The 144179-nt window shown below is 36.7% G+C and overlaps 2 protein-coding genes and 1 pseudogene across 10 annotated transcripts; 2 read left to right on the forward strand and 1 right to left on the reverse strand.

Moving 5' to 3' along the window:
- Positions 1-4986: 4986 nt before the first annotated feature.
- CCDC122 (coiled-coil domain containing 122) lies at positions 4987-78326 on the reverse strand. Of its 8 annotated transcripts, XR_005531641.1 has the most exons (9): positions 77303-77404; positions 72243-72328; positions 68848-68934; positions 68220-68335; positions 55993-56391; positions 55102-55218; positions 49084-49323; positions 27127-27188; positions 22578-22608 (listed from the first exon to the last, which is right to left on the reverse strand). XR_005531641.1 is itself a non-coding variant. In XM_039251537.1 (8 exons), the coding sequence occupies exons 4-8, from the start codon at positions 68891-68893 to the stop codon at positions 49174-49176; spliced, it is 828 nt and encodes a 275-aa protein (XP_039107468.1). In that variant the 5' UTR covers positions 68894-69008; positions 70422-70468; positions 72243-72328; positions 77303-77404; the 3' UTR covers positions 48747-49173. The 8 variants fall into 8 exon arrangements, 6 of the variants coding, with proteins under 6 accessions (XP_039107468.1, XP_039107467.1, XP_039107464.1 ...); XR_005531642.1 differs by lacking the exons at positions 22578-22608; positions 27127-27188 and adding an exon at positions 4987-5010; XM_039251537.1 differs by lacking the exons at positions 22578-22608; positions 27127-27188 and adding an exon at positions 70422-70468 and having other exon boundaries at positions 48747-49323; positions 68848-69008.
- Positions 77837-90133, forward strand: LACC1 (laccase domain containing 1). 2 transcript variants are annotated; one of them, XM_039251531.1, is made up of 7 exons: positions 77837-77922; positions 79048-79663; positions 80300-80478; positions 81166-81331; positions 84305-84530; positions 85908-86068; positions 87050-90133. In XM_039251531.1, exons 2-6 carry the CDS (start codon positions 79105-79107, stop codon positions 86065-86067), a joined length of 1290 nt encoding a protein of 429 aa, XP_039107462.1. In that variant the 5' UTR covers positions 77837-77922; positions 79048-79104; the 3' UTR covers position 86068; positions 87050-90133. The 2 variants fall into 2 exon arrangements, with proteins under 2 accessions (XP_039107462.1, XP_039107461.1); XM_039251530.1 differs by lacking the exon at positions 77837-77922 and adding an exon at positions 77953-78299.
- A 12878-nt stretch (positions 90134-103011) lies between these two features.
- On the forward strand, positions 103012-103252 carry LOC120244793 (annotated as a pseudogene).
- Positions 103253-144179: the final 40927 nt, after the last annotated feature.

Below are 144179 nucleotides of genomic sequence, written 5' to 3' on the forward strand. Positions count from 1 at the left end.
ATAAGTGCAGTTTTATTCACCCAAGAATTTCTTGAAGGATCATCAGGTCTGAGTAATACTTGAAAATACCCTTCCTGGCGGGATTCCTCTGCTCAGGGATTGTGTTTTGCATACTCTCGCATGCCCTCCCGTACTTAGCTCAGTACCTCGTACATTGTGTGTTTTCTATAAATGTTGAATGAATGACATTGTTTCCTAGTTTCACATATCCTGAAGGCAAAGACTTGGATGATGGGAAAGTCATTACCACCCCACTAGGCTTACTTGATTTTCACTTGCACCATTTCCCTGTGTGTGACTATTTTCCCCTCTGGCGGCCAGAGACCCAATGTAAAAGAAAACTAGAGAATAGTGACCCATTGTGCAGCCTTATCAAAGGGTGCAAAAAGAGAGTACTCTGCAGGGAACCCAATGGGATATCCTGTGTGTAAGAAGGCTAAAGCACACTTTATTTCAGTCCTGGGAGAATCTAACCTCTTAAAATGTGAAAGTCACTGTTCATTAGCAATGTATAATGTCCCTTCTAGAACAGAAAAACGGGGGAGGGGGGCAACTGTTAAGAGAAATGCACATTTCTACTAGCTTGTCAGATACGAGCTTCTTTCTTGTAAAGAGCATTACTTCATGGACACTGACCAATGCAAGGTCATCCCAGACTATTTTGCTATAATACCAAGCCCACATCCTTCACCCTTGGTATTTCCACAATCATCCTCGTAGAAGTAAAAGTCCTCAATTTTACATTCCATGCTAAATTTCAGTTTCTTTGAACTCAGGCTCTCGTATGAGCTGCTTCTCTCTCCACTCATGATATCACAGCTTTGAAATACAACTGAAATAAAGTGAAAATTAAAATGGATTTATTTGGGTGCTGACAGTGTGTTCTCTAGTGGGGGTCCTTTTAAATAACTTCTCTTCTGTCCCTCAATTTACAATCTTCTTAGAAGCCAGGTGCTTTTTTTGTTATGTAGAAGGCCTAGATATTTAAATGTTTTACTTGAAAGGAAGCTCTGGAACTTGAGGAGGAGAATAACTCTGACACCCCAAATGGATTCCTGACAGCCAACCTAAAATAAGTATGAGTCAAAATCTTGAAAAATAATCTTAAAGCTTTGTTTTCTTTAGAAAATTGCCTTTAGGCTTCCCAAGTGCTCGTCTTACTGAGAGGGATGAAGAATGTAATGTAACAAAATTTTAACTTCTCTGATGACCAGCAAAGAGGGTCATCTTTTTCTCTTTGTAAAAATAAATGCACTGAGAAGAAGCCAATATTTAAAAATAAGAATGTAGGCATATAGCAATCTTAATTTATGATCATTTAAAAAATAAACAATAGAAAGGGTAATAACATAAGATACATAGTGTTTATGACCCACTTAAAGATACAAGTTTGGAGGAACAGCCAGGATTAAAATGGAATAAACCATAGGCCCTTATGCTTCTTAAATACTAAATAATAAAATGTGCTACTGACAGATTCTCTGTCATATGTTATTATAAGTAGGACTGAGCATCAATAGCATAATCATAAAGGTCCTATTTTTCTTCCTAAAAAGGGCATGCTCCTTAATGTAACTGCTTTTTTCAATTTGCAGCAGTGCAATAAACTAGTCAAACATTAACTTTCTTAAGAACACAGTACTGAGGAAAAGTGGGGTAGATAGAGAAACACTTTAACCTGATTTGACCACAGCTAACTAATCTATTCTATCAGTGTAAATAAAAAACAAAAGCTTTCTACCTCTGAATTTAGACTGTGAGATGTACCCTGAATTCCAAAGTCACTTCTGCTGGGAGCATATTGCCCCAAATTCATTGAAGTGAGGTGGCAGGAACCGTTAGTTGAAGTCCTGCTGTTGATTTTAAATGGTCGTGAGCATGCATAAGAAGACAGGTGATTTCCCCCCATAATTAGGTCCCAGATCACTTAGTCCATTAGTTTTATATGATTTAAAAACCTTAACCTGCACTTGAACACAAAGTGCCAACTTGGTACAGAGGGTAGCACGGGAACAAGGAGAAAACTGGAGCTGTCCTGTTTGCACTCGTGCTTTTATATATTGCTTTATTCCAGGTGTTACTGAGGGTGCTTAATTCTGAGTAAGAAAAGTCAAAAATCAGAGGAAAAAAAGTTATACTTCATTCCAAGCAAAAGTAGTTAGGATTATGTCATCATCAGTGCTGACATTTATGGTGCGGGTGAATATATTAAATAACACCCGTTTTTAATAGTTTCTGATAGAGCTATGGATTTCCTGGAAGCTGAGGAAAGCTATGTGTCCTCTCCTCAGGAAAATGAACATAGGAAGATGTAAAAAAATGTTTTAATTTTTTTTAATGATTATTTTTGAGAATGACTGGGAGAGGGGCAGAGAGAGGGAGACAGAGATTCCGAAGCAGGCTCTGCGCTGTCGTGGGGCTCGAACCCAGGAACCCACGAACCATGAGATCATGACCTGAACCAAAATTGGACGCTCAACTGACTGAGCCACCCAGGATCCCTTGAAGATGTAAAGCATATTTGAATAAAATTTCAGGAAGTAAGGGAATCCCCTCTGAAGCTGAGATAAAGAATCTAACATACATCCTTTGCATACTGAGATTTACAGTTACAGAGAGATGAATTGGTAGATTTACTAATATCCTCATTTCTGTTTTTAACCTGATAATGTATTTGATTGTCAACACTAAAAAGATGCATAAGCAAATCAGTAAACCAAACAAGTATTTATTGAGTACCTACTTCACAATCAATTCTGTTCCTCATGCTGTGGTTGTTACCAATAAAGTATAAATGCAATCTATTTCTGCCTTTAAAGAGCCTTCAATCTAGCTATCATTATTCTTAGGAACAAAAAAGTGGAACATAAGCATACTTGAGCACTTGACCAGAAACAACAAACCTCAATTTGAATTACTAGTACAGCTTTTTAAACCAATTGTTAAATAAACCATTCCATTGAAAATTGGTTATTAGTGCCCAGTGTCTAAATGCATGTTTTTATATTCATATACCCCTAGTAATAATCACTTAGATTATTGCATGATGTGTACTGTAAAAAGCTACTTTATTGCTGTATTCTGAATTTTAGATTGGAGATAAGAAAATTACTGGCAAGGAAAAATGGACTATATTGGCAATGGCAGCTATGGATTATCTATCACAGGCTCCCTGGGCAAAGTGGAATTGATTAGAATATATTAGAACTAATATTTCCACTGATCAAAGAATTAGGGGGGGTACCCATGCATTTTTAGAAGTCTAGGTCTACAGAGACCCAGCAGTCTATTCTTGGAGAATTTTACATAATATTTTATTATAAATTATAAATGAATAGAATATAAATATAAAATATCATATTTATTATTTAACATAATATGTTATTAACAGTATTTTATTAAGGACTCTCCTTATAAGTTCTTAATTTTTGTCTTCTCAGTTTTTTTTCACTTATTGACACGGAATTATCTTTGGCTAATGTAACTTTTAAAACTGCAACTCTTTCACTCAATTCTTGACAGAATTATGGAGAGTACAAAAGCAACAACCTAAAGAAACAAGAAGTTTTCAGTGGTTAGAGGCAGTTTTACCATGAATTCCCCTCCCACTTATATGGTGGCACAAACAGAAAGCCAGTCACAAAATTAGAGCTGTGGAAAGCCCAGCCATCTACAAATTAAACATTTTACACAGCCTGCCCCCACCCAAGAACTCCAGAAGCTTCATGTGGGGAAAGCAGGAACATCAGTCATATCTTTCTTTTACTTTTCCAGAGTCTTAGAATCATGTAAAAATAATACTGGACACCAAGTCGTAAGATCTAAGTTCAATGCTAGCCTGGCCAACGGCTTGCTATGAGACCCGGGGCAACTCACTTTCTGAGCATCATGTTGTCCTCCTGTGTAACGCGGATAATAGTAACTGACTCATTAGTTAAGACAATTACATGAAATAATGTGAGAAAGGGTCCCTCCCATCATAGGAGCTAAGTAACTCTGTGCAATCTTGGATCTAAATAATAAGTTTTAAAATGTATGTGGCAGAAAATTAGAGCATGTACATGAATGGGAGGCTCCTGCAGAAATTTTGGAAGTTTTTGTTAGATGATAACTTAAATAATGTTGAATGATTTGATGATTCCTGGGAGTCCCTTCCAAAGATATTTTAGGAAAACCACAGACAACCAAGAGTTGGCAGAAACAGACACATGCAGGAAATTGTGGGTTCCATAATTCTAGAGGTGCTGTAATTCTATAAATTCTACTGCTATTGCAAAACCCAAGCTTTTGTGTTCATTTGTTTTTAATTAGTCTCTGGGTTTTTTCAGTCACACAGATTCTCCCTCCTCAGTTATGGTTTGCCCTGCTAATTTAGCTATGTGAACATTTATTTTACAGACTAATACCAACAGCAATTTTTTAAAAACCAGAATAGATCACTGTTTTCTCCCTCCCTTAGTTGTAAAAGCAGTACATGTGTTCATTGGGTAAAAAAATAGGCAATGCAGAAATGTATAAGAAAGAAAAAATTGCTGTATATTACCTCTCAGGGGCCAACCACCATTACTATTTTGGTATATATCCTTGCAGATATTTTATTTGCATAGATTCATTCTTTTAAAAGTCATTCAAGTCAATGTTCAGCCATTTAAATGCATACTAGCATTTTAGTAAAAATGGTTCACAAAAAAGTTCAGAAGTGGTTTTTTTTTTTTTTTCCTTTTATACTCTTTCTTTCCAAGATGGGCCCTTTGTTCATCACATACTTTAAACAGGATTTTAACCAGTCATCTTTGAAAACTTCCCTTCCTATTTCCCCACTTTCACCACTTCTAACAATGAGTCCTTTTTAATGACCCTTTAAAAACTTAGTCTCACCTTGAGCTGACGTGATCTGGAGTCACAAGCCCTGCTCCTTGGCCTCTGGCCATTCTGTGGGTGCTTTGCATTACTTAGCCTCCACCCCCAAGATGAGGTCCAGCTCTGACCTTGGATCTAGTACTGCATTCCCTGATGGAGCAAAAAAGATTCTTGATTTCAATAAGTAACCAGAATGTGCATTGGAGTGACCATCTACTGGTTCTACAGAAGGTTGGTGTGGTGGTGAATTATTTGAGTTCATGTTTTATGTCAATTGCTGCAGGCAAAATTTGGGAAGTTTGTTTTATTTTGCCTTTAAGAGTCTATAAACAGTCCTTCACAATGCAAATGCTGGCGATAATTCCAATAGGATTTCCAACTTTCGTAATTGAGCGTGCTCACTATTTTACCCAGAAGCTATCATTATTAATGAAATGTATAACAATGTTTGTTTATAATTTGGCCAGTTTGCTAGTTGTACAGAAAGCTATAGGTTCTCAGAGTAAAACAGACACAACCCAATCTATCCCCCTACAAATCCAAGAGACCAGACTCTCTGCCGCCACTTTTAAATGAGAGCTAAAGAACTGACAGTAGGAAGGAAGGAAAAAAAGAAAACGAGGTGAGATTGATTATATATAGTTCTCTGAGAAATATATGCCCTACATTGTGAATTATGAAAGTTTTAAGTAAATAAGTTACAACATTGTATGTGCAACTCATAAAAGAAAATAATGAGATAATAAAATGCAACATATGAGACAAGCTATAATCTTAGAAATTGTATACAGGGAATAACAATATGTATTAAAAAGTTTTCAAGAATTCATAGCATGTCTCTAGCATTAATCAAAGGAGAGAGCCATCAAATTTAGCAAATGAGAGTTTCAGCAACTAGAAAGGTATACCCTTATTGCACAAGATCACTTCTACCTTGATTCTTTCCTGTGCCAGATGTCATAAGATGCCACATTCACACCATTAAATCTGAAAGGTAAGGTGAGGGCAAAAACAGAAAATCTGGGACTGGGAGACAGGAGAAGAGTTGAGTAGCCATGAAATGTCCCTCATAGGTAATACACGGCTTGGTTGAAGCTCAAAGAGATGGATGCTGTGCACGTACAATTTGTTGGACTCTATTCTCAAAACTCAGTCTTTGAATTCTCATAATAAAAACATTCGACCAGAATAATTAAGAAAAACTGAAATAAATGCAACAATAATTTTAATTTAGCAGAAAGCTACAATATATAGTATGTTTTATATCCTTTAACCTAAACTTCACAAGTTAGAATCACTAGAATATTTTTTGTAGTTAGCATAGAAAGGTAAAAATATGCAATTTAAGATCAGGTTAAGCTAGATTTAAGTCACAGTTCTGTCACTCTCTGAGTAGACTTGGATACATTTCCTCACCTCTCTAGGCCTCAGTTTCCTGGTCTGAAAATAGGGATAATTTAATACCTAACTGTTAAGACATTTTATGAAGATTAATGAGACAACACTAAGCATTTCCCAATGTTGACAAGCTGCTGGAGGGATACTGAGGGCACATAGAGTTTACTTTCTGTGATGGTTAGTTTTATGTGTCAACTTGACAGCACCATGGGGTACCCAGGTATTTGACTAAACATTATTCCTGGGTGTGTCTGTGAGAGTGTTTCTGGATGAGATTAGCATTTGAATCAGTAGAGGAAAGCAGATTGTCCTCCCCAAAGTGGGTGGGTATCATCCCATCTGTTGAAGACCCAAATAGAAGTAAAAGGCAGAAGGGAGAATTTGTTCTCTCTGACACCATAGGTTCTTCTGATTCTCAGGCCTTTGAACTCCAACCAGGACGATACCACTGGCTTGCCTAGGTCTCCAGCTTGCACACAGCAGATTGTGGGACTTCTCAGCCTCCATAATCATGTGAGCCAATTCCTTACAATAAATCTCTTTAAATACAGATATTGGTTCTATTTCTCTGCAGAACCCTAACTAACATACCTTCCTCTACCACCAAATGAACTTTTGAGTTCACATGTCTGCTTTCTCTTTATTTCTTCAAAATGTCAGCTATCTCTTCTAGTTTCTATCAGTGCAGCTGATTGCAGCTTCTCCTCTACTCCAAAGAGAATTCCATTGCACAGACTTAGGAACATCTATTTTTCAATACAAATAGTCTCGTTTTACTTACTTCCCATGTCTAGACTGTATTCTGAATACATAAATTGTTGATTGGAATTCAGTTTTTCAGATACACTGATATCTGTAAAAGAGCAACCCAGCAGAAGGGCATATATCTGCCCTTCCTCCTTCCTGCTTAACTCTGCACCCTTCACATCATACCACATATTCACCCTGAAAGAAGTCAGTTTCTCATGATTTCGGCTAGCACAAATCAATTCCTCAGGGCCAGAGCGCTATTCAGTTTTTTGAAACTGCAAAACTGTGGACCAAGCCCCAGACCATGAAGATTTCATTAAGGGTTACATCCTATGTGATCCAGCCTGAAACATTCAGTGCCTCCTATCATAAAATTCACAACACAAGTTTTTGAAAATAAATGAACTCAATTTCTTTTCCATATTTAATATACTCCAAGAGTTTCCACATGTAACGTGTATATTTATAATTCTTAATCTGTGGCATATAAGGGATTTAATCAAAGTATAAAGAAGAGTTTCCTGATAAAGTGATTCTATCCGAATTGAGGTAAGACAGTGGAATTGTCCTCTTTATATATGTGCATATGAAGCTCTTTTTAAATAGGTCTAAATAAAAGCATTTATACACAGTACTTACTAAAGCCAGACTTTAATGATTAACTAAGTACTCTTTTTTAATATTTATTTATTTTGAGAGAGAGAGTGTGTGTGTGTGTGTGTGTGAGAGCATGGGAAGGGCAGAGAGAGAGGGAGATAGAGAATCCCAAGCAGCTTACACACTGTCAGCATGGAGCTCAATGCAGAGCTTGAATTCCCAAACCGTGAGATCATGACCTGAGCTGAAATCAAGTCAGTTGCTTAACTGAGACACTCAGGTGCCCCTCAAAGTACTCTTTTAGTGGGATGATTCTCTGATACTGTACAATAGGAAAATCCAGACTAGGGTGTTATTTTGATACATTTTAATGGTTTTATTCCATGACAATTATAGAAGGAAAAATGAAAATAAATGACAATTGGCCTTTAGCACCTGTTTTAGTGAGATAATCTCCATTTTAGATTTCTAGAATGGAGATAGTAGTCTGGGAGAGAAGAAACAAGATTTTATTCTTATGTGGTAAAAGATCTTATGTTAAAGAAATTGTTTTTAGTGTTGGGAGGGGGGAAGAGAGGGAATATGATATGGTAGGCTACCTGCTATTGATGGAATGTGTCCCCCCAAAATTCACATGTTGAAATCCTACTCCCTAACGTGACAGTATTGGTATTAGGATGTGGGGCTTTTGGGGGGACACATCTAATAAGGTCATGAGGGTGGAGCTTTCATGAATGGAATTAGTGTCCTTACAAGAAGAAATACAAAAGCTTGCTTTCCACTTTATGAAGGTATACGGAGGAGATGGCCATGTGCAAGCTAGGAAGAGAGCCTTCGCCAACCCCATAAACTGCCAGTGCCATGATCTTGGAAATCAGCCTTCAGAACCACAAGAAATAAATAAATGTTGGTTACTAGCCTTCAGAACTGCAAGAAATAAATAAATGTTGGTTGTTTTAACCACCCAGCCAATAGTATTCTGTAATAGTAGCCTGAACTGAGACCCTACTCCAAGAGTTAATGTAGTAGTTGTTGTCTTTTACCTTAACTGCCATGTAGAATCTGTTCTTAGACTAGGAGACTGTTAGAATTTCCAGGGGATCATTAATGTCTTGCTAACAACCATGCATAATTATGTGAATGTGTATGTGTTTTACACATATAAACCTTGTCATTAATACAGTTAACTAGAACCTTGTTTCATTCTTACAGTGGAAATGTCAATTATGAGTTTGGGTTTGTCTTATATTTTTCTAAAGCCATTGTTACTCTCTTTTCAGATTCCATGTTATATATTATTACTTATAGCTGGATGCAAATAAAATAAATGCTTTATATGTTTTAGTAAATCTCACATCAAGCCTCTTTTTTTGAGTGTCCTAAATATATGAGAGAAATATTTACTATACATATGCAGAACCACAATCACAATCACACCTTCACGATTTGGGCTTTGGGCACCTGGGTGGCTCAGTCGGTTAAGCGTCGTCTTCAACTCAGGTCATGATCTCGCCACTTCTGAGTTTGAGCCCTGCATCCGGCTTTGTACTGACAGCTCAGAGCCTAGAGCTGCTTCTGATTTCTGTGTCTCCCTCTCTCTCTGCCCCTCTTCCACTCACGCTGTCTCTTTCTCTCAAAAATAAATAAACATTAAAAAAAAATTAAACCTTCATGGTTTAATTGACATTTCTTAAGAAGGCAGTATTTGCCCAGAACTACCATTTCACAGAATCCTTCTAATGATTCCATCACTCTGGAAGCCCATGCAATTGACTTGTAAATTCTACAAGTGGAATAAGATGAGGGGTACAGGGGACAATGCTTCCAAATTCAATCCATGCTTTGAATTTGCTTTCTAATTTATTTTCCATGTCTTTCTTTTCCTAGCCTGTTATAATGGTGCTTTATTGTGAACTGTTGATTTATTTATGAGGAGTGAAGATGGAAAATATATCGTGTCAGAAAGCCTGGGTTCAAGCCATGCATCCCCCACTTACTCTCTCACTTTGAGTAAATTATTTTTACCAACTCCTGCTCAGGTTTTTTATCTCTAAATTAGAGAAAATGGTAATACTCATCTCCCACAGCTATTATGAAGATTAAATTGAATTTTTCACATAAAAATTTTGTAAAATCTAAGGCATTGTATAAATGCTAAAATATTTGGAGGGTATTACTACAGTTGTTACTATTTTAAAATATTAATATTTTCAAAGCTAAATATAGTAACACAGTCACCCATGAACTAATTTATTTGGCATAGTTTCTAGAGCAAAATAAAGAATCCATTTGCAAAGTGAGTTGCTGTTCATCTCATACCCAGTGATTCACCCATCTAACAGCCTAGAACAACGCATATAGTAAGGTATATATGTTATTTATCCCCTTCTTTTAAATCAACCTAATTTCTTTTTAGTCCTCCTGTACCTTTCCTCTTGGTTTATATTATTGGGATTATTTTTTTGCAATAAGCAAATATCCCAAGGACTATGAAAAATGGTGATAGCATTTTTCCATCTAAGAACCACTTTGGCCCTTTATAAACACATTAATGATCATCACACAACATTGTCTATCTTGAATGTTTTCACATCTTTTTATCATGCCTGTCTGCCTGGTTTAAAATCACAGGGCAGGAACTCTGTCTAATTCTATTTGTAAATCAGGGAGAGAGCATTGTTGTTCAATAAATGCCAAGAAGCGACAGCATCCATGTGAGGTGAATAGGTGGAAATTATTATTTCTGTGTACAGAAAGGTGAAAATAAAATGGGTACTCTACAAAAATAAAATGGGTACTCTACAATTTTCAAAGCATTCTCATATCGATTATCTCGTTTGTCCATCACACCGACATTGTGAGGAAGCTAGAGAGGGCAGCTTTACTGTTAGCCTCCTTGTATGGAGGCAGAAAGCGAGACTGAGAGGTTAAATGCCTTGTCCGAGGCCCCTCGGCAAGTCAACAGCACAGCTAGAGGGGACATCGGACCTTCAGAATCTCTGCCCTGTGGTCTTCTCAACTGATGCTGCAGGAACTTCACAGCAGTACCTGTGATGGGTCTGTGAGCATGTCAAGAAACATCAAGAAGCTTGTCTATTTTCTTCCCTTTGTATCTCAGCACTTAACTCTGATCCTGGCCTGCAACAAGTGCTTCATAAATAGTTTTTTAATTAATTAATTAACCAATTAATTAATTAATATTATGGATATCCTGTCAGCAGGACTCAAGAGTTAATTATTGAGTCCTGATGTCCTTGCGGTCTAGACCACTGCTCAACCCACTAAAACCATTCTGTATTGCTAATTTTCTGTTTCATTCAGTGACCCTTGTGATGTCAGTTTGCAGTCCCACCATCCAGCCTATCATTCTTCTACCAGGTTGCTACCTCTGTTCAGTAACTCAGATGCATAGCCTCATCTCTAATAGACTCAGCTGTAACCTGCAAAATGCAATAAATGGAAAGGCCTAAAAATGTATAAGTCTAACTTTTCATTTCATTATGAAAAAGTGTTATGTGTTTACTGCTAAAATCTTCTGGGCTGTCCAGAAATCAGAAACTGATACCAGGACACAAATGACTTATAATTGAGAGTCTGCTATTAATGTTCTCTGTTCATGCTAATGGCAAATGGAAGGTTTAAGACATTTGTGTGCTATATTGAGCTTTGGAAAAGTGTTGGACAGACAAGCTGGATTGGGCAGTAAATGAGATGGGAGACAGTAGTAATGAAGGGAAGGGTGTGAGAATGGCTGTGGACACAGTGGCTACTTTTCTTAGATGTGGCAGTTAGCAGTCAGTAATCCAATTAGCTAGACCAGATTTGAGCTGAAGGAATTGCCCATAAAGTAGTTGTAGAGTGTCCTTACTACCCTCAGTGGTGCTAGAATAAAATGACAGTGCACATGTTTGATATGTGCACTAGTTGAGGGACCAAATCATCATCTTCAGCATCCTTTGTATGTATGCTATTATTTTGCAGATATACTTTAGTCTTTTAGTAGAATTTTGGCTAATTGTCTTTTCAAAATGGTTCATCAAGGAAGCCAGTGGTTGAACTTACTCTTATTTCTTAGAATCAAAATCAACTCAATAGGCTAACAACCCCTTCTCACCCACACAGCCTCTATTAAACACACATATTGTTGAATTACAACTAACCTTTTGTCCGTCTTCAGTTCAGTTTTTCATTTTCCACAGAAATCCACAAAACATAAAACTATTTATCTTAGAAGAAAATCTTATTTAAAATGAATACCTCATAATAATATATGCTAATAACATTTTGAGTATTATAGAATATACAACCCTTGGATTCATTAATGAATCCAGTATCAACATATGCTGGTTCAATTTCATTAACCCTTCAATAAAACCTGAAATTTTAGGTATGTTCCCAACTTTTCCTATCAAGTGAGAGATCTGAGATACATGCAGAGAAAATGACAGGAAAAAGTGAATCTCAACTCCCTCAAGTCTTCTTTATGTTTATTGTGCTTGACCTTAATTTCCACGTACTAATTAGACACACATTAACTAATGTCTCTGAGCAGGGCAAAAGAATATACATACATACATATTGACACTCGCTAAATTAACAAACTTCAATATCTATTAACCTGTCCTATTCAAAGTAAAGCAGAACAAAATACTTGTTAAGTATTACTTAAGTAGGGGAACTCATTTTTATTAATGAACAAATGAATGGCCTAGGAGCAACACAATCATGATTTGCTCTTTGGTTTTCCATTAATTCTACGGTACATTTCACTCTACTTAATGTGTTTTGTACAGCATTATTTTTGTTAAATTTAAAATGTATTAATACATGATTTTAAAAGTGATTCTCTTTGTTATTTCTCTTAAAGTTGTGTTTGAAAATAATTAACAACGAATTTTTGGTTGTTATCTATCTAGATTCTTGTATATGAAGTTGCTTCAGGGCTCACCTTTGTTCTAATTTATAATCAAGTATTGAGCCTCTCTTACATTTCAGGTATTGTGATAAAATACACCAATCACCTTCTGTGGGGCATGTACTATTATTCTCATTTTTTATAAATGACAAAGCTCTGCTCCAGAAAGGTTAAATAAGTTTCCAAGGTAAGAAAACTAGTAAAGGTGAGTATCTATCCAGGAATCCAGATCTGTGTTTCTCCAAGGCCTATACCTTTGTCAGTATATCCTGTAGGCTCTCAAATTTTAAAACCATCAAGGCTTAATGTAGATCTGTGTGGTTGCACACACGCATACACAAAAACACAGCAGGATGTTTTCCTTTTTAAAAATAGTCTTGGCATCCGAAACACAATTGCATTGGAAAGACAGGAGTTATCAGTAGTGAACTGACATTTTGGTATATACCTGGCTTAACCTTTGCAAAATCTTAATTAGCATTGGGCTGACTTTGATAAACCATCCTTTATCATAGTAAAATAAATATGACTTGTGGAAGAGATAGTTTCCTATTCTCTGCACTTTTAAACAGTTCTGTCATCAGGTATAAAACCTACCAGTAGATTTAATATGCTATTTATTTCTATAATGAAAGAAACTCTTATTATTCACTAGGAATAGACTGCATTTGGGGATACTATAATAGATGGCAGAAACAACAATTGAAATTCTGAATACATTAGAACCACAGCATGTTGCAGACCAATTAAAATTGACAACCAAGTGAAGCAAATACACATGGATAAATATAGAAAATTCTAGTTGTTGTTAGGGTGATTCCCCCTCCTCTCTGCCTTTTCTCTTTTCTAGGTGGTATTTTTCTTTCTTCTGAATATTCTAGTTCATTTTGTTAATCCTTTTCTGTTCGTCTTCTGAATTTTAATCAAATTGAATGCTTACAGATATAAAAATTTTAATTCATAGAATACCTTGGCACTTTGATGTATTTAGTGTCCTGATGTTGGGAAACTATCACTAACTAGAAATACTAGCTTTTGTAGATAATATATAATTTTCATAATCTTAAACCAAGATGGGGAAAATAGATACCGTGCCAAATGTTTCAGCCACGTGTTCACCTTTCTGAATGAAATTAGTATTGGCAGCTGAGTAGGAGATTACAGGGTACCGTTGCTTTAACCTTCAACAGTAAATGGTGCTTGCTGAATTGCCGCTATGTGCCTCTAAAGCCCAAGAAGCCTAAAAATATACATTTGATGCTAATGATCAGAAAACACAGTAAATTAGCATCACTTAGGTTGACAGGGACGGTGGGGGGAGAGTTAAGACTAAATATTTTGCTAATGGAGATTATGGAATTTATTTTCCTGAAGTTCTGAAAGAAAGTTTCGCATAAGGCCTGCCTGTTTCTAGGAGATTACATTTGATATAACAACATAAACAACAGCTTGAGTAGCAACTGTGGCTCATGCATTGAACTAGGTACCTAGGGTTTAGGATTAGAGGTCATAGGATTAGGGCACCAAACCAGTGCCCCTTCTGATTCCAGTGACCTACCTACATCAACTACACATTAATTCATTCTCATGTCAAAAAATAAAGTATTTGTTCATAAATGTGTCATACTGTTTGAAAAAAATGATATGAGAGAACTAGGTGTATACGGACATAATTTCATTGAAACACAGGTGCAGTTCTGGTCTGAAATTGATTTTTAACCTATATCTTTTTTGAAGACAAAGTATCTGCAATGTATATGAGGACTAGTGGGAAGGAGTAATACAGCTATCTCAGCAGCACTGAAAGAAAAGGAGCAAGTTAAATGCTTTCTACTCTCAGACATGATTAATAATCCTTAAGTACTATTCTGTTCAATAAATTGTGACAGAGTTACTCAATGTGAGTCTGGAAAAGGACATAATGATTTGGCTCCTTGTAAGTAATGCTTTTTAAAAATGGAGGTTGGATTTATATTTTTGTAAAAACAAATAGGTTTGGGGGTGAGGGGAATGTTTCCTTACTGAATTAACTTGTAAAAAGTAGCAAACAGTGCCATCTACTGGGCTTTAATTTTCTCTTTGTTAGAGGTTTTGCAGAGGATCCTAATAATTGTGCACATTGAATACATACACACAACATAAATAAGACATAAATTTAAAAAACCCTTTGTTGCCTCTCATGAAGATTGAAAGATTTTTTAAATGGCTGTGTTTGTTCCTTCTTAGTATGTTCTAAGTCACTTTACTATTGGTATTACAGGAAATACTCAATAGAAATAATTGCCTTTGCAGTAATCTCTTTGATATTAAAAAAAAAAAACTTTCTAGAAGGAAAGTTAAATTACCTTACATGGAAACATAATCAAATAAAAATTGAGGAAAACCGCCACAGATCTGTGAAATAATCCTCTCCTTCACTCAGCTGACAACTCTCTGGTCCATCCTCAATCTGATGTAAGGCTAACGTCTTACCTACTTTACAAAGAAAAGGAGGAAAAGAGGAACACTCTTCCTAGTGAGGAGGCCCGATGGTGTGTAGAAATGTTCATTTCATGCAACACGTGGTGGAGAAGAAGGGGTTGGGTGGGTCATCCCCAACACTTCCCCAGGAGGATTCAGCGTGCTGGGTCATCTGGCTTCACAATGGCTTGTGATCCACACCCTGGCAGCATGCCAGCACAGTGTTTCTCAAATTGTGGTCCACCTGTGTCAAGATCATCTGAGGAGCTTGTGAAAGATGCATGTCCTCAGCCTCGTCCGAGGACATGCTGAATCCTAAAATTCTGGTCTGGCACCCAGACACTTTCATTTAACAGGCTATTCTTATCCACGCTGGAGTTTGATGACCACTGTCTAGAACCCTGGGATTCTATACTTTGTAGCTTCTGTGGTGCCTAAGATCAAACAGCAGGTGGGTGAGCCTCTGATGATCCATTCCAGGCCTCTTCTGGCAGGACTGTTCTGAAACAGTATGTGCCTGTACATTAGCACCAGCTGTGTTGCTTTTAAAAGTTGTACATTCCTGGGTCTCCTGTCAGTGGTTCTGATTCACAGGGTAGCTCCCACCACTGTCCACAGTGTTCCTGCTTCTCTAGGGGAGCTCCAGGACCAATCCTACAAAGACAGTTCTCAGGAAAACTAGGGAGCAGACAGTGTTTGCTGACTGTCTCCCCACTGACTTTTGTGTGCACCCCCTTCCTCTTGGCATCCTGCCTCCCCTGTGGGCTGCTCTTGTTTCACTTAGTCCTCCTACTGCGATTCCTTAGAGCCGTCCCATTCTTGATGAAGCTTGTTGATGGCAACTAACCTCTCCCGGAGCATTAGCTTTTAATGAATGTACATGCACACGGGGTAGCCATAAAGTCTAGAAACATAAACATTATTTTGTCTTGTGCTTGGCGTGATAACAATAAATCATTTATTTTACATCTAACTATGTTTTCAGACTTGGTGCTCTTCCTTTAGTTAAAATGTCGATGACTTTTGGTAAAAAGACTTTCAGATGGTGATGGGTGTGCGTGGATCACAGAGCACACTGTGAATGGTGCGGCAGTGTGGACAGAGGTTTGGTTATCTATCCTTTTGCAGAAGTATGCTCATGTGAGGTATCACCTCTCCTGGCAATGCTGGTGCACACGGAAGGCACTGAGGCCTCCAGAGCATCAGCAAACCATTCGTGTCTCTGACTTCCCCAACACAACAGTGATACCAGAGGAGACATCTCCAGGACCAAGAACCCCTCTTTTGAGTTATCCACAACCAATTCAGCCATCAAGCCCAGCACAGTTGGGTCTAAGCCCCTTGTGAAGCCTTCTCCTAGGTGAGCTGCATCCATAGTGTCCTCTCCGTTCTCTCAAACCACAGTACTTATGGTCTGAGAAACTACATTACAGCCAGTTACAGACTGTTTTTAAATAGCTCTTAAGTTGTGGTGAAGAAGAAGGGTACAAAGAAGAATGATTTAAAAGTGAAAATTTGCAATGACTAGTAACTTGAGTATTATTACAATTCATCTGTCCAGCCCACTGAAAATATGCTCATTGGAGGCAAGGACCATGTCTTATATTTATTTATATCTTCCACAGTATCTCACAAAGGCCATGTACTTAATAAATAGCTCATTTGAGGGGCACATGGGTGGCTCAGTCGGTTAAGTATCGACTTCAGCTCAGGTCCAGTCCATGAGTTCAAGCCCTGAATCGGGCTCTGTGCTGACAGCTGCTTTGGATTCTGTGTGTCCCTCTCTCTCTCTCTCTCTCGAGTGTCCCTACTCACTCTTGCTCTCTCTCAAAACTAAATAAACTTTTAAAATTTTTTAAAATAAATAAATAAGTGGTTCATTTGATGCAACTTTTTGTCTTAAAACTCTCCTTAGGCATTCAAAGTCTCTTTTAATGTAGGGTTTGCAGATTGGTGACTACAGAGTCATAGTAGGGTATGTCTTAGATTAAGAGAATCTCTGGACATTCAGATTCAGCCCCATCCCAGACTAAGTCCTTCTTAGTGGTCTTAGAAGCCTATGTACTTCATTCGATCAAGCTCTCATTGATTCTCCACACTGTTCCCTTTATAAAGAACAGCTCCTGAGGCAATCCCATTATTATCCAAGTGGAACTTTTGTCCTATTGCCCAGAATCTTCCACAGCCATAAGACACATTGGCTTCTCAACCATTGCTGGTTTATCTTTTACAGTGGTCACAACTCTAGCTACACATCAGATACATTGGGATAACTGTAAAATGCTGATTCCCAAGCCCCCTAAACAGGTTTGATTTAATCAGTTTGGAGTAGAACCAAGGATTCAGTATTGAAAAACAAAACAAAACAAAAATCTCTCAGGTAATTCTAATATGTAGCCAGAACTGAGAACACTCCATTTTTATTACGCTCAGCTAAGAAGATCCTATTTTGCCTTTCTCCTCAAATTTAGGTCAAAATTCCTGGCTTCAGGTTTAACTATTAAAAATTAATAAATCCAAGTATAGACATTACAAAAAGTAGCAGACAGTGATATAGAGTATCTCTACCCTACTTTTATCACCTTAGGGAGATACTAGAATCCTCAGGTATTTTAAAGCTCTCAGGGCAAGGGATGCCCTAAATGGGTTTAAGAGCTACTTTGTTAATGCATTAATTATAAAGTGACATGGCATGGAAAGCTCTGATAAAACAAGATCTTGAGAATCCTCACTGAAACTCTCTTCTCAAGCATTTTCCCCAATCTTTAATGCTGGATAAATGAAGGAATCAAGAGATACAATTTGCTGTGAGGAGAGGGTTGCTTTGAATGGAATTTAGAAACAGGACTCCCACTCAAATGTGCCGCCCCCTGGGTGATGTTGCCAACTATCATATCTAACCTGGTTTAGTGCCCACTCAGTACACTGTTCCAGGATTTTAGATGTTAATTACCATTGAGAACAATAGCATGGGATATTTCTCAGCCCATCACTATGCTTTGCCTAGCACATAAGTGGTCAGGGGATATGTGAATGGCTAATAAATACATGTGTGTAATAGGTTTCACTAAAATAAAATGATTCATATTTGGACAAAATGCCCTCCTCCATCCATTTGAAGTTGTTTCATTTAATTTTATTTGACACTATTGGATCCCTAATATTTCTGTCAGTAATCAATGGAAATGATGATGGCTTAAAATCTGCATGTCTAACATTTATTTCATCAGGAAAAATTCGTAGATCTGAAATACATAATTAGTTTATCCAATGTGTTTTTGAACACATTTACAGAATGAGAGTTTTTATCTGCCAGTTTCACTGAAGGAGCATTTATGGGTATCTAGGGAACTTAGAATATGATTATGAAGGAACTCATAACCAACTGAGGGATGAGCCTGAGAAGAATAGTATGAACTGTTGACTTGAAATTATTGTGAAACTATGTCCTCTTCCCAAAACATATGTGCTGGGAGCTGAGAACAGCCGTTTCTGTTTCTGTCCCATCTTCCTTGCTTTTTGTTTCTTTTTTTTTTGAGAATTTTAACAGATTTGTGAGGTTTACGTTTGTTACATTTCTAGGGATTCAGAGATGTGTAATTGAAAAATCAAAAAGGTTTGACAAGTCAAAAAAACAGAGTGAGAGGCAGAACACATAGACGTGTGATTCTTGAGAGACTCCCAACCATGCTGCCTTCTTTTTAGTTTGCAGACCCACTATGTAGATTTATTTTCTTTGTTCTCTCTTTCCCATTAACTAAGCATGTCAGTGTTGACCCAACATCATTTAATACCTCTTTAGTGATAAAGAGGAATCTAATGACACAACAGCATCATATATTTTAAGTATGAAAGTTTGTTCTTTTAAAACTGTTAATATTGGGTAAAAATGCCCAGCTAATAATTCTTCCTCCTCACCATGGAATACAGGCTTTCTTGCTCACTATCTTGAAAACTACAAGAGAAGATCAATGGAATAGAAAATTATCAAAATATGATGCTCCCCTGCTGCCACAATAAGGACAAGATAAAATCTAGAAAGTGGATGGTGAACTGAAGGCAACTTTGTGACAATTAGTGATTAGCAGTGACTTGAAGATTTTGAGCTACTACTGACAAAAGAAGAAAGAGGGAAGTCAGTAGGGGGAGAGAAGGGAAAGAAATCTCTTTATCCATATTGCTTTACAAAGAAGACTGTTTTTCACTCTTGTTATGAGGAGCATACATTTTGTTTTGAAGTTGGAATAGTTTCTGGTTGGCAACCACTGTGCTTTCTGTCCCTGCCTCTTCTGTAGTGGCATTTATCATATTTTCCCTTCTGCTTCAGTATCTGTGACATGTCATATCCTCTTCTACTTGTTAAGCCATATCATCTTCTTTGAATCCTCATAGCCCTTGTATTCAGTGGGAGCAGAATAAATGTTTAGTGAAAGAATATTTTTTTAAAAGAAGACTACTTTTAAATCTTGAGTGAGAGGGCACCTGGTGGCTCAGTTAGTGAAGTATCCAACTTCAGCTCAGGTCATGATCTTGCAGTTGATGATTTCAAGCCCCACATCAGGGTCTGTGCTGACATGATAGCTCAGAACCTGGAGACTGCTTCAGATTCTGTGTCTCCCTCTCTCTGGCCCTCCTTCAGTCACGCTGCGTCTCTCTCTCTCAAAAACCAATTAAAAAATTTTTTTTAATCTTGAATGAGAAACCAGAAGGTACTCTTCATTGGATACCATAATTTCCATGGTTAAAATTAGTTAGAAAGTAAATTGTTCCTTCAGCCTCCTACACAACAATGGCAATTGACTTATCCTCCTATGCAACTCTTTCAAAAAAGTCCAAGGAAATGTATTGTAATGGGCAAAAACTTCTTGGTATCCACTAATAGATGATTAGAGCGACGTGTTACACAATTCCAGTGGCAATATTCTTATAAGGGACTGCCATTTTATCAGGTGTGACTCTTAAACTATAAACATAGAAATGCAATGAATATTGATTTATTTTCTATAACTCAGCTTAATTTCTGACTCTGGACTTGCTATTATTCCTGCTTGGGAGGAAATTTAACCTCTGCTTCTCTTGGAAACATCCCCTGCCCTCAAATGTGTCATTGTTCTGGGATTTTGTACATCACCAAGTGAACTCCAAAGGGGAGTTGGGTTTGAGCCAGCTCAAGTACCCCAGCAGAAAGAGGCTGTGTATGCACCACTAGAGGGTGACAGCTGCAGGGGACAGTAAGAGGTTGTTTGGAAGGTATCCACTAGAGAATGGTCCAGAGTAGGGTTCCTTGAATGAGGGGTATTTAAATAATCTGCAAATATAACCTAAGAGAGCGACTCTACATCTGACAGAACTACAAACAGCAACTTCTGAGTAAAGGCCTTTGCTCTTTCTACTCAGCCCTCCTGATCCACATTGGGGTCAGCAGTTGGAGTTTAGAAGACAGCAGTAGAAACAGCTTGCATGTCCTACCCCTAGTACCGAATTAAAGCCTGGAGTCAGACTTCACTTGACAGAAGAGAAGCTTTAGTCAAAATGCGAAATTAAAGTTAGACTTAGCACTTACCTATGAGACTGTAGCCATGGTTAAAGTTGTCCAGAAATGCTATAGGATCTCTCTGAGATGTTGCCAGGTGGTAGGGAGGAGATACCCACCAGAACATGGATGAAAACAGTGGCTTCTTGATTGTATCCTACTGAATTCACACTCATTGTCACGTTCCACATGCTTTGTCCCTTCTAGTGTGATGGCTCTCTGATGCTACCATACTCTCCTTCCTTGACAGTCATACCTATGACTTGAAGCTGCCTCCCTGGATACTTCTAGAAGACTGCATCTGACTCCAGCCCCAGGACCTCCCTCCTTGGGGAAAGCACTTTACTTCCTTTTACCTTTTTCAAAAGTTTGCTCCTGCAAACAAACATTTTCTCCCTAATGCATCCTCCATAAGCAGTGTAAGTTCTTCTAGGAGCTTAGTTTTGTTTTTAGAAAGAAATGCCAGAAAGGATAGGGGCAACTTTACTTCCTATACCTGAGGCAGAAGAGCACAGAGCCAGCTATTGGCATGAATATGGAAAAGAGTAAAGGAAAAAAATAAGTGAGAAAAAAAATGTAAATTATATATCAAAATGTTATTCAGCTCCATTTTGATTTCTGGTGTATTTTAGTGATCTTTGATTTTATTGAGTTTAGCTATTGGAAGCAGAAGACAAGTGGCCGTAAGCTAATGACAGCATATTTTATACCTTGATGTGCTTGCTTCTTCTTTTATGCTTTGTATGGACTATGGAACAGAAGCATCAAAGCATGGTTGTTGAGAGCATCTGAGTCCAAATCCTAGCCAAGCCATTATGTCATTGTGTGACCATACCCAAGTTACTTAACCTCTATGTGCCTCAGTTTCCCCTACATGAAATGAGAATGGCATCTGCTTCATAGGGAGGTTATGAAGATAGAGTTAAAGTTTCTAAAGTGCATATGAGAATGTATGAGACATTGTTTGTTGATAATTTGCTTGTTCTTTACATTCTAGAATATCTATGGGGCAATAAATTGCTACAGGTGTAGCTTTCCTTAGTTGGACAACTCAAGACTTCCTTGAGTCCTCCAGACTAGGTCATTGTCTTAGCAGCTCCACGTATTACTTTTTGAGCACTTACCATCTTTACAGTTCAATAATTAACCTTGTAGCTATTTAACATCTGGCTTCCCTGCTCAGTATATAAGCTCCATGCTTACAGAGAGCACATGCTGTTGGGTTTCTTTTTTTCGCTGTACCCTGGTAGTTTGGAGGGAGTGGCTGCTTGTAAGTATTTTTGTTAAATGAATGAAACTGTTGAAATGTTAGGTATAACAGAAGCGTGGGCCAAAAGGTGTGGCAGCATGGGCCAGCCTACCCATCTAGCTGCTTTGTTTGTATGAAGATCCAGGGATTTGGGGAGGTGACTAGGCCTACACTGACTCCTGAGACCTCTTACAGCTCATATACCTGTCCAAAGCTTTTTCTCAGAATCAGTGTGGTGGTATATCTGACGTTCTGTAGGTTGGGGGTTATAAGATATATTCTGGAAGGTTTTATTCAACCATTTGTCAAAATAAAATTTACCAGGATATTTCTTTTTTACTTTTAAGAGGTATGATAAAATGGTATCAACCCATTAGCTACTTTTAGAGCTATAAACAGTAAAAAAATTTGAACTCAGTTTTTGGCTCTAAGAGAGAAACTTAAACATTTAAATTGCTATCACTTCGCATTTATTTAATATAGTTTAAGATTTAAAAAAGAGCCTAGGTTACTTGAAGGCCTTGTGGCTCGCTCCAAAGTTAGTAGTTTCCAGTTTAACTTGCATTAATGGGTAGGTCAGCTGAGGATTGCTTGGAGGAGAGAGAATTACATTAATGATTACAGACAACACTGATTCTTACAGACTTCATGTTTTGAAAATCCTTTTGGGGCACCTAGGTGGCTCAGTCGGTTGAGCTTCCAACTCTTGATTTCAGCTCAGTTCATGATGCCATGGTCATGGAATTGAGCCCCATGTTGGGCTCTGCGTTGATAGTATGGAGCCTGCTAGGGATTCTCTCTCTCCCTCTCTCTTTGCTCCTCCCCAGCTCATGCTCTCTCTCTCTCCTTCAAAATAAATAAACATTAGAAAAAAGAAAATCCTTATTATGCAATAATATTCACAGAACACTATATAAAAAAGCATGGCATAGTTAGGATTTCATGCCCAAAACAACCTAGAGGAGCTACAACTAGCAGATGAACCCGTGGTGCAGATTCTCAGGGATATGTTCCTCTTCTCTCCTGGCATCAAGCAGCCCTCCCACCCACCACCCAGCCTCTGAATCTCAGTGCATCTGATTCAAACTTTCTCGTTTACTTCCCCAAAGTAATTAGACCTGTGTACTGTGGTCGTTCCAGTACACAACAACTGTGGTCTGGAATAGCTATCCAAGCCTTTGCTTTTCACTTCATCCAAATTCTGTCCATCATTCCAAAGACAGCCCCTGCTCTTCATTCCTCTGAAAATATGAAACAGAGTGATCCTTCATTATACCTACCCTTTCAGTGTTATAAAGTGACTGATCTGTTTTGTGTATTACTGGCACAATTGGGTATAAGATAAAGGAGAGAAAGAACTATGTACTACTGTACATTACATTATGTTTCAGAGGGATGCAGTGAGCAGATGTACAATTGTTGAATAGGTGATCCAGAATTTTTAAATAAATGATCCAAAATCTTGGAATATTTAATTAAGTCAAAGTACATATTTGCCTGATGCCCAAGGAAATGTCTAGTATTTCTTAGATGTTCAATAAATATTAGCATTCCACTTGTAATCTGAGATATTGAATTTAGGGTTTGTTTTTTTTTTTATAGTTTATTGTCACGTTGCTTTACATATAACACCCAGTGCTCATCCCCACAAGTGCCCTCCTCCATGCCCATCATCCCCTTTCCCCTCTCCCCCACCCCCTCCACAATCCTCAGTTTGTTCTCAGCATTCAAGAGTCTCTCATGGTTTGCCTCCCTCCCTCTCCCCAACTATTTTTCCCCTTCTTCTCCCACTTCATCCTCCACTAACTTCCTCCTAATCCACCTATATGTGCAAACATATGGTATTTGTCCTTCTCTGCCTGACTTATTTCACTTGGCATAACACCCTCAAGGTCCACCCGTGTTGCTACACATGGCCAGATTTCATTCTTTCTCACTACCATGTAGTATTCCATTGTATAAATATACCACATCTTCTTGATCTATTCATCAGTTGGTGGACACTTAGATTCTTTCCGTGTTTTGGCTATTGTTGAGAGTGCTGCTATGAACATTGGGGTACATGTGCCCTTATGCATCAGCACTCCTGTATTCCTTGGGTAAATTCCTAGAAGTGCTAATGCTGGGTCATAGGGGAGTTCTAATGTTAATTTTTTGAGGAACCTACAAACTGTTTTCCATAGGGGCTGCACCAGCTTACATTCCCACCAACAGTGTAGGAGGGTGCCCGTTTCTCCACATCCTCACCAACATCTAGAGTCTCCTGATTTGTTCATTTTAGCCACTCTGACTGGCATGAGGTGGTATCTCAGTGTAGTTTTGATTTGTATTTCCCTGATGATGAGGGACGAGCATAATTTCATGTGTCTGTTGGCCATCTGGATGTCCTCTTTGGAAAAGTGTCTGTTCATGTCTTCTGCCCATTTCTTCACTGGATTATTTGTTTTTCAGGTGTGGAGTTCGATGAGTTCCTTATAGATTTTGGATACTAGCCCTTAATCTAATATGTCATTTGCAACTATCTTTTCCCATTCTGTCAGTTGCCTATTAGTTTCATGGATTGTTTCCTTCGCCATGCAGAAGCTTTTTATCTTGACGATGTCCCAGTAGTTCATTTTTGCTCTTGATTCCCTTGCCTTAGGGGATGTAAGAAATGGCTGTGGTTGAGGTCAAGGAGGTTGTTTCCTGCTTTGTCCTCTAGGGTTTTGGTGGTTTTCTGTCTCACATTCAGGTCCTTCATCCATTTTGAGTTTATTTGTGTCTATGGTGTGAGAAGATGATCTAGTTTCATTCTTCTGCATGTTGCTGTCCAGTTCTCCCAGTACCATCTGTTAAAGAGGCTGTCTTTTTTCCATTTGATGGTCTTCCCTGCTTTGTCAAAGATTAGTTGGCCATACATGTGTGGGTCCAATTCTGAGTTCTCTATTCTATTCCATTGGTCTACGTGTCTGTTTTTGTGCCAATACCATACTGTCTTGATGATTACAGCTTTGTAGTAGAGGCTAAAGTCCAGGATGGTGATGAATTTAGTTTTAAAATATACCACCAGGGGTGCCTGGTTGGCTCAGTTGGTTAAGTGGCCGACTCTTGATTTTCACTCAGATCATGATCTCATGGTTCATGGGATCAAGTCCCACACATCAGGCTCTGTGCTGACAGCATGGAGCCTGCTTGGGATTCTCTCTCTCCTGTTCTCTCTCTGCTCTTCCCTGCTTGCTCTCTCTCTCTCTCTCTCAAAATAAATAAATAAGCATTTAAAAATAACAATAAAATAATAAAATAAAATAAAACAACAAACCAAACTACTTCCCATGTATGTTTTGAGTTCAGCCTTATCTTTTAAAACTTGTATATTTAGCACTATACTACCATATTAAGAGAATAGCTATTTAAAATCCATAATTATTAAAAAGAAATGTTAAAATGTGTTTGATGTACTGAATTTATTTAATCCAATTTCCATCCCATCTTTTTCCATGCTCCTTATCCTGGACAACAGAACATACCAGAATAAAAATGGCGAAACTAAATTTAGTAGGTTCACCATGGATTTACTCTAATCTGTATCACTTAGATCAGTAATGCCAATCTTCCTTTTTCATAGCTTTATACACCCTTTCATTCTCCTCAAATGAGCTAACTCCACATTGTCACCCTCAGTTATCCTTCCTGCATCTAACTAAGAACTCCTTCCATTTCCCTTCTCTATTTAAAATTTAATTTTCCTGGGGCACCTGGATGGCTACATGGGTTAAGCATCTAACTCTTGATTTCAGCTTGACTATGAGTCATGATCTCATAGTTTGTGAGATCGAGCCCCATGTGGGGGTCTGCACTGACAGCATGGAGCCTGTTTGGGATTCTCTCCCTTTCTCTCTGTCTCTCTCTTAAAATAAAAAAGAAAATTTTTAAAAATAAAATTTTTATTCTCCTTATTTGACTTTTTTCAGTTAGCATAATACTCTCTAGCTTCATCTACATCACTGCAAATGACATTCACTCATGTAGAACTTGAGAAACAAAACAAACAAGCAAAGGAATAAAAAGAGTGAGAGAGGCAAACAAAGAAAAAGACTCTTAGTTATAGAGAACAAACTGATAGTTAACAAAAGGGGATGGGTGGGTAAATGGGAGAAATAGGTGATGGGGGTTAAGGAGTGCACTCGTGATGAGTGCACTCGTGGTGTTTATGGGATTGTTGATTCACTATATTGTACACCTGAAGATAACATTACACTGTATGTTAACTATGACTAGAATTACAATTTTAAAAAAAGAAGTTTCCTTTTCCTTCAGTTATTCTCTTTTTTCCCCCCATTCTTTATCAAATGTGATTTTTTTCCTCAAGGCTACACCCTTCCTCTCTTCCTCTCTTACTATCTTGTATTTGCAATGTTGCCCTTTTCAAGAGCTCTACAAATATGATCAGATTTCCCAGACCCTAGAAAATCCTCTTTCTAACCCTTTGGCTACCTTATAAATTGTTTTATTTCTGGCTTTTCATTTAGTATCTTGTTTCTCAAAAATGCAATCAACATAAGTTATCTTCATTCATCTGATTTTTTTGTTTTGATGCATGGCATCCCTCCAGTCCTCACACCTAAGGCCACAAATCCCAGTCCTGTGGAGTGAGCTTATGCTTAGATTCTAGGTTAAATCTAATCATAAGGAAGAAACTCTCACTCTTTAGATTCCCAGTTTCAAATCTCCATCTCAAGTGCTCCAACCTGGAACTAGATTCTGCCTATATCACTACTACTAGAACTTACTAAAGCCAACCACTTATCAGCTTCAATTTCTGCCTTTTGCTGATCCCTGTAACACTCTTTTCTCCTCCTTTCATGTTTGGACAAATACACATCAAAATGTTAACTTCACTATTGATAACGCTTATTGGGAAATGTGTAGATGTTTGGGCAAATAGCTTTATTAAGTGGAACTCTTTCCTATTATAGCAGCCTAGAATGTACCCTGTCTGCACTTGGTTTGCAGGCTAGCTTACAGGAAAAAGTCAGGGGCTAAGCCTTCTTCCAAATTAATTAAAAATAAGTTACTCATCTACTGGGATGAGATAAGCTAAAAATGTTCCTCCCATAATTTTCCATTCCTGGAGAGTAGATTGGATATTCTCTTCCCTTTATGGAGTTAATAGTCACCAGCAATAAATGTTCCTCACCATCGATCTTCTGCCTCCCTGCTGGGGCTTCTCCTGGACTCCTGCTCTGCCCCAGAAAGCTTGTCTAATCTTAGCCACCATGTCAGCCCTGCTGTTGGCCAAATACACTTACTCCTTAACCCTACATAACATGATTTCTGCCTCAGAAATCAACCATAGGATCTTAATTACTCAATCTGGTAATTCACCTTTTTCAGTCCTTATCTTCTCTGACTTCTCAGCTCTAAAAGTTTGATTACTTCCCATTTGACTGTAGAAAAAGAGGCAAAGATCATGGAGTCAGGCATTATGCTTTTGTACACTAGGTGTTTTATAAAATTGCCATTGTTTCTAATCAGAAGAGAATTCTCTTCATAACCAAGTCCATCTATTGTAGACTTTTCTAAAAATCAACATTCATGTGAAAATGATTTTCAACTGACATAATAGAGAGACAGGACTTTTGGAGTAAAAACAGATCAAAGGTTGGGTTCAAATCCCAATTCTGACACTTATTAGTTATTTATCTAATTTCTCATTCCTTTGGTAATTTTATTCATAAACTAAGAAATTTATGAAATAATTAGTACTAATTTTATTCAGAGCAGTTAATATATGCTAAATACTTAATTTTAATCTCTAAAGAGTTTATATACATTATCTTATTTAACTCTACAAGTCCATGAAGTAAATCCTATTATTATTCCCACCCTACAGATTTAAAATTGAGACTTAATGAATGTAAGATATTTGCCCAAAGTTATACCACCAGTGATAGTTTGGAACTAATCTAGTAAAACATGTATTAGAACTCAGGCTTATGGTACTTCAAAGTTAAAGCTCTTAACAATTGAGTTTTTCTTTTTTCCCTATACTTAAGTGTATACAAACACCTCCTGCAGTCGCTTGCACATTTGATAGTTACCTATTATCAGTCTCCTTCTCATCATCATTATGATTATCTCCATTACTATTTAAAAAAGATTGCATTCTAACTTGACCAGCAGTCTTTGTGTAGTCTTTTATCAATTTGGTGTGTTATCACGTTTCTGCTAAAAGGGGTCAACTCTTTTCTTGTGAAAACCTTACAGTGTTATTCATACACTGGACAAAAATGTGGGCATGTTCCATTATAAGTTAAGTACAGGCAGACACATGAAAAGATGCTCAATATTACTCATCATCAGAGAAATACAAATCAAAACCATATTGAGATACCACCTCACACCGGTCCAAGAGACTAAAATTAACAACTCAGAAAACAACAGATGTTAGTGAGGATGTGGAGAAACAGGAACCCTCTTGTACTGTTGGTGGCAATGCAAACTGGTGCAGCCACTCTGGAAAAGAGTATGGAGGTTCCTCAAAAAATTAAAAATAGAACTACCCTACCACCGAGCAATAGCACTAGTAGGAATTTATCCAAAGGATACAGGAGTGCTGATTCATAGGAGCACATACACCCTAATGTTTATGGCAGAGTTTTCAACAATAGCCAAATTAAGGAAAGAGCCCAAATGTCCATCAACTGATGAATGGATAAAGAAGATGTGGTTTATATATACAATGGAATACTGCTTGGCAATGAGAAAGAATGAAATCTGGCCATTTGTAACAACGTGGACAGAACTGGAGGGTATTATGCTAAGTGAAATAAGTCAGTCAGAGAAAGACAGATACCATATGTTTTCACTCATGTGTGGAACTTGAGAAACAACAGAAGACTATGGGGAAAGGGAAGGGAAAAATAGTTTCAAACAGAGAGAGAAGCAAACCCATAAGAGACTCTTAAATGCAGAGAATAAACTGAGGATTGATGGGGGGAGAGGTGGGAGAGAAGGGAAAATGGGTGATGGGCATTGAGGAGGGCATTTGTTGGGATGAGCACTGGGTGTCATACGTAAGTGATGAATCATGGGAATCTACCCCTGAAACCAAAAGCACACTGTATACACTATATGCTAGCTAACTTGATACTAAATTATATTAAAAATAAATAAATACATAAATGCATAAAATACATACATATGAAATAAAAAATAATAAAATAAAATTAATTAAAATTAAAAAAAATAAATGCAGGGAAAATTTCCTATTAGACAAAATATAGAAGCAATAAAGAAACACATTGATAACTTTACATAAAATTAAAAAACTTTTGCATGGAAAAAATAAGTACAATAAACAAAGTAAAAAGACAAAAGACAAACTGAAATAAATATCTGCTACTTGAATCACAAATAAAACTTTATTCTGGCATCAAGACAGACACACTGACTAATGAAATAAAATACAGAGCCCAGAAACAAACCTTCACATATATGGTCAGTAATTTTTGACAAGTGAGTGAAGATCATTCAATGGGGAGAGGAGAGTCTTTTCAACAAATAGGGCTGGAAAGCGGATATTCTCATGCAAAAGAATGAAGTTGGACTATTACTTTACATCAAATATAAAAATTGACTCAAAATGGATTAAGGACCTAAATGTAAGAACCAAAACAATAAAACTCTTAGAAAAATAGATAGAGGAAAAGCTTCATGATATTGGATTTGGCAAGGATTTCATGGATATGATATCAAAAGCATAGGCAAAATGAGAAAATAGATAAATTGGATTTCATCAAAATTAAAAATTTCTGCACATCAAAGGACAGAATGAAAAGTCAACCCATGAAGTGTGAGTAAATATTTTTGAATTACATAACTGATAAGGGATTCATAATCTAGAATATATAAAGAACTCCTACAACTCACCACCACCAACAAAAATAACTCAGTTAAAAAATGGACAGGGGTGCCCTTGTGGCTCAGTCAGCTGAGTGTCCAGTTTTGGCTCAGGTATGATCTCACAGTTCGTGAGTTTGAGCCCCACATCGAGCTGACGGCTCTCAGCACAGAGCCTGCTTCAGATCCTATCCCCCTCTCTCTCTGTCCCTCCCCTGCTCATGCTCTCTTAAGAATAAACATTAAAAACAATTTTTAAAAAAATGGACAAAGGACTTGAATAGACATTTCTCCAAAGAAGATATACAAATGGCCAATAAGCACATAAAAGATGCTCTATATCACTAAAGAGAAATGCAGGAAAAAACAAATGAAATACCACTTTATATTCATAAGGGTGGCTATTATTATAAAATAAGTGGTCAAAAAGATGTTGAGAAATTGAAAACTTGTACATTGCTGGTGGGGATATAAAATGGTGCAGCTTCTGTGGAAGACTTACGGTGGTTTTTCAAAAATTAAACATAGAATTACTGTATTATCCAGCAGTTCCACTCCTAGGTAAATACTCACAAAGAATTAAAAGCAGGGACTCAAACACAAATGTTCATAGCAGCATTACTCATAACAGCAAAAAGGTAGGAAAAACTCAAATGTCCATGGAGGGGTGGAGGGATAAACAAAATGTGGTATATACATACAATGGAATATTATTCAGCTTAAAAAGGAAGGAAATCCTGACACATGCTACAACATGGATAAACATGACACTATGCTAAGTGAAATAAGCCTGACACAAAAGGACAAATGTTACACAATTCCACTTATAAGAAGTACCTGGGGAAGTCAAACTCATGGAGACATAACATAGGTAGTTTCCAGGAATTAGAGGGAGGAGGAATAGAAAGCTACTGTTTAATCAGTAGAGTTTCAGTTTGAGAAAATGAGAAAGTTCTGGATATGGGTAAGAGTGAAAGCTGCTGGTAACAGCACAGCAGTGTGAATGTACTCAATGCTACTGAACTGTACACATAAAAAAATGGTTAAAATGGAAAGTGTTATGTTATATATATTTTACTACAGTAAACAATAACAACAAAGGATTATTATTGCTTATATAAAAGGTCTCAAAAATTGAGAAGAGCTATCAACTCTAATTTTTTAAAAGGGTAAATATTTTAAAAAGGATTCACAGAAGAAGAAATGCTTATGGCCTTTATACATATGAAAGATGCTCAAATTGAATTATTAGAGAAATGTGAATTAAAATGTATTTATATAAAAGTTCACTCTCCTATCAGGTGGGTAAACATCCAAAAGCTTGACAATGTACTCTGATGGCAAAACTTTGGAGAAGGAAGCAGTCTCATACATTGTTGTTAATAGGGATACAAAATGGTTCAACACCATGGAGAAAAATTTTATGATATCAAGCAAAATTGTACGTGTAAATATACTATTTATGTTGTACAATATATTGTATGTATAAAGTATATATAAAATTCAACTTAGCAATTCTACTTCTAGAAATCTATTCCAAAGACATACTGGCTAAAATAGAAAATTACATTTTCACAGGAGGCATTCATTATAGTACTATTTATTATAGCAAAAGATTAGAAACAATTCAAATGTTCATTAAGGTTGAATAAGTTATAGGGAGCAGGGGAGGGTAAAAAAAAAAAAAAAAGAACTGAGGGGCACCTGGATGGCTGTTTGTTAAGCGTCCCATTGTGGTTCAGGCCATGATCTCACTGTCCATGAGTTCAAGCCCCATGTCGGGCTCTGTGCTGACAGCTCACAGCCTGGAGATGCTTTGGATTCTATGTCTCCCTCTCTCTCCCCTTCCCCTACTCGCATTCTGCCTCTCTCTCTCAAAAATAAATAAAACATTAAAAAAAAAAATAAGCTATGGGCATCCATTAGAGGAAAGGTATGTAGCTATAAAAAAAAGACATTAGACTCTACATAAAAAGTTAATCTGAAGTTATCTTATTATTAAAACTAACATCATGATTGTTATTTTGAAAATAAATATTCATATTAATACCATTCAGCAACTAAGATTTTCAGCATTAGAGGGGAAAAAATACACCTATGAAATTGAAGTAAAAACTACATGTAAGCTTTGAATTGAAAATACAGTATAAACTCATATTTTTTGTCCCAAAATACTGATAAAACTCCACCCACTGAAAAACCCTAGGAACAATGAAGCCTAAGTTGCCCTTGTAAACTTAGTTTGTATTATTAGAAAACTAGCCTCAAAGATAGGATCAAATAGGTTTCTACAAGCAGCTGACGAGACTATATCTTAATTATCAAATCCTGGTCTGCACCTCCCATAGGACAATATCCAGGCAGAATATAATCAGAGATGTGACTAGAATGTTGAAGGGACTTGCACTTATAGAAGTTATTACAAAAGAACTGGGAATATTTAGCCCAGAGAAACAGTCTTTGGGCTGGACATGGGCTAAATATTCCTAGCTTTTTGAAACACAACTCACTGTCATTTTTTAAAAAATGGAATTAGGATATATTGTTCATAATGTTTTATAATCTACATTGTCTCTTAATTCAATGAATTCAGACTCTTGGTAATATGCATATTAATAAACTCTTTTTTCCATTATTTAATTTAGGTATTTTTGGACTTTCATTTTTTATTCCCTCTTCTCCAGTGCCTACCATTTTAAATAGTGCTACATTTTAATTCAGATTCAAAGAGTGCTTACAATTTCAAGGACTTGGGAGAATATCGAACTTATTTGCCTGAATCATGATGTATTAGCAATTACAATAGTTAATATCACAGAATACACATTTTCTCTTTGGTACATGGAATATTAAACCATGTTACTATGGTTGCTTATCAGCTACTTGGAGCTTTTCCATTCCTCTATGTAGATTATTTTTCAAATAACCCTGGTTAAAGCAGCTATAATTGTACTAAACTGTATCTGAAAATTAAAGCATCTGGGAAACATCCTAGTGAAAGCTCAAAACTCCCTTTGTATGAGAAAATTAGCACTCTCTAAGGCCTAATAAGCATGGTTAAGGATACCTCTGACGCCAAAACTCTGAAAAGTACTCAAAACCCCTGTGCCATCAGCTAATGGAATATTGTAATTTAAGGGAAAAAAGTAAAGAATATTTGAAAGTGATTAAAAGAGAAGCTATTTTCAGTGGTGTAAAGAATAATATAATAGACACAGAAAGCTGGTTTCCTGAAAGCGATTTTGCTACAAATGTAATTGGGAAAGATATAAAGTGTGTCATTGGGAAAATTACATTAAAATTATAGTTAAACTTCATAATTATGCATAACCCATATAGAAACAATAAAAACAAAGTGAAATTTCCCCAAATTACCCTAAATGTGCATTAAATTTATGATTAATATACAATATTAAGAGAAATATTCTAGTTTTCATTTTTAATACAGATTTTCTTTCTATTCCCATACAGTCTCATTTGTTGAGTTGTATTTTCATAAAGGTTATTACCAGCTTTCTTTTTTTAAAGGATAGAACATTTTACCTAATTTTTCAATATATAAAACTCTTATAAAGCATGGTTCAATCAAAGTATAATTGAAGAAGACAAAAGCATATTTCTTCTTGCTTGTTAAGCATGTTTACATTCATTAGAGCTAAACTAAAAGCATGATTTCATTTTCTAGAAAGGCATTTTTTAAATCAGTTTTAGTCTTTTTTTTAATTTAAATTCAAGTTAGTTAATATACAGTGTAGTCTTGGCTTCAGGAGTAGAACCCAGTGATTCAAAAAGTTTGTGTTCATAAATATTCACACTTTGATTTAAAATCATAAAAGTAGATTTCAGAATAGCCATGGAACAACTAATTCTCATGTTCTTTTACAGATGATAAATGAAATTATCTGTTATTTGGTATTATCCAAATAATTCCATGCCAGACTGTTCATAATAAAGCCCAATATTTAAAAGTCTAAAATTATTTTATCATTTTGTTTTTTTAGAGAGCCAGAGAACACCAGCAGGAAAGAGGAGCAGAGCTCCAGAGAGAGACAGAGAATTTTAAGCGGGCTCCACACTCAGAACAGAGCCCACACAGGGCTCAGTCCCATGCCCCTGGGATCATGATGGGAACCAAAATCAAGAGTCAAATGCTCAAATGACTGGGCCAACCAGGCGTTCCTTAACCTATTTTAAACAAGGATTTCTACATAGGTTTATAAGTAGTAAGCAAATATTTATGTTGATTCGGAAATTATAATATATGTTTCTAAATATTTCTAAGCTGTGGAATTATAGAGAAATTGAGGCCGAAGACTGAGTTGGAGTTAACTCCTGAATGTAGGAGCAAGAACTTAAAGCCAAAGAGAATAATATGTGAAAATACATGCTTACAGAAGAGTTAAAATTTTGTTCTGACTGGAATACAGGGTTGTGAGATTGAACAGGAAAAAAATGAGTGTGAACAAGCAGGTTGGGACAGATTTGTGTTTACTATTTAGTGATGAAATGGTTTTGTGCCCATGGAAAGTTTTTCTTTTTTCTTTCTTTTTAGAAGAGGCATTACATGCTCAGTTTTAGTCATAGAAAAGAACTCAAGCAATAGCATTAACAATAGTACTAGAGCTAAGAGAGACTGAAGATAGGGATGTTGGGAGATATTGATAACAAGAATAATGGTTGGTTATCTTTTTTTTTTTTAATGTTTTATTTATTTCTAGGAGAGAGAGAGAGACAGCGTGAGCAGGGGAGGGCCAGAGAGAGAGGGAGTCACAAACTCTGAAACAGCCTCCAGGCTCTGAGCTGGCAGTCAGCACAGAGCCCGACGCGGGGCTCGAACCCACGAATCGCGAGATCATGACCTAAGCGAAAGTCAGACGCTTAACTGACTAAGCCACCCAGGCGCTCCTCAAGTGTGGTTATCTTATTCACTAATTCATTCAACATACATCAGAGTACATTTTATGCACTCCAGGTATCTGCTACGTTGTGGAGATGCAAACAGGAATAAAGTAGAAAAAACTTTCAGAGTCTAATGAGTGGAAACAATCACAAGAACTTATAATGCTTTGCAGTTCACCTCAAATATCATATCTTCTTTTAAGCCTTCCCTGCCTCCATTTGGAATTAAGTGCTCCTTATTTTGTGTTTCCACAAAGTTGGGCTTACTGTTTATTTTACAGGGTGTTTTACACTGTATTTGAACCTATTATATATATGTCTTTCTTGCCAACTAAATTGATCTCCTGAAAAGAATCATGCCATATTTATTTTTGCAGTTTCATAACACAGAGAAGGTAGAACATGAATATTGTTTGTTTGCCATCAGTTCAGTGTTTTGAGCTTATAACCTGTATTAGTTTCTTTTTTTAGACTATGTCAGGAAAATGAAAGTCTATATTCAAGTTTTGCTCCTATTACTGGGCCCCATTTGCATAAGTGTGACATTTTGCAGTAGTTTTAAACTATTCATATATCAGCTAGAAGTTCTGAAGACCAGCAACATTAACTTTAAAAGCATTTTGAAGTTCAGAGCAAAAAAAGATTATATTTACCTTATCTTAGGATAAAATAATTTTCACAACAGCAATAGTTTTTGAGAATATTGATTTTATATTTTTAAATGTTGCTATGGTAAAAATATCACAAAGATATAAAATATTATTAGCAATAAATACTCTTAAAGTCATAAATTTTAAAAAACATGCTGGCAGGTGCTGTGACTTTCATATTTACAATGTTCTGTCTTGTAGCTCCATATGTCTGTAGTTTTCTGAGTTAATTACTCTTAATATGACACGGACTATTATTCCAGTGTTCTTTAGCTATAGGTAGCATAATGAGTTATTAGAAGGGAGAATTACTAATTAAGAAAAATGGGAAAGAATGGCTTGAGATAACCAGAATGATTATATAAAGATATAGGGTTTGTGGATGTACACACATGATTTATTCTTGTATCTGTCTTGTCATCTGGTTGGAATGAGAGCAATAAAGATGTTTTCCCTAAATAACACCCTTTTGGTCTGCTTGCATGAGTCTTTTAATACAACTGTAAAAAGTCATGTGACCTCAACACAGTTGGAAAAATATCCTATACTTTGAAATTAGAATGTCAGAATCAAGATTTATTTAATAAATTATTGAATGCAGCAACATAGTAGTTCCTAAGAACATTAACATCAAAAATGATAAATGCAACATAGTGATTGATTTACTGTATTTGAACGCTAATAGTGTACTTTTTTTAAAAAAAAGTTTTTAATGTTTTATTTATTTCTGAGAGAGAGACAGCATGATCATGGGAGGGTCAGCAAGAGAGAGACACACATAATCTGAAACAGGCTTCAGGCTCTGAGCTAGCTGTCAGCACAGAGCCCGACGCGGGGCTTGAACCCACAAACTGCAAGATCATGACCTGAGCCAAAGTCGGACGCTTAACTGACTGAGTGCCCCATAATAGTGTACTTTTATATTCACACTAAATATATGGAATAAAGTGTGTACCTTTTGGCTTGCTTTTTAAATTTAAAGTAAATAAATGATATCAAAAATATACTAAATGGGATAGTGATTACATTTCAAAGGTGTAAGTTTCTTCCTTTGTTGTTGTTGTTTTCTCTGCTGCCACTGCTGCTAATGCTAGGAGAGGGATTGATCTGGAATGAGCAGCAGGAGTAGAATAACTGTCATCTCTTGAAAATAGATTTCAGTGTGTGATTATTTTTGCAGGGGACTTACTTTGGGGTTCCCAGAAGCAGACTCTGAGCAAGTGATTTATTACTGAAGCCCTCAAAATTGGTAAGGGAAGTCGGATTAGTAATGAGAAAGAAGCCAAGCAAGGTGGCAGTATCAGGCAAAGTCTTTTTTGAGGGAAGCAAACTTCCCACAGGAAGTCTTAGTTGAGAGCTATTGGAGGCAAAAACATGCCTCAGGTGGGAGAAGGATGCTCAAAAAGGATAAAAAAAGATCTGAGAGGATCTGGGCAGAGCTCTGACCATGTCCACTACACAGTATTTCTGAGAAAGCTGATCTCTGTGAAGCATCTCAAAGTAGAAAAAAGATAGATTCTCTTGCATAAGCCAGTTATAAATGAAGAGATTGTTTTCAATGTTGAAGATTTAAGCCATGGATTAAACTTTGGAGTTACAACAAAAATGAGAACTGGAATGTGAAGATGACACAGCTATGTCTTTGCAGAGACTGAAAAAAGGTGAGCTCTCAATGAGGCCATGGCATTTTTAATGGAAAGAAATGTAAGAAAAATTAGAGAGTTACACTAGTTATTAGAAGACTGTGCAGGGGTAAATTAAATTGACAGACTGAGACTGAAAGGCTTAGAAGATAAACAACCGAAATTAGTGGAAGATTAGAAAAAGATTGGACCTTTCTGCAAGGTTAGTGCTTTTTACAAATCTGTATGAACCACAAATTAAAATGATATCAACATTATCTAACAGCCCAGCAAAGTTAATGTTAAGGATGAAAGTGTCCCCAAAGAGGTCTCACTCTAAAGAATGACAGACATTTAAGGATGGCTCTATACAGTTCTGTAGAAAAAGCGAATGAAGAGAAAACTATGTGATATTTTCAGCCAAGTAGATGTGCTGACATCTGGCGGGATCACTATGCATGAGTTAGTTAACATTAGTCCCTGAAGACAAAGCAACTCATGCAGATTGCAGGCTTGCTATTGATTAATTGATTGATTGATTGAATGACTTGTCATGGACACAAAGAAGCACTGTGGACTCAAGGAAACATAGTCTTGAGAACACCTTGATGAAGCTTCTTCAGTACAAGCACAGTGATTATATTTGTCTAGATACTATGTCAAATAATGTCGGAGGGGATGCTAACAAGTAATAGTAGATGAGGAGGATCATATGTCTTGAGTTAAACATTTTGGAGAAAAAAACGTTTGAAAATGTATCTTACATTGTTAGTGTATTATCACTGTCTCTAAATTACCTTGTGCTGTGTGGACTGAGCAATATTGGAAAACATCTGTTATTTATGTGTTTTATTCCAATTTTTCCATGATTGTTATACCAGGGAGCTTTTTTAGATAAGAAGCCCTTTAAAACTATTTACTACACAAACTCTGATTTTCCTTTTGGAATATATCAACTCATTAATTAAGAGATTTAAATTTCATTACTCCATGTCTCTCTTCACCAGATTATGTAAACAGCTCTGCCATTACCAAATCATATACTATTTTTATTTTTCTAAAGATTTAGATCTCAAAGCCATCATTTAAATGGAAAACTACAGAAAAGAAAAAGCAATTTAGAGCATCCCATTCTTATCTACGTATTGAATAAAGCTATCATGCTATTAGTATCTGTTTCAAATTATTTTCCCTGGTTTTGGTCATAGTTCGGCAACATTCAGGAGAACATTATATGATAACTAATGTGATATAGAAAACCCATTACTCACACTGCCAAATTTATCAGAAAAGAAAAACTCTTTCCTTAGAAATACATTATAAATTCAAATAAACAAATGTAATATAGGTTATTTTTGGCAAGCATATAATTTTTAGATCCTGATCTAAAAATTTAGTTATCATTAGCTTAATGAAAAATAAAATATTTATAATATTGGAAATATAAGTAACTAACAAATCAAATAGTTGCAAAACTATAAGCTCTTCTTAATCTACTGACCTTTCCTGCCAAAAAGTATTCCAAAACTCCATAGCATTAATATAGGCCTTCATAATTTCTATGTGAGCAATGGATTCCACATTCAATATTAGGTGACATAGGAACATGGGGTTTTCATTGCAATCACCTAAATAAATTTTGAAAGGTTCCAAAGTAATATTTATAAGCAGGATTATAAATAACTTCACTTAGCCAAAATGTTTACTGATACTGACCTTCATGTAGTGTTAACTACGCTTGAGTGCTTTTTAAAAAGACTACTTTTTAGAGAAGTTTTAGGTTTACTACAAAATTGAGAGGAAAGTACAGAGATTTCCCATATACTCCATGTCTCTACATATGCAAAGACTTCCTCATTATCGACTTCACTCACCAGAATGGTACTTTCACATCATAATCACTCAAAGTCCATTGTTTACCTTAGGGCTCACTCTTGGTTTTATACCAACTATGGGTTTGGATAATACATAATGACATATATTCATCATTATAATATCATAAAAAGTATTTTTGCTTCTCTAAAAATCCTGTGCATCTCTCCCCAACCCTGCCCCTAAACCTAGCAACCACTGGTATTTTTATTATCTCCATTATTTTACCTTTTCAGAATGTCATATAGCTGGAATCATGCAGTATTACTGCCTTGTCAGATTGGCTTCTTTTACTTAGTAATATTCATTTCAGGTTCCTCCATGTATTTTCATAGCTCAATAATTCATTTCAATAATTCAATAACTAAATAATGTTCCACTCTCTGGATATACTACAGTTTATGTAGCTCATCACCTACTGAAGGATATCTTGGTGGCTTCCAAACTTTGACAATTTTGGATAAAGCTGCTATAAACATCTGTGCTTTTGCATAGACATAAGTTTTTAACTCCTCTGGATAAACACCAAGGAGCACAATAGCTGGATTGTACAGTAAGAGTATGTTTAGTTTCATAAGAAACCACCAGACTGTCTTTCAAAACGGCTGTGCCATTCTGCATTCCTAGCCAGAAATGAATATGGATTCCTGTTGTTCCACATCCTTATTAGCATTTTGGTGTTGTCAGTGTTCCTGACTTTGGTCATCCTAATAAGTGTTTAGTGATATCTCAGTGTTTAATTCACACTTCCCTGGTGACATATAAAGTGGAACACTTTTTCACATGCTATTTGCCATCTATCTTGTTTGGTGAGGTTTCTGTTAAGGTCTTTGGTCCACTTTTAATATCTAGTTGTTTTCTTGTTATTAAGAGTTTTTTATTTTAAATAACAGTCTTTTATCGAATGGAGCTTTTGCAGTATTTTCTCTCAGTCTGTGGCTTGTCTTATCATTCTCTTGTGACTGTCTTTTATAGAACAGAAACTTTTAATTTTGATGAAGTTTAGCTTATCAATTGTTTATATCATGAGTTGCCTTTGGTGTTGTATCTAAAATGACAACACCATACCCAAAATCATCTAGATTTTCTCCTGTTACCTTCTAGGAGTTTATAGTTTGGCATTTTTTGTTTAGATCCACTTGATCCACTTTTTTAAAAAATATTTTTAATGTTTATTTATTTTTGAGAGACATAGCATGAACAGAGGAGGGGCAAAGAAAGAGAGACACAGAATATGAAGCAGGCTCCAGGCTCTGGGCTGTCAGCACAGAGCCTGATGTGGGGCTCGAACCCATGAACCATAAGATCATGATCTGAGCTGAAGTCAGATGTTCAACCGACTGAGCCACCCAGGTGCCCCTCAATGATCCACTTTGAGTAAATTTTTGTTTTGTTTTGTTTAAATTTATTTATTTATTTTGAGAGAAAGAAGAGAGAGAACAGCTTGAATGGGGCAGGGGGGAGAGAGAAAGAGAGAGAGGAGGGGGGAGAGAGAGGGAGAGAGAGGGGGGGAATCCCAAGTAGGTTCTGCACTGTTAGCAAAGAGCCCACTGTGGGGCTCAACCTCACAAACCATGAGATCATGACCTGAGACTAAATCAAGGGTCAGTTGTTTAACCAGCTGAGCCACCTGGGCACCCCTTGAGTTAATATTTGTGAAAGGTGAAAGTTCTGTGTCTAGGTTCATTGTTTTGCATATGGATGTCCAGTTGTTCAGCACCATTTGTTGAATGGAACTATCTTTGCTCCATTGTATTACCTTTGCTCCTTTGCCAAATATCAGTTGATACATTTATGTGGGTCTATATCTGGACTCTATTCTGTTACATTTACCTATTATTTCACCAGGACCACACTATCTTGATTACTGCAACTTGATAGTATGTCTTGATGTCAAATAATGTCAGTACTCCAACTTTGCTTTTCCTCTTCAATACTGTGCTGGCTAGTCTTTAGTCTTTTGCCTCTCTCAATAAAATTTATAATCAGTTTGTCAATATCCATAAAATAATTTACTGGGATTTTGATTGGGATTGAATTGAATCTATAGATCACCTTGGGAAGAACTGCTATGTTAGCTATATTGAGTCTTTCTACCAGTGAACATTCAATATCTCTCCATCTGTGTAGTTCTTCTTTGATTACTTTCATCTGAATTTTTTAATTTTTCTCATATAGATCTTGCACATATTTTATTAGTTTGTACCTAATTATTTCATTTTTAGGGGTGCTAATGTAAATGGTATTGCTTTAAATTTCATATTCTATTTGTTCATTATTGTTATATAAAAGCATTGACTTTTTTACATTATCCTGCCACTTTGCTATAATTGATTATTGGTTCTAGCAGGTTGTTCTTTTTTTAAATTATTTCGGATTTTTTACCTAGATGATCATGTCATCTATGAACAAAGACAGTTTTATATCTTCCCTCCTAATCCCTATACATCTTATTTCTTTTTCTTGCCTTATTGCATCAGCAAGGACTTACAGTGTGATGTTGAAAAGGAATGGTGGGAGAAAGTATCCTTGCCTTGTTCTGATCTTAGTGGGAAAGCTTTGAATTTCTTACCATTAAGTGTGATGTTGGCTGCAGAATTTTTTGAGGTTAGTCTTTATCAACTTGAGGAAGTTCTCCTGTATTATTACTTTACTGTTTTTATTATAAATGGGATTTGTATTTTGTTAAATGATTTTTTAGGTATCTATTGATATAATCACATTGTTTTACTTTTTCAAGTCTGTTGATTGTGTACCTATGATAATTCCCACTTGGTCATGGCATACAATTTCTTTTACACATTTTTGGATTTGATTTGCTCATATTTTGTTGAGAATTTTTGTATTTATGTTTATGAGAGATACATTTTCTTATAATGTCTTTGTCTGGTTTTGGTATTAGAGTAATGCTGGCCTCATAGAATGAGTTAAGAAGTATTCCCTTTGCTTCCATCCTCTGAAAGAGATTATAGAGAATGGGTGTAATTCTTAAATGTTTGGTAGAATTTACCACTGAACCCACTGCGTTTGGTGCTTTCTGTTTTGGAATGTGATAAATTATTGATTCAATTCTTTTTTTTCTTTTTTTCTGAGAGAGAGACAGTGTGAACAGGGGAGGGTCAGAGAGAGAAGGGTTACAGAATCTAAAGCAGGCTCCAGGCTCTGAGCTAGCTGTCACCACAGAGCCCGACACTAGGTTCGAACCCACGAACCGTGAAATCATGAGCTGAGCCGAGGTCGGATGCTTAACTGACTGGGCCACCCAGGCACCCCTGATTCAATTCTTTAAATAAATATAGGTCTATTCAGGTAACCTGTTTCTTCTTGTGTCAGTTTTGGTAGATTGTATCATTTAAGGAATTAGTCCATTTCATTTAGGGTCTCAGATTTGTGGGCATAGAGTTATTCATAGTATTCTTTTATTATTCTTTTAATTTCCATAAGGTCTATAGTGATATCTCCTCTTTCATTTCTGATATTAGAAATTTGTGCCTTGTCCTTTTTGTCTTAGTTAATCTAGCTAGAGGTTCAGTAATTTTACTGAATTCTTCAAAGAACCAGATGTTGGTTTCATTGATTTTCTCTGCTGATATCCTGCATTTCATTTCATTGATTTCTGCTCTAATTATTATTTCTTTTCTTCCACTTACTTTGGGTATAAGTTACTATTTTTTCTAGCTTCCTTATGTGGAAGTTTAGATGATTAATTTTAGATCTTTTTCTTTACTAATATATGCATTCAATGCCATAAATTTCCATCTAAACACTGCTTTTACTATGCTCCACAAATTTGGACAAACTGTGTTTTCATTTTCATTTAGCTCAAAATATTTTATGATTTCTTGAGATTGCTTCTTTGATCTATTTATTTGGAAGTATGTAGTTTAATCTACCTATTTGGGGATTATTCCAGTTATTTTTTCTTATTGATTTCTAGTTTAATTCCATTATGGTCTGAAAGCAGATATTTTATGATTTCTACTCTTTTAAATTTGTTAAGATATGTTTTATGGCTCAGAATATTGTCTATTTTGGTGAATGTTCTATGTAAGCTTGAGAAAAATGTGTGTTCTGCTGTTGTTGGATGAAGTAGTGTACAGGTGTGAGTTGTATCCAGTTGATTGATGGTGTTGTTGAATTCAACAATGTCCTTACTGAATTTTGTCTGATGAATCTGTCCATTTCTGATAGTGATGTTGAAGTCTGCAACTGTGATAGTGGAGTTATCTATTTTTTCTTGGCAGTTCTATCAGTTTTTGCCTCACATGTTTGATGCTCTGTTGTTAGACGCATCCACATTAAAAATTATAATGTCTTCTTAAAGAACTGACCCCTTTATTACTATGTAATGTCCTTAATCTCTAATAACTTACCTTACTTTGAAGTCTGCTCAGTTATGAAAGTAATACAGCTACTCCTATTTTCTTTTGATTAATGTCAGCATGGTATATTTTTCCCTATCCATTTACTTTTCATCTGTATGTGTATTTATATTTAAAGTGGTTTCATATAGATGACATATGATTGAATTGTGGTTTTTGATCCACTTTGATAATCTGTCTTTGATTGGTGCATTTACATCATTGACATTCATAGTGATAACTGATATAGCTGGATTAATATCTAACATATTTGTTAGTATTTTCTATTTTTTGCCCTTGTTTCTTGTTCAAATTTTTGTCTCTCGCTTTTTTTCTGCCTTTGATTTTAATCAAGCATTTATTATAATCCCACTTTCTCTTCTTGGAGAATATCAGTTACACTTCTTTTTGAACTTTTTTTTAGTGCTTGCCTTTGAGTTTGTAATATACATTTACAACCATACCAAGCCAACTTTCTAATAACATTATACCATTTCACTGGTAGTATGAGTATCTTATAATAACAAAATAATCTTAATTCTTTCCTCCCATACCTTCTATCAGTGCTGTCATTCATTTCACATATAGAAGCATTTGTAACATATTTGTATATATATAAGCATGTATATTTGAATACATTGTTGTTAACATATTATTTTGAACATATTGTTATCTGTCACATCAATTAAGAATAAGAAAAATACACCAGAGGTAAGGGAAACAAAAGCAAACATTATATACTGGGACTTCTGCACAGTGAAGGAAACAATCAACAAAATGAAAAGGCAGCCTATGGAATGGGAGGAGTTATTTGCAAACAACGTATCTGATAAAGGATTGGTATCCAAAATCTGTAAAAAACCTTATCAACTCACCAGCCCCCCAAAACTCCAAATAATCCAGTGAAGAAATGAGCAGAAGACATGAATAGACACTTTTCCAAAGAAGACATCCAGATGGCTAACAGACACATGAAAAGATGCTCAACATCACTCATTGTCAAGGAAATACAAACCAAAACCACAGTGAGATACCACCTCCCACCAGCCAGAATGGCTAAAATTAACAACTCAGGAAATAGTAGGGGTTGGTAAGGATGCTGAGAAGGGGACCGTTTTTGCACTTGTTCTTGGGAAAGCAAACTGGTATAGCCACTCTGTAAAACTGTATGGAGGTTCCTCAAAAAACTAAAAATAGAACTACCCTAGAGTCCAGCAATTGCACTATTAGATATTTACCAAAAGGATACAAAAATATAGATGTAAAGGTGTATATGTACTGCAAAGTTCATAGCAGCATTATCAATAATAGCCAAACTGTGGAGAGAACACAAATGTCCATTGACTGATAAATGGATAAAGAAGATGTGGTATACATATACAATGGAATATTACTCAACTATCAAAAAGAATGAAATCTTGCCATTTGCAATGACATAGGTGGAGCTAGAAGATATTATGCTAAGCAATAGAGTCAAGCAGAGAAAGATAAATACCATATGATTTCACTCATATGTGGAATTTAAGAAGCAAAATAGATGAACATAAGGCAAGCAGGAAGAAAGGAGAGAGGGAAACAAACCACAAGAGACTCTTAATGATACAGAACAAACTGAGGGTTGATGGAGTTAGGTGGGTGGGGAATGGGCTACTTGGGTGATGGGTATTAAGGAGGGTACTTTTTGTGATGAGCACTGGATGATGTATGTAAGTGACAAATCACTGAATTCTACTCCTGAAACCAGTATTGCCAGGTATGTTGGCTAACTAAAATTTTTAAAAAAGAATAAGAAAAGTAAAAATTTTTCTTTTACCTTTGCTTATTCCTTCTTTGATACTCCTCCTTACTTTATGCAGATTCAAGTTGCTGACCTATATTATTTTTGATTTCTCTAAAGAATTTTAACATTTCCTGTGAAGTAACATATAGCAATAAATTCCCTCAATTTGTCTGAGAGTATTTATCTTTTCTTCGCTTCTGAAGGATAATTTCACAGGGTACAGAATTCTAGGTTGGTGGATTTTATTCTCTCAACAGTTTAAATATTATCTCAACACTATCTTCTTGCCTGCATGGTTCCTGAGGAGAAGTCAGTTGTAATTCTTATCTGGAGCTAAATTTCACAATATTGTGGGGACCTACTTCTGACTGGGTTCCCTTGGAGTTTTTAACTCTTAGGTTGTCTACACCAAGACTCCAGAAATTTATCAATTACAGATAGGTTTTCCTGTCCTGACACTCTTTCCTATAGTGTTTTGAGAGTCTCTGCTCTGGTCCCTGTATTTGCCTCCCTGTCTCTCTACCTTTGGAGACAGTGGTTTCCCTTGTGTCCTCACCTCTTAGCATCCAAGAAGAGATTAATTTTTAAGCCTATCAACTTTTCACTTGTTAGGACAGTGTGGTGACCTATATGTGGAACCCTTTTTTTTAACTATAAGATTTCTCCCTTTAGTTAAATTTGTCTTATGCCTTGTAATTTAATAAGAGAATCAATTAAATATGCAAATAAATTAATATTTAACTAATAATAGAATTGTACATTGAGGCTTGCTTTGGGATAATTCCTTGCAGGATATTTTATGTAGCTAAAAAAAAAAATAAGGCAATGAATTTCAACTCTGCCCCTGATGAACTGTGTGATAAGATCTTAAGCAAGTCACTAAGACTCAGTTTCCCCATCTACAAATCAAGGACAATGGTATATACTTTAAGCCATTATTCTCATTATTCTGAAGATTAAATGAACTAATATATACAAATTGCCAAATAGGACATTGCATAGTTGCTCAGTCTATTATGTTATTATTTTGCTATTTCATATCCTCAGCCTTTTAGAAAATAGCATGTTTAATCAATTGACTAGAAGGACATGACCTAACAAATAACATATAGATGATTTATACCGTCCATGAAAGTGCTTTGACAATGGAAACCACCACTATTAATATATGGCTTAAAATTAGATAATAATTTCTTCACATTGGTCAACTATATGTCTACAGATTGCACATGTAGTAAGTAATATTTTGACATTAACTGTAGGTTTTTTTCTTCCCACTGCTTCCTGGTACTAGTTACCTGATCACTTTAGATCATTTAGATAATAGAACTTAGCAGGCTGGAGTCAGGACAGAACTACTCAGAATTTAGAAGTCATTTATCAGCTTTGAGCTTCACATTAGGCTTTTTGAAGAGTCCACGGTAGACACAATAGTGTTGAAATCATAGCTTTCCTTTGCAGAACATGGGGCATTTTGAGAGAAAAATTTGCTGAGCTCCAAAGCACTGAGAGATTTAAAAGACTCATTTTATACCAGGAATCAAAGAGTAAGGAAGAATGCATGAGTAGAATAACAGTCCCCAAAGAGGTAAAATTTGTCCTACATACAGAAAAAGAGAAGTAAGTAAGAGCAGAAGAGGCCTTGTGATTGGCTGAGGAGGCTGACCACATTGACTAGAGAAAACAACCGCAGGTGTGGCATAGACAAAAGGTCTACTGCTCAAGACCAAGAAGATGGGTTACAGCTCTGCAGAGGCCAGTGAGAACGGCACTTGGACCAGGACCCTTCCCTGGTAACAAACAATGTAAGTGTACCACCCATCCCCTGCTCCAGGAATTTAAAGGAGAATTTTGAACTGAATGATTACTCAAAAGAGACTGAGCTGTAAGGCAAAAAGTGTATGTGACAAAAGCCATTAAGCAGAAAAGCTCATATTCTAGGCTAGGTTAAGCTATAAAAATTTTTTAAAAATTCGTTTTCTAACTTTAGAGCTTATGACTATGTTGAGATAGCATGTCCACTAACTATATGATTAGGCTTGAGGACACCTCAAGCTTTAGTTCTTCTTGGTTAATCTGAAAGCCTCCATCATCTAAAATGATTTTCAAGATTAGAAAGAGCAAAGAAAGAAAATCTCTTTCAAATAATTTTTTCATCTGTCACAAAATTTAAAATAGGTACATCTGTTATTATCATGGGTATTTCAGAAAACTACATTGAAAACTAGTTTCTTAAAAGAACACATTATCTTAAGCAGATTAAACCTATTTTCATTCTATCTTAATTTAAAAATAACTTCACAAATCTAACTCAAAGTGTCTAGCTATCACATACAAATATTTTGAAATCTATTATAAGCTTAAAAAGTTTAGAAAGCTAGAAATTTTCTTTTATAAACTGTAAATAAAATTACGAAGTATAGTTAAAACAATAACTATTTAAATATGCAAATTACACTGAAATAGTTTTATATAATCAGCCTTTGTTTCAGCCTTGTCTTCCACTGAACATAGTGGATACTCTCTACAGTCTGCAGGTTTAACCATTTTTAGTCTAATTTCTGAGTCACACACCAAAGCTGACTGTATTACAATTAAGATATTTGATGTGTTAGCCATAATAAGCCATGCTAATTCATAATAGGATTATTAATGTTAGACATAACAAGATTATTAATATCTGGTTTTATATCAGCTATCCTCTTACTTAGTCTTAGGCACAAAGAAAGGTGAGGAGAAAATGGACTTGAGATACCTTTTTGATGTTGTTTTGAAAGAATTAAATCCTAAAAGTAAATATTTAAAAACCATTATCTTCAATATTTTTTCTGTTCCAAAAAATTTGATTCAATGGAGCCATAAGATGGAGCAATTTTATCTTAATATGGACAAGTTAAATTTTGAAATGTTGCCATGGACATGGTATATGATTTTCAGAGAGAAAAAATAAATGGTAGTGTATGCTGGTTAACTTTCTTTTCTAAGAGCTCATATTTGCCTTGCACGATGGTATAACATCAATTTCATCGTAGAATATTACTAACGAATTTACAGACAGAAAAGTAAACCAAAAATTTTATGCATTGGAACACTCTAAAATTATATTATCTAATAGCAAAGAAAATAATTGCTACCTTCAGAAGAAAAAAACTGAGCAAATCAGAGGATTCTAGATGCTGGCGAGGATGTGGAGAAACGGGCACCCTCCTACACTGTTGGTGGGAATGGTGCAGCCCCTCTGGAAAACGGTGTGGAGCTTCCTCAAAAAGTTAACAATAGAACTCCCCTATGACCCAGCAATAGCACTGCTAGGAATTTACCCAAGGGATATAGGAGTGCTGATGCAAAGGAACACATGAACCCCAATGTTCATAGCAGCACTCTCAACAAAAGCCAAAAAATGAAAAGAGCCAAAGTGTCCATCAAAGGACGAATGGATCAAGAAGATGTGGTTTATCTATACGATGGAATACTACATGGCAATGAGAAAGAATGAAATCTGGCCATGTGGAGCAACATGGATGGACCTTGAGGGTGTTATGCTGAGCGAAATAAGTCAGGCAGAGAAGGACAAATACCATATGTTTGCACATATAGGAGGATTAGGAGGAACTTAACGGAGGACCATGGGGGAGAAAAAGGGGGGAAATGGTGGGGGAGAGGGAGAGAGGCAAACTATGAAAGACTCTTGAATTCTGAGAACAAACTGAGGACTGATGGGTGTGGGGGGGGAGGGAGGGTGATGGGCATGGAGGGGGGCACTTGTGGGGATGAGCACTGGGTGTTATATGGAAACCAACCTGACAATAAACTATTTATAAAAAAAAAAAAAAGAAACTGAGTAAAATACCTGAAGCACTGAACATATAGCAACATTACTGTAAATGTCAATATTTATGGACTACTGTGAAGGCAGTGGTAAAAAAGCAAGTTTTAATAAAATGTTTGAAACAAACAATCATTTAAAATATCTTAACAATTTAAGTCATTATAACTTCAAGTGTTTCTTTCCTTCTAAATTTTTGCTTCATATGATAGTGCAGGCAACACGTTTATAAAGCAAGTATTCATGAGTACATTGTATCTTATACAGTTAAGTGTTTATATAGAGTCTTCCACTATTCTTATCTAAGCATTCCTATTGTCTATCTACTGGTATCAGTTGTAGGCTTGGAAGGCACTTTAGCAAACAAGTAACTGATTCAAAAAAAAAAAAAAAAAGAGAGAGAAAGAATACATCTGTTATTAAGACAGACCTTTGATAGTAGATGCTGGTTATTAAGAATCCAAAAAATTTTCTCATTTTTGTTGGCATAGTCTGTGTTCTACATTGCCCTTTAGCCATGTTAATATTTCAGTCCAATGCATTTTCTTAGTTCAGCTGCAGTTTTTTCCAGTTGTTGAATGTTCCATTGCCATTGTCTTCTATTTGACTGGAGCTTGTTCACTTGACAATGCAAACGCTTAAGAATTGCACTGTATCTCTTATGCTGTACCTGTTAAAACAAGAGTACATGTCCTGAATCTCCTCTCTGCTTTTCCCCCATGAAAGCTTACTCACTCTCTTTCCAGGGTCCTCCCTTAGTTCAGATCTTCTACACCATTATTATGACATGGGTCCTTTTGACAGTATGGTGAAGACTATGGATCCCTAAGAATAATGTTTTTAATGCATAAAATAAGACATACATGATTACAAAAAAAAATTTATATTGAAACACAGCACTGCAACAACATCAGGAGAATGGGGACAGAACACCGAAGCATTCCAAAACTACTATGAGACAAAGTGAAAACTTGTCAACTAACACTTCACATAAAGTCTTATAAACTTTATGTCATTCTAAGTTTTCAGTTTTTGTTAATTCTGTAAGTTCAGATAATTCATTGAAACTGGTGTACTGGTCTTGCTAATATGTTGACAAAATAAAAAATGACTTGAAAAGGATTAGAAATAATATAAACTAAAATATATTAGATATGAAACTATATTCAAAAAGATTTTTATAAACTGAATATATTTAAGGGGATATATATTTATATCTATCTTTCTATGTAGAAATATGTATACCCACTATATATATTTATATATCATATCTATTGGTATATTCAATAGAATATATTCAATAGGAGAGTATAGTCACCGAATGTGACCATACTCCTGTTCATAGAATATATTCATAGAAATAAAATAACTGAAATAAATTTTTGGTTAATCAATAAATTTGGTCAGTTGCATACTAGCATGCTTCTAAAATTATTCTTCAGTAGTAAGCTATGAAACTAATACACAATGGATCAGAGTAGAGAAGTGCAAAGTGCTCTTAGTGGGACTCCAGATCACCAGTAATAGCTAGATGTCACAAAAGGTATTAATACAGCTAAAGGAAGAATATATCATTAGAAGAGGTTTTGTGAAGAATGTGGCACACACATAGGAAAGTGAAGGAGTCATGTGCTGGTAGGGACTGTTATCTGACAAGTGCAACCAACCGTGTTATGGAGATTGGCTCCTTGAGCACCCAGAGCCAGAGGACAAGAACATTCAAATTCAGATGACTGACTTGATTCCCATGCTCACTAACCAATCTCTGGCTTCCAATGTAGTTTCCTTACAGGGAGAAGCACTAATGACTGACGTTAAGTTATCTGGTTTCCTTGGGAGTTTTATTATTGTAAATTAATAAACTGGTATTTGAATTTTATACACCAGTTTCTTGTAAACTTTACTAGCATCTCTCTATGTCTAAGCAATTCTGGGATACTGACAAGTTTCTAAGCTCGCAAGGTTAAAAGACAGTTTTGGCCAAGAAGTGACTTTATTTTTTTCTTTTTTACATGCCAGTATTTCATTTGTCTTATTTTAATTCCAGCTAGTTAACATACAATGTTATATTAGTTTCAGGTGTACAATATAGTAATTCATCAATTCCATACATCACCCAGTGCTCACCATGACAGATGCGCTCCTTAATCCCCATCACCTATTTCACCTGTTCCCCTACCCATTTCCCTCTGGTAACTAACCAGAATTTAAATAAAAACTTGAAACTAAAAATCAAACAAACAACAACCCCTCCCACACATACAACAAACTAGCAAAGGGAAGAGAGAGAGAGAGAGAGAGAGAGAGAGAGAGAGAAGCGACTTTGTAAAGGCAAAGTTCACATTGTGAGCCTTCTTGAAAGCCAGACATTTGTTCAGCCTCTATTGGTAGCATTCATACTTTGAGATGTGTCTTAATGTTCAAATTTGATTATCTGTAGGCAGCTAAGGATGTAAATGGTTCTGTACAGAATGTAACTTTTTGCTTCTAGCAAGTGGATGGGCTACTACTCTCATTAAGTTACTGTTGCTGGCTAGACAGGAACAAGCAATAACGAAGGAGAGGTGGTGGTCACAAAACACAGTGGCAAAAAGAAAACAAGGCGCTGTACAAGGCAAATCTGATCTCATCCACTACTGTTTTCTTCCTCCCCTCCACTCTAGCCGCACTGCTCTTCTAATCTCTTAGCCCTGAAATGGTCTCATCTTAAGACCTTTGCACTTTTTCTTTTTCTTGGAAAGCTATTCCTCAGATCTGCATGCTTCGCTCCTTCACTTCTTTCAGGATTTTGCTGAAAGAGACCTTCTCAGTGCAGCTTTTGATGGCTATAAATCTAATATTTCACCCTCTCTCCCTACGCCACATATATTACATATTCCCTTCTCTGCTTCATTTTTTTTGTCCTTAATCCTATCTTTAGCTAACATGCCATATAGTTTACTTAAATATGTTGTTTATGTCTGTCTCTCCAACTAGAATGAAAGTTCATGAGGACATATATCATTAGAGGGGGGTTTGTAAAGAATGTGGTACACACATAGAAAAGTGAAGGAGTCATGTGCTATTTGAGACAGGTTTTGAAAATCAAATGGTTGCTACCCTACTTTGAGAAGAATGTTATTTAAAATATATTGCTAAATTCTGTATTGTTCATAGACAGAGAACAAATGGGTGGTTGCCAGAGGGGAGGTTGGATGGGAGAATGGGTAAAGTAGGTGAAGGGGATTAGGAATACAATTATTGTGATGAGCACTGAGTAATGTATAAAATTGATATATTGTATGCCCAAAATGATGATGTGATGTGATGTGATGTGATGTGATGTGATGGAGTCTGTATGTTAATCTGACTTCAATTTAAAAATGAACACCTCATCTATAGGGAGAAAATCAATTTGGACGACAGAAGATTTTTTCATCAGAAATCATGGAAGTCAGAAAGAAGTGGCACAGCATTTTTCTTTCTTTCTTTTTTTTTTTTTTTTTTTTTACAAATAGTTTATTGTCAAATTAGTTTCCACATAACACTCAGTGCTCATCCCCAAAGTGCCCTCCTCCATGCCCATCCCCCCTCTCCCCCACATCCATCAGTCCTCAGTTTTTGTCAGCATTCAAGAGTCTCTCATGGTTTGCCTCTCTCCCTTTCCCCCACCATTTCCGTCCTTCTTCTCCCCCTTGTGTGGCACAGCATTTTTCAAATGTGGCAAGAACTGTCAACCCAGACTTCTATATGCATCAAAAATATCCTTCAGGAGTGAAGGGGAAATCAAGATATTCTCAGATGGAAAAAACTAAAACACTTTGTCACCAGTACACCTATCCTAAAATAATGAATTTATTTTTCTAAAGAGAAAGGAAATAATAAAAGAAGGAATTTTAGAGCATCAGGTAGGAAGGAAGAATATGATAGAGCAAAAATATAGGTAAACACAATTGACAAATGGAGAGAACACAGCTAAAGGGTATGAAGTTTTCTTTTTGAGATGATCAAAATTTCTAAAATTAACTGTGGTAATGGTTAAAAATTATGGATAAATAAACCAAAAACCATTGAATTATGTACTTTCAATGGATGAACTATATGGTATGTGAGTTATATCTCAACAAAGTTATTTTTAAAAACCAGAATAGTGTATCCTGGGAAAATGAGCACAAAAGAACTTCATAGGCAAAATGGGTAAATTTTCTATCTTGATCTAGGTGATGGTAATACAGGTGTAAATATATACCTTAGTCAAAATTAATCAAGCTAAACCTTTTAATTTGTGTACTTACTGTTACAACTACTATACCTCAATAAAGAATATTAGAGTTAAAAATTGCTAGGTAACCTCAAATTCCTTTCCAAAATGCTTTTTACCAATTTATACTCATACCAAAAGTATATCAAAATTCAGGTGCTCTATATATTACCAACTGTTATATTGATAATCAGAGGGGCTAAATATGGAACCTCATTGTGGTTTTAATTATCAACCCATTATTGTTAATTAGGTTTGTCAGTTTTTCCAGTGTTTTTTGGATATTCATGTTTCAAAAAATAAGACTTTTCATATCACTTATGCAGTGTTCTACTGGCTTGTTTGACATCTTATCTCTTAGTCACTTGTAAATATCACAAATACATTCTATGAGTCTTTTCTTCTTTATTGTGGTCCATTTTAATAATCTAGAAATTTATGATACTGTGAAAAGCAGTATTTAATCATGCAGTTTGTGTGTGTCTTTTAAAAGAAATACTTTTCTGACACAAATGGTTACATTTGTCTCCTATATTGTATTGAATCTTCCTGAACATAGTTATAAGTGTTATAAGATAGAAATATAATTTTATTTCCAAATTTGCTTTATTTTCCCACATGACTAACTTATTTTGTTTGTACCATTTATGATGGATTATATCTGGATTCTTTTTTCTATTTCATTAATCATTGTACTTCTACTTTGATGCCATGGATAGTGTCTTACTATTTCTAGTTTTATAATAAATCTTGATCTAGAAGGTAAAAAAATAACCATTTATTTAGATTACTAGTAAAATATAAGATAAAGTAATGGTAGTTATTAGAAAAATGTTTTGTGAAGGTGAAGATTTTTATCTTCACATTCTCTGATGCTTTTTTACTGTGCTAAATTAGCCACAAGCAAACATATCTTTTTAGTTTTCAAATTAATGTCTTAGGGTGAAAATTATTTATTTATCCTCAACAACATATTCTTTTCTATTTTTGTTCTCCATTTATTTAAACAATAATGGTCACAGAAATCTACTAGTGGTACCCCAAATTTAATTTCACTTTCAATTTTGCATTATCAGTTTATTTGATTCTTAATAATTGAAAGTATGAAGTCAGAAAGGTTTTGGATACTAATGACTTCAATTGCCTTTTACTCTGTTTTAAGGAGTTTCTGATGGTTATCTAGTAATGGTCATCCTTTTTGACTTGATAGATAGCCTCTGCTTTCTAGCTATTAATTGAGCACGAAGTTGTAGGGAATGAGACCTAGAATAATTCCCAGCAATATTTTAATTTTCTAAAAAATCTTTATTTACATGCATGCACACAAGTGGGGAAGGGGCAAAGAGAGAGGGAGAGAGAGAATCCCAAGCAGGCTCTGTGCTGTAAGTGCAGAGCCAGATTCAGGACTCAAACTTACAAATGGTAACATCACAACCTGAGCCAAAGTCAAGAGTGGAACACTTAACCAACTGAGCCACCCAGGCACCCTCCTAGGCCACATTTTAATAGGAATGAGTGCTTGCTCATGTACCCCAATGTTCATAGCAGCACTCTCAACAATAGCCAAAACACGGAAAGAGCCTAAGTGTCCATCAACGGACGAATGGATCAAGAAGATGTGGTTTATCTATACCATGGAATACTACATGGCAATGAGAAAGAATGAAATCTGGCCATGTGGAGCAACATGAATGGACCTTGAGGGTGTTATGCTGAGTGAAATAAGTCAGGCAGAGAAGGACAAATATCATATATTTGCATGTATAGGAGGATTAGGAGGAACTTAACTGAGGAACAAGGGGGAGAAGAAGGGGGGAAATGGTGGGGGAAAGGGAGAGAGGAAAACCATGAGAGACTCTTGAATGCTGACAAAAACTGAGAACTGATGGATGTAGGGGGGAGGGGGGATGGGCATGGAGGAGGGCACTTGTGGGGATGAGCACTGGGTGTTATGTGGAAACTAATTTGACAATAAACTATTTGTAAAAAAAAAAAAAGGAATGAGTGCTTGCTTTGTTTGAATACATTTCACATATTTATCTTAATGAAAGAGTTATCTCTAATGATTTAAACTTTACTACTTTTTATAGTTCCTTTTTGTTCTCTAGCTGTTTTAGGAATTGAGAGTAAACTATGGAAATTATAAATATAGTTTAACCTTAAGAAATGATAACATAAAGCATCAAAATCCACATAATTAAGACTTACCTCTATTTCTTTTCTTAATTTTTTATGTGTCTTTTCTTCTTCCTCAAGAAAACAAGTTTTTTCAATGATAGATTCTTTTATAGTTAGAATTTTATCCTTGAGCTTTATAATGTCTTCCTGCATGTTTATAAAATTTAAAATATACAAGTCAAACAATGAATGGGCAGCATAAGTCCAACATTTTCAATGTTTCTATCATTAAAAAAAATAGTCATCATATTTAATTTTGGTAAACAGGATTAGAATATTACTTCTATAGGTACAAAAATAAAAAACTGTTATTCAAATGAATAAACTTTTGATTTAAAAATTTAAAATTAAAACTAAATGTAGATAAGACATTTAAAAAAAGTGGTATTCATAGTGACAATTGCCCAGCAACAGTGTAAAGGATACTTTTAAATTCTCTAGCAAGAAATGATAGATATTTTAAATTTATATCTCCCTCTATCTTCAAAAAATACTATAAAAATAGAAAAATTCTTAAGGTACAATTATTAATTGATACTGTTTGTATAACAGCATTAAGCATACTATATTGATTTGAATATTGATTTGGTTGGATTCATTAGTCTAAGCTAGGGCTTCAACATTTTTGTGAGTCACCAGTTTCTGCAACAAATGGATTAATTGTTCACTGCAATTCTGTTTGACTCTATATTTTTATTAATCCACAGGGGATTTGAGAACAGTTCCTTTATGCATTTATACATTTGGCATAGTTGTTATATAACTTATGTATTTAAGTTTTCAGAAGTTGTGAAAATAGTTTCTAAATCTAGTTAAAGTAGCTATGAGTGTTTTATTAAGTTAATGATAAATTTATCACTTAATAAGGGAGCTTGCAAAAAAGGAGTAATAAAAAAAGTTTTGATAAGTGATATTTCAAACCTGTACTTGTTTTATGTGGTTTCCTTCTGGATTTTGGAGATTTTGCATAAGTTCCTCTTTCATTGTTTTTAGTTTTTTAACAAGATCTCGTTTTTTATGGAGTGTAGTCATGAATGACCTTTTGCTTTCAACCTCCCACAAACTATCTTTATGCTCTTTTATTTTTGCATAATATTCATTATATCTTATCATGTGTTCCTCAAAGTCTTCTTGGGCTCCTTCTATGTCAAATTTAAGCTTTACATTTTCTGTATGTAAGGATTTGATCTGAGTTTCCAGGTTCCCACACTGAAGCTTGGTATTCTCTATAGCAGCGTCTTGATGATAAATTTGCCTTTCTGTTTCTTTAGCTTCTGCAGAGACAGATGCTATTTGTTTTTCAAGCTCATGGAGTTCATCCTGTAAAATATTTCAATATTATTATTAATTTATGATACTCAAAAGGATACTATTGTTTTGATCCATAATTCATGTAGTAAAATCACAACATAAAAATATGTATTTATCAGATATTGAAAAATTGTTACACAAAAAGAACCATTCAATAAGTAACAAATCATCTGATAATCTTGGAGTGAGCCCAGAGTTATATATTTCTTACTTTTTCATGTTCATCTAATTCAAAATATTAAAATTTTATCATTTGTGTTAACATTTTATATATAAAAGGTACTTTACAATCATTTAAATAATATATTTATGGAATCAGAGGAACACACTGAAGAAAGATAATATTATGAAATTGAAAAAGCCCTAGGTTAAAAATCAAAAGATCTAGATTCTAGGGCCCTTACTGTCATTTACTAGTTGGTACAATCATATATAGCAAACTTAATTGCCCTATATAAATCTAACCCTTACTTTATTCATTTATAAATGACTATAAGGATGTCTGCCTTACCTCTCTGGGGCAGTTGGCATTTCTCACCAGTATCACATTCTTTTTTAATGTTTTTTTTTTTTTTTTTTTTGAGAGAGCATAAGTGGTGGAGGGGCAGAGAGAGAAGACAGAGGATCCAAACCAGGCTCTGCGCTGACAGCAGTAAGCCCAATATGGGGCTTAAATTCAGGAACCCTGAGATCATGACCTGAGTTGGAGTCAGATGCTCAACTGACTGAGCCACCCAGGTGCCCCACCAGCACCTTCTTTTCAAAACATTGTTTTCACACCACCATTCTTCTCTGGTTCTCCTCAGGTACCTGAGCATTCCTTCTCAATCTCAGTTGTTCCTTCAATTATAGGTCTACCTCAGGGCGCAACCATTATAATTTCCCCTTATTCTATGTATATTCCTTGGGTAATCTTATCCATACTTGCATGTAGAGCTACATATATGCCAATGATTCACAGAATGCAAGTTGTTGTTAAGTCCTACACCCAGATTCCACTGTCCGTTTCAAATTAACCATGTCCCCAAATCAAACTAATCTTTCTCCACTTCCTATAATGTTCTTCCTTGCATTACTTATCTATTGTCAGGACCACAAAACCTCAGTGACATACAACAATAAATAATTATTGCTCACATGAAAGGAAGCAGCTGGAATTGGCTAGATGCTGACATTGGTTAGATTTGCTCAAATGTCTGGGAATCGACTGGCTGTAAGATGGTTTGGTTTGGCTGACTGGGCTGGCTGTGATGTCTTGGCTTTTCTTCATATATATCTTATCCTCTAGTGGGACAGACCAGGCTCTCCTTCTCATGATGATAGCAGATGCAAAAGAATGGAAGCATCGTTTTTTGTGGAATTATGGAAAAGCTTTTTCAAGCTTCTATTTATAACATCTGTTAACATCCCAGCTAGTCATATGATGCAACTCACAGTCAAAGGGTAGAAGTATGCCCATCCATGGTAATGATACCATGATAATGATGGTGAAAGGTATGAATATAGACAAGGATGAAGAATTGGAACCAAAATTGTAAACTATCATACAGCTGGATTCCCAAACTAATTAACTAATGGTACTACTTTGGGAGTCATCCCTAATTCTTTCCTTTTCCTTATAATCTATATCTGTTAACAAATTTTCTAGATTCTCCCACCAAAACAACTCTGCAGACCATCATCCATCCTTTTTTTTCTATCTAGTATGGTCATTCTCTTTAAATAAATTTATAATTTTGAGAAGAAGCAATGCATTAAAAAGTCAGAACAAGTTACGCTTTTCCTTGCAGAGACAAGAAAGAGAAAAATACATGCTGAGGAACCTCTATTTTTAATCTCCAGCTCTGATATTTCAAATGCCCACTTGACATTTCTATTTGGATACCCCATAGACATCTCAACCATACATGTTCAGAAAATAATCTACACACCCAACATGTTCCTCCTCTAGCCTTCCTGATTTCAATAAATTGCACCACCTTACACCTAGATACCCAAGACCTACAAGACATTCTTGATTCATCCCTTTTTCTAACCCACCAGAGCCTAAGCCAGCAAAGTGGGCCTCCAAAATAAAATCCCAAATTCATTTCTGACCGATTTTTTTTTAGCATGGCCTGGCTCCTGCTTGGTGTCCCTATTTCCATTCTTCCCCCTCTCCCACAACTGGACACCATATATCAGGTGGAAGAATCTTTCAAAAAAATAAATCATATCATGTTACTTCCTTGCTCAAAACTTTCCAGTGGTTTCCTATTGCATTAATAATAAAATTCAAATTCCTTAATGTGGCTTACAAAGCCATATATCCTCTAGTCACTATTTACTGTGCCATCCCTCTCATATTCTACTCTACTCTCTTCCACCTTCCTTTGTTTATTAAATGTGCCTAATGCCTTTCTATCAGAGAGTATTTTTATTTGTCCTCTCAACCTTTGATTTGCCTACCTTTAGTTATTACCCCTTGGGGTCTTTGTCTTTCACAATTCAGTTTTATTATTACTCTACAAATAATCTTCCCTGAATTAAAACATAGATTAACCATCCATCCTCCTCCTTGCATTACTCTCTATACTCTTTCTTTTGTAACACATCAATAAATGGAATTACCTTTTTTTGTTTTATTTCTTTATTGCCTGCCTCCCCTGACTAGAAAGTAAGCCCCATGGGTGCAGTAACCTTGTCTGTTTTCTTTACTATTATCTTCTCAGTGCTTAAAATTGTACCTAGTACAAAGAAGGTACTCAATAAATGTTAAATGAGTGAATGAATGATGCACAGGGACACATGCACTGCCAGCTAGATGAGGCTATTAACACTATTGATCAATATGGGAAAAGATGATATTTCCACTGATTTAGTAATCATCTCTTCTCTCTCCTGGACTAATATAATAGGTTATTAATGTTTCTCCCTGGCTTTAGTCAATTCCTCCTTCAATCCATTTCTACCCTCCCACTAGAACTATATTTGTTGTTCTCCTCCCTCTCCTTCCCTTCTTCCTCATGCCCAACATCTCCTCCTCCTTTTACCTCTCCTCTTTGTTCTTCTGTCCCTTGTTCTTCCCCTCTCCCTCTTCTCTTTTTTTGCTTATAGACTCATTGAGGTAGAACTTACACAAACTGCACATATTTAAACTTTAAAATTTGATGAGCTTCGATTTACTTTGACCCTCATGAGACCATCACAATTAATAAACATATCCATTATCTACAAGTTTCCTCCTGCTACTTTGCAATCCATCCTTCTTCCCCATCTCTCCGTTCCCAATCATTTATTTGCTGTTACTAAAGATAAGCTTGCATTTGCAAAAATTTTATATAAATAGAATATCACAATATATACTTTTTAAGTCTTTCACTCGGCATAATTACTTTTAGATACATCTGTATTGTTGTATATATCATTAGCTCCTTTAAACAATTTTTTTAATGTTTATTTATTTTTGAGAGACAGAGACAGAGCATGAGCAAGACAGGGGCAGAGAAAGAGGGAAACACAGAATCTGAAGCAGGATCCAGGCTCTGAAATGTCAACACAGAGCCCAACATGGGGCTTCAATACATGAGCCATTAGATCATGACCTGCACTGAAGTCGGACGCTCAACCAACTGAGCCACCCAGGTGTCCCTTGCTCTTCCTTTTTATTGCTGAGTAGCATTCCATTGAATGGGTATACCACACTTTGTTCTGATGGGTATTTGTGTTGTATGCAGTTTTTCAGTGAGCATAAACTTTCATTTCTCTTGGGTAAACAAATATCTAGAAGTTGAATGGCTAAGTTATACAGTAAATGTCTTAGCCTTTAAGAAACTGTAAACTGTTTCTTAAGTGGTTGTCTTTACATCCTAAATAACAGGACCTGAGAGTTCCAATTCTTCCATTTCTTGCACCTTCCTTATAATATTTAGTATGGTCAGTCTTTCTAAATTTAATCACTCTAGCAGTAAAGAGTAGTATCTCATTACGATTGCAATTTGCATTTCTTTAATGATGAATGATATCATCTTTTCATTTGTTTGTCTTTCGTAATATCTTCTTTGATAAAATGACTAGACAAATATTTTGTCCATTTTTTAATTGGGTTGCTTGCCTTCTTGAGTTGTAGGATTTGTTTATATAGTGTAAACACAAGCACATTGTCATATGTCTTTTCAAATAATTTTCCCAGTTTATGACAATCCAAGTGTCCACAGGGCTCCAAAAAAATATATCATATGTTCATTTCTATACACGTCTCTTAATTAGAAATTAGAAAATAGTTCTGATGAAGTCCAATTTAAAAACTTTTGTGTCGTATTTAAGACATCTTTACCAAACTCAGTATCACTAAACTTTTCTCCTATGTTTTCTCCTAGACATTTTATAGTTTTAATTCTTACACTTAGGCTGCTAATCCATTTTGAGTTTTCTATGTGGTAGGAGGTAAACATTGAGGTTCACTTTTTTTGCATGTGGCTGTCCTTTATCATTGTTGAAAGATTATCCTTTCTCTAAAGAATTTCCATTGCACCTGTCTTAGCGAGGTTGGCTGTTATAAAACAAAACAAAACAGCAATAGATTAGATGGATTAAACAACAAGCATTTATTTCTACAGTTCTGGAAAATCAAAGTGCCAGCAGATTCAGTTCCTGATGATGACCTTGTCTCTGGTTTGCAGATGGCTGCCTTCTTCCTGTGTCCTCATGTGGTTTCTCTTCCTCTTCTATTTTTTTAAACATTTTTTTAAGGTTTTTTTTTTTTTTTTTTGAGAGAAAGACAGAATTCTAGTGGGGGAAGGACAGAGAGAGAGGGAGACAGAGAATCCGAAGTGGCCTCCAGGTCTGAGCTGTCAGCATAGAGCCTGATGCAGGGCTCTAACTCATGAACTGGGAGGTTATGAACTGAGCTGAAGCTGAATGCTTAACTGACTGAGCCACCCAGGTGCCCCTCTCTTCTCTACTTATAAAGACAGTAATTCTATTATAGAGGCACCAGTCTCATAAACTCACCCAAATCTTACTTCCCAAAGGCTTCACCTCCAAATTTCATCACAGTAGAGTAAGCATAAACATTTAATCCATAATAGCACCTCTGAAATCAATTGATACCTGTGGGGCTATTTCTGTCGACTCTATTCTGTTCAATGGATCTGTAGGTCTATCTTTATTCCATATCATACTGTCCTGAGTGCTCTATAATAAATCTTTAAGTGAGGAATATATAAACTTTGTTTTTCTTTTTCAAAATTGTTTTGACTATTCTAGGGCCTTTCCATTTTCATGTGACTTTTAGAATCTGCAGTCAATTTCTCCAAAAAAAAAAAAAAAAATGCCTGCTAGGATTTTGATTAGAATTGCTTTTAAACTATAGATAAAATGGAAAGAACTGACATGTTAATAATACTCATGAAAATGGTATATCTCTCAATTTATTTAGGTCTTTAATTTCTCTCATCAGTGTTTTCAGCATACCAGTCTTACAAATTGTCTTAATCTGCTTGGGCTTCCATCATAAAATACCACAGACTTAGTGGCTTAAATAACAGACATTTATTTCTCACGGTTCTAAAGGCTGAAAGTGTGTCAGCATGGTTGGGTTCTGGTGAGAGCTCTCTTCCTGGCTTGCAGACAGCCACCCTCTCACTGTATCCTTACATCTCAAAGGCCCCCATCTCCAGATACAATCAATTGGGGGTTAGGGCTACAACATATGAATTTGGGCGGGGGGGGGACACAAACATTCAGCCCATAACACAAACCTTTTGTCACATTTACCTATAAGTAAATGTTAATGCTACTGTAAATGATATTGCTGTTTAAATATTAATTTCTGGTTGTTTCTTTCATATATAGAAAAACAACTGATATTTATATATTAATCTTGTACCCTGCAACCTTCATAAATTCACCTATTAGTTCTAATCTAGTTTTTTAAAAAAAGATTCCTTAGGATTTTCTAAAGATAATCATGCTGTAATGAAAAGTGGTTTACTTCCTCCTTTCTGATATGGATGTCTTTTATTTGTTTTTCTTTCATGATTGCACTTGCTTGAACCACCAGTACCATAGAAAGAACAGACGTGGTAAGAGCATACATCCTGGCCTTGTTCCTGATCTTCAGGGAGAAACAGTCTTTTGCCATTAGGTATGAAGTTGGCTGTAGGATTCATACATAGATGTATATGCCCCTTTTTAGGTTAAGGAAGTTCTACTCCTAATTTGCTAAGAGTTTTTATCATGAATGGATGTTGGATTATGAAAAGTATTTCTTGTGCGTCTATAATTCTCTTTCTAAAATACAAATGTAATTATTTGCAAGCCCATCAAAACCTCCCCACTACCTTTGGAATAACATCCAGGTTTCCTATCATAGTATATATCTCCCACCATGTCTCAAAAGACACCCTATGCTATACTGCCACCAAACTACATGTACAGTTGACCCTTCAACCACACAGATTTGCACTGCATGGGCCCACTTATAGGAAGATTTATATGTATGTAAGTTTATTTTATATACACATACATATACATACATACACGCATATAGTACAGTACTAGAAATGTATTTTTCTTGTGATTTTCTTTTTTTAATATAATTTATTGTCAAATTGGTTTCCATACAACACTCAGTGCTCATCGCAACAAGTACCCTTCTCAATGCCCATCACCCACTTTCCCCTCTCCCCCACCCCCCATTATCCCTCAGTTTGTTCTCAGTATTTAAGAGTCTCTTATGGTTTGCCTCTTGTCTTCTCTGTAACTTTTTCCCCTCCCCCTCTCCCATGGTCGTCTATTAATTTTCTCAAGATCCACAAGTGAGTGAGAATATATGGTATCTGTCTTTCTCTGCCTAACTTATTTCACTTAGCATAATACCCTCCAGTTTCATCCATGTTGCTGCAAATGGCCAGATTTCATTCTCTCTTGTTGCCAGGTAGTGTCCCATTGTATATATAAACCACATCTTTATATCCATTTGTCAGTTGATGGACATTTACGCTCTTTCCATGATTTGGCTATTGTTGAAAGTGCTGCTGTAAACATTGGGGTACATGTGCCCCTATGTATCAGTACTCCTATATCTCTTGGGTAAATTCCTAGCAGTGCTATGGCTGGGTCATAGGGTAGTTTTACTTTTAATTTTTTGAGGAATATCTATACTGTTTTCCAGAGCAGCTGCACTAGTTTGCATTCCCATCAACAGTGTAAAAGGGTTCCATTTCTCCACATCCTCACCCGCATGTATAGTCTCCTGATTTGTTCATTTTAGCCACTCTGACCAGTGTGAGGTAGTATCTCAGTGTGGTTTTCATTTGTATTTGATGAGTGACATTGAGCATCATTTCATGTGTCTGTTGGCTGTCTGGCTGTCTTCTTTGCAGAAGTGTCTGTTCATGTCTTCTGCCCATTTCTTCACTTATTGTTTTTTGACTTTTGAGTTTGGTGATTTCCTTATAGATTTTGGATACTAGCCCTTTATCCGACATTCATTTGCAATTATCTTTTCCCATTCCGTTGGTTGCTTTTGAGTTTTGTTGATTGTTTCCTTTGCAGTGAAGAAGCTTTTTATCTTGATGAGGTTCCAATAGTTCATTTTTGCTTTTCTTGCCTTTGGAGATGTGTCGAGTAAGAAACTGCTGCAGGGGGGCGCCTGGGTGGCTTAGTCGGTTGAGCATCCGACTTTCGCTTAGGTCATGATCTCGCGGTTCACGGGTTCGAGCCCCGCGTCGGGCTCTGTGCTGACTGCCAGCTCAGAGCCTGGAGCCTGTTTCAGTCTGTGACTCCCTCTCTCTCTGACCCTCCCCTGCTCACGCTGTCTCTCTCTCTCTCTCCTAGAAAAAAATAAAAATATAAAAAAGAAAGAAAGAAAGAAACTGCTGCAGGTTAGGTCAAAGAGTTTGTTGCCTACTTCCTCCTCTATGGTTTTGATGGTTTCCTGTCTCATATTTAGGTCTTTCATCCATTTTGAGTTCATTTTTGTGTAAGGTGTAAGAAAGTGCTCTAGTTTCATTCTTCTGCATGTCGCTGTCCAGTTCTCCAAGCACTATTTGCTAAAGAGACTGTCTTTTTTCCATTGGATACTTTCTTGCTTTGTCAAAGATTAGTTGGCCATACATGTGTGGGTCCAATTCTGGATTCTCTATTCTATTTCATTGGTCTATGTGTCTGTTTTTTTTGTTGTTTTTTTTTTACCAATACTAAACTGTCTTGATGATTACAGTTTTGTAGTATAGGCTAAAGTCTGGGATAGTGATGCCTCCTCTTTTGGTTTTCTTCTTCAATATTACTTTGGCTATTCAGGGTCTTTTGTGATTCCATACAAATTTTAGGATTGTTTGTTCTAGCTTTGGGAAGAATGCTGGAACAATTTTGATTGGGATTGCATTGAATGTGTAGATTGCTTTGGGTAGTATTGACATTTTAACAATATTTATTTTTCCAATCCATGCACATGGACTTTTTCTATTCCTTTGTTTTTCCATTTCTTCAATTCCATTCATAAACTTCCTAGACTTTTCAGCATACAGATCTTTTATATCTTTGGTTAGGTTTATTCCTAGGTATTTTATGGTTCTTGGTGCAACTGTGAATGGGATCAGTTTATTTCTCTTTTTGTTGCTTCATTATTGGTGTATAAAAATGCAACTGATTGCTGTACATTGATTTTCTACCCTGTGACTTTGCTGAATTCATGGATCAGTTATAGCAGACCTTTGGTGGAGTCTGTTGAGTTTTCCATGTAGAGTATCATGTCGTCTGCGAAACGTGAAAGTTTGACTTCATCTTTGCCAATTCTGATGCCTTTTATTTCAGTTTGTTGTCTGATTTCTGATACTAGGACTTCCAACACTATGTTAAACAACAATGGTGACAGTGGATATCCCTGTCGTGTTCCTGATCTCAGGGAGAAAGCTCTAGTTTTTTCCCATTGAGGATTATGTTAGCTGTGGGCTTTTCATAAATGGCTTTTATGATGTTTAAGTATGTTCCTTCTATCCCGACTTTCTTGAGAGTTTTTATCAAGGAAGGATGCTATAGTTTGTCAAATGCTTTTTCTGCATCTATTGACAAGATCATCTGGTTCTTATTTTTTCTTTTGTTAATGGGATGTATCACATTGATTTGCGAATATTGAACCAGCCCTGCAACCTAGCAATGAATCCCACTTGATCATGGTGAATAATTCTTTTTATATGCTGTTGAATTCAATTTGCTAGTATATTGTTGAGAATTTTTGCATCCATATTCATCAGGGATATTGGCCTGTAGTTCTCTTTATTTTTGCTGGGTCTCTATATGGTTTGGGAATCCAAGTTATGCTGGCTTCATAGAATGAGTCCAGAAGTTTTCCTTCCATTTCTATTTTTTGGAACAGCTTGAGACAGATAGGTTATTAACTCTGCTTTAAATGTCTGGTAGAATTCCCCAGGGAAGCCATCTGGCCCAGGGCTCTTATTTGTTGGGAGATTTTTGATAACTGATTCAATTTCTTCACTAGTTATGGGTCTGTTCAAATTTACTATTTCTTCCCATTTGAGTTTTGATAGTGTGTTTGAGAACTTGTCTATTTCTTCCAGGATGTTCAATTTGTTGGTGTATAATTTGTCATAGTATTCCCTGATAATTTCTTGCATTTCTGAGGGATTGGTTGTAATAAATCCATTTTCCTTTTTTTTTTTTTTTTTTTTTAATCCATTTGGGTCCTCTCTCTTCTTTTTGAAAAGCCTGGCTAGAGGTTTATCAATTTTGTTTATTCTTTCAAAAAACCAACTCTTGGTTTCATTGATCACTTGTGATTTTTAAAAAGTTTTTAATGTTTATTTATTACTGAGAGACAGAGACAGAGTATGAGCATGGGAGGGGCAGAGAGAGAGGGAGACACAGAACCTGAAGCAGGCTCCAGGCTTTGAGCTGTCAATGCGGGGCTTGAACTCACAGACTGCAAGGTCATGACCTGAGCCGAAGTCGGTTGCTTAACTGACTGATCCACCCAGGCAACCCACTTGTGATTTGTTAATGACATTTTTTTTCTCTAGCTTACTTTATTGTAAGAACACAGTAATTAATACATATAAGTTACAAAATACGTATTAATAGATTGTTATTGGTAAGCCTTCTAGTCAACAATAGACTATTAATAGTTAAGTTTTTGAGAAGTCCAAAGTTATATGTGGATTAAATTGGGCCAGGGGTGGGCACCCCTAACACCCTGTTATTCAAGGGTCAACTGTAGGTCTATGAATGTATTAATGCTAGTTCATGCCTCTGTGGATTTTCTTAGGATCTTGTCTGGATGTCTGGAATACCATCTTCCGTAGAACCTAAGGAGGTTCAAGAAGACCTCCAACTGTCTTCTTTTTTTTTTTTTTAAGACTTAAAAAATTGTTTTAATTTTATTTGAGAAAGAGAGAGAGTACAAGCAGGGAACAGGGGCAGAGGGAGAGAGAGAGGGAATCCCAAACAGGTTCCATGCTCAGCACTGACACGGGCCTCAATCGCACAACCCCGGGATAATGACCTGAGCGAAAATCGAAGAGTCGGATGCTCAGGTGACTGAGTCACCCAGGAATCCCTCCAGCTGTCTTCTTTTAAACTCAACTGAAAAATGACTTTGTGACCACTCCTTCTTCAGTGTTAAATATCTCTCTATTCTTGACATTACTACCCTACTATTATTTATTATTTGTCTCCCTCATAAATAGATGGTGAGCAACTTAAGAGTGAGGACAATGCTTGGCAAAATGTTTAATAGAAAACAAGCCCTCATTATAGGTGAAATAACATCTGTGAAACTCATTGAAAATTGAGAAGTTTTACAGAAAATTTCTTCATAAAAAGCTAAGGCATTGTTATTTTTGTATTATAGTCTCTTGCAAAAAATGTATTCTTTTCTAAATGTGAGTAATGCAATGCAGCTATTTGTAAGATATCCACCTTACCATGATAGTATAATTATTATCATCATATGAAAGATGAATTAATACCTAAAGCCAACATCTAAAGCCAGCTCTATACCGTCCACCAAGGCCCCAGCAGGATACTTTACATATATTTACAAATATTAATTCATTTAATCCTCATGAAACTTCTAGTTAGGTCACATCATTATCTCTATTTTACAAATAGGAAAACAGAAGCACAAAGAAATTAAACCATGGAGCTAAAGGTGGCAACTTTTGCCTTTCAAACTAGGCACCTGGGCTCTAAAGCCTATTCTTTTCATGTCCATAATATATTTATTATTTACTCTTTACAAAGCAGAGAGTAAATGCACTGTTTCTGTTTTTGCTTCTATAGCTATATTAAAAGAGTATAACTCTATCTAATTGTGTTGAATGCAAAAAAAAAAAAAAAAAAAAAAGCAAGCACAACTGTGGCTTCCAGATTCCTTGCGGCGGAATTACAAATATATTATGAAATATAAGGAACACAAAAATGTTTCTTACCAACTTGAAATGTTCACTGACAACTATAACTCACAAGCCATGGCTTTAAAAACACTACCTTAAAATCTTAACCTTTCTTCAATTTAACATTTTAGAAAAACTATCAAATAGCAGTGAATTTAAAATAATACTATGTGATAAACTGGGTTTTATGTGCATACTACAGTTGCAGTGACATTGCTGAATCATTGTATATTGGGTGTGTAAAATGCTCCATGAAACTGGATTACTTGTATAGACTTCACTTAGGGATAACAGAATAATCAAGAAGGAGTAAACATGAAAAATAGGAGTTTAGAAATTGCCTCCCTAAATGAAGTATCTTTAATAACTTCCCTATTAATAATTTAATATAGTTTTAAAGACAGTAAATACTCATTTAAAAAACTATATGAAATAGGTTACCTGCAAATGGAACAGAACTTTTTTGTTTTTTTCTATCTCTGATGTTTGTGATTGTTGTTGCTTTGCAACTTGCTCCACAGCATCAGTTAATGAAGATGTGTCTTGGTTAGCCAGAGCTAGACAAAGAATAAAGTACATAATAAAAATTTAAGTGTAATAACTCAAAGAGAGTTAGTGTTTCTTTACTTGAAGTCATGAAAAATGTGATATTTCTTATAAATAAAGTAGATTTAGGGTTGGTAATATTCCCTTTCTGACTATAAACAAAACCAAAATCAATGCAATAATACTATGCAATTCAGAATCACCTACTGTAATGTTATACCTGTTCCTGTATGGAATAGTATAAATATTTTGATTGTCCTCATCTTTTTTATCCAGACCACTTATACACAGACATAATTACTGTGCTACCATTAACAACTATATAGCAATTATAGTTGATGAATTTTCATTATAGGCCTGTATTTCCAGGTTGTTATGCCTTTTCTAAATATCATATAAGTTCCTTCTGGGAGAAATTTAAGTTTCCCTCCATTCTATTTGGCTATAAATTTTAACACAATCATCCTATCATACTACTTTTTTGGTGTTATCTTTTATTTATTTCTTAAGACTGCTTCATTACCTTCTTCAGGAACTCCTTGACTCTTCATTTCTTTGTTGCCTGACATTCTGTGTCTCTTTCCCCCTTTTTGGTTTCCCTCTTTTGTGCCTATAAAGTAATCAATATTGATAATTTCTCACTTTTCTTTTTTTTTTGTGTGTTTGTCATATATCCTGGAGATCCTGAAAGCAAATTGGTTATACCTCAAAAGAGATGACAAGGATATTTCATCATTAGTTCCTAGAATTAAAACACAATGGTTAAATGAAAGAGCTTTGGAGGAAAATTGAACTGTATTTGTAACTTGGTTCTCCCACTTTTTAGCTGTTATGACCTTGAGCAAATTACTTAACTTCTTTGATCATCAGGGTCCTCATCTATAAAGCCTCAAAAGGCTGTCATAATAAGGTGATATGTGTAGCATGCTTAGCATAGAGCCTGACATACATAGTAAGTAATTATTATGGACTCTGTCTAGGGTTTCCTTTGCTAGTTCCTCCTCAGCTTCCTCATCTATGTCAGTGTCCCAATGCTAAGTCCTCAGGTATGTTTTCTATACTCACTCTTCAAGTGATGTCATCTAGTTGTATAGCCTTAAAACCCACTTACAGGTTTTATCCTATTCATATCTCTAATTTGAACATCCTTCTTGATCCCCAGACTCAAATCTCAAATAGATTTGAAGACGTTTCAACTTAATATATTCCAAACTGAACTCTGTATTTCTCTGTTCACTCTACCACCACCACTAAACCTCCTCCTTCACAGTCTCCTCCACCTCAGTAAAAGCTTTTTGCTTGTTTAGGCCCAAAACTCCAGAGACATTAGCAAGGAGTTCTCTAAAAAAGTGCAGAACACACAACAATTCAACAAGACTTGCTCAAGGTAATCATAAGTAAGAGTTCATTGTTGATGTTTCATAGGCCCTTTGGGAAATCCCTTAAGATATTTTCCAAGTATGTGGCCCAGGACTTCTGCCTCAATTGTCTACCCAAAGGACAAGCCAGAATCTTGACTTTTTTCTCTTACACGATCCATGCAATTCTTTTAGCAAAACCTATTGGTTCTGTTTTTAAAGTCTAATGGAATCTGCTCACTACTTAGCACTTCCAAATACTATCTTAGTAGAGAAGGCTGCCCTGATAACCTTCTTTAAAACATGACCTCCCCTTCTTCATTCTCCATTTTCTGACCCTGCCTCCTTTTTCTTAATAGCATTTGTCACCACTGATATTTTATATACATTGTTTCTTTGCTATCTCCCTTTACTAATATAAGCTCCACAAAGGTAGAGACCTGAAACGGTGCCTGACACTTTCTAGCTGTCTGTTTGTAGTCTATCTTCATTCCAATTTACCCTGTTCTACGGATAGAATAATGCTCCTAAAATACTGTGCCCACCATGTCCACATCACAAGCTTTCAACTCCATCATGGATGGCATTTTCCTTAAGAAGGCTTGCTTGATCTTTCTGTGTAGATATGATCCCTCCCTCTTTTTAGTGCAATTGTTTCTATATCTCTGTTATACCATGATGACAGTTTAGGACATAGAGTAAGATAGAGCCAGCTTTGAATTCAGGTTGTACCACTTACTAGTTTATTATGTAAATTCTTTCCAATCTGGGCCTCATATTCTTTATCTATAAAGCAGAAACAACAGTAATACCTATCTTGTTAGGATTATTGTGAGGACTAAATGAAATAATGCAAGACAACATGTAGCAAATTCCCGCTACTTAACAGTTTTTATTATTATTTCCATTATTTTATACATATTTCTCCATTAGACTATAAGCTCCAGGAAGACACATACAGTGTCTTACTCACTTTTGTATTCCCTAAAAACCTGTTGGAGAAATCTTGAAAAATGAAAAACATTAGATTTATATAATAAACAAACTGGTATATAACTGGTATATTCATGTAATAAAAAGTAACTGGTTCTTCTTGATCTCTATTTCTAAAGCAACGTAAATTGAAAAACTCTTGGGAGATATTTATTTAAACCAACTATTTCTGAAAGGATATGTGCTTTAAAATTGGGAAAGTTGTAGTTTTTTTTCTGGATCTCTATTGTAGAATGGACAAAAGATAAAAAAAAATTACTGCCATCTACTGATGATTCATTACAACTCCTTACATCAATGAAAACAAGAGTTTAGAGATTAGACAGTATCAATTACTCTTTCATTCAAACCATATATGTGGGTATACACACTATGTAAGGTATTTTGAGGAATATAAAGACAAATTAAGCGACTCTGATTTAAAAAAAAACAGTATCGACAGTATTTGATAGTAAATGTTCAAACTACATATAAAACACAATCATTTCAAAAATATACTTTCAACTAAAAAATTAGCTTTACAGAAAACGAGGTAATAAAAAATACTATAATAAACTACCATTCTTCTATATTAACTATAATCAACATTTATTGAGTACTTATAAATAACTGGCATTGTTCTAAGTGCTTTTTACATGAATTATCTTTGTTTTCCCTCATAGCAATCTATAAGCTAGATATTATTTTTACCTATATTTTATAGATTAGTAAACTAAGACTTGGAGAAATTAAGAAATTAGGCAAAAGTCACACATCCAACATGTAGGAAGGATGGAATTTGAAACAATTAGGATTCAAATTAACATTATTAGGCACTTAACACGTACTAAAGCACTGTGATAACCATAATTTGTGCATTATCTCTTTTTCATTGAAGAGGCAAGCCCCTCATTTGACCCATGGGATATTTTTAAAAGGCCATGGCTCCAGCTTTGGGAAACTCATTATCTGGTACCTCGTCCAAGTTAATGAGCAAAATAAAGCAAGACTGTCAAACTCCTCTGAGTTTTTGAGAGCTTTTGGCTTAGAAGCACTAAGAGAAGGCAATTGTATATGTGATACTGTCACATAAGCACTTCTTTTCATTCTGAATGGGAAAAGCTGTCATGTGAACTTGCTAGGCAGTTAGTTTGTAATTCATACTACCCTTTTAAAATAGATACTTTTCAGAAAATAGAAAATATTATCAGAAAGATAATTTTTGTGTGAAACTATTTTTGTTTTCTAAGTGGGAGGAGGAGTTTAATATCTAATGCTGATATTTAGCTAGGAAAGCTAAAAAAATAACTTGGGGAAAGATGAGATCAAAGAGTTCCCTGGAATCAAGCAAATTTTAAATTATGGTCTATATTTGTCATAAACATAATGAAATCAGATCTGGGTGGTTCAATTCTAACAAATAAAGATAATAGTGGGTAAAATGTCACCTACTGCACAAACAAGTAAGAATATACATATTTCAGGTAAAAAAGAGTATACTAAGTCTTTTCAATCACATGTTTTCAAGAGAAGTTATAACATCATCCAAAGGAATTAATTAATTGGATCATTAAAAATGTATTCATACCTATTATCTGCCAGTGTGTTGGGATCTGCTAAGAGTAGGCATTACTCTCTTCTTTGACTAGGCAATGAGATTAAGGTTTCAGGACGCTGAAAACAAAAAACAAAACAAACAAACAAAAAAATCCCCAGAGAATTTGTAGTGTTCCTTAACTTCCTATCAAAGACAATACAGGCCACATTAATACATTAACCACACTGTTTCTAGCTTTCTACCAAAGGTGAGATTTCTCTGAATGTTCCACTAGTAATGGACTACCAAAATGTCTTGTTTTAAAGTGTAGACATACAAAGATCGATCAGCAGCTTGAATCCAAGCTTTAAGGGATGGCTAGGCAACTGTTTCAAATAGAAATGATAGGCCTGTGATGAAATCCAGTCACAACCTACCTACATGTTTCATTCAGGACAGTAAGAAGCAAGGTTTTTGTTGTTGTTGTTGTTTTGTTTTGTTTTTTAATCTGCCTACAAATAAGCATGATTCCTAAACCAAGAGGAGCTTGTGGGTTGAATGGTACTCCCCGCCCCAACACCTATAGGTCTGTGTCCTAACCTCCAGAACCTGTGAATGTACTAATTTGGAAAAAGGATTTTGTGGTTGTAGTTAAGGATCTAGAGATGAGATCATCCTGGATTTATTGACCCTAGATCCAGTGACAGGTGAGAGACTGACTACGCAAACAGTAGCCACACCATATATAAATACAGAATTCTGACCCACAACGTGCAGCAACCAACTCAGGAAACCAACCTGTCTTCTACAGTAACCAGACCAGGAGAACATCCCACTGTCTATAAGTCACACTTGTAGGAAACCAGACCACTATCTCTAATTACAATTCCAGAAGTCAAACAAAAACTTCTGTAACAACTGGCCCCAAATGACCAGTGTTTGCTGAATAACTGGCAGCTTTCCTAACTTTTGTCCCCACTTCCATCTTGGGATCAATCAGAGAAAGCCAAATATGCACACTAAACCAATCACATAGGATGCCTTGCTTCTAGTTAGCTCACTTACAGCTTCCTTATGCCAAATGCCTCTAATCAGGGTATACCTGAAGATTTCCTTTTTTTTCCACCATAAAGCTTTCCTACTTTGCCAACACACAAGTGATGCTGCTGACTTCCTTGCCATAGCAAACTCTGCATAAATAATCTTTGCTTGTTCTCATATGGTTGGTCATTATTTCCACACAAGCATTCTGACAGCAGAAAGGTAGAGGGAGATTTGAGATTCAGACACACATTAAGAAGACCACAGAAGGCTTGAGACACACAGCCCCAAGCCAAGGAACAAAACACCTGGAGCTACCAAAAGCCGGAAGAGGCAAGGAAAATGAGACACGTTGAAGGAAACATGGTCGTGAGAACACCTAGATTTGGGACTTCTGCTTCCTTAACTATGAGAGAATATATTTTTGTTGCTTTTAGCTATCCAGTTTGCGGTAATTTGTTATGGCAACCTTAGGAAACTAATACACGGTCTTAAGGAAATTTGCAATATTATATTTACTTTTCTTGAAGGACCCATGAATTAATGTAAATGGCTTAAAAACAACTGTTTACAGTTTTTCAGAATTTCATTTGTTCTTGCAAGAAGACTAAAGATTTATATGGTGATAGAAGAACTTTTAGGGATTTCTCAAAAGGTTCCTCTGACAGCAAGGCATTATCTCTGCCCCCAGAATGCTCTAGGTCTCTATGATGGAGACACATAGTAAGATAATTAAAATGTAGAGGTATAGTAGTTGCTCTCTTAGTCTACCTACACTTAAACTCTAACCAATGAACTCATTCTATTTCCTTTGGAAATCATAAACTGCTAATTCCCACACCATGCTAACTGGTTAGGAAACTCCTCTGATTGAATCTGTCTACTTCTCCTATCAGTACAATCTGACAGTGAGTTACTGGTGTTTGTTCCCAAACCTGTTTATGCCAGTTTTACTTGTTATTGTACTTTCATAATTAATAGTACGTAAAGCAATGAAATAGTGTGGAAATAAATTTCATTCTTTCAAATCTAATGTTTAATATTCTATAAAGACCCCCAAACAGTGAGTTGTTTGAATGTATGAGATAACAATAAAGATTATAAAAGAGAAATGTGTACTCAGACAGCTTCAAAAGTGCTTTAAGTTGTTTTCCTCTTAAAGGAATGAAATCTTAGGAAATCTTTGCTGATGGTTTAGAGGTATATTTATGCAAAAAAAATGCAACACAAAACTCTAATCAGCAGACCTTGTGCAAAGAAAAGGCCATGGGCCTTCTCAGTAGATTGGCAAATGGGTATACAGTTGATTTAGGCTAAAACAAAACATTTAAGATATTCATGTTATATTTTTATGATGACTCTCTGGTTAAACTGACTACAAAAACAAAACAAAACATAGCTTTGGGGTCCCTGGATGGCTTAGTCAGTTAAGTGTCTGACTTCACCTCGGGTCATTTAGCTCAGGTCACCATCTCAGGATTGGGGAGTTCGAGCCCTATAATGAAATCCGCTTGGGGCCTGCTTGGTATTATCTGTCTCCCTCTTTTTCTGCCCCTCCCCACTTGCATATGCTCTCTATCTCTCTCTCAAAATAAACTTAAAAAAAAATTTAGAGAAAATTCATATACTAGAAGTTCATCCTTATAAAGTGTACACTTCAGGGGCACCTGGGTGGCTCAGTTAGTTGAGTATCTAACTTCAGCTCAGGTCAGGATCTCACAGTTTTGGGTTCAAGCCCTGTGTCAGGCTCTCTGCTAACAGCTTGGAGCCTGGAGCCTTCTTCGGATTCTGTGTCTCCATCTGACTCTCTGCCCCTCCCCCACTCACTCTGTCTCATTCTAAATATTAAAAATATTTTAAAAATTAAAAAATATGAAGTGTGCACTTCAATGTTTAATTGACTTCTTCATTTTATTACTAGGTTATGGGTCTGGAGTGCATCAATGAGAGGACTTATTCTCTATGAACAAAATGCTAAGGAAGAAGCAATTAATTCTACCTGGTAAGGGGATGGGGATTCAAGGAAAGTTATGATTGAACTTGAAAGATCTTAAATAAGTAGCAGATAAATAAGTGTAAAAACAGATGTTCTAAGTAAAATAATAGCAAATGTAAAGGATAAAATATTGCAGCTCATCCAAGGAACAGCCTTTAGTTTAAGTGGCTTGGGAATAAGGCATTTGTTTTTTCAAACCTAATTATGCATCTGAATCATCTGTAGAGATTAAAACAAAACAAATAGCAGAGGAAAAAAAGCCCAACCTTGACTCCCTCCCGGAGATTCTGATTTAAATGTATATGGAGTGGAGTCCCTAGATTTATTTTCTTCTAGGTTCTACTTGTAGTTCTGAGGTGCAGCCAGGATTGAGATCCACTGGAATGGGGTGAATGGGGATGAGGGAAGAGAGAGGAGATGAGGCTAGACAGTAGTCTAGGAACAACTGGTGAAAGGAAATGGTATGTAAATACAAGATGACAAACCATCTCTTCCCTGGTAGCTTCCCTATTTGAAATATTTTTTTATTCTTTTTAACATTTATTTTTGAGAGACAGAGCAGGAGCGGGGGAGGGGAGGAGAGAGAGGGAGACACAGAATCTGAAGAAGTCTCCAGGCTCTGAGCTGTCCCCACAAGCCCGACTAGGGGGGCTCCAACTCTCCAAACCTCAAACCCAGAAATCATGACCTGAGCCGAAGTCAGATGCTTAACTGAGCCATCCAGGCACGCCCCCCCCCTTTTTTTAAAATGTTTTATTCATTTCTGAGAGAGAGAGAGAGAGAGAACAGGGGAGGGTCATAGAAAGAGGGAGACAAAGAATCCGAAGCGGGCTACAGGCTCTGAGCTGTCAACAGAGCCCAACGCCGGGCTCGAACCCACGAACATGAGATTATGACCTGAGCCAAAGTCAGATGCTCAACAGCCTGAGCCACCAAAGCACCCCACCCCCAAAATCTTTTTAAACTTTTTACTGCCACTACTGTTTCAGGAAAGAAAATGAATTCCCACCACTGTCTATAAAAATGGGGATAAATGTTTTAAACCAGCTTTGTAGCTCAGAGATCTCTATTTTACTTAAGGTAATATTTAACATAAAACTCAGAGAGAGCAGAGAGTGCATCTTCTAATCAAGTGTACCATTTACCACTCAGGGCTCTTAACAAATGTCCAACAAAAATCATGAAAATACAAATTTGGACAAAACATCTGCAAGGGATACTAAACAGCAAGTTCCTGTTCTGGGTTGGTGATCTCATTACCTAGTTAAATAGAATGGAAGCACTTGCCCACCTCCAAATGCTCTTCTAAACTCCTAGATAGCTAAGCCTCTCTCTTTCCGTTAAAATTTCTTCAGCATTTATCATTTAAAAGTCAATGAAGACAAAAGGGCCCTCTCCTTCCATCATAACCGGTTCCATAGGAAGCACCTTCTCCTACTCTTTGAAGACTGGATTGATTTTCCCTTTACCATAGCATCTGCCTTCCATGTAGTAGCTATTCAATATTTTTAAATGCGTGTTACACTCTTCGAGGTTAGATAAGGGATGCTAATTTATTACAATTCTAAGTCACTGACTTCTAATTTTCTACTTAGCGACACATACTTTTAAATGGGCATACAGTCAGTACAAGGAGCTGTACAGAGTTTTGGTCCCGTCCGCAAGTAAGGAGGAATCAGCAAAAAGGCAAAGGACGCTTCAACCAAGTTGCTTCTGGGAACAAACACCACACTGTAAAAAAATAACATCAAGGGGTCGCCTCGGTGGCTCCGTGGGTTGAGCATCTGACTTTGGCTCAGGTCTTGCTCTCCTGGTTGGTGACTTCCAACCCAGATCTTGCCCTCCGCTGTCAGCCCATAGCCCGCCTTGGATCCTGTCCCCTCTCATTCTCTCTCTCTCTCTCTCTCTCTGCTCTTCCCCTGCTGTCACATTCTCTCTCAAAAACAAATAAACATTTAAAAAAACAGCAAGAACAACAAACAAAATCCGCCCCCCTCCCCACGAGGCCTATTACTTGAACCATAGGAGGTTCCCAGGGTTGGGCTCTGGGGATTAAACCAAAAATCGGGCTCACACAGCTCTTCCGGGAGCGCGGGGGCGGGAGGCGGGTGCCGATTTGGGGAAGCCCTCGTCGGGAGAGGGAATCCATCCGCGCAACGGCGTCGTCGGCGGTTGGTTCCCCAGGACGCTCTCCCCGCCCCCTCCGGGGGCCCGCCCCCTCCCCACCGTCGCGAACCCCTCAAGCGCCAATCGTCTTGCGGCCCCCGTCCCCTCACGGGCCCTCAAGTCGGCCAGCCGCCCCGCTCCTCTCACGGGTCCGGCCTCCCGCCGGCCCACTCCCCGTCACGGCCCGCCGCCCTGGCCCCCGCCCGCGGACCCGTCTGGCTCCGGCCAGAGGGCCCTGGTTCCTGTTCCTCTTGCCTAGACAGTGCGGCGGCGGACGGCCTCGACGGGCCGCGCTGACCCGGAACTACTGAGGTGGCCGCGGCGGCCGGCTCTCGACTCCTCCCGCGCTTTCCCCGCGCCGGGGCTCGGCCCGCCGTGGCCGCTCGGTGCCCAGGCCTCTCCCCCACCTCCCTCGTGCCTCCCTGCCGCTCGCCGGCCTGGCCGGGCTCGGTCCTCTGCAACCGCGGGACCCCGGCCGTCGAGTCCACGCCTGGCGGCCAGGCCGCCCCGCGGGTGGTCGGCGCTGAGGTGGGTGAGGTGGGGCAGGCGGCGCCTCGTGCGGGGCCGCGGGGCGGGGCTTAGGACTCCTCCAGGTGCCCAGCGGGCGGCTTCCGGGCTCCGTCCAGACTCGGTGCCGGGCGCCGCCGAGCTCCCAGCGGACTGCGGGTCTGAGTCTACGTGGAGCGCGGTCAGGCGGCACCGGGAAAAGTGCCTACGGTGCGGGTCCAGGAAGTGCCAGGGGGGCGGAGAGCAGGCGTTGGAGGAGCTCGGGCAGGTGGAGACCGAGCGCGGGACCGGGCGGGGTGTCATTTCCCGAGGCAGAGGGGACGGTGGCCGTCACCTTCCTAGCCTCTCTCAATGTTTTTCAAACCTGACAAGATGAACTTCAGCGGGAGCCCAGTACGGTACGTAGTGGAGGTTGAGAGCGGCGGCAGGAAAGAAAGGTCCGGGGCCCAGGGCGGGGGTCTCCGAAGGCGGCCCCTGAAGAGAAAGCGAAGGCCGGGGATGGGCGTGCCGGGGCTGGAGGGGTGCTCGGGGCCAGGGCTGCGCACTGAGTAAGGAAGAGGGTTGGCGGCACATCTGATCCAAATCGCTGTAGCCTTTGTGCCCATTGCCATACTTGGAGTGCTGTGTAAATCCTGTGATCCACTCAGCTTTTATCCCCTTAAAAGCGTGAATTTTAGGTGCAGCTCCATTTAACCTATTGAACTTAAGGTCCCAATGTGTCATATGAAGGGGTGTGACCTAATATGCCAGTCACGTCAAGATTAATGATGTGTATAACATAAATTGACACCCTGTAATTAAAAAACCAAGACTTGGTCTAAGTCAACAAGTAATTCCCTACTTAAAACTTGCTGTGTGCAAAAACATCACACACACACACACGCACACACACACACACAAACCGAGGTACCATTGTTCTGCTGGAACGGTGTACAAATACTTTCACAAAATGAATTAAGAGAGGATTCTGCTCTCATGGTTCAAGTAGGACGGATAGTGGACTAATTTTAATGGGAGGAGTCCATATTTACTATTTTGTTTTTAGATCCATGAAACTTTTTTTTTTTTAATGTAGGTACAAATTTCTGTTGTAACTATAAGAAGGTTGATATAATTTTGCATTCTTGGGCTAATTTTTCTTTATAGGTGATTTCTTAGGAGGCACAGAAGGCTTCTTTGAAGGGCTGTGTACCCTGTTGAAGCATGGCAGAAGCAGTGTTGATTGATTTCTTTGGTTTGAAATCGAACTCACAGAGAAACAGCCACCAGGTATTACTGAAGACATTGAATGCTGTCCGATACCACCATGCTGCCAAGGCCAAGTTTCTTTGCATAATGTGTTGTAATAGCATCACCTGTGAAAGGGATGCGACACATAACTTTGAATTGGAAGCAAGCAATGGATTATCAGCTCTCTTGAGAGAATTTGAAACTGTTAGCAATCCTAGTATGGCTGCCTCCTTGTATACTATTAAACAAAAAATTGATGAAAAAAATTTGAGTAGCATTAAGGTAATTGTACCCATGCACCGGAAGACATTACTGAAAGCTTTTATTGATCAACTCTTCACCAACGTTTACAATTTTGAGTTTGAAGATTTACAGGTGACTTTGAGGGGAGGTCTTTTGAAACAGTCCACTGAAATAAACACAATTACAGATCAAGAACAAGAAGCAATCCAGAACGAAATAAAAACATTTTTGAGAAGCCTGCCAACACTGAAAGGAGAATTAACCATTATCACATCTCCTTTAATCTCAGGTATATTAAGCACTGTGTTGTTTTTACGGTATACATGAAAAAAGTCTTTCTTTAAAGATTGGTCACCTTTTTTTCCTTTTCTCTTTTGTAGACTGTAGGGTTTATAAGCTCGTTGGCATCAGCTGCAACATGGGAGTATCAGGGATGGCTTTGTAGTGTCAGCATGTCAAGGGATAGTCCCTTCAGAGCCACTCTCCATAAATAAATTTGCTTTGTGCAAATTCACCTTTAAGACAAATCCCCCAGCCTTCTTTTAAAATGAGATTTATGGCCCTAAGCATCTCCTGTTTAGAAATTCTGAAATCTTAACTCATTGGTATCTAGACAGAAGAATGAAATTTAAGAGTCCAGCTTCCTTCTTGGTTAAATGATATTTACTGTGAGCTATATGCTATTAGGAATACCAAAGACAAATGGGACACAAGATACCCTTTGACGAGCAATAATCCCATGGGGAAGGTAGAGCAAACACAAATCGTGTATAACAAGAATACATGGAGTGCTGTAGAAATTGGAAGCCAGAAAAACAAATGCAGCTTGAGGTGATCAGGGAAAGTCTTCCTAGGAGACTGGGTTTGTAACGCTCTATAATCTTTGTATAGCATATTTTTAATCTTCACTATTTCTATTCAACAGATATTTTCTTGCATGGATTTACTACAAGAACAGGTGGAATATCTTACATACCAACTCTTAGCTCATTCAACCTCTTCAGTAGTTCCAAACGGAGAGATCCCAAGGTGGTTGTTGAAGAAAATCTGCGTAGGTTGGGGAATGCTGCAGGATTTAATGTGGAGAAATTTTACCAAATAAAGGTAAAGTTTTGTTTCATGTTTTAGAAGATACAAAGTATATTCTTGACTCTGCTAATGACTACATGGACTTTAATCAAGCTGTTTAACTTTTGCATTTGGTGTTTTACTGAAAAATTTAGGATAATGCTTACGTTGTTTTTCTTAGTTCTATATGCTGTAGCTTAAATATCAATTCTGTGATAGATTTCAACTGAAGCTACTTCATGTCTAAGAGTACCTTTAATTCTCAGGGTATAGTATCACTGCCCTTTTTGATTCAGAAGGAAGATTCCAGAATGATGAGAGAGAGAGGCCATTATTTTCTAAATCAGTATTAGGAGGAACTAAGGTCACAATTGATGCCTTGTTTTTTACAGAATTCTAGCTTTATTTGAATCAGGAAAAGTAAAAATATCATTGATTTGGTAATTAACTTCTTTCCATGAATAACACTCTATGGAAAGTGCTGTAAGCAGAGATTTACCTGTGCCTAGTGTTTTCCTTTAACTAAAATATGCAGAGATTATAATTCCAAAACTTAAATGATAAGTAATTTGGTATTTACCACATATAGGAGTGATGTATTTAATGCTTGCTAGTAATATTAAACTGCTTGTAGAATTTCATACAAAAAGAGTTTTTTCAGAAAAGCTTATGGTGTGAGAAACCTACTTTGAAAATATTTTTATCACACATCTTTGGTATTAGACTGATCATGCCAATGACGTCTGGATTATGGGAAGGAAGGAGCCTGAATCTTATGATGGAATTACCACAAATCAGAGGGGAGTCACAATAGCAGCCCTTGGTGCTGACTGTATACCAATAGTTTTTGCTGATCCTGTCAAAAAAGCATGTGGGGTTGCTCACTCTGGTAAGTATCCTTAATGAAGCATTTAAGATTTTACCAATTTTGTAGTATAGGCAAAGTTATAATTTCTTTCTGGTGAGCATGACAAGACAGTTAATTACTTTACATGGTATTAAATGTAAAGGGGTAGAGCCACATACTCTTATTATAGAAACAGGTAAAGACAGTACATAAATCAAATTATATGAATCAGAGTAGAATTCCCAAAGGAAACAGTAACCAGGCTGATTTCTGAAGAATTTGTAGGACCTGACTAGTGCCAGTATTTCTCAGCAGGGGTGCTATTAACATTTTGGGCAAGATGATCTTATATTGCAGTTGGCTTGGCTTTCAAAATTCTTAATGCCAGCAGCACCCCCAGTTCTTTTAAGAACAGCAGCAACAAAAAGAAAGCCCTCATGCTTTTCAGAACATTCCAAAGGGAGTGGTACTTCCTCTAGTTGAGAACTCTTGAAGTCCAAGCAATGGGGAATAGGAAGGTGAAGCATGTTGCAGAAAAGTATTCATGAAGATGAAGGTACAGCAGCATGTATAAAAGGTATGGAGGTAAGAAAAAGCAAGATATGTTTGGAAAAGGTCATTTAGTTTAATATGTTATAGTCTAGTGCCTTTATTATCTAAAGATAAGAACAGAGGATTTTTAGATGCTATGTTAAGATTATGGAATTTTGTTTTCTGAAGGTATTTTAAAATGCTGTTTAGATTATCCTATGGTTATGACTCCATGTGAAATAAGGGATGATCTTTCAGATTTCCTTCTGCTTGTAAATCTAGGACTACTTTGCTTTTTAGACAAAAGATAAATAAGAAAGTGGCATATTTTTCTTTTGATCTAGCTAGAGGTATAAGATTGGATGTCTAGAAGTCAGATTTTGATTTGACATTATCAAAATGTTATTTAACATTGGAGTCTTAGTTCCTGAATATAAAAAAGAGACTCTTATTTGTTACTTCTTAGGTTTTTAAACATTATTTTTAAATACCAAATATTAAAACTGTCAAAATGAAACCCTTTTGAATCAAGTTAGAGGTCTGACACTTTCTGATTTCAAAACTTATTATAAAGCCACAGTAATCAAAACAGTATGGTACTGGCATAAGACAGAAATATAGACCAATGAGACAGAACAGAGATCCCAGAAATAAACCCTTGCATATATGGTCAAAAGATTTTTTTTTAATGTTTTTTATTTATTTCTGAGAGACAGACAGCATGAGTAGGGGAGAGTCAGAGAGAGGTAGACACAGAGTCTGAAACAGGCTCCAGGCTCTGAGCCTGCCATCAGCACAGAGCCCAACACGGGGCTTGAACCCATGAACTGTGAGATCATGACCTCGCTCAACTGACTGAGCCACCCAGGTGCCCCTATATGGCCAAAAGATTTTTAACAAGGTACCTAGACTATACAATGGGGAAAGGATAGTGTCTTCAACAAATAGCGCCGAGAAAACTGGATATTCACACACAAAAGAATGATATTAGACCCTTCTCTCACATCATATATAAAAATTAACTCAAAATGGGTTAAAGACCTACATGTAAGAGCTGAATCTATAAAATTCATCAAAGAAAACAGTGTAAATCCCTGTGAACTTGGATGAGGCAATGGTTTCATAGATGCGATACCAAAAGCACAAGAAACAGAAGTAAAAATAGGTAAATTGGATTTTATCAAAATTACAAACAACATCAAAGGACACTGTCAACACAATTAAAAGGCAACCCATGAAATGGGAGAAAATATTTGCAATTCATTTATCCAATAAGGGGTTAATGTCCAGAATATATAAAGAACTCCTACAATTCAACAACCACAAAAAATAAATAACCCAGAAAAATAGGCAAAGAAGTTGACTAGATATTTCTCCAAACGTGATAAGCAAATGGTCAAGAAACATGTGAATATATTAATTAAATATATTAATTAGGGAAATGCAAATCAAAACTATAGTGAGATATCATCTCACACCCCTTAGGATAGCTAATATTAAAAACAAACAAACAAAAATAACAAATGTTGGTAAGGATGTGGAGAAACTGGAACCCTGATGGTGGGAATGTAAAATGGTGCAGCTGCTATAGCAAATAATGTGGTTCCTCAAAAATTTTAAAATAGAATTACCCTGTGATCCAGCAATTCTACTTCTGGGTATATCCAAAAGAATTGAAAGCAGGATCTTGACAAGATACTTTTACACCCATACTCATGGCAGAATTATCCACAATGGCAGAGAGGTGGAAAGCAATCTAAGAGTCCACAGATGGATGACTAGATAAGCAAACTGTGATATATACATACAATGGTATATTTTAGCATTAAAAAGGAAGGAAATCCTGACACCCGAGTGAGGAGTTTGAGGGCATTATGCTAAGTGTAGTAATTCAGTCACAAAGAGATACTTGTAAGATTCCACTTATATGAGGTATCTATAGCAGTCAAATTCACAGAAACAAAAAGAATGGTAGGTACCAGAGATGGGGGAAAGTGGTGAGGGGGTGTTGTTATTTAATGGGTATAGAGTTTCAGTTTTGCAAGATGAAAAAGTTCTAGAGATTGGTTGCACAACAGTGTGAATGTATTTAACATTACTGAAGTATACACCTAAAAAGAGTTAAAATGGTAAATTTTATATTACATATTTTTCCCACAATTTAAAAAAATATCTGAAAAAAGTGAAGGAGAGAGAAGACTAACAAGGTGTATATAATCCCAGTGGAAACTGAAACTGCAGCATATTTGTAAAGAAAGTGGAAGGGACCTCCCATTAAATAACTCTTCCACATCAGGTGCTTTGTGTAATATACCTAATTTAAAAACCAATATTTTAGTTAATTGATTATTTAGCTTAATTTTTTAATTTATTTGCTGTTTCTGAACTTTGAAAACCATACAAACTGCATTTTTAAGGTAGATATAAATTAAGGTAAAATGTTATATTTTAACTTCCTTATCTTTTTTTCTTCCTGTTTGCCAGGTTGGAGAGGTACTTTGTTAGGTGTTGCTATGGCTACAGTGCATGCTCTGATCACAGAATACGGCTGTGGTTTGGAAGACATTATCGTTGTACTGGGCCCTTCAGTAGGACCTTGCTGTTTTACTCTGCCAAGAGAATCAGCAAAGGGGTTTCATAATCTTGATCCTGAATGTGTACGGTTATTTGATTCACCAAATCCCTATGTTGACATTCGTAAAGCCACTAGGTAGGTTTGATTTCATCCCAGAACTGCAAGTTTGATTATTGCTTATTGTTTCTTTTTTCTTTCTTTCTTTTTTTAAAATGTATAGTCTCTGTGGCATGAGTACCTCAGTTTATTTTATTTTATTTTATTTTATTTTTAAATATTTTTTGTTTTTGAGAGAGAAAACAAGAGCATGCACAGACCAGGGGCTGGCCACAGAGAGGAAGACATTGGGTTCTGTGCTGAGAGCAGTGAGCCTGATGTGGGGCTCAAACTCATGAACCATGAGATCATGACCTGAGCCCAAGTCAGATGCTCAACTGACTGAACCACCCAGCTACCCCTGTTTCTAAAATGAAAAGTACTTTAGACAACAATTAGTAACTACAAGAAAAATTCAGGCGGCAGATATTTAAGTAGCTGACGTACACATATACATAAAAACTTATTTTAAGTATGAAATCTATTGTCATTTAAGTTTCAATAGTGAAATTTTCCTGTCTGGTGCCTCTTACTGACTTAAAAGTGAAAGAGGATATATTTACCATGTAGTTTTGAGAGATCTATTTAAATTTCATATAGAAAAGTTGCCATATACTTCATAGGCATTCCTCAACTAAAATCTAAATATAATAAACTATCAGAAAGCTGATGGTTCAAAACTGTTTTTATTCTCTAACTAGAGGAATATATTTCATAGAAAAAATGTTAAGTAATATAATCACATAATCACTTTCAAGCTTTTTATGGTCCCTTATAATTTTGAATTATGAAGTTTTGCTATTAATAGCCATTATGATTCCTATAAAGGAAAATTGATTTGAATTGTGTTTCTATTCCAGCCAACAAAACCTTGCCCAGATTCTGCCTCATTTAACACATAAGTAGAAAGGATTGAAATTGATGTGACTTCTTAATGTGACTTGTGGAATTAGTCTCACTAATTTATAGTCACATTTCATATCACAAGTGTTTATGGAGAAACAAATTCTCTGTGAAAACTCTGGTTAAGCGGAGGACAGGAGAAGGGAGGGTCAAATGCCTAAAAAGCATGTTCTGAATCAAATTAATCTTGTCTGCAAATACTATAGTAACTTTAGAAGTTTTTTTCTGAATAAGTACTTGATTTTGATTATAAAATTCCCAGGTCATGTCTGCAGAACAATATGGAAGGTTTTACACTTTATATATGAATTTAAGTGATTAATGGTGATAAAATCTACCAATTCCTGTACTTGTTCATATTCTGTATCTGAGAATCAACTTGCATTGTTTCAAGCAGATCTTTCCTAGAATTCTTTTATACCAATATCCAATACATACACACACACACATTTTACTGCTTTGTCTATTGGTAAAATAAACTCTTGCTATCTTTTGAAAAATCTTTATCCCAAGGATTCTTCTAGAACGAGGAGGAATTCTACCACAGAATATTCAGGACCTGAACCAAGATCTCAACATCTGTACATCCTGCCATCCTGACAAGTTTTTCTCCCATGTCCGAGATGGCCTTAATTTTGGTACACAGATTGGCTTCATATCAATTAGAGAATGAGGTACAGTAGGTGTTCTCTCTTCCTTACCTTCTCTCCTTCCTCTTTCTACCTTTCCCTCCCCTCATTTTTAAGAATTAATCATATTTAACTTTACTCCTTTATTCTTGTAGGAAGAATTAAGTTTCTACTTTTTATTGAAGCAATAGAGGTAGAAAAGTTAATTTTTTATGATATGCTGTAATGTAAAGAATAGCCACTCCTTTTCCTAATTAATGAAGAATAATCAGTCCAGCATAAAAGTATAAAATGAAATCATTTATTCTTTAAAAAAAAATCCTGTACGAATATCATATATCTTCTACTTCATATCAGTATATTTCCTATCATAACATCCTCATACTTTTTTTTTTATTCTTTTGATTTGAGAAGAAATCTTTACATAAAGATTCTAAATTCTAGAATAATAAAAAATCCTCTCATACACAAGCTGGCTTGGTTTTCAGCTAGATTTCTAACTGATTATCTATAGCAGGAGTTTACCAGTTTTCTTTAAAGGATAAATAATAAATATTTTAGGCTTTGTAGTATGTGCAGTCTCTGACTCTACCCACCTTTGCCATTGTACAACAAAAGCAGACAGGAAAAACACAGAAACAAATGAGTATTACTATATTTCAGTAAAACTCTATTTATAAAAAAAGGTGAGGGGCCAGACAGGTTTAGCCCACGGGCTATAATTTTCTGATACCTGATCTGTATTCAAAGAGCAAGACTGAGTGTAATTTTATTAAATTAGTATTTATTTCAGATAATTTTCTTAGAGGTATACAGAAATATTTCATGACAGTGATTTAGTGCTAACCCTTTAGCATATATCTAATTTTCCTTAAGTTTACTTTTAACTGAGTTAATATTTTTAATCTTCACAATGGCTTTAACTCTGTAATATACAAAAGACTTTAATGGACTTTATGATTTTCAGCTTTATATTGTAATAGCACTAGTAAGGGTCTCTTATTTGTTTTCAATGTATTTTTACAGATACTTGACTGGATTTTTACACAACTGTTTCCTGCCTCCTTCTAAACCCTTCGGCAAAAGAGAAATTTAGCTGTTTGATTTACTTAAAGCTGAAAGGATTATAATGGATAATTCATCTTTAGGTATATTTTCATTAATATCCAAAAACCAAATGATTTTTATTTGATTCTAACAAAATCTAGATAAGGATTATTCTTAAAGTTTGTTCTATTTTCTATGTTACATAAATCTGGAATAGGTCTGCTCAGTTCAGTATTTATTGGATACCCTCTATTTGTCAAGCATTGGTAAAGCATAGGTGAATCAAAATAAGTAGTAACTTTTCCCCTTAAGTCTAATGCAGTGGAGGAGATAGACACCTATAATACTTAAATTTAATTTTGTTAGTAATGGAAGAGTACAGAAGAAGAAAGGATTAATTCTATCTGGAAGGCAGGATAGTGAAAGTGCTATAGAGAATATGATATATCACATGGGCCCAAAAGATGTACAGGCTTTTGACAAATGAAGAACAACCATAACAGATAGAGGGAACACCATGAACTAGGGCATGAAATTGAGTGTGTAACATGTTATAGAGAGAGAAATGTGTAGGCAGAAGTTACTGGAAAAACAGTTTGGAAAGAGATTAATTAGGGTCTCACATGCCATGTCAGAGAGTTTAGAGTTGATTTTTCAGGTAAAAAGTAGGCATAAAAAGTAGGGGAGTGTTTTTATTTCCTTGGCATCTATAACAGGATGGATTTAAATTGCAAGAGATCAAGGCAGAGGGAATTAGTTAACAGGCAAAATATTTTTACAAAAATAAAAAATGAAGCCTAAATAAATACCATGGAAACTAAGATGGAAAAGAATAGATGGAGAAAGTTTTCAGACATGGAATCAGAGATCCTCTTAATAGATGAAGACAGGTGAAGAAGAGTGGAGAAGTCATTGATGACTCCAAGATTTCTGCTTGGTTAACTATCGAGAGTGGCAACAAGAGGAAGAAAGAAGTTTGGGAAAAGGGAGAAGGATGATGAGTTTGACACACAGACTAAAGTATATACAGATGGAAATATTTGGTCAATGACGAGAATACAGCCGTGGCACCTTGGTGGGAGCTGGGAGAAAGAGCTTTAGAAGTTGGCTATGCAAAAATGAGGCCTGAGTCCATTGGAGTAGACTGAATCATCTAGGCAGAACTACAAGATAAGAAAAAAAAGGGGGTTTGAGGGTGAAACCTCTTACAATACCTGCATTTGAAGAATAAGAAGCTGAACCAATAATAATAATAAAAAAGATTAATCATTAGAAATCAGGAAAAAACACCCAGAGTATTCCTAGTTTGAAGAAAGAAGCAAGCGTGGATGTGAGAGGTACTCAGAATTTTCAGAGAGAAAACATACAAGAAATGTTCAGAGATGGAATAAAATGAGGACTAAGAAGAAACCAGTGGATTAACCATTCTGAGGCTGTTCTATAGGCAGTTGTGGGAGAGTTGGATTTCAGGGCACTGACGAAGAGGATGCATAGGTGTCCACTCTTCTTTGATAGTATTTACTAGAGAAGATAAAGAACTGGGGGGCTATATCTCAAAGGAAGAGGTATTTTTTTTTCTTTTGATCAGGAGTTTTAAGTATATTTGTAGGCTGAAGAGAGGAGTCAAGCTATTTTCACTTGGGAAAAGTGGTATATATGGCATGTATTTTTAATGTTTGTAGTTACACTGCATCTTAAAAATTTTTATCCTATTCATATGTTTCTTTATGAACAGGTAGTAGAATAATGGAAAATTATATTTGTCGGGTATTTACAAGGGACTTAACATATATTACCTCATTTTATCTTTACAGCTATTCTGAAATACATGGGCCAATTGTTATTTTTATTCAGATGAGGTAACTAAGTCTCACTGAGGTAGAGTTTAAAATCATACAATTTGTGATAAAGTAGGATTTGAACCCACATCTTGTGACTTCAAATCTCATTTCAGATTTTACAGTTAATCAAAGCTATCTAAGTCGAATTTTTATTTTCAACTTTTTATTAATATCATCCTTTCATACATTCAGTCAAAATTTTGTTGAGATACTAGGATAGGTTAAAAAAATGTAGCCTTTAGGAGGTTTAATATATAGTGAAAGATGGCAGTCAATAAACCAGCAACTGTAGTACTGTGATATGTGTTGTAAAGTTGTCACAGCCTGATACCTTGTTCAGTTGATTTCTTCTATGCAACTCATAGGTCAGTGTAAAATTTAAATACCTCATTTCTTCCAGTTCAGGGAAGGCATTAAACACAAAGTATAGGACAACAATTTAAAACTCAGGCAAAATACTTTTGTTTAATGATAACAATAAAGAATAATTTCACACATTAAGAAAAGTTGATAATTTTCCAGTTCTTTACTATGCATTATTTTGTTTGAAGTTTACAAATTTACAAGAGTATTAGGTGGCCATATTCACATTATGTACCAAAATATTCTAAAATAAAATAAAATTATATTTGACTATGATTTTAATTTATCTGTTCCAAAGTATTTTAATGAAAAGTCTCCATGCTGTTTTACTGAGTGAAAAAGTATTGGTTCAGTAACTTAGAGACAAAAATAACTAGGTTGTTAAATAATCATGTCTTATTGTTTCTGTAAGATCTTTGTCACTCTGAAGCATTTATATATAGGCTTATGGTACTTTGACGGTACAACCACAATGATGATTTTTATTTTTAATAAGTAGTTTTCAAGCTAAGCTCTGCTACTAACTGTGGGTAGGCAATACTGGTTGTCATTTTATTAAGAAAAGGAATTAAGTTTGTAAATTAGATGAGAACTCATGACATGATTCTTTGGAGGTACTAAGTATCAAACTAAACTTTGTCTAACTTTGTAATTTTAAATTGTGAATAATAGTATAGTTACCAAGTAACTTTGCTATATTCCATTGCTTTATAAAACAAATGAAAAGTGATGTTTCCACTAGGAGGTAGTATTTCTACAAGTAGCTTTGCTCTGTTTCTTGGTATAAAGTTGAATCAGTCTTACTCTCTGTGTTTAATTGTATCAGGGGGGAAAAAAAAGGAGGTGAATTTAAAGTTAATGAATGTATTGCTGTTACTTTATATGCACCATCTTGTAGTTCAAGTATATAAAAGCATTTATGTACACCCACCTCACCCACCTCACCCAGCTGGATCTATCTCATTTCTACAGAATCTCCAGTAATTTCTTTTCTATAATTACAGTAGAATTTTGGGGGAGAAATGCAAAGAAGCTTATTCTATGACACATGACAAAAACATAAATAACACCCATGGATTCAGAAGCTGAAGGATGTCAATTACACATGAATTATATCATTTTATATTTCAAAGTAGATTTAAAAATTGTTTCTACTTGGTTGTGCTAAAGTTATACTTACAATATATCCATCCTACCTTTTTTTTTTTTTCTTTAAGAGAGAGAGAGAGAGCAAGAATGGGGAAGAGGGGCAGAGGGACAGAAAGAAAGAGAATCTTAAGCAAGGTTCACATTCAGCCCAACATGGGGCTTGATCCTACAACCCTGGGATCGTGACCTGAGCTGTAATCACTAGTCGGACGCTCAACCAACTGAGCCATTTAGGTGTCCCAACATCCTACTTGTTATGTGAACTCTTAGATGCCACCAATCTGTGGAAGTCCAGCACTTTCAAGAAAGCACTACTTAGTTATCTAAGTGTTTGTGTATGTATGCATGGATCTGAGTGTTTGTGCTAAATGGCAAGCAAGAAATATGCATGTATTATATATGACATATAGCCTCTTTGCCCTAAATAATGTAAATTCAGACAAAACATATTGGAGGCCGTGGAATTATGGATTTCTTTTTATAAAGTTTTTATAAATTGTGCAGTAAAGAATGGGAATCATGGTTTATATGCTTACTGTATGTGTTTATGTGAACTGTGGCCTAGAGCACATATGTTTCCATTGTAGGCAATGTTTTTAAACTTGTGATTTCACAGATGGAGCAGCTGCTACAAGTAATGAGTTATTCTATGCTGCTATTTGCTTAGTAAAGGAAATAGAATCTGTCACTACTACTTTTTCCAGAATAACACATTCAGTTTGGACTCATGATCACATGTCAATTGTGTAGACAAACTTTTCACACTTGCCTTAAATGGATTTTCTTTATAGAGAAATAAATGCTCATGTCATATTTCCTATGTCCTTGTGCCAAACAACTCTGTGGGGGGGCGCCTGGGTGGCTCAATTGGTTGGGCATCTGACTTTGGCTCAGGCCACAATCTCACAGTTCACGAGTTCAAGCCCTGTGTTGGGCTCTGTGCTGACAGCTCGGAGCCTGGAGCCTGCTTTGGGTTCTGTGTCTCCCTCTCTCTCTGCCCCTCCCCTGCTCATGCTCTGTCTTTCTAAAAAATAAACATTACAAAAAAAATTTTTTAATGAGTCTCTTGTAGACAGCATATAGATGGATCTTGGTTTTTTATCCATTCTGATACTCTGTGTCTTTTGATTGGAGCATTTAGTCCATTTACATTCAGAGTGATTATTGAAAGATATGGATTTAGTGTCATTGTGTTATCTGTAGGTTTCAGGCTTGTGGAGGTGTCTTGTCCTTTATAGTCTGCAGCATTCCACTCACAGAGTCCCCCACAGGATCTCTTGCAGGGCTAGTTTGGTGGTCATGAACTCCTTTATCTGGGAAAGCCTTTATCTCTCCATCTGTTATGAATGACAGCTTGCTGGATTAAGGATTCTTGGCTGCATATATTTCTTATTCAGCACATTGAATATTTCCTGCCACTGCCTTCTGGCATGCCAAGTTTCAGTGGGCAGGTCTGCTACTACCCTTCTGTGTCTACCCTTGTAGGTTAAGCTCCATTTGTCCCTAGGTGCTTTCAGAAATCTCTCTTTATCTTTGTATTTTGCTAGTTTCACTATGATATGCTGTGGTGAAGATCTATTCTTATTGATTCTGAAGGGAGTTTTCTGTGCCTCCTGGATTTGGATGTCTGTTTCCTTCCCCAGATTAGGGAAGTTCTCAGCTATAATTTGTTCAAGTAAACATTCTGCCCCTTTCTCTCTCTCTCTCTCTCTCTCTCTCTCTCTCTCTCTCTCTGCTTCTGGAACTTCTATGATATGGATATTACATTTCATTGAATTACCTAGTTCTCTAATTCTCATGGTCTATTATTTTCTAACTCTCTTTTTCTTGGCTTTATCATTGTCCATAATTTTATCTTCTATTTCACTTATTCTCCCCTCTGCTTCCTCCATCCATGCTGTCACTGCAACTAGTTTATTTTGTAACTCATTTACAGCGTTTCTTAATTCATTGTGACTATTTCTCAGTTCTTTGATCTCTGCAGCAATAGATTTTCTGCTGTATTCTATGCCTTTTTCAAGCCCAGCTATTAATATTATGAATATTATTTTAAATTCTTGATGAGATACATTGTTTATATCTGTTTTAAGCAATTCTCTAACTGTCATTTCCTGGAATTTCTTTTGAGGAGAATTCTTCTATTTCATCATTTTGGCTAGTTTTCTCTCCTTTATGTGTTTTAATAGCTTGTAATGTATCCTGCACCTGTGAGAACTACTATATTAAAAAGGAGTCATACACTATCCAGGGCCTGGCGCTTCAGGAGGTCTCTTTGGAGTGTGTTGTTTGCTCTCTGTTGTTTTGACTCTGGCTGCTTCATCTCCCTACTTGTAGTGGTGGTTTGGATCTTCCACTAGGTGTGCTTTGATTTGTTGATTGATGTAACCCTGGAAAAAATTTTAAAAGGGGGAGGGTGGTAGTAGGAGAAGACTTATCCCATACAAAGAAAGAAATGACAGGGGCGGGGGAAAAAGAAAAGAAAAAAAAATTGATCAGGCAGAGAATAGAGAAACTATATGGCTGAATACAGAGAGAAAGAGGAAAAATAAAAAAGAAGGAGATACAGAAGAGGTGTCAAAAGAATAAATTTAAAAATGTCTGCTTAAACAAACCACCAACCAGAATAGAGGAGGGAAGAAATAAGAGGAAGTAAGAAAGAAAAAAAATTATATATGTATATATGTGTGTGTGCATACATATATAATAAGAATTGACCAAGAATCAAACCAGAAAATGCAAAAACACTGGGCTGATATCTGATGGTGTCTTAGAACCAGTGGCTGTGCTGGTTTGGATGAGGGGCCATCTGGTTCAGTCAGCGTCAATCTTGGTTTGGTAGATAGCAGTTACCAGGCACAGAGGAGCAGGGTTTGGTGTAGGTGGGTCCCGCCTCCACTGTGGGCCCTCTGTCCTGCTCCCTGAAGCCCGACTTTGTCGGTGATGGGGGGAAAGAAGGCACACCCAGTCTCTCCTCCGAGGACCAGTGTCCCAGACCACTCTGTTCAGACCTTTATCACAGTGACACGTGGCAGGAGCGGGCTGGTTTCTCTTGCAGGGTCTTTTGTCCTTGGAGTGGCTATATGCCTTCTTCCCACAACACTCAAGGGAGGGGACTACTCTCTCTGACTGCACCTCTGAGCTCGCTGCCAAGCAGCCCCGGGTTGGATTCCTTCCTCCCCAGGTGCACACACAGGGTGCTGGCCCCAGTCCAGAGGAAGTCCCACAACCCTGGATCATCACTCCTAAGGCTGTTTGCAAGTTAGAAATTGGTTCTTTCTCCATTTTTTCCATTCCCTGGTTTGCAGTCCAGAGAAGTTTTTCTCATGTACAAATACAATTCTACGCTTCCATAGCCTCTCTTTCTCTTTCTTTTGTCTCTCCACAGAGAGTGATCCCTCCCCTCCTTGCCTATACTGCCCATTTTATCTCCCAATTTACAGTCACGTGCCTATGGCCTGCCAAGCTGTCCCCCTGGGCCCGTGGAGATGTTTCTGTCACTCTGTAGCCTGGATTCCTAGAATTCCAAGTCATCTGGCCTGAATACTGCTGTGTTTGAGAGACAAGGGAACTATGGGCCCCCTACTTCTCTGCCATGTTAACTCTTCCAACTCATAACCATTCGTTAAGACTCAGACCAGGGGTCATCTTTTCCAGAACATTTTCATTGGTCATTTTCTTGACTAACATCTTGTGCATCATTTTTTATAGTCCTCAGTGTCCTGATTTTTAAATGTTGGTCTGTTTACTTGTCTACTGGTATATGTAAACTCTATCAGAGTGAAGACCAGGTCTTACTCATTTTTATATTTTTAGTATCTTGCAAAGAGTAACACCTTGTAATCACCTATATCTATAGAAGAAAAAAGGGAGGGAAACAGGGAGGAATCCTTTAATGATTCAGTACAAAGTCCAAAGGGATAAAGATAATAAACCATTTTGGGGATTGTTGTGTATGTGTGTGTTGTTATTTTTTGCCAAGAAGTTTTCTATCTTCAATATTTAGTTGAATATATTTAAATATAAATTATAGCAATACAGTAATGTCATTTTAAGGAAAGAACATATAAGATGGAGATCTGTTTTAAAGTGTTCAGCCATGTTTCTCTAAAAACATTAGAATTTCCAGTTTCCAATTCATATAACAATGTAAACTTTAAATTATTGCTTTAAAAAACATGTCTTCTTTAGGAATGATGTATGTTAGAGACTCTATGTGTTTTCAAAACTGTTGATTTCTTTCCACTCCTATAATAATATATTTTAGTATTTATCTTATATTACACAAGAGCCATGGTCCCTGACCCCATGGAACTTACATTAACTTACATCCCATTAGTGAAATGAATATATTCATATAATCAGATCACTATGACAGGAATCCAGAGAGTAAAGATCAAAAAGGTAGGTCTTTTCCATGAAAATTCAATAGCTTTTCAATAGTTCTATTGATATTTGAAAGTAAAGTAGTAAAATTGTTTTGTTTTGTTTCAGTAGAGTCTATTTCTAGAGCAATAGTTCTCAACATTGGCTGCATTAATAGAATTGCCTGGTAAGCTTTAAAAAAACACCCCAAATCAATTCAATTAGAATGGTGGTTGGGAGGGTACACAGTAACATCAGTGCACATGAAAGCTTTCTTGATGATTTTAATGTGTAGCCAATGTTGAGGACCACTGCTCACTGGGTACTTTTATATCTTCAATGTTTAGTTGAATTTATTTAAATAATGATATATTAAAGACACTATAAAGAAAGAACTTTTGCAATAAAAATCTATTTTAGGGCTTTATGCCATGTATTTTTTAACCCATCATTAGACTTGCCTGTTTCCAACTTGTAGTAAATTTGAGAATGAGTCTAATCTGATCTAAATTTAAAACTTCTTCTCTTCCAACTTGGACCAGACAGGCATTGTTTGATCCCATTGGCAAAAGGCACACTTACTTACCACTTAGTATAAAGATGGTAGATTCCCCGAGTTCAGGATTTTTAACATAGGACACAAATAGATGTACAAAGAATACACCTGGGTCCCTCTCCAGCGCCTCTATGGAACTTTGGCAGTAAGGCAAACCCACTCAAATGTAATTTCATCCTACTTGCTAATTGTGAATAATGAAGTCATTTGTCCCTGACTCAGGCATCTCATGTCTTCTGTCAACATTCATGAAATAGTGATAAGCTAACTTATTAGCTTATTAGTAGGGTTAGATAAATAAATCTTAGACCCAACAAAGAACAGGCACCTTAGTTACTTGACTCCCTATCTAGAGGTGTTCAAAAGTGGATGGATAAACCTCTTGATGAGGATACTGCATAAACATAGCAAGATATAAAGCCCCAAACTAGTTTTTCTTGGACTTTCAGTGTCCTTCCAATTGCATGAATTTTATTTCTCTTTAGAAAACATAGTGCATAGTTTTAGATGTGTCTACAGAATACCAGAATAATCTTACAGAGTTATTCCATGAGCAGTATATTGTTGTGCCCCTTCAAGTTGAACCACTAGGAAATCCTTCCATAAACGTGACACCAATACATAAGTGACTCAGCTTCTGTCCATTGCCTCTATATATCCCTACTCTAATAAATCTTTATTTGCTTTCAGATGAAGGGAAAGTCAAGATTATTATGCCCAAAATGTAATTGATTGTAGACTTCATATCAAGCTGTTAGCACCCTGGGGAGTTGAGGTTTGAATCTCTTATCTCTGCCTTGAGAACCCTTTCTGCCTTATTGTAAGTTAAATAATACTGACTTGTTTTATTGGAAATCCATGGACATTAAGTTTCATTGGCATTAATGAGACTTTAGTATCTAAAGCAGAGGTAAGAACACTCATAATATTTTTCTCTCATTGCTGAAAGCCTCTGATAATGTTTATCAGAATACTTTGAAATGTATATTAAAATCTAGTCTGGTATTCTAAATGAGTGGTAACTCATGTTTGAATCACCTATGATATCTGACCTTCACTGATCATAAACAAAGCTTTTACATTAACATGGCCATAACCTCTTACTATCATCTTCCTTTGTCTTTCCCTTTGCAAATGTTTTGTGTATCATGCACATTCATCCACTGGGTGGCAATATGTACTCAAGAATGTATACTGTTTTCTTATCATTACCACCCCCCACCCATCTAACTGAATTTAAGATGTCAAACATTTTTATATGGAAAATAGCCATTTTATCAAATCAGAAGAAAGAGTATTGTCTGAATTCAAGCTCCTAACTAGAAGTAACTACGGAGATTTTAATAATGTTAAGACTTCCTGTCATTTACTGTCAACCGCATTGTCTCCTCCCAATATATCCACAAACATACATTTGCAAAATAGATAATTCTTCGTGCTTTTCTCATCTCTCAGTATTTTATGGATTCATAAATCATTCCTTAAAACACACACATGGGGCACCTGGGTGGCTTAGTCGGTTAAGCGTCCGACTTTTGCTTAGGTCATGATCTTGCGGTTCGGGGGTTCGAGCCCCGCGTCGGGCTCTGTGCTGACTGCCAGCTCCGAGCCTGGAGCCTATTTCAGAGTCTGTATCTCCCTCTCTCTCTGACCCTCCCTTGCTCATGCTGTCTCTCTCTCTCTCTCTCTCTCTCTCTCCTAGAAATAAATGAAAATATTAAAAACAAAAACAAAACAAAAAAAACCTACACACATGCCCTTTTTAAATTCCCCTAACCTATTTTTCCAATGCCAGTACTCTTAGTATCCTCTTATTTCTGTGGCTCTTGCCTGACAATGGACCTTTCCCTTTTTCCATATAGATTTATTAAAAAAAATCAAATAATGTTAAGAGATTTTTACATATCATTAACTTTGACTATGTAATTTTTTTTTCCAGATGAGCCAACTGAAGTCCCAGTATTAAGTCAATAATGTTAGTGCTCGACAGGACATTAGAAACCATCTACTTAGAGATTCTACATATTACAGTGTTGAGACCCAGGGATCTGATGACTTTCTTAGGGTCATCCCACAAATAGGAGTGTGGAACTACACGTTTACTCTCTTGACCTTCAGGTCAGAGGTCTTTTCACCACAGAGCTTTGCTTTGTTTAATCATTGATTTATACATTTAACTCATTCATCCATTCAACAAAATATGTTTAAGTAGCTGCTCTATTCCTGGCACTGTGCTAAGGTTTGTAGGTACAAATTTGGATACTTTACACCACTTAAAAAACTTGAATCTAAAATTGGGTAAACTGCCACCAGGTGGCATAAGCCCTCAGATTGGCAAGGGCATTTATAGGTAGTTTATAGGTAACATTTCAGTTTTCCTTCTTAGACATTTTTTTTTTTTTTTCAAACTGAGATGGTGAGAACTGGTCTGAATGTGCAATCCAGACTTTTCTGTTAAGGTGCTGCCAATCTGCCAGCCTACCAGGTACAGGTCTTTGAGTTATTATTCTGTTCCATGTTTTGCTGATTAGGTTACTGCTTGTTCAAACTGGCTCCTTCCCTCACCTTTAGCTTCTTTATAAAAACCTTCAATCTAGCACCTTGGGCTAGTCTCAGCCTACTGCAAGTTCACTGCTACTTCCGAGCCTTCATTCCTGCTGTTCCCTTCCCTGAAACTCCTTCTCTCTCTTTTTTTTAAAATCTTTTTATTTTTTGAGAGAGAGTGTGAGTGGGGGAGGGGCAGAGAGAGAAAGAGACATAGAATCCGAAGCAGGCTCCAGGCTCTGAGAGGTCAGCACAGAGCCTGATGCGGGGGGGGGGGGGTCCAAATTCACGAGCCGTGAGATCATGACCTGAGCCAAAGTCGAACGCTTAACCAACTGAGCCACCCAGGCACCCCACAAAATTCCTTCTCTTTTAAACTCATCCTTGACTTTACCAGTATCTAACAGGTATTTGAATGGTAATTATGGTGATAGTAATATATGATATGCCAAACCATGTACTCTCTTTCCATACCAGAATTTGCTATGTCCCTTTCTACACTTTTGAGAGTAAAGATCTAGCTTGTGAAATGGGTATATGAACAAATAGATTGAAGGCAATTACCAGACATGGTGGTGACCATAGTATCAGTCTTGCAGTGGTTGTCAAGAAAGAAATTGGTCCTTGAGTTAGGGTTGGGCGTAACTCAAGTAGTATAAATGGATACAGAGTTAAAGATGTTTTTATAATAGTGAGATGAAATGGCATGGTTTTTCAAAGTCTGATAATTTTAGCATGGATAAAAGGCATGATGTATATGCAGGTAAATGACCAAAGTTGAAATTAAAAGGAAAGGTAGGGACAGATAATGAGGGTCCTTGAATGACATGCCAAAAGTTAGGACTTTGTCCTTTAGGCATTATATGTCATTACAATATTTAGGAAGAAGGATGACACAAACAGATTTGCATTTTAGAAAGATCATCCCTAGGTGTATGTGGCATGGATTGGGAAGAGGTGAAATCAGATACAAGGCCACCAGTTAGGAAATGACCATAGAAGCTGGGTGGGGATGTTAAGGCCTGAACCAAGGTAAAAACTGTGCTTAAAGAGAGGCAGGGATGAGTCTGAGAGCATCAACAGATTTTGACAATATGATACTGTGATTTATAATAAGAAATACATAAATATGTATTTATTATTTATTAATGTATTATTAAAGGGGTCTTTGTCCCCTTTCCAGGCAGAGATCTCCTAAAACTCAAAGAATTTCCTAACAACAGGGAAGCAGAAAGGTGTCTTTTTTTTACGTTAATGAGATGACTTTTGGAAAACTCCTTAGTAACCAAAGGATGGAAGCTGGTTGCCAGGAGAACTGAGGAAATACTGAAAGGTTTAGGACTGAAAATTCCCACAGGGGAAGGGAGAGAGAGAGCAGGGACTAGAGGTTCAATCAATCACCCACTGATGGTCAGTGACCAATGGTTTAATCCATTGTGTCTATGTAATGAAGTCTCCATAAAAACCCAAAGGACAGGGTTCTAAGAGCTTCCAGGTTGGTGAACACAGAGATCTGGAAACAGTGGCACACTCAGATATAGTATGGAAGCTCCCTGCCCTTTCCCCATACCTTGCCCTATGCATCTCTTCCATCTGGCTGTTCCTGAGTCGTATCGTTTTATAATAAACCAGTAAATTACTGAGTAAAATGTTTCTCTGAGTTTTGTGAGCCATTTTACCAAATTATCTAACCTGAGGAGGGAGCCTTGGGACCCTTCAATCTATAGCTGATAGTGACAAACTGGACTTGGAATGGCATATAAAGTGGAGGGGCTAAGGGTGGGAATGGGAACGGTGGATGAAGGCAGTTTTGTGAGACTGAGCCCTTAGCCTGTAGAATTGGACACTTTCTCCAGGTACTATCCTAAATGAGTTGAATTGTAGGACACCATCTGGTGTCTGAGAATTGCTTGGTGATGTGGGAAAATTTTTCCCACACAAATTGGAATTGGTTACAAAACCTTCAGTTGAGGAATAAAATATGAGAGTAAGGACAAAATGGCTAGGCAGCCACCAGGTTCCTGGCTTAGGTCACAGGGTGAATGCTAATGTCATTAAATATGATAGAGGATATAGGAGGCTAGGCCATCTTTAGAAGGTGGTGGTGAATATCTTGAGTTTACTTTAGGACATATTGTCTGATTATTTTCACTAGTCAACATCATACATTATGAACATATAAGTTAGAATGAAAGGTCACAGTAAAGAAAAACTTCCTTATAAACATTCATTGATCAATATGTCTGTCAAAAATATTTTAGTGCTACTTTTATGTCTTATACGGAGTCAAGTGCACTGGGTATGTGGACCACACATCCGAAGTTTTTCACAATAGTTTCACTTCCCTACTGTATTATTCTTTTCAATAAAAGCAATTCATTAAATATATAATTAATATGATTTAATTTTTATATCTTATGAGACTATGAAGTTCATAGCCATAAGTTTTAAGAGGTTTAATAAGGCATGAGTCCTGCAAATAAGAAATTTGTAGTCTAATCCAGAAGAACTCAACATCTATTAAAGAACCCTTTAGTGCTAAATTTTGATATTGTCGGGTATCCGGAAAGTGGCTGTCCTTTTTGGAAGGAGGAATTAGACAGGGCTAAGGTGAAGCTGGAATTGTAGTAGTGGTCTAATAAAGAATCTGAAAAAATATCTGAAAAGTAAGACAATGGGTGGGGAAAGCAGCATTAGGAAAAACACTGAGTTGGAAATGACCTCAGTGTGTTCAATGGAGGTTGAGGACGGTGGCCTGCCTATCTTGATTAGTCTTTGATTCAGCCAGAGAGAGTGGCTGATAGGTTGTACAACTCCTATGCCTGCTTTCCCACATCTACCTCCTCTTCAGTATTCATTTTGTGATTATTTTTCTAAGGTATTATGAAGATTTCTAGTTATGTAATTTCCATGATCACTTTTTTCATTCCCTTCCTGGCTTTTTTTCAGTTTGCATCTCATACTGAATTTCCACTTTTCTGACCTACATCCTAAAGGTTTGCTAAATTTTATATTCCCTAATCACATTAGTTTCTATGCTTGATAACATTCCCAGTTGCCTATGAAGTCCACATGCAGCGTTTTGAGGCAATATAAATGAAATTCCCTTTAGAATTAACTGTGTAATAATGAGATATTCTTCTAACATATTTTCAAGAGCTGTGGACAAAGAAACATGTGTTAGTGAAAAATCTATAATGTGACAAGGATATGTATCAGTGCTTCCTGTGTGGTAGACATTTGATAAATATTTCCAAATGAATGGGTTTTATATTATAACCTGTTCATAAGGAAAAAAAGAATACATCTTTTTGGGTATATACTTTGCAGAGCCCTTTTTACTATCATAACAAGAAGTACAGTAGGAGGCTCGAGGGATAAGCATTTAGGCCATGGTTCTTCTGGATAGTTTCCTCTGGTGTCTCCTTCAGTCAAGTCAGGCTGACTCCTGTGCTCTGAATGGAGGTGAGGATTAGGAAACAGGTATGTCAACCCACTTCTGTCCAGTGGGCCCTAGCCCAGAGATCTGTATGAAGTATATCTAAACACTCATCCAAATGGCCAATGTCCACTTTAGCTATTTGTTCACAAATAGGAGTTCTGAATGCTTTGAAAACAGTTTGTTCTTTAAACTTTGTGAGCATTCCTTTTATAATTTGTTTACACTCTTTGTTGAACAACCTACTAAGTCTCTGTCACAGCAAAATTAAAATTCAACTAGACTCACTTTGATGGTTAATCATAGATTTCAGGTTGTCAAATTAATGAGATTGTATTATTTATCTATGTATATGTATATAGGGATACGTGTGTATGAATAAGAATAATAGCAATTTAGAACTGGAAGGAAACATACAGAAGAATTCTGTTTAAAGCTTACATTTTACAGATGAAGAGGTTTGTGACTGGTAAATTATTCTTTTTTCTTGTACTCAAGAGACTAGTTCTATATTTAAACACAATCCAGAAATAGCCTTCTTACAGACATAATTTGCTAGGATTCCATGCCTCTGCTGAGCAGGTCATATTTTACGTAATGCTCTTATTTTTATTAGCTGTGTCTTATAATCTCCTAGAAGTCTACAGGCATTTTGAAGGTAGAGATTTTGTTTTATTTATTTTGCATTTACCACAACATCTGCCCCTGTCCATCCCACATTTGATACTGGATTGAGCATTAAGCCATCTGCAGGCAGCCAAGATTCTACACTAAAATTAAGGAAACAGGCCTTATGGTGGTAGGTCTCTTGTGAGCTTTGCACATTTTCTTTTGGTTCAGAACATCTGAGTTTCCCTTGACCTTGTTTGCTGTTTAGAGATCTATAGTTGACACTCTTCACCTGATATTATAAAGCTGTGTCTCTATTAATCTGTATCCCTCCCATCCCATGGTTTCTCCACCCCCAAACCAACACCGATTTGGACTGGAATGGATTTACCATTACCCAGTTTGGACACAGAACTGTTACCACTGTATAGGGCCCCCTTCCTTATGCCCCTCAGCTCATCCTCCTTCATCCTGGCATACTGAGTATAAGTCAGGCAGCCTGCTGTAATCCCACTCTGAGAGCTTAAACTATTGCTTGCCTGTCATTCTTATATAAATTGGTGTTGAACAATTTGAAAGAATAGATTTTGTCATTAATTATTCACGACTAATATTTATTGAGTGCCAAATATACACAATACTGCATGCTGTTCCACGTGCTAGAGATACAGTAGGGAACAAGACCAAATCCCTGCCCTCATGGAGTTTACATTCTAGTCCAGAAGGAACATGAAAAACAAATAAGTGAGTAGATATATAATATAAAGTTATTGCTAAAAAGTAAGTGCTGTCAAGGAACATAAAGCAGGGAAAGGGAAAAATAGAAAATGACATCACTAATCAAAACACTAACATGAAGGAAATGCAAATCAAAACCACAATGAGACATCACCTCATGCCTGTTTGAATGACTATTATCAAAAAGACAAGAGATAACAAGTATTGGCAAGAATGTGAAGAAAGAGAGCTTTGTGCACTCTTAGTGGGAATTGGTGCAGCCACTGTGGAAAACAGTATGAAGATTCCTCAAAAAAATAATAACAGCAACTAAAACTGAGTAACTGAAGACACAAGTGAGATGCCAGTTGTCACGGGGCCCTACAGACAGCTCCAGCCAAACTGCTTCAACCCCGTGAAGATGGACTTTTGTGATGGGCTGTGCAGTGGGCATAGTGACTGGGGCACTTTTTGGCACCTTTTCCTGTCTCAGGATTAAAGTGTGGGGTTAGGAGTTGATGGGTGGCATCAGGAAAACCATGATGCAGGGTGGCAGCACCTCTGGCACATTCATGGCCATTGGGATGGGTATCCAGTGCTAATCAGGGCATCAGTCTCTTCTCATCAGTCCAGTATCCCTTCCCATCCATCCCAGCTCACATACTATAATAAAAGGTCTTGAGTAGTTAAAAAAAATAAGAGCTGCCATATGATCCACCAATTCTACTTCTGGATATTTATCTGAAGAAAACAAAAACATTAATTTGAAAAAAGAAATGTACCCTATGTTCATTGAAGCATTATTTATGATAGCCAAATACAGAAACAACCTAAACGTATACCAATGTATGGCTGGATAAAGAAGATCCACATACACAATGGAATATTACTCAGCCATAAAAAGAAGGAAATTCTACCATTTACAATGACAAGGATGGACTTCAAGAGCATTATGCTAAGTGAAATAAGTCAGATACAGAAAAATACAGAAAAATTCTCACTTATATGTAGAATCTAAAAAAATAACTCCCCCCCTCCAAAAAAGAACAAGCTCATTGATACAGAGAACAGATTGGTGGCAATCAGAGGTGGCGGTGGAATGGGCAAATGAGTGAAGAAAGTCAAAAGGTACAAACTCCCTGTTACAAAGTAAATAAGTCCTGAAGATTCAATGTACATAATGGTGACTGTAGTTAGTAACAGTATATTATATATTTGAAAGTTGCTGAGGGAGTAGATTTTAAAAGTGATTAAAAAATTAGAAGAAAAATGACAGGAGGGGGTGCTATTTTAGAAAGAATGATCAGGGACAGTCTGGAGACATTTTGGAATCATTTACACAGATGGTATTAAAAGCCATAGGAAGAGTGAGATCCTGTAGAGAATAAATGTACTTAGTGAAGAGTTGTCTGAGGGCTCAACCCTGGGGCATTTCAGCATGAGAGGTAGGGAATTGAAGAGGATGCGGGAAAGAAGGTCAAGAAAGAAAAGCCACTGAAGTAGGACAGGCAAGAGAGTGTAGTGTTCTTGGAAGTCAAATTGAGAAAGTATTTCAAAAAGCTTCAAAGACAATCAGCTTAGACTAAAAATAGACTTTAGAATTTGGCAGTTAGAAGTTAATTGGTGATCAGGGAAACAGCAGTTTCACCGAAATATCGAGGACCCTGATAGGAGTGAGCTCTAGAGAGAATGGGAGCACTGGAGAATGAATGTGCACAGTACCGTTGCAGTACATTGCTACAAAAAGAAGCAGAAGATGGGCAGTACCTAGAGAGGGCTGTGACCACGAGAAGCTCTGATTTTTCTAAAATGGGAGAAGTAACACCATTTTTGTGTGCAGAGAAAAAAGATGCAGTAGAAAGAAAGCTGATGATGTAAGAGAGAGGGGGTATCATATAGGCAAGTTGCAGTGAGATTCAGTGTGCTTGCAGACCACATTTCTTCCAGTAAAAGCCTAACTTGCAGCCAAAGACTTAAGAGCATTGCAAAAAAAAGCAAATGGGCAATGGTAAATTAACCATTTTGGCAAGTGTTCGTTTCATTTCTGCTCTGTTTTGCTCTCTTGTCATTATATTAAATTACTATCCATAATATAAGTGAAGTTATATTGATAGTAAGAATGTTTATATATTAGACAGTGACCCTTCAGTGAAATTAATGGTATCTTAATGAATTATTTGGAGTTTTGAATCTTAGAACTTGAAATGTACACTCTACAGTGTATGGTAAATAATCTATCACATTATTGCAATTAGACCCATATCATTAAAGTAATAGCAGCTTCCTTTTTGCAGCATATCTCTAATGGTGCTTTGGTTTACTTGCATAAAGCCTCAGAGAAAACCCAAATTGGAAAAGCATGACCCTACAAACAGAAAATACAACCTTTCCTGTTTGGATCTCTCTCTTTATAGTACTTCAGTTAAGTTCCCAGGCATAAATAGGGGTAGAAACTGACTTAAAGTCCAACGTACTTAAAAAAAAAATCTACAAGATGAGGAATTTAGATGAGATAAATAAGAAACAAGATTTTTCAGAACATCACAGTTGTGATCAGAAACAGGAGCACTCTCAGTGAATATAAAATCTTAATTAAGATAGGTGTGATGAATTCCTGTCAAATTAGAGACTTTTTGATCTAGAGAAAGATAATAGAGATCATCTATCCCAACCACTTTATTTTACAGATGAATAAAGCCAGTGACCAAGTGATTAAATTACTCATATGACGATGCAGAGGCAGTGGCTGTTTTGGGTGAGTTTTAAAATTAAAGAAAAGAAAGCTAAAATATAATAATAATAATAATAACATTCATTGAATGCTTTCATATACCAGGAACCATACTGACTACAGTCATAACCTCACTTAAAATTTATAGCAACTCTGTGAGGTGGAAAGTAGGAGATTTCCTAACTGCTACTTAATTGGCTTACCGAGTTCACTACTTATCTCCATTACCTTCTCTTTAAATAACTGACTAATGCAGGTGCCATGATGAATACTTGAAGTTAGTAAGTTTCTTTCAAAAATTTCTTTCCACTATCTAATTTGTAATTTATCTGTAGACATAATCTACATAGGTCTCAGTATCACCTGGGAACTTTAAAAAAAAAACACATCCAGACTCCAAGGCTTAGTACCAAGTGTCTCTCATCCACCTTGGACTACATGCTTTTCTTATGGTAAAAGGCAGGAGGTCAAGACAGCAAGACCAATTGTGCAAGCACTGTTCAAACCTCTCTTCATGCCACGTCCACTACCATCTTGTTACCCAAAACAAAGCAAATGGTCAAGATGAAATTTAAGGGATGAGAAAATACACTCTTCTTATTAAGGAGAGGGATGAGGGTGAATATTTCTTAAGCAGTTATATAATCTACCATCTGAATTTAAAACTGGTATTTTGTTCCTTACAAAAACAATACTCAGTGTGTTGTTAGCAAAAGCAGTGCAAATAGCTGACTCAGTACAGTATAATTGAGTGACTTTAATTTGTTGGTGTGTATTAGGCATTCAAGATACAGAGATGCCCTCAAGAAGCTCAGAAACAGATCTATAAGCAAATCAAAATTTAATGTTGATGAGGGGTGCCTGTTGGTTGGCTCAGTCGGTTAATTGTCTGACTCTTGATTTCGGCTCGGGTCATGATCTCACAGTTAGTGAGATCAAGATCCTTGTCAGGCTCTGTGCTGATTCTCTCTTTCTCTCCATCTCTGCCTCTTCCCCGCTCACACACTCTCTCTCAAAATAAATAAATAAACATTTTTTAAAAACCAAAAAACCTGTAATCTCATCTCTTTTTAGGGCAGATGGTTAGAACCCTAAACTCTTCCTGTAATTCCATACAACCTTCCTCAGAAAATGAGCACCAAAGTGATTCAGTGTAATACTTCATGTGACCCCGGAATCTTTGTATCTTTAAAACAGCAAAAAGCCAACATGTCAGTGAATTGAATCCCATTATAATGAGTGCAGAATGGATTACATCTACTTTCCCTTGCTTTGTAAATCTTCTGTTTCTACTATTTGTCTTAGGTTCCCCATCAAACTAATCTTTATAATATTTAAGTTGTAAGTGTGATCTGAATACCTGTCCTGGGCTAATAGAGATCTGAGATTCTTGAGGATACTTTGGTCAGTTTAAAAATATCTGAGTCACAGGCCATGGTGTTTTAGTGGATTGAATTTTTGTTAATATAAACTATTTTGATAATAAAGGAAAAACTAAATGGACTACTGGGGCTTCTATTCCTGACAAGTAAAAAAGGATTATGGGCATCAGGAAGGTATCCTGAGGGCTAGAAGGTATGTATAATTATGACTTTCAGCTCTGTTAGCCACTATGAAGCTATTGCTATAATGTTCTATATCAATATTTTATTAGTGTGTAATAACAGTTCCAGTATGAAATGGCTCTTCATATTTGTGCAAAAGAATATATATGAGCTAATATTTGCAGAATATTCACCATAACCCTGTTAAGGCAAATTATAGGTACCATGTTATTATTCCCATGAAAAAATGAGAGAGAGAAAAACTGGGGCACCTGGGTGGCTCAGTCAGTTAAGCATCTGACTCTTGGTTTTGACTCAGGTCATGATCTTCGGGTTCGTGGGTTCCAGCCCCATGTTGGGCTCTGTGCTGACAGTAGAGAGCCTACTTGGGATTCTCTCTCTCCTTCTCTCTTTAACCCTTCTCTATTCATGTGCTCTCTCTCTCTCTCTGTCTCCCTCTCTCTCTCTCTCTCTCTCTCTCTCTCAGACAACAACCAAACAAAAACTTAAAACAAAAAAAAGAGAGAGAGAAACCAGCTCTTCACTTGGGTAAAATAACAAATCACTGAAAATATCCAGTATAGGACTTGAGTCTAGTTGACGGCTAGCCTGGATAGTAGACTTTCTGCTCTTGAAACAAAACTTTTGGGGAATGTTAAGGGCCCCAAAACAAACCCAACCGCTAAGTCTTAATTTTATGTGACCTGTCAAAAACTAGCACATTTAATGCTTGGGCACTAACCAGGAAAATTACAAATGTTAGAAAGGATAAGGGAGCTTGGTGAATCAGAACAATTTTTCTTTGCCATCATTTTATACTGGAAGATGTTTGTGCTCTGTCTGTTTCTTGCAGTGAGTTTCATGTTGGTTATTTGGGATCTGGATGTTGGTTCACTTCAATTATAGTTAATGTAATAGTAAACGCCAACATTTTATTCCTTCAATTTACCATCTTCTTTCCCAGTTCCCAAGCTTGTCAGCACTAGAGGGATCCCTTCCATGGATGCTTCATTCTGAAAGTCTGTCTCAGTATTGAGAGTTTCTGACACGAACAGAAGTCCAGTCAAAGCTGCAGACATTTCTTCCCCTTCGTGATGACTGAGCTTTGCAGCTGAGTTGGATCTGTTCTTCAGGGAATTATTCAGAATAATCCCACTACTAACTCTGTTAGAAAACACTTTCAGTAGATCTCTAATAGCGATGAGAAAAAAATATATACATCACTCTTAACTTCAGCTCTAGATTCTCAAAGAATGTCATATTAAAGTGGGCAAATATCCTTTGAGAGTTTTAGGAGCTATTCTTGTCTGTGTACATTTGATATAGAAATGAGGTCTCAGGTTGCCTCTATCTCCTGAGAGAATATTTGATTAAACAAAAAAGGAGGTGAGGTGATGACATGAGGTTTTATAATGACTTGTTTATGAACATATGTGAATAGGCTACCTGTATAAAGAACTAGACCTGCCAATATATTTTCTTTTCTTATCTTTCTTTTTGTCTTATTTTTAAAAAGATATGTGGATAAAAAAGCTTGTTTGCCCTCTTTATTTGGATCAGAAGGTAAACATTCTCTCAGCATGGGATAAGTTATTGGGAAAGGGTAAATTAAGGAGTTAGAGCAATTTGAAATGGGAATGCTTTAGCCTATCTTTATGCCAGTAATGGATATTACCTCATGGCAACACTTGAAATTTTCCTCAGCCTACTCGTAAGGGCTGGAATTTATCAATTCAAGCATTTCCATGACAACAATTAAATGTCTCCATCTGAGTTTCACATAGTTGCTTCTAGCTGAAGGTAATTTTTCTGGCTCTTTATATGTATTTTAAAATTTTTTAAATGGCAAAAGTTTCCAGGGGCATTTCTACTTTTTTTTTTTTTTAGTCTTTTTTTGGTAAAACTACATTGCTTCAATAGTCAGTTGCCCAATTAAATGACTATATCCTTAATTACCCCCATGATTTGCAGGATTATGATTTTAAAAATTAAGTTAGGCAGGAAAATTATGTAACTTGCCCTACCATCTTTCAGAAATTAGATCCTTTCTTAAAAAAAAAATCCTACCATTTTTTCTCACAGTGATTGAATTACTTGTATATCCTTTTTGGTTTAAAACACACTATTCAATTTCTTTCAGGCCATTGATTCAATAATCATCCTCTATATAGGTATGACTCAGCTAAAATTATTATTATGACTTTTTGATAAAAATATCTTGCTTTCATTTTGAGAATTAGATTGGTATATAAGTGTCTTTCTTTCCTGTGAGTGAAATTTATTGCTGTTATGTTACCATTTTATTTGGATATTTCTAGATATAACTTAATGATTCTATGGTAGTTGGACTTTTCTTCCCTTTGGATTGACACCTGTTCTGTGCCTTTCCCTTTCTGTACTTTTTTCTGCTCATGACTCGGATGGTACCTCTGGTTTATCTTTAGGAGAAGACAAGTAGTTTTCAGGTGTGATTCACATTTCTTTTATCCTGTGATAGGGAGTGCAGAAATGATTATTTAAGGAAGAAGTGTGTAACAAATGAAAACCAGAGGTTGAGATGAATGAGCTGTTTTTCAAAGAGCCTTCAGAGTACCAGTATCAGGGCCAGAGCCCAACTTCCTCCTCTCTGGTTTCAGATTTAAGATTTGTTTATTGGCTCTGTTGTCTCTCTTCATTGACCAGTCTCTGAGGCAAAACAATGGCTGAGAAATAACGGGAAGCTAGTTTAGGTCTTCTGGGACAGATTTGGCCCTGGGAACTCTATGTCCTTCCCCTAGATGTTGACAGTTCATTGGCACTCTGAAGGAAAGGCATCAGAATTTTTTATCACTCAACCATTAATTAATACATCAATTTGCATTACTGTTTACTATGCCAGGTACTGTGGATATGCAGAGGTAATGACAAATAACAGCTTCCATTTATTGAGCAAATTCTTTTCTGGGAACTTTTCATATCCTCTTTCTAATCCACACAATCATCTTTCAAGAGAGGAGTTGTCCCCCTTTTGCAGATGGGTAAACTGAGACACGGAGAGATGAAGTGACACATCCAAAGTTACACAATAAGTAAATGGCTGAATTGAGATTTTTAACTCCTGTCTAACTCTTCTATTCTCTATTATATCACATATTCTGCTTATTAACTCTTTCTTCCAAGAATAAGACTTTGTCTCTGCCTTTAAAAGATTTACAAGTACATAAAAGATTATATATTGGATGGCTCCATTTATATGAAATGTGCAGAATAGGCAAATCTATAGAGACAAAAAGGAAAATTAAGGTTTTCCTAGGGCTGAGGGTGAGGGAGTACAGAGTGACTGCTAATGGTATACTGTTCCTTTTTGCAGTAATGAAAATGTTCTAAAATTGTTTGTGGTAACGGCTGCACAACTCTGTGACTATACTAAAAAACATTCAGTTGCACACTTCAAATGGGTGAATTGTATGATCTGTGAATTAATCTCAATAAAAGCTATTATGTTTTATAAGGTTAACTACATAGTATAGAAGACAGATTTATAAACAGCTAACGTGATACCAGGCAATGGGAAACAATACGAATATTGCAGTCTGGAAACTCAGGGGAAGATGCAGTTGGTAGGTCCAGGTGGCTGGAAGATGGCTTTATGAAGTAGATGCATTGGAACTGAATCTGAGAGCAAAATTAGAATGTTAGCAGGCAGCTGGGAGTGAGGCTGAGAAGACAACACAGGCAAAGTTACAGGCAGGTGCAAGGACTGGGCTCTGGGAGAGTGGTAAATCATAGCAAGTCATCCAGTTGGAAGTCTGAATGGTAAGTGGGGGAAACAGAAAGAAATGAGATTGGAAAGGGGTCTATTTGGAGGGCCTCGAATACGATGCTAAAAAGTTAGGCTGTACTCTGTACACTATAAACTTTTTTATGGTGGGAGGGAGTATATTTTATTTTTTAAAACGGTTCAATTTATTGGGATACAACTGACAACATTACATGTATTTATAGTGTACCAATTGATGATTTGACATTCATATACTAGATGAAATGATTACCACACATCCATTGCCTCGCATAGTGACTATTTTTTATTTGAGTGTGATAAGAATGCTTAAGGTCTATTCTTTAGCAAATTTCAAGTGCATAATGCAGTATTATTAACTACAGGCACTGTGCTGAATTTAGATATCCAGACTTACTCATCTAATACGTGGAGGCTTATACTCTTTGACTGGCACCTCCCTATCTCCTCTACTTCCAAAGCCCTGGAAACTCACCATTCTAGAGAGAGTGTATTTTAAAATTGGATCTGAGTTGAGATTTTTCTACCTCAGATTTCTACCTTCAGCAGGCAAACACCATAGATTAAACTAAATTATTGTTGCAAATTTGATTTTTCCTAATTTTGTTTTAATATGTATAGTGTATAAGTATAAATTTCTTTTGATTTCATAGTTGTATAAGTGTTTAAAGTATAAGGAATTTATACCTAGTTGTATGCTTTTATTAAAAAATAAATAATATGGATTATTTTAAAAATTTTAATGTAAAAGGAGTTCATAATTTAAATAAGTGAGAAATATAGTTCAGGAGGTAAAATATTAATCAGTGCCTCTTTCAAACTTGACCTGGGGACCCCCATTCTCTACCAGGAGACATTCCTCTGGGTGTCCTATTCTGCAGACCTGAGAATCTGTACCTAAATCTCAGTACCACTACGTTATAGTAGAATTTTTATACAAAATAAGAATATCATAGCTTGCTAATACAAACACAAAAGCAGGAAAATCTGACCTGCTAAGAATTGAAAATTTAGATAGTTGAACCATTTTGAATAATCACTAGGCATGATCTTAATGTAGGACAGAACCTTTGATATGGGTTTTATTTGATGACCTCAAACTTTCTTTAGAAGTAGTATTGCTCAGGGGCACCTGGATGGCTCAGTCGGTTAAGTGTCCACCTTTGGCTCAGGTCATGATCTCACGGTTCAAGGGTTCAAGCTCTGCCTCAGGCTCTGTGCTGACAGCTAGCTCAAGGCCTAGAGCCACTTTCAGATTCTGTGTCTCCCTCTCTCTCTGACCCTCCCTTGCTCATGCTGTCTCTCTGTCTCCTTCTCTCTCAGAAATAAATAAAATATTAAAAAAAATTTTTTTTAAGTAGTATTGCTCTAATCACTGCTATGGGTAGCATGGGAAATGAATGGACAAATATCCAACAACATTTACCCCTTGTCTACTCATTTAACATTCTGACAGACTGATTTGACAAAAACAGATTGGCTGATTATTTAACCCTCAAAAGAATGAGAGAGAGAGAGAGAGAATGGAAGAAAGAAAATGGAAGAAAGGAAGGAAGGACAGAAAGAAAAGGAAAGAAGGAAAGAAAGGAAGGAAGGAAAAAAAGAAAGAGAAACTTTCACAGTATTTTAACTCACAGGCATTGGGAAGTAGTAGTCTTTTTTCCTTTGTTTCATAGAGACAACAATTGACATGACCTTGAATATAAGCTCAGGGTCCATTTTCTGATAAAAAAGATATAGACATTTTGAAAGTTAAAAAAAAAACAAGTATTTCCCCCATCTCCTTCTGATGTTTCCACTCTGAACTGTTGTTTCATGATGCCTTTCAAAATAATGCAGGAAGAAGCAAAGTTAGTATATTTGTCAAAAGAAGACCTTGTTAAAATTTGAAAATTTCTAGGTAGCTATGTTTTTATGATTCTTTATAACTTAAAAATTAAAGCATTAAAGAATTCAAATGTTTATATGTTTCCTATTATCAACATTTAAATTAAAAGGTCATCACAAATTCAGTAACTAAGCGGGTAAAAGGCATGGGAGGAAGAGGTATTTTATAATTACTTAAGTTTTTACCCACCCCCAAATTAGGTTTGTTATCCATATTCATTTCACTTGTTCCTCTTTTATTTGTATTGGTATATCTGACTGCCTTTTTGTTACTCTTTACCTCCCTCATTTTCTATCTGCCTTTCTCCTTTTCCTTGTCTTCTCTATTTATTGCTCGCTCGCTCGCTCTCTCTCTCTCTCTCTCTCCCTCCCTTTTTTGCCTCCTCCTCACTCCCTTTTCCCCCTTTTCCCCCTTACTGGACCATACTTGGGACTAAAGGATAATTTATAAGAGTAATTTAGAACATATTTTGTGTATTGAGGATGATATGATATTATTATTCTCTTAAAATGTGACAATTAAACTTTTTATATTTTTTCCTAAGAAAGCAAATCAATTACTTACTTTTCTTTTATGTATAGCCATTTATGAGAATGTTGGACTTGAGTGTAAGGGGTGATGGAATCAGGTATGTGCAGGAATAGTCCCAGCATGCACTCATTGTAATTTTCTTTAGCTAAGAGAATTCTTTGAGGCTCTTAGTCCCCATACCAAGGTGTTTTCTTTGCCTTCTTCTTCCTCCCGTCTGTGGTCCTAGCATGTAGTGCTCATCTGCAGTTAGATTATATGAATTTAGTATGAGTTTTTGTTTGCACATATAAACTGGTTCTTTTTTTTCTAATTGCAACATCAGTGTGCATATCTTGGCCTAACTACTCCTGCATTGGAGAAATAATTAGAAACCGACAGCAGTGTTTGGGAACTCCTTTCTGATATTTCAGCAACATTGCTGAGAAGTGGAAGCAGAGATTCCTCAATGTCTCATAATAATAATAACCTTCCTTTTTCTTCTAGGACTCCTAGATGACCCTTCCCTTGCTTCTTAATCATTTGAGACCTCAAATTGCCTCACCGACACATTCTTATTAAAACTCTTGCCCATATAGGAAGTGAAATTATTATTTCTACTTATTCAGACTGAAGAACAGGAAGTGAAATAATTATTGTGGTTATTGAGCAAATCATCTTGGAAGCCAGGAATGGTTCTCAGTAGTATTCTAGGACACTTGACCATTTAGTATCTAAAGGAGGCAAAATGAGCATGTGTATGTAATTATTATCCTTCCAGTGAATTCTCTGAATGAAATTTTCTAATATTTTATGCCCATGCTAATCACACATTTATAGCTACAAGTACTAGGTTTTATGATACTTTTCCAGGGACTATTTCTGCTAAAAGATGGAGTCAGATTTTGTTATAAAAATATAATGATGTGGTGCCTGGGTAGGTCAGGTGGTTAAGCATCCAACTCTTGCTTCCAGCTCAGGTCATGATCTCATGATTGGAGGATTAAGCCCCATGTAGGTTCCATACTGCGTGTGGAGCCTGCTTAAGATTCTTTCTCTCTCCCTCTCTCTGTGCCTCTCCCCCCTGCTTACACGCTCTCCGCTCTCTCTCAAAAAAAAAATTATATATGTGTGTCTATGTGTGTGTGTGTATACACACACCCATACATATATATATAATGAAAAGTATAGATAGTATAACTAACTGGAAATAACTAATCATTTCATTAATGAGTGACTTAAAAGAGATAAGAATGTGTGGGATTTCTATGTAGGTTTGGAGGAATGTTCTTGAAATCTATGAAGCTAGATATTTTTTTTTGTTAAAAATAAATTTATTTTGGAAGAGCTTATTTATGTCAGTGGAAAAGTCAGAGTCCAGGTAATCAGTATTATCAATAGTTTTATTTGATAAAAATGAATATTGGTTTTATGGAGAGAGGATGTCAAGTTAGTAATCTCCCATGGAAACATTCCCCACTTTCTATTATACATCAATAAAGAGCAGAATTGATACAAAAAAATACCAAACACTAATAATATACTCATATTGTTAACACCTTGTGAGAAACATATTTCTTTTATTTCTTTCCCACTGTCAGGCTCAAAGATTGAGGGCCTATTGCTGTGAGGACACTGGTTTTCTAGTTTAGTCAGAATACCCCCACCCCACCTATCTAAGTAAATTGGACAGGTTTTTTTTGTTTGTTTTTAGGATTCAAACCTATTGGAAATTAATCCTTTGAGGAAGGGAGCATCAGTTCTAAGGATGCTACTAGTTGGAGTTTCTGGTCCTTACTATCGTGCCCTTCCTTCAAAAAGCCTCTGCTTCATTTGTTATGGTTTATTTCTCTTTTTACCTTCCATTAAGTGACTCCCTCTCATGCATTCTCATTCTAAATTCTAAGAAAGGAACTCATTTTGGGTGAGATGCCCATCTTTGTTTCAATTTGCTTAATTATTGGAGAAGAGGTAATTTGGTACAAATATAGCAGCAGGGGTTGAAGGTGGAAGGCCAATCACAAAGAAGGGGTGAGGATTCAGCAGATCCCCTGAAATGTGTTTCCTTCAGGACTGGGGTTTTCAATAATCCACTAATTAGAGACAAGGCATTGGTGTTTTATGAATGAGTCTATCTGAATTTAAAAGAGTCACAATAATTCAGAACCTAGGAAGACTGGAATTTGAGCAAGAGCTGTATGCCTAAATATGGTCTGCAGTTGTAAGCCAAAAATAACCTAACACTACTTGAGTAAGGAGTGATTGGTGGAGGTTCCACTTCCTGCAGTATGGCTGAGAATTTTCCAGAATTCATCCATAAATCCTCAGATTTAGGAAATATAGTGAGTCCCATGCTAAAAAACATAGTACACAACATTATAGTGAGACTACAGAACACCAAAGATAAAGAAATTGTTAAAAGCAACTAGGGGGAAAAAATTAACAAATATATATATATATAAATTATAAAAGGTAACACTTAAAATGCTGTATATGTTTGGAATTTTAACTATGAATTCATTTCTTTAAAATATATAGGGGTAATCTAGGCTAGCTAATTCTTAGCTGAGTTTTGGTTATTTGTGTATTTCAGAGCATTTTTTTCATTTCATCCCAGTTGTAGAGTTTATAGGCATAAACTTGTTCCCAATTTTTCTTTTAATGACTATAGGATTTTTAGTAAGGATTTTTCACCCTTGATACTGGCAATTTATGTATTTTTTTTACCTTATAAGTCCAACTAGAATTTATTAATTTTATTAATTTTTTCGAAGAACTCAAGGTTTTTTGTTGTTGTTATTGCATTGATTTGTCTTTATTGTTTTTCTGTTTTCTACTTCATTAATTTTTGTTTGTATCCATTTTAATTCCTTTTTATCCCTATTTTGGTCTTAATATACTTTTTCTAGTTTCTTGAGGTGCAAACTTCAGTCATGAATTTTGAGCCTTTCTACTTTACTAATATAAGCATATTATACTATAAGCACTTTATGCAAATATATGATATACTCCTAAGCACACTCTTCAGCTGGATCCAACAGATTTTTAAATATTGTGTTTTCATTTTCACTCAGCCTAATTTCTAATTTCACTTATGATATCTTCTTTGACTTATGGGTTATTTAAAAGTATGTTGTTTAGCTGCCAAATACATGGAGGTTTTCTGAATATATTTTTGTTATTGATTTTTAATTTAATTCCATTGAAGTTAGAGTACATACATTACATTATTTCGGTCTTTTTAAATTTATTAAGACTTGTTTATTTGTCCATAGTATGGTCTAATCTGGTATTGTGGTTTGACTTATGTCTCCCCAAAAGACAGTTCAGGTCCTAACCCTGGTGTCTCTTGAATGTGACCTTATTTGAAAAGAGGGTCTTTGCAGATCTAATGAGGTCATCCTGAATTAAGATGCCTATCTTTCAGTGTCTGTGAGAGAATACATTTCTGTCATTTTTAAGTTACCTAGTTAGTATACATAAAATAGTATTTTATTATGGTAACTCTAGGAAACTAATACATCTGGTAAATGTTCCATGCACATTTGTAAAAGTGTATATGCAGCTGATATTAGATGCAGTTTTCTACAAGTATCAATTGGCTCAGGTATGTTGATAGTGCTATTCAAGTATCTCACATATTTAATGATTTTTCTGCCTACCTCTGTCAGTTATTGAGGGAGCAGTACTGAAATCTGTGACTACCACAGTGCATTTGTCTATTTCTTTTTCCAGTATTATTTTTGCTTCATATATTTTGAACTTCTGTTAATAGGTACAAACACATTTAGAATTGTTATGCCCTCTTGATGAATTGCTTCTCTATCATTATAAAATGACCCTCTTTATCCCTGCTTATATTTTTCCTTTGAAATCTACATTGAATAATATTAATACAACCACTCCAGATTTCCTTTAATTAGTGTTAGCATGGACTATCTTTTTAATCCTTTTACTTTTAACCTATCTGCTTTTTCATATTTAAAATGGGTTTGTTATTGGAAGCATATAGTAGTTTTTTTTATATCTGATCTGACAATGTCTGCTTTTTATTTGATGTGGCTAGGCCACATATATATATAATTGGTGCTATTATTTAATTTAAATCTACGATTTTTCCTATTAATTTTTTATTTAAGATCATACTAAATTACAAATTTGAGACAGCTGACAAATACCACAAATATCAGGAAATCCAGAAATAAGTAACATGTTTTTAATTGACTACCTAAATATATGTGGGTTGCATATCCTTTTTCCCTTTGTTTGATTCTTCATATGAAAGACTTTTATAATATTTTCAATAGAAATAATAGAAAGATAATCCTCCCTGTATTCTAGTGTGGTAATTAAAATTGTTTTTATTATTGATAATGTTTAAAAGTTTAGTTTTGTTTCAAAACTCATTATAAGAATAATCATATACATTTTTAGTATTATCAAATTTGGGAAAACCTTAGTAAAGTTTCGTTCATATATGATTTGTAAAATTTGGAGGAATTTCCCATAGACTAGCTTCTGTCTCCAAACAGTTCATGTCTTATTTCATTTTTTTAAATATTTTTTTTATTTATTTCTAGGAGAGAGAGAGAGAGAGACAGTGTGAGCAGGGAAGGGTCAGAGAGAGAGGGAGTCACAGACTCTGAAACAGGCTCCAGGCTCTGAGCTGGCAGTCAGCACAGAGCCTGACGCGGGGCTCGAACCCACGAACCGCGAGATCATGACCTAAGCGAAAGTCGGACGCTTAACTGACTAAGCCACCCAGGCACCTCCATGTCTTATTTCATTTAGCATGGTGGCTTCTGGGTCCAACTATGTTTTTGCAAATGGTAGGATATCCTTCTTTAGGGCTGAATAATATTTCATTATATGCAGATACCAAAGTTTCTTTATTCATTAGTCTGTTGATGGACATTTGAGTTGTTTTTATATCTTGGCTATTATAAATAATGCTGTAGTGAACATGAGAATGCAGATGTTTCTTTAAGATCTTGATTTCAATTATTTTGGATACATATCCAGGAGTGGCATTGCTGGATCATATGGTAGTTCTATTTTTAATTTTTTGAGGACTCTCCATACTGTTTTTCATAGTTTCACCTTTTACCACTTCCTCATACAAACCATTTACCAGGTTGACCTCCCGCCATTCTTTAAATATTGTGTACTTTAGAATCTCTGGGCTATATCACAAGCTCTGAACATCACAAGATCTTCTCTGAAACATCTTCTATAGATCTGCTTCTTATCCTTCTACTTTTCCATCACCGTCCAGCTCAGTGTCATTGTCACCCAATTTCATTCAGATATTCCTCTTTTGTGCTCTGATAGTATCCATTGCACACATTTATCTCTCTACTTTTCTACATGCTTCTATTGTTCCTCTATGCCTTAATATATTTTCTACTATAGCCATTAATTATTTTTACATTCAAACAAAATAGTAGAAATGTGAGAGAATGCCTATTGAGGGGATTGGTGAGTTGAGCGGCTGAAAAGAATGGAATAAAGAGATAATGTGAGAAACTGACAGATGATGGGTCGTGATACCAGTTCCCAGACCTTTCATGGTGAAGAGTTTAGATGTTCATCTGGTAGAGATTGCAGGGAGGTAGAGTTCATCTTGATGTAAGAAAGATGGACAGAATTGTCTGAAGAATGAGTAGACTACTGTATCAGGAGGAAGTGAACGAATCACTTTTGGGTCTAGTTAGAGAAATGTACTATCTGTTTCTGATAGAGTAATTTTTCTGTTGGAGAAAGGAAGTCAGCTTCTTCTTGAGGGTTGGGTAAGATGGCTTCTGAAGTATCTTTCAACTTTTGGATTCCATTATTCTCTAAACAAACAAACAAACAAACAACCCAGCCTCTCTTAAAACAACAAGTTACCACTACACATCTATTAGAGACACCAAAATTTTGAACACTGATAACACCAAATTCTGGCAAGGATTTGGAGCAACAGAAATTCTCATAGGTTGCTGATGGGAATATAAAATGGTACAACTTTGTAGCTACTTTGGTTCTTTCTTCATAAGAACATACTTTTACCATATAATCCAGCAACCTATAATCCAGCATATAATCTAGTGCTTCTTGGTATTTACCCATATGAGTTGCAAACTTAATGTCCATACAAATTCCTACACATGGATATTTAAACAACTTTATTCATAATTGCTCAAACTTGGAATCAACCAAGATTACATTTAGTAGATGAATGGATAAATAAACTATGGTATACCCATACAACAGTATATTATTCAGCACTAGAAAAGAAATAAGCTATCAACCCATGAAAAGACATGGAGGAATATTAAATGCATATTAATAAATGAAAGAACCCAACTTAAAAAGGCTACAAAGTATATGATAGCAACTATATGACATTATGGAAAAGATAAAACTATGGAAATCTAAAAAGATCAGCAATTGGGGTGCCTGGGTGGCTCAGTCAGTTGAGGGTCTAGCTCTTGATTTCAGCTCAGGTCATGATCTCATGGTTCATGAGTTAAAGCCCAAGATTGGGCTCTAGGCTGACAGTGCAGAGCCTGCTTGAGATTCTCTCTCCCCCTCTTTCTCTGCCCATCCCTTGCTTATGCTCTCTCTCTCTCAAAATAAATAAACTTTAAAAAATTAAAAAGCAAAAAAAGATCAGCGGTTGCCAGGGTTAGGGAATGAATAGACAGAACAGTTTTTAGGGCAGTAAAAATACTATGTGTGATATTATAGTGATGGATACATGTCATTAGACATTTATCCAAATCTATAGAGTGTACAACACCAAGAGTGAATCCTAAGGTAAACTGTGGACTTTGGGGGATTGTGATTGGTCAGTGTAGGTTCATCCCTGGTAAAAAATGTGATACTCTGGTAAGTGAAGTTGATAATGGAGGAGGTTATATATGTGTGAGTGCAGGAGACATATGGCAAATCTCTGTACCTTCCTCTCAACTTTGTTATAAACCTAAAACTGCTCTTTAAAAAGTCTTTAAGCACCTGGATGGCTCAGTTGTTAAGCACCTGACTTTGGCTCAGGCCATGATCTCATGGTTCATGAGTTCAAGCCCCACATCTGGCTGCCTGCTATCAACACAGAGCCTTCTTTGGATCTTCTGTCCCCCTCTATGCCCCTCCCCTATTCACAAGCATTCACATATTCTTTCTCAAAAATAAACAAACATTTTAAAAATTAAAATTAAAACGTCTTAAAAAATAAATAATGGCTTCTCTACATGAAATATTCTGAACACAGATTGACCAACATAGCACTCACTTGTCAGAGGGTTCCAGTGTGGCCAGAGGAACACAGGCCCCTTTTAGAATTGAGATTTGAATTTATTTATTGGAAAAGTGTTTTCTAGAGCCTCCTTTCCTGCTTTCTATTGTTCACTATCTTCCTCATTATTGCCCTGTTCCTGATGGCCAACATCTAACAGCATAATAGTGAAGGAGTGATGCCATATGTATCCTAAGACACTTGCCTTACTCTTCCTTGTGTTACATTCCTTTTTGTGCTTGAATTATCTACCTAATCATATTGTGAATTATGTCTTAACTTTTTGAAATGTTTATTTATTTGTTTTGAGAGAGAAAGAGAGGGAGAGCATGCATGCCAGGAGAGAGGGGTGCAGAGAGAGAGAGGCAGAGAGAGAGGGAGAGAGAGAGAATCCTAAAAAGACTCCACACTGTCAGCTCAGTCCCCAACACAGGGTTCAAACTCACAAACCATAGATCATGACCTGAGTGGAGATCAAGAGTCAGAGGCTAATGGACTGAGCCACCCAGGAGCCCCTGATTTTGAATGATGTGTTAACTTTTTATTCATCTTCTGCAGTGTATATACCTGTCCTTAGCAAGGATTCCAAAATTATTGTTAACCTGAATTGAATCTAAGCAAAGAATAAAACAGACCCAACTAATCCACTCTAAATATTGCAGTAATCTATCAGGGGGAAAAAAGAGCTATGAACATGGGACCTCCGTATTCTCTGGCATAAGAAAGCATTTCCTGAAATGTGGCAAATTGTCAGTACTGGCAAAGTAAGAAGCTAGGTATGCCAGTTACAGGGTTAGAGGTGACTAATACCACTTAGAATTAAGAGCAACAACATAGGCTGAGGTCCCATGTACTGACTTAGCCTTAAGTGGCCCTCAGTAGAATCTGACAGGCAGAACCACACCGTTGCCAACACACACACCCAACCTGGGGATCCAGGAAATATCACAAACCCAGGAATTCAGTCCATTGTTAATGTTGAACAGGAATCACATACAGAATGAGTTTAAAAATACCAGAATTCACAAAGCAAGTATGTTTCTGTCTCTTAGGCCTTTAAAAATGGAATTAACTGCCAATGGGAAAGAAAGAAGCAACCAAATATTTTAAGAGGGGAGGGGAAGGCTCTGATTTGTCTTCTTTTCCTTACAGATTTTCTGTGGCTAGCAAAACTATTCTTACCAGTCCCTTGGTGTTGACAGCAAAATTGCACGGTATCTGCCAGGTAGCTGTTGATCTGTAAATCATCCACCTTTCCAAGATTTATTACATTCGTAAAGGCCCTAAAGGGCAGCATCCTTCTTGAAGCTGAAAATAATTGTTTATCTTTGTAAAGGCAGAGAGAGGCCTGAGGGAAGGAATAGTGGGAATAGAGACTAGCAGCACTGGAAAAAGGGGAGAGCAATGGTTGGAGAGGGGAAGAGCTTGCATTTTAGGGGCAAATTGACAGTTTGCAAAGTAACATTTTCTTCAAAACTCCAATTGAAAGCGTTCACAAGTCTGCACATCCAGTCCTGTTGGCTGGTGTTCTGCAGCGACGGAGATGGGAGATGATGACAAGGCTGTGTGAATCCTGGGTGGAGGAAAGGTGTTCCCGTGGTATGTCCCATGGGACCTTCTGCCTTCTCAGTGATGGCATCACCTGTTTATGTGTGTGTGTGTGTGTGTGTGTGTGTGTGTGTGTTTGCTTCCAATCAAAAGCGAAGCTGAGAAATTTTCCTGACAGGCTGGAAGTTGTCTCATGCATGGTCTATTAGATTTGATTTCTTTGTTCAGTGAAACATAAAGTCACTAGTCTACCAACAAACCAGAATACCTATCATATTCTCTCTTTCATACATACACTTGCTCTTACCCATGTTCATGAATGAGTACACATACATCCACCTTATTACTTTAGAATCAGGTCTCTCTCTATATATATATAGTTATAGTTATGATGGAATTAATCTAATTCTTCTCTCCATCTCTCTCTTTTTCTAATATTTCCTAGATTAATGGCTAACTTACCACCCACATTTGGCATTTTCAGGGCCACCCTAATAGAACAAAGGCTTTTTACCATTAAGGATATTTGGGGGGAAATGTACCATCAGTTCTAAAGGAAATATGAAAAGGTCATTCCAAACAATTTTTTTGAGCAGGGATTAATTGCTTAAATCAGTGTGCAATAAACGACAGTTTTGTACAATGGCTAATTTGAAGGAGACAAGAGGCACCTGGAAATACAGAATTTTGTGTGCTTGATAAAAACAAAAGCAGTCTCCTTCATTTATAATTATAGCTTGCGTTAAAGGTTTCTTCCTAATGTGGAGATGTTGCCAAGGCAATAGCTTGGCAATCTTCTACATGGCTGCTTTTCACATTAATCCACACAGGCTTCACAGATATTAATCTTTATAATGTACCTATGCAGTTCAGAAAGGCAAAATACAGTTGTTAGTCTGTTTTCCAGGGTAGGGAAAGAACATTAGAAGACCAGGCATTCTGCTCTCTTTTCTCCTTTACCGGACAAGCTTTCAGAACCTAGCCATGAATTTTGAAAGGGCCTCAGCACCTCAGCCCAGGTCTATGAGGAAAAGAGAACAGAAGACCTTAAGGACATGCAATAAACCAGATTAAGGACACAGCTGATGGTCAGAGCTAGAAGTTCTGCTACTGAGACAAGGTGGAAACTGGGAGGCAGAAGCCCAAAATGAAGCAGAGCCAAAAGTCACACTTAGCAAAGCTCAGGGACAAAGCACAAGAAGGAACAAAAGAGAAATCAATCTTGAGCAAGAATATTATGAGATCAGCATTTAGAAGCTGTTCTTGTGACCATTATTGGTAGAGTTTCCTTAGCCCCCAACTTGGAACCACTCCTTCAGAAAGCATCTACTAGGGGTGGGCTTTGGGGATGCAATGAAGCTTGGAATCAAGGTGGGCTGTTTAGATTTTCATCAGTCTTTCACTAGGAAGAGACAGAATAAAGACAAACTCTTTCTACCTAGGATGTATCTGGAGTTACAAAGCTCATCCAGGCAGAATTACTGAAGCAGGGCCAGGTCTGGGGCAGGGAGGGAAGGGGTGGTGACGGCAGTACATGAGCTACCTAGAGTGTCAGCCTTAAAGAGGTATTCACTCTTAGAGTCATACAAGTGCAGGTCACTGAGGCTCAGAGAGGGAAAAGGCCTCTCCCACCAAGGGCCTAGCAGCACTAGACCTGATACCTGATGGTCTGCTTCCCTTTGGGCCACGAGTCTATTCTGAATCAGTCTGTGGAGCTCATGAAGTTTCTTGAAGCAAAATATGTGATTAATATTTAGCTGCTCCCTGGTATTTAATAACGTAGGATGGATGAAAATAAAGTCCTAAATTAATGCAACAGAAAAATGTTAGCACCATATTAAACATATTTTTCTCTTATCCTTTTGCTGGCCAGAAAGTTCCAAATACCTTCCCATGAGTAATTACTTCAAAAAGAACAGAGAGGAAGTTCCTGAGAGGCCCCAGTAAATGCTTGTTGGATGTAGATGATGAATTGGAACTGAGGACAGGGAGCATGAGACTTATATGAATTCCACAAAAACACTCAGTATCCTTTATTTTAGTTCCATCTGGTTGTTTAAATAACAAGCTTATTTTTTATACACTATTTTTTACACCATTTTATAGAAGGTGTAAGAGGTATCTGCATTAAGGGCCCACAAGCTTTTCCTCTGAAACGTTATTTAAATTGTTTTGGTTGACTCTGATCCCAGCCAAGGAAAGAACAAGAAAAAAACAGGAATAGTATGAAACTTTCCCCAACCATTTAAAAAGGATTTATTGGGTAATTTTGATTTGGGTTATGAATATCTCCCTCAAATCCATATTCTAAATCAAAATAGGAGTTTCTTCTGTTTTCCATTCAAGACATGATTTTTTTTTTCTTTTTTTCCACCAGGCTCCATAGACTGGGCTGTCTCCTCTGCTTCTGAGGCTATTATCCGTCAGCAGGATTTAGAGTTGCTGACAGTGTGTCTCGATAATTCACAAGAAATGGGGCCCATCCTGTGCTTCTTCTTTTCTCAGTTGGCTCAGAGAAGCAGACAGATTAAAACATAATTTTTGTCAATGAAATAAATCAAGAGGAATCAGAGACACCCTGGGAGGAACCACACTGAAGGAGTCAGCACCACTAAACTTGACCCCAACAATGCACAAGTAGGAAGCCAGAAACACACCAGGATCTGTGGCTAACCCTTGAATCTCACTTGCCTGGTGACTGCCATGAAGTTAAGCCTCCAAAATGTGGAGTTCATTTATTCTGGCAGCTGAATGTACTGGCTTTCAAATTTCAAAGAAGGAAAAGCTATGGACAAAATAAAATTCTAAATTCACACACTCCCAATTTATGACCCATGGCATCAGTTTGCTAATTATGTTGGCAAAATGTGTTACTAGCAACTATTACATATACACTGTTTCCATACCTCTCTTCAAAAGATGTCTTTTATTTCTGAGTAGACTTAGATAACAAAGCAGCAAAGAGAAGACTGACTGGCTAAAACTTCCACTCCTCAGTGTCAAGGAGAAAAGAGCCTCATGGGGACATGCCGTTGCTTCATGTTTCTTTAATATTAAATGTAACAAGTTCTGTGTCAGGTTTAAATCCTCAGTCTGGCCTCATCCCAGAGGAGGCCCAGAGCCTGTCAGGGCTTACAATGTCCTGACTTTGTTGATGGATTCTGTTCATTGAAATTCAGCAGCAGAGGAAGAAGGTGCCTCCTCTGTGCAGCCAGCTCCTCTCCCTAAGCAAACAGAACTGTGGCTCAAAGGCAATGTAAACCAGGATTTCCAAGGCCAAATTCAATACTCAGTTCTCTCCAAAACCAGTAACTAGACCCACACCAGAAGGAAGACACACCCGTCTAGATAAAGAATGTATTTATGTAGGTTCATACAGAAACCAAAGAAGGAAAAACAGGGTAGATGAGAAAACTCCTATCCTGGACCTGACAGCTGAGCCGAGAGGTGTTTCATGGAGCCTGGCTGACCACTTTCGCTTGCTTGCACATATGTGTAATGCCCTTTTAGAGTTTGGCATGCCTCAAGTTTTCAGCTTGATTTTGGCATTTGCCGTTTACATAGATTTTTCTTCCTTGTATTTTCCACATATTCATGCCATTTTTAAAAGGGTGTTTTGGATAGACTAGTCCTACCAATTGAGTAAAAAATTATGGCTCTGAGGAGTATTATTTTCAATAGGATCTTACAAACCTCACTATCTGGAAATCAGCTAACATCTGCTATATCCTTATATATCTAATAATGTCAGTGCGCATATATATATAGATAGTTCTACACATAAAATATTAAGAAAATATGTGATTTTCTTTAGGTAACTTTATGTAACATCTAACCTCAGTTCCACTTGGCTTGGGCAATAAGTTAGCATCTAGTTTTTCCTCTAATTGGTAAATGCATATTATAAATGAGTTTAAAGAATATAATTTGTCCTTTTGTTTTCTTTAAAAATAATTTGAGATTGGAGTAAATGCAGTGTGTATCAATGGAAGTACGTCCTTCTTCCCTTCCTTTCTTCCTCCCTCCCTTCCTTCCTTCCTTTCTTTCCTTCCTTCCTTCCTCCCTCCTTCCCTCTCTCCTTCTTTTCTTTCTTTCTTTCTTTCTTTCTTTCTTTCTTTCTTTCTTTCTTTCTTTCTTTCTTTTTTCTTTCCTTTTCTTTTCTTTTCTTTTCTTTTCTTTTCTTTTCTTTTCTTTTCTTTTCTTTTCTTTTCTTTCTCCAAATATCTGTTATATCTGTTATTCTCCAGATGACGTACAGAGAAAGAATGACCTTGAAGTGTCTGGTTGTGACTTCTCTAGACTTTTATATTCTGTCTTTGAGTTACAAGAAAAGAAAGAAAAAAGGAAAGAAAAAGAAAAACAAACAAACAAAAACACAGAAAAGAACTCCCAGTCTAACAGTGAAATTGCTCCCTCAAATAGCAGTCTTTAGATTATCTTTGGTTATTTTGATAGGCATTATAATCAGTTTTAAAATCATTCATTCAAAATCCAACAGCTATTTGTTGAGAACCTACCTACTACATGCCAGAAAGGTAAGGTATCTGTCTTCATGATATTTAGTTTTAATTGAGGGAGATGTTTAATAAATGAGAGAACATTTTTAAAAAGCAAAATAATTTCAGGTAATGACACATGTTTATAATGAATCCTATGGTGACTTTCCAGATACCCCTTTAGGTCTAATGTTCTTAGACATTTCCATTGGGACTGCTGTCAGCAGGCAGCCCTCACTTCTCAGCTCCCTTTGAGAATTACCTTACCTCAAGAGTGTCACCTTACTTAAGGTTATGTTCCTTTTCTGGGGTAGTCCATATCCAGTAACTTGTTAACATAGAGGTATCATGGATGGTTACCCTATGTTACCTCAGAGCAACTCTAAAGGTCTATACCAGCTTTCTGTAGGGTCACCTGAGGCTTTTGTTAATGCATCATATCCCAACTTCTTCCTCTGCCCAATCCTATTTCCTTCCCTCCATAGGCAAGAACCCAAGAGCACTCTCTAGTAAACTTCCAGCTTACTAATCTTTGCCTCAGCCTGCTTCTTGAGAGCCCTGACCTGCAATAGTTCATACCATCATGGGTCCAAGAAAACAGACACTAAATTAGAATTTGGGGTCTGCATCACCTACTATCTAGCTAGGAATAAAGACTCATGGTGGCAGAGATAAATGCTATGCACACAACCAGTGGAGGTCTAACCAGCCAGCAGGAAAAGCCAGTGTTGAGTCCCCAGTACAACATCAACCCTTCAGAATATCAGCCAGCCACTTGGTAACAAGTTCACCATATTAGACCTCTTCCTACCTGGAAGGGACAGTGTGTCATTTTTGACAGGGATAAAAATATCTGGGATTGGGTTTGCCTTTCCTCCCATGGAGCTTCAGCCACCACCACTATTTGAGGGCCTACAGAATATTTAATCCATGGGTATGGGATACTTTATACACTGAATCAGAGTTAGGGACACACTTTAAAGAAAAGGGGATGCAGGAGTGGATACATGACTGTAAGGTTCACTGATCCTATCACATACTGAACCACCAGAGGCAACTGGCTTGGCAGAGCAGTGGATTGGTGCATTCAAGGCACAGCTGAGGGAACAGCTTTGAGATGATACTTTGTGATGAGGTGGGAGGGGGCTAGTGTGTGCTTTTAAATGAATTTTATATGGTGCTGCATTCCTAGTCAGTAGAATACATGAGTACAGAAGTTAAGGCTTGGAAGCAGGAATGACCTGCTTACCAAGTTACCTGCTTGGGAAATTTGTCCTCCTCTCTCTCCTTGTATCTCTGGGTCCCATAGGTTTAGTAGTTTTGATTTCCAAAGAGGAAATGCTTACATCACAATGCACAGAATGAGTACTATTAAAGTATAAGCTAATAGCTGGTTCCTGGGCATTTTGGGTTCTTTGTGCCAAGGGACCAACAGCCAGGAAGGAGGTGAATTTTGGTATCAGGAGATTGGATGGCTGTACAATGGAGGTAAGAAAGAATATATTTGGCACCTAAGTGATTTATTTAGAGACTCTTAGTATTCCTTTGCCCAATTTTGACTATAATAGGTAATTTCAAAAGCCAGAGAAAAACATAGTGACTAGGAGCTCATACCTCTCAGGGATAAAGGACTTGTCATGGCACCAGGTAAGACACCTGAACTTGTGGAGGTGCTAGGTAATTTGGGGGGAAATGTATAGCATTATGTATAATAATGGATAGGAAATAAGGCAATGAGCTTCATGTGTGAACCTAAGATAGGCTGCAGTAGCTGGGTCTGTATTTCATTCCACTAAAGCTCTTTAAGTTTTACCTGAATAAGAGAAACATCAGCATCCTAACAAAGCTGTTTTTGAATTGTGTATGGAACAGTGGATTTAGAGAGAGACTCTAGGGAACTTTGTGAGGTGCTACCCAGATCCTCATTTAACACACAAAAATACACAAACGAAACAAAACAAAAAGAAAACATACTTCCCAAGCTCTTTGGAATGTGGTACTTTTTCAGCTTTCTCTGGGAACTATCTCAGCTGAGGAGAACCATCTGTTTTCTTGGTGCTTTTGGTAGCCAGTAACTGGTTGATGTGGGGATATAAAAATGTCTCCACTCTTGCTGAAACTTGATCTATCTCTAAAGGGACACTGCAGCTTCAGAACTCCCAGGGCTCCCTGTGGGGTTAGTTGAGACCTTTGCTGAGGCTGGACTTGTAGCCCAACTTTTCCTATTGTCCAAGCCTCATATTTTCCTTCCCTACTTTGGATATTGATCAAAAGAATCTCTAATAAGCTTCCTACAAGCAAAACCACTCCCCAGTCTCTGGTTCCTGGGGAATCCAACCTACAACTGTGTTATGTGTAATGGGATAAATTTCTGTATTAGGAGGTGGTGCTCTAGTTAAGATGGTCAGGTAAAGCTCCTCCAACCAGCTGATATTTGAGCTGATGTGTGAGTGTGAGAAAGGACACAGAAAGAATCAAAAGAGTAGCATTCCAGATGGGGACCCATGAATGCCTTGAAGTGAGAATGAGTTTCACATGTTCCAGAAGAAGAAGGAAGGTCAGTGTTAACTCAAGCATGATTAATGAGAAAGAGGCTGGTACAAAGAGTGGCTGGATCATGGAATTTGAATTTTATTCTTAATTCAGTGAGGAATTATTAGAAGTAATTTTAACTTTAACATCACTTTAACTTCTGTGTAGTGAATGACTTGTAAGAGGCGAAGAGTAGAATAAGAAAGAATAGTGAATTATGAGACTGATAGTTACCCAGGAAGAGATGGGGTGTTTTGGAAGAGGTAGTGACAGTGAAATATGGTTGATTTTTAGCATATATTTTGAAGGGGACTCCAAAAGAAGTTGTGATGGATTGTATGCAGGACAATGAAAAGAAAATAAAGATTATGCTTAGGACTGGACTGACCAACTGGGGCTGAGTCACTACCAGAAAAGACTAGTAGAGAAGTATGTTTGGAAGAGGGAATTGAAAGTAACCCAAGGTGGTATATTGGTTTGATATAATTGCAAATCCACTTGTTTATGACAAAAATGAAGTATTAAGAGTGAAGTTGTTTTGCTGTAAGAGTGAGGTCACTGTGACAGAGTGTCATCATCTCATCTGTTGTCAGCAATAAGCAGTCAGTCATGGCTCAGCTGCCGAGGGGTGCCCCAGGGGGCTTATCAATAAAACCATGAAGAAGCAACTATGACAAGGGGACATTTGGACTATAAATACTGAGGGTTTGTGAGAACTATCTGAGAGGTGTTCATTAGCTCCTGCCAGTAAAGGCGACTCTTCCTTGCAGTGGTGAAGACCAAGGAGTGGCCCTCAGAGATCCTTTCGCTGCACAACACCAACACCTTGGCCCATGTTCCATAGCAACATGCTTCAGCAACAGAGGACTTTTGTGCTGGAAGCTGGACACCAGCTCTACTGTAAAGGGTACACCTCAACTAAACTTGTACTTTATTCCTTTCATCTTCCCTTGCCTGGAACAATATTGTGATTAATCCATCATTGGCTTAGAGCATGTTATTTCCTTATTGTCTTAATAAGGCATATTATCCTGTATGCTATTGGCTTATGGAACTCCCGCAGTGAACCTGTGTTAAATAAATTGCCGGTGAGGACAAACTTAGCCTCTGAACATTAATTTGTCCCTGAAACAAAACACCTAAGGATGGTACAAAGTTCCTGGAAAGAAGAAACATATTCAAAGGTTAGATTACTTAATTAAGTAGTGAATTCAACTCTGTTAACCTTTTCAGTCCCTGGGTGCCTCAGCTTCTTCATTTTCCATTCTTTCCTAAGCACCTATGAGATTTGGCAGACCTCAATCTGTAATTATCTGTAAACTGGTTCATATTTCTCAGAGATTCTGCATTTTCAGCAACCTCCCAGGTGACACTAATGCTGTGGACATTTTGAACAGCAAGGTTCCCGTGAAAATAACACCATTGGGTCAGACAGACCCAGTTTTGAATTATTTCCCAGCCAATTATTACTTGTAGACTATTGGGGAAGTTTAAATTCTTTCAGAGCTCTAGTTTCTTGTAAAAACAGGAATAGTATACCTACCTCATAAAGTTTCAGGGAGAATTAAATGATGTCATGTCTCTAGAGCTTAAGGCAAGTAACCTAGTTCCTTACTCACAATAGAACTCACTAATTTAGTCTACCACCCACCCTTTCAAAACAGCTGCATATTCACAAATTGTATTAGAATTTTAAAAAATCACTATAAGACCTTGACATTCAGAGAATTAACACGTGCAGCTGTGACTTTGCTAAGTAATTCCACTGTTCCACATAATATAATCACTTGAATCTTGCAGAGGTACACATTGGAATCCTGCACACTGAGAGGAGATGAGTTGACAGGAATGAGTCACTTCCTTCGGGTAGAGCCCATCCAAGGCCAGACATCCTCATCTCAGCGTGCCTTTATGGTTCTTAGTTCATCTTCCCGTGCACACACCTTCTGTGAAGCAAGAAAGTCTGTGTTTTATGGAAGTGCCCCTGCTAAACAAAGGAAAAAACGGGGGGTAAAAAAGAAACAGGCAACTACAACCAACTAGTGAATAGTATTGGCATGGAAGTGAAGAGAAAGGGAAGAAATCTAAGAAATAGATGATGCTTATACAGAGAAATAGATGTTTGGGATAAATTATGAGGAAGCTACATTGGCAGTGGCTTGGATCCATGCTATGAATATTTTTACCATGTGCTCTATTAGGAAATACGGAAAGGCAATTCACAAACTATTTCAATAAATTTTCCAGACAGAATTCATATAGTTAGCTTTATAAATGAGTCTAGTCTTTATTTATAGAATTATAAAGTTCTTAAGGGATCAATTAAAAGATTTTAGTGATACTTGACTGAATTTTACAGGAAAAATTCTACACTATAAATGGTATCTGTGATTTGGGGAATTTGTAAATGTCTCAGGACATATATATTAAGAATGTCAGGGTCTGCTATGATTATTTTTACCACTACCACATAGTTCCTGTAAACTGTAAAATGCAAATTATTAACTACCAGGTTGGTAATCAAATCACATTGTAAAGAGAGAATTTGCTTCTTTAATTTCCTATTTTACAATAAGGCTATGGCATTTGGCTATAGATAGTTGACACCATGAACACAGGGGTCCATACTACCGACTACACAGATGAATAAGACATAGGTCCTGCCCTCTTTTGAGAAAGGGAAATATTGGCTCCGTGATGCAAATATAACCCTGAGAATTGGGAGGGTAAATTATCTTGAGGAAAGAACATTGGGATCTATGACTGGCAGAAAGCCACAATATTGGTGCGTTTAAATAGTTGTTAATCCCCTGGTAATCTTCTAGTGAGAAAACATGGAGATATAATTTATTATGATACTAAAAGCACAGAGCTAGTGCGAAGAAGTCTGACATATCCCAGATGTGATCAGCAAACTTCAGCACTTTTGATCTCTGTGAAGTCACTTAACTTTGATTGGATACTCCCTGTGGTAGGTAGGGCTAACATATCTAAAGATAGATATATTTCCATGAAAAGTGATTTTTAGAGTCACATCCATAGAAAATAGCAGGCTCATTTTCATAAGGCTCCGAGCAGTCTCAGCACTGTGTTCCTTTCATTTTTAACTTTGTAATCCTTGTAGGAACAATGATCCCACATTCCATTGTTGTCTGAAGAGTCTGAGTTGAATTCTGTGGACCAGTTAGGCTATGTTGCAAAAAGACTGGTATTTCCTGGGGCAGGTTAAGGGGAATCAACCACAAGATTGATTAGAATTCAGCTGGGCACTAATTTCTTCATAATATCTTCTGAAATCCTAATTTAAAATGCAAATACTCCAGGGAGAGTAATACATTAAAGAAGATTAAAGAGTAAAGCTATCAAGAGAGATGCCAAGGTCTATTACCATCCTATGACTAGTGAGTTCTACAGAATGTCACTTATTCTTAGAAATCTTTTCAAGACTTTTTAAGAATTCACTGGGAATTCTCACCAGCAGAGATTTCCTGGCCTCCTGAGAGGAAGTCCCATTGTTATTGCCCCACCAAGGTAGGGAGGGAAAGTATAGTATGGTATTCAAGTAGTCCTTTTTTTATGTTTATTTATTTTTGAGAGAGAGGGAGAGAATGAGTGGTGGAGGAACAGAGAGAGATGGAGACACACAGTCAGAAGCAGGCTCCAGGCTCTGAGCTGTCAGCACAGAGCTTGACATGGACCGCAAGATCGTGACCTTAACCAAAGTCAAACACTTAACCAACTGAGCCACTGAGGTGCTCCTCAAGTAATCTTAATCAAAGGGGGGGAATAAACTTCTGTTGAGTGTCCCTCATAAACCTGGCTCTGTTCCATGTGCTTTGAATATACCATTTCATCAAATCTTTCTCCAGTGCCATTATGCCATTAATCACCATTTGATGGATGGGAAAACTGAGGCTATGGGAGGTTAAGTAACTGTAATGAGGAGCTAGTCAATAGAAGATCTTGGAGTTTAGCTTGACCTATCTCATTTCAAAGCTCATTAACTGAAGAAAAAGAAGAAGCTTATCCATGGAATTTGTTCTATAGCATTTTGGTTCTCTTCCTCACCACCCAGGTCTACTTGATTTTGACTTGTTTTACAGATGAATTAGGAGGGGCCTTCAAAGAAGAGATTTAGAGGTTGAAATGTGAAAACTATCATGAGACCTATTAGAGAGTAGGGCTGAAGTAGTGATGGAAGAAAGGCTATTTCTAATATTCTATTCTGAAGAAATGCCTCATTTCTTTATTTTTAGAATGTTAAAAAATTATCTATGACAAAGTTGCACATAATCTTACAATATGATCTGCACTCCCAGGTACTTAGCTGAATGAATTGAAAACTTATGTCCACATAAAAACATGCACACAAATGTTTATAGCAGCCTTATTCATAATCGCCCAAATTGAAAGCAACCAAGTTATAGTCAAGTAGGTGAATGGGTAAACAAATTGTGGAATATCCAAAGAATATTTGTCAACAGTCATTTTTTAAAAGTGCTATCAAGCCATGAAAATACACAAAAGGAACCTCGTGCATGCTGCAAGTGAAAGAAGCCAGTTTGAAAGGCTATATACTATATGATTCCAATTATATGACATCCTGAAAAAGGCAAAACTATAGAGAGTAAAAATATCAGAGGCTGCCAGAAGTTCAAGGTGGGGGACAGTGGAGGAAGAAGAAGGTGAACAGGTGGTACACAGGGCATTTTTAGGGTAGGGAGATTTTCTGTGTGACATTGTAGTGATGGATACATGACATTATGCATATGTCAAAACCCATAAAACTGTACACCAAGGTGAAGCCTAATGTAAACTGTGGGCTTTAGTTAATAATATTGTAGCAGTATTGCTTTGTCAATTGTACTACACCAATGCAAGATGGTAATATTGGGGAAATAGGGTGGAAGGATGGGTGACTTAGAAATGGAAATCTCTAGTATTTTCTGATCAATTTTTCTCTAAACTTAAAACTGCTCTAAAAAGCCTATTTATTTAAAAAAATTACTCTAGAACTACTTCATTCTTCATGTCTTATTGAAGTTTAACAGATGTAGGTAGAGAGAAGAGGAAAGGGAAGAAAAAGAAAAAAATATGAAAATTACAAAAAGATACAGAAAATGAAATATATGCCAACAGAAAAAAACAGTTTAAAAATGTACAGAGGTGCCTGGGTATCTCTGACAGTTAAGCATCCAACTTTGGCTCAGGTCACTATCTCATGGTTCATGAGTTTGAGCCACGCATCTGGCGATCTGCTGACAGCTCAGAGACTGAAGCCTGCTTCAGATTCTGTGTGGCCCTCTCTCTCTACCCCTCACCTGCTCACACTCTGCCTCTCTCTCTCTCTCAAAAATAAATATACATTAACAAAATTAAAAAAATGTACAAAGCCATCCCACCCCCTCCATTTTCTTCTTCTTCTTCCCCTTCCCCAACCCTTTCCCTCCTCCTCTTTTTCCTTCTCCTTCTCAGTGGTGGTGGGGGTGGGGGGCATTGAGTGGGGGCATTCAGCAAGCTTAGAATGTGAAGTAAGATGACTGCATGGAATATTAAAAATCTATGCACTTTCCGGGGTGCCTGGGTGGCTCAGTGGGTTGAGCGTCCGACTCCAGCTCAGGTCATGATCTCACCGTTCATGGGTTTGAGCCCCGCGTCAGGCTCTGTGCTGACTGACAGTTCAGAGCCTGGAGCCTGTTTCAGACTCTGTGTCTCCCTCTCTCTCTGACCCTCCCCTGCTCAGGCTGTCTCTCTCTCTCTCTCTCTCTGAAATAAATAAAACATTAAAAATTTTAAAAAATCTATGCACTTTCCCCAAAGGTAGGCATTTTACTTACGGCTGATGGAAGGCCAGGATGTCTAGAACAGTATATATTTATGAGACCATTAAGCTTGAGATGTTTAAACTCTAACTTCTGAGTGGTTGGGGGAAGAAGGTATTGAGTGTTGTGACATTCAAAAACTCATGGGCTGAATAATTGGGAACTTACTTTCAGCTTGAACTCTAAGAGTAAATAGGGCACTCGGGTTACTGGAAACCAGCGGTAATGGCGACAAGGAGACCTTGAGAGAGGTGAAGGAGCTTAAAATGATGTGCCCTGAACAAAGATATATTTTTTTCTATTGAGTTATAACATACATGTATCTCCATTAATCTGAGGTGTGTAGTTTGTTGAATTTTCATTTATGAGCATACCTAAGGATCTCCAAGCCAAATCAAAATCAAATACTTCCAGTGTCTCAGAAAGCTTCCTTTTGCCTCCTTCTAGTCAATATCTATCTCTGTCCTTAGACTAATGACTCTGATTTGTATTACTAAAAACTTATTTTGTTTGCACACCTTGCATAAATAGAATCATGCTATATATATGTAGTTATTTGTGTCTAGCTTCTTTCACCCAACATTATGTCTGAGATTCATCCACATTATTGCATATAATAGTGGTTTGTTCTTTTTAATTGCTACTTAGTATCAATTGTGGGAAATTGTGGGAAATACCATAGTTTATTTATTCTATTGTTGATGACTATTTGGGTTGTTTCCAGTGTTTTTCTTTAATGAATGAATTTGCTATGAACATTCTTGTATACATCTTTTGGTGAAAGTATGCATCCATTCCTCTTGAGTGTATGTACACCTCGGAGTGGAATTACTGTGTCATAGATACTGAAACAATTTTCCAAAGTGGTTATACAATTTTAATTTCTACGAGTGACATATGAAGATTCCTGTTGCCTCCCTTCATCACCAACTTTTGCTATTACCTTTTAAATGTTAGACATTTTGGTGTGTGTAGCGTGGTATTCATTCCGGTTTTAATTTATATTTGCCTACCTAATTAAAATGAGCATTTTTCCCCAAATCATTATTGCCCATTTAGACATCCACATTTGCCAAGTTCTTACCAAGTCTTTTGTCCATGTAGTTGGTTTGTCTGCCTTCATACTATTGACTTATAGTTACTTATATATTCTAAATTTGATCCCTTTGTCAGATACTTGTATTGGAAACATCTTCTCTCAGCCTATGATTTGCCTTTAAATTCTTTCTTGGTATCTTTTAATTAATAGAAGTTCTTAATTGTGATAAAATTTATTAATCTTTTGTTTTATAATTAGTGTTTTTTTTTAAATGTTTTATTTATTTCTAGGAGAGAGAGAGAGACAGCCTGAGCAGGGGTGGGTCAGAGAGAGAGGGAGTAACAGACTCTGAAACAGACTCCAGGCTCTGAGCTGAAAGTCAGCACAGAGCCAGACGCGGGGCTCGAACCCACGAACCGCGAGATCACGACCTAAGCGAAAGTCGGACGCTTAACCGACTAAGCCACCCAGGCGCCCCTATAATTAGTGTTTTTCTTGTATTGCTTAAATATAACCCTAAGTTCATAAATATATTACTCTTTTCTCTTCTAAAAACTTTACTTTTTTTTTTTACTTTTAGCTCTTATAACCCACATGTAATTAACTTTTGTATATTCTATTCATCCCCTTCCTGCAGAAAGATATTCAATTAATTCAGCAAACTTTATTGAAAATTCTAATCCTTTGCTCCCTAAGTTACAGTAGTGCTTCTGTTGTAAATCAGATGATTGTACATGTATAGATTTTTTAATGTATTTTGCTTCATCACTTTGTCTATCTTTATGCCAGTAGTTATGAAAGCTTAGACCTTAATTATGAAGCTTTATAAAATGTATTTATATCTTGTCTTGGCTATTCTCAAAACTTTGCCTTTTCATATACATTTTAGAATCAGCTCTAATTAAACTCTTCTTTCTTTAAAAATTTCTAATTTTTATATTTAATTTTACTTTTAATCAATATTACTTATGTACGTAGTTTAAATATTACTTATGTACATAGGCTTTTAGTGAATAACAGTGGTCTCTTACTCTGCCTCTTTCTACCCCATTTCAATCCCATCTCAAAAAGCAGTCCCTCTCATCTTTTAGTTTTCTTCTGCTATTAAATTTCACATTTCTCAATAATATGCTTCTAGTTTTATTACTTGATTTTCAGCTTTAGATATTATCTACCAACTTCCTACTATGAAAGATAATTTAGCTTTCACATTTTCTCAACATAATCTTTTTAGATTAGTATTCATTAATTACATTACTATTTTCCTATAACTATTATTCATAGCATTTTTATACCTTTTTCTTTTCCCTAGAATTAATAATCACCTTCTTTTCTTCATTTTTAAATTTTATGTACTGTTTACTACCATTAATTCATACTTGAACTCTTTTCCAGAAATATAAATCCCCTCTGAATATATTCAATTACATCAGGTAACCTATTACATATATATTTTTTCTTGCAGATACCTCTCTTGTAATCTTCTATCCCCCCTCAAGTCTGGACTGACTGATCTCTAGACCTGCCATACAAGTGTTGCCAAAGAATCTTCTTTCATTACTGCTTTTGAGACTTCCTTTGCCTGTCTCCTATGTTGGACCTCTTGTTTTCTAGATCCCATATCTTCATCTTTCTTGGTTTCCTCCATTGTTTTGATGGAGCTTTCTAGGAAAGAGCTCATAGGAGATATGTTTTTGAGAACTTGATGTCTTTATTCTAGCCTTGTATCTAGACCAGGTTGTTAGAGTGAAAATCATTTCCTTCAGGAGTTTGAAATATCACCACATTATCTTCTAGATTCTGATGTTGCACTTAATTTGCAGTTGCTATAATAATATAATGTAATCTGTGTTAGTTTGATTCCTGACCCTTGTATGTTTTCCACTCTCTGGAAGGTTTTATGATTTCCTTTTTGTCCTTCAGTGCCTGAAATTTCCTGACTAAAGGAATTGAAGTGGATCTTTGTTCATGTATTGTGCTGGGAGTTTTGTGGTTCCTCCATTTCCAAGATAATTTTTTAAGTGCTGACACATTTTCAAATACTTCTATAATAATTTCTATCCCTCTGTTCTATTTTTTCTCTTTCAAAATATTCCATTAAAGTGATTTTGGAGCTCTGGATCGATCCTCTAATTTTGTTATCTTTCTTTTTATTTTTTATCTCTTAAACTTTCTACCTGACTTAATATATAATATCTTCTATTCCTTCAATTAAAATGTTTATTTCTGATGTTTTCTCCTAACTCCCAAGAATTTGTTTTTGTTCAGTAAATGTTGCTTTTTTTATAGTCTTCTTGTTTGGAGGATGCTATATCTTTTTCATTTCTCTGAGGATTATGAGGATTAATTAAGTTTTTGTTTGTTTGTTTGAAGTTTTCTTGTTTTATCCAATCCCACTTTTCTGATTCTTTTTTGTTTGTTATGTTTTGGTCAGTGTCCTTTATATCACAGGTATTCCTCATATTCAGTGTTCTTATTGGCTGTGTGCTCATATTTTAGGTACCAAAAAAGGTGCTTATAAATTCCGAATGAGTGGATGGGTCAGTATAAAATAATTTGGCTGAGGAATTTTCTTAGAGGAATTCCAGCTGTCTGATAATATCAGTGTGTCTTTTTGCCAGTTTGCCTTCCCTAGAGATGGATCCTCCATTTTCATGCCCAGGGGTTATGAGTTCCCACCAGCTTCTGGGACCGAGTGGGAGAAGAAGCTGGGGTAGAGGTAGAAGAGATTCACCTCTCAGAAGTTTCAAAGTTGGTCTATTCTCCCTGGTTTCCAGAAAGTTATTTTGTATTATGTTGCAAGGTACGGCTGGGGTCTCTCTGGTTCAGTTTCCCCCAGAGAACAAATCTTTTGTTTTCTTTCACAGTGGGAGAAGAGGTGGTCATTTGGCTGAACGGGCTTTGGGGAGAGATCTGTGAGGTTTAATGTTCCTTGTTAGGATTATACACTAAGCATCTGGCTTTCTTCCTCACTTGAACCCCCACTTTCAGAGGTAATTGATACCCTAATTACCAAGGCTTTTTGTAGCTTTAGAGCACGTGTCCGCTTATTTCTGAAGTTACCTTGAGGGTTTCCCACCTCAAACCACTTCCAGGCTTTTTCTAGTTTCCTAAGTTAGTAAACACTCATCCATTTGATTTTCAGCTTCCAACATTTTATTGTCATTTCTTTTTCTGTTCTCTTTACATTGTGGATGTATGTATCTTAATACCTTTACTGCCTTCTTAGTGAGGTTTCTAGTGAGAAAATAGTAAATACTTGTTCAGTCTACATTTTAACTAGAAGCTAGTTAGTCAATATTCAAAAATTTAAAGTTGGCTCTTGCCTGAAAACAGAGTGATCTGCTCTGGATCTCTCTGAAACAGAAGTAAGAATTGCTACTTTTTCTAATATTGTTCTAATAGCTGACTGATAAAGAAAAATGCCCCTTTTAGCATGTCCCTATGGAGAATGTGATAGAATGCAATGGAGCCAAGATGGATCATTGTCAAAGGGACATTTGGGGGTTGGCTTTTCTGGTCATATTTAGGATAAAATCACCACAAAGAGGTGGCAACATTATAATGAAAAACTACTGTTCTAGATTTGTTAGCTTGATTATTACAGGGCAAATACAAAAGAAACAACAGAATACAATCAGTATTGAATACATGGTCTTTATTTAGAAATGATTACTTCTTTCATTTGTTGCAAAGATGAGAAAACTAATATGGAATATCAATGGAACATTCAGGTTTTATTTACCAGAAGGTCTTCAAGCATGTGAGCATACTTTAAATGTTCTCTACTTACAGTTTGAGTCTTCATGGAATTATTTCCATATTTTACAGAGAAATATCGCTTGTGTTGCCACAAGTCATAAATGGTGATGCTGGATATTCCAAAAAATACACAGTCTTGAGGAACCTGACACTAATTTGTGATAATGTTTTCTTTTTCCATTATGCTTTGTGCAGCTGGAAAATTAAGCTGCATTTTTCTTGGCAATTGAGGGAGCTTAGTAAAATGTTGCTCACGTGCCATCATTAGTGACTTGCACAGCCTTGTCTCAGATAACTGCTTAATTAGCTTCCATCATCATGAATGAAGATTTGTTTCGCATCAATAGGGGTCAGTCTTCCATTGGCAGATTTAGATGCTACTATGATCAATATTACACAGTCATAAAAATTACAAGATAGGAATAATATGTGGAAAGTGTGTTTGAGAGTAGTAAACTAATAGGGAAGGATATAAGACTCCTTTAAGGGGACTTCAGAAACTTGAGATTTTTCAGACCATCAAAATACTTAGAGCATTTAAAGGTGTAGAATGTGGAGGGGCACCTCGGTGGCTTAGGTGGTTAAGTGTCTGACTTTGGCTCAGGTCATGATCTCACAGTTCATGAGTACAAGCCTCTTGTCGGACTCTGTGCTGACAGCCTAGAGCCTGGAGCCTGGAGCTCACGTTCTGTATTTCCCTCTCTCCTGCCCCACCCCCCATTCATACTCTGTCTCTCATAAATAAATGAGCATTAAAAAACTTTTTTCAAAAAAGGTGTATATATGGAAAGTAGCTGAATGGGAGTTATTTCAGACACATGACCGTGTGTTAGGAGTTTGTGAGTAAAAAAAGAAAATGAATGGAATTATACTTAGTTAGAGGGAAGGAGATAGATATATGAAGAGTATTGAGTGAGTTGGGGAAATGCCTGGGCACCAAAGAGTGTCTTGAGTGTTAAGAGTGTACAATGAACTTTTTTTAAAAAAAATGTATAGTGAACTTTTTAATGAATGACAACTAAAGTTGTAGCAAAAATCTGACAAAATGCTATAGAATATAGATTTTAGAGCTGATACAATGATTCTAGCTGATTTTATTTATTTTTTAAAATTTGTTTATTTGTTTTTGAGACAGAGAAAGACAGAGCATGAGCTGGGGGTGGGGGGGACAGAGAGAGAGGGAGACACAGAATCTGAAACAGGCTTCAGGCTCTGAGCTGCCAGCACAGAACCTAACACAAGGCTCAAACCCACAAATCAGATCATGACCTGAGCCTAAGTCAGATGCTTAACCAACTGAGCCACCCAGGCTCCCCGATTCTAGCTGATTTTAAAGCTATGACACATGTAGTGCTATTCCTAAGCAAAATGTCACATTTACAAAAGATAGCATAGACAATTATAACTTTAATATAGTTCTCAAAAATATCTGAGGAAGTCCAAGTGTGTGATTCAAATCTTTTCCTACTAAAGTCCTTTTCTAATCTGGAGTACCCAGCTCCCAGGGGGTTATGTATACAGGTCTGTATATACATGTCTTTATTGAGCAAGGCATCTATTAAACAAGAGTAGAACCTGTTCTGAGCTATTATAAGTAGGGTTTTGAGAAAGATATTGGTATAAATATTGTTCAAGTAGCCTTCTAGATCAGAGAAGCCTGGACATCGTTTGCTATGAATCTAACTAACTTTCAGGGAAAAGTGAACCACCTATGTTCCTTGGCCTTCCCACAAATAGTTTGAGAATTCTATTGGTTGCCACGTCATATCGTATATCTTTGTGATAGAAGCTTTACAGACGCGACTAGATTGTTACTAAGAGAGCTGTTTTGACCCAAGTCCTCCTTGAGTTATTATCTGCTCAGGAGGAGCAGATGGAGGAGTTAAAGAGAAATACTTTTTAAAAGAACCATAAATCCCTGTTGTGCATGTCCATGTAAACCCCAATGCAGTGGGGGGAAAAATGGTCAGATTGTACTTCTTTTTATCAATAAGGTGACTACTAGTTAGTGCTAATTTAATTGGTGAAATCTGCACTAAAGTGTGTGATTAGAAACATTCCTGTAAAAATCAGTACATTTCAAACAAATTAATTGATTTAAAAACTCAGCCTAAGTAAATGTTATCCTTGATAAGTTATCATTGTGAGAAAACTTTAAGTTTGCTTATCCCAACAGACTAAAGGACAGATCCATTTCACTTTTATATTAAAAAATATTTTTCCAAATCCAATCCCATAAAGTCATATGTGCTTAAAACAAAATTTGGATGAAAAGTCCACATCAGATATTACCCTTTATTTTAATTTTTTACCCTTGAAAAATCTTAGAATAGATTTATGACTCTTTATAAAATCAAATCAGAAGAAAAAAGAACATATGATATGCAAGCCTTTGCCTTAAGTCCTATGAGAAGAACAAAGACAGTTCCTGGCTTATTAAAATCTTGTAGAGGAAAATTGTTAAGGGCTAAAAGTTTAACATCATAAGACATAATTAGTACTTTAAGACAACAATGGAAAAGAACATACAAGGCCACTTATCAATACAAGTCAGACATTAAAATTCCTTTGGGAATCAGTAATTTAGCTATTTGGCTAAAGAACAGGATTTTTGACAAACAGTACAGGAGACAAGGCTAGAAAGATAAATTGGGTGAAAATTATGGGCTTTAGATGCCAGAGTAAGGTTATAGAACTTGATTTTGTAGGGAAACCATGGAAAATTTTAATTCTAACCTTAAGTGCAGAAATGACAAAATCAGGGCAGCATGTTGGGGAGACAAGTGTCTCATTTATAAGCGGACTGGACAGAAAAACTTGAGATGCTGAGATGGACAAAAAGGCTAATGCTCCTCTTCAGACGATTTAGGTCACTCTTGGGTACAAGACGGACCTCCTACCATACAAAACTTGATTTTGGGGTCTAGACTGATGGTACCACCCACACATTATGAGGGTATGAGAAAGGTTTGCTAAGGTTTGCTACTCACACAATGAGGTTTCTGGGGAGAGCAAACTCCCAAGCAGGTCTACAAGTGGCTTGAGGGAACACAGGGGGTGACCAGCTTGAAATGTTACAGTGGTGGGAGTATATGAAGTGAGTGTTCCCTTCCATGTGCTGAGGCTTGCATGATTTGAACTTCCTGCTGGTGCCAAAGGAGGAAGCACCCAGACTTTCTTATCATCAGGTCCAAATATGGAGCAGAAGTAGAGGGGCGGGGGGTGGGAATGATGTGGGCTTGAAAGCTGTCAACTATCAGAAATCAAAACTGGAGTCAGACTCTTTATTGCAGATGCATGGAGTGATCAGAGTGATAAAATGCTGAATGAGGGTGCTATGTTAATGTTATAAATGAACTCTAAGCCTCCGCCTGGTAGAACCCGCATTGTGGAGGCAAGTCTCTGGCAGAATGTATTTTAATAAGCCCGTGGTTATATAATATTCAGTTTACAGGCCCATTGAGGGCTTTTGGAATGTTGAAGAGGTCTCTGGGGCTTTGAAATAAATATCTCAGCAACCCTTGACCTTTTGTTCATTGCACTTAAAAATATGTAACATATTGGTTACGTTTTGGAGAAAGATTTTTTAAAAGATGCAAAGCTAAATGGAGATTGTATGCATCTGAGATCAGAACTGTAGATTCTATTGTTCAATAAATCAGTCAATTGTCAATGTGTGTGTGCAGTAAACATCATCTAGGAAACTTGTTTGAAAAGTCCATTACTGCCCTGAACCCCAGGAATTCTGGATGAAAGATTCTGTGTGGATCTCAAGAATGTGCCTCATGGTAAATGTTCCTGACGCAGGAGTTTACATGCGTCATTTGAGAAACACTGCTTCACTGTGTGCCCACTGCTGCATCAGATATTTCCAAGGCTTTGGGCAAAATCTAACACCATCCCCATCAATGAGAATTTGACTCCTCTGCTGGCTCTTTCCTTCCCAACCCATCTTTTAAACTTCTGGACCTATGAGGTTTGTAAAAGCAAAAATAAAAACCCTAACTTCAATTCTGTTTAGTTACTATTCAGGATTTAGCAGTGCTTGAGTCTTTAACTATGACAAAGAGCTTTCTGTGCTATTTTGAATTTAATGTTTAAAGTCAACTAATTACCACCCTTTAGTGTAGAATATTAAGGCTCAGTAAGATTAAGCCACTCACCTAAGTAATACAGCCACTAAGTGGAAAAGAAAGGTTTCAAATCTAGTTTTGTCTAAATCAAACTTGTATTAGGAGCCATGACATTCTGTAACTAGAGGAGCCTGGGGCTTTGCAGCCTCACTCTGAGTGATGATGGGGATCCCCTGGCACTCAGGGGAAAAACTAGGCAGCTGCCCATTTCGTTTTCTTACATATTGACAGTAGAAGAAAAAAAAAATGTTGGTTTGATATCATAAGAGTCTGTCTCCCAGAATAGAACCTTCTTCATTGTCTGGCATCTCAGCCCTTCCATGGGCTTCTGGAAGACCTAAGGTTTATAGGTGGCTTCCCTGTAAACACAATTTATATGGTTTAGAATAGAAATTTCCAGGCATTTTTAAGAGACTGTGAGACTCTAGAGTGGTTGGAGGAGAGTGAATTGGGGAGAGGGGACATGACTT

This window comes from Hyaena hyaena, unplaced genomic scaffold (genome assembly GCF_003009895.1).
Source record: "Hyaena hyaena isolate Hyena2069 unplaced genomic scaffold, ASM300989v1 scaffold_394, whole genome shotgun sequence".
In the NCBI taxonomy this organism is placed as follows: domain Eukaryota; kingdom Metazoa; phylum Chordata; class Mammalia; order Carnivora; family Hyaenidae; genus Hyaena; species Hyaena hyaena.

Excerpts from the sequence above, each read along its gene's own strand:
- CCDC122 (XM_039251536.1), bottom strand. The coding sequence starts at position 68,893 with ATGTCAGGCAACAAAGAAATGAAGAGTCAAGGAGTTCCTGAAGAAG. Across the intron at positions 68,336-68,847 it reads TCAAGGAGTTCCTGAAGAAG|CTCTGGCTAACCAAGACACA; the intron begins GTAATGAAGCAG and ends TTCTTTGTCTAG. Across the intron at positions 56,392-68,219 it reads AAGTTCTGTTCCATTTGCAG|GATGAACTCCATGAGCTTGA; the intron begins GTAACCTATTTC and ends AATATTTTACAG.
- LACC1 (XM_039251531.1), top strand. The coding sequence starts at position 79,105 with ATGGCAGAAGCAGTGTTGATTGATTTCTTTGGTTTGAAATCGAACTCA. Across the intron at positions 79,664-80,299 it reads CACATCTCCTTTAATCTCAG|ATATTTTCTTGCATGGATTT; the intron begins GTATATTAAGCA and ends TCTATTCAACAG. Across the intron at positions 81,332-84,304 it reads ATGTGGGGTTGCTCACTCTG|GTTGGAGAGGTACTTTGTTA; the intron begins GTAAGTATCCTT and ends CCTGTTTGCCAG.